Consider the following 144179-nt stretch of genomic DNA (forward strand, 5'->3'; position numbering starts at 1 on the left):
AAACTGTATTTATATATTAGGGGTAAAATTGGAATTTGTTGAATTGACTACCTTAATATTTTGATGATTGACTTACGTAAAAAAAACTCTGACTAATGATGTTTATGAGTCTTGGTTGAACAGAAAGATTCAGGTACACAAATACATGTTCCGGAGTAGGAACAACAGAGTTTGGAAGACTTGATGATGAATGCAAGCTTTCAAGATGTCCTCACAACTCTATATTCTTAGTTACTCAGTGTACGAACTTAAGAAACAAAAGTGTTGGAAAGAATTAAGAAGAAACTCGAAGTTCCTGAAGGAACCTGAAGTTCCTGAAGGAACCTGAAGTTCCTGAAGGAACTTGACGAATGACTCAGAAAGTTTTAAACGAAAGTTTTAAAACGGTTTTCAAAAACCCTTAATTTAAGGAAGTGATAAAAATCTGTTTTGAAAAAGATTTAAAAAGATTTTATAAATAAATAAATAATTCATTAATTTAAAAAGATAAGTTTTAAATTAATTAATTTTTTGTGTTTTAATTAATAAATAAATAATTATCTTTTTTTAATAAATAATAATTATCTTTAACTGATTTTTACTTGGTAAATATTGGCTGCTTAAATTAAGGAGCACGTTGAATTTAGGAGTCAAGCTAGGGAAATCATGTTCCTAAATTTCCTCTGCCTACATCCCAACTTCTCAGTCAAAGAGAACGTGGGAATAAGGGGGAAGTGGGAACTTGATGGAAGCTTGGTTTAACTCCTTATAAAAACAGATCAACGTTAAGTTTTGAAAGTGTGGAAAAACAATCTTAAGTATTCTGAGCATAGAGTTTCAAAGTGTTTAAAAGAGAAGTTCCTTCCATCCTTAGTCTCTTAAGTTCTTTAGGAAATACTTGTAATCATTGTGTAATTGGGTTTGGGTTGTGAGAGTTGTAAAGTGTGAGACTTGAGAGAGTTGTTTACACTGTACAAGTGATTCGGAGTAGAATCACAAAGTGTGAGAAACTGTGATTGAGGGATCACAGTTGGGTAACTTGAGTTCCTCACGGAACTTGAGTCTAGGCAACGTATTAGTGATTGTAAATCATTTTTACATAGTGAATTTATTCATTGCCTATCTCATTGTCTTTTCTCTTAGTATTAGATTTAATTCCGCAAAATTTACCATAGTCTACATACACTACAATTCACCCCCCGTCTTGTAGTATACATTGTTCTATCAATTGGTATCAGAGCAAGGAACTCGGAAAAGCAGGAAGCCCTGTCGAGTCAAGTTCCTGGAGGAACAATGTCGAAGGACGAGAGACTAGCTGAAGGTTATTCTACACAAAGACCTCCACTCTTCAATGGGAAGTACTACGCCTATTGGAAGACGAGGATGGAGATGTTCATACAGTCCGAGAATTATCAAGTCTGGCGAGCTATCGAGGTAGGAGATTACGAGGTAACAAAGACCAATGCAGAAAACGAGGTAATTCCTAAACCTATTTCTGAATACGATAGAAGCGACTTTGAGAAGAAAGAGATTAATGCTACTGCTAAAAAACTCCTAGTTTGGGGTTTAGGGCCAGATGAACACACTCGTGTTATGGGATGTAAAACAGCAAAAGAAATATGGGATTTACTAGAAATAACCCACGAAGGAACTCATGAAGTTAAACGTTCTAAAATTGATATACTGCTTTCTAAATATGAACGTTTTGAAATAGGTTCAAAAGAAACTATTCAAGAAATGTTTACTCGTTTTAAAAATATTACTAATGAATTAGTTCTCTTGGTAGAGTTATTCCTATGGATGAACAGGTACGCAAAATTCTAAGGAGTCTTCCTGAATATGAACGGTGGAGATCCAAAGTGGCATCTTTGCAGGAATCAAAGGACTTTACAACTTTCAACCTTGAACAACTTGCAGGTTCCTTAATAACTCATGAGCTTCACCTATCAAACAAAAGCCAAGAAAGTTCAAAGAGCCGAGGAATTTCTCTAAAGGTTGTCCAACCAAGTGAAGAGGATTCCGAATCTGGAGAGGAAGAAGCTGCCATGCTAGTCAGGAAGCTAAAAAAGTTGTACCGCAACAAAAGGTTTGGTGACCAAAAGAAAAGGAACTTCAAGAAAAACCAATATTCCAAGGAAACTGGAGGATGCCACAAATGTGGGAACACATATCACTTCATCAAGGAATGCCCTCTCTGGGAATCAGAAAAAGGAAAAGGCAAAATGAAGGAACACGGAAAATCTAATACTCCAAACTTTTCAAAATCTGATTACAGGAAAGCCATGATAGCTGCGTGGGGAGACACAAGTTCCGAGGATGAAGAAGAATCCACGGAAGAAGAGACGGCAAACCTGTATTTGATGGCTAAACACAGTGAGTCTGCTAAAAAGTCAGAGGAGGTAAATCTCGAACCTAAATTTCTGAAATCCCTGTCAAAAGACAAATTAATTTCTTTGCTCATAGAAACTTTGGATGAATATAAAGAAATATGGCTTAAACTTGGACAAAATGAAAAAGCTCTAGAAATCTATAAGGATCATATGAAATATTTGAATAGTTCAAGAACAGATGTTCAGGGAAGATTCTTTGATTTGCTAGATAGAAACTCTATGCTAAAGGAAACATTGGAAAGAGTCAAAAATGAAAATATCATGTTAAATGTTGAATTGACTCAGTATAAATTGTTATGCACTAACATTGATTCTAATAATGCTCTTCAATTGCCTTTAGTAACCTTTAATGATGATCTTGAAAATTTGAAAAAAGAATTGCAGGTTACTAAAGACAAAAATGAATCCCTTGAAAAGGATTTAGAAAGATCTAGAAACAACAAAAGTGCAATCCACATGGGAGTTCCAAAGTGGATATCTGAAGCTCAAACCAGAAGGACAGAGGGTTTGGGTTTCAACCACAAAAAGAAGAACAGTGGTAAAAAGAAAAAGTACGTGGAACTCCCTAGTGAGATTGTGTGTTCCTTCTGTGGCAAGTCAGGACACAAAGACACTGAATGTAAAAGGAAGGAACTAAAGTCTGCTAAAAACATGAACTATGTATGGCAAAAGAAAGTTGAGTCTACTGTGTCAACGCAGGAACCTATGAAAGATGGGGTTCCTGAATCTAACCCTTAGTTTCTTTTGCAGGTCGTAGTGAGGGGGAACAACCAATGGTACCTCGATAGTGGTTGTTCCAAGCACATGACAGGAGATAAATCAAGATTTCTCTCACTGACGGCCTATACAGTAGGAACAGTGACCTTTGGTGATAACAAGAAAGGCAGCATTGTTGCCGTAGGAAAAGTTGGAAGGTCAAGTTCCCAAGCTATTGATAATGTTTTTTAGTCGAGGGCCTCAAACACAGCTTATTAAGCATATCACAATTTTGTGATAAAGGAAACTCTGTAAGTTTTGATTCTATAAAATGTAGCATCATTCAGAATGACACTAGGAAAGTTTTGCTGGAAGGAACTCGGAAAGGAAACACTTATACAGTGGATCTCGTTCTGAGGAACAACTTAACTTGCCTCAGTGTCATTGAGGATGATCCTTTACTGTGGCATAAACGTTTTGGTCATGCAAGTTTCTCTTTGATTGATAAGTTAAGAACAAGGAACTTGGTAGAGGGACTTCCTTCAATCAAGTTCCTATGTGACAAAATTTGTGACGCTTGTGTGAAAGGAAAGCAGGTCAGGACATCCTTTAAATCCAAGAAGATGGTGAGTTCCACGAAATCCTTAGAGTTAATTCATATGGATTTATGTGGTCCTATGAGAATTCAAAGTAGAAGTGGAAAGAAGTACGTCTTAGTAATTGTTGATGATTATTCTAGATTTACATGGGTTATTTTTATGTCTAGTAAGGATGAGACTTTTGACGAGTTTGTTACATTTTCCTGGAGAATTCAAAAGTCCACAGGTCATCAACTGATACACCTTAGATCCGATCATGGCACTGAATTTGAGAATTTTAAATTTGATGATTTATGCAGGGAACAAGGCTTAAGTCATAATTTCTCAGCTCCAAGAACTCCACAACAAAATGGAGTTGTGGAAAGGAAGAACAGAACCTTAGAAGACATGGCTCGAACCATGTTAATAGCCAGCGATCTTCCAAGGAACTTCTGGGCAGAAGCCGTGAATACAGCCTGTTATATTATAAATCGTGTCATGCTAAGGCCTATATTAAATAAGACACCCTATGAACTGATGAAAGGTAGAAAACCGAACATATCTCATCTTAGAGCATTCGGTTGTAAATGTGTTGTGCATAATAATGGTAAAAGAAACATAGGGAAATTTGATGAAAGAAGTGATGAAGCCGTATTTCTTGGATATGCTACTAACAGTAAAGCGTATAGAGTTTACAATAAACGTACTATGTGTGTTGAGGAAAGTGCGCATGTTATATTTGATGAAACTAATCCACTTCCATGTACACAGGAACATGAGGACTATGACTTTGAAATTGGTCTAGTACGTTCTCAAGAACAAGAAGAAGATGCAATAATTCCAAACAAGCATCCAACTCGAGTAAATGAAAATCATGAAAATCCGGAGAAGGAACTCGACATACTGACTGAAGTTCCTTCGACAGAACAGCCTCAGATTGAAGAACCTGCCGAGGAACCAATAACACAAGAGGAAATCACTGAAGAAGAAGCAACTGGCTCAGAAAATAAGAATAGTCGAGTTACTATCCAAACCTTCCAGCCCAAACCTTGGAAGCACCAAAAGTCACACCCACTGGACAAAATTATTAGTGACTTATGCAAAGGAACTCAGACTAGATCGCAAATGGGAAACTTCTGTGCCTTCAATGCTTTTCTATCTACTTTGGAACCTCGCAACCATAAAGAAGCCTTAGAAGACCCTGACTGGATTATAGTCATGCAAGAGGAACTTAATGAATTCGAAAGAAATCAGGTATGGCATCTTGAACCTAAGCCACTAGATAAAAAGGTCATAGGTTTAAAATGGGTCTTTCGAAACAAACTTGATGAATATGGTACAATTGTAAGAAATAAGGCTAGGTTGGTTGTAAAGGGATATAACCAACAGGAAGGTATTGATTTTGAGGAAACATTTGCTCCTGTTGCTAGACTTGAGGCTATTAGAATATTAATATCTTTTGCTGCTTTTATGGGTTTTAAACTGTATCAGATGGACGTAAAGTGTGCGTTTTTGAATGGTTTATTAAAAGAAACAGTTTACGTCAATCAACCCCCTGGATTCGAGAATCCAAACTTTCCAAACCATGTTTTTAAACTTGATAAGGCTCTCTACGGGCTAAAACAGGCTCCAAGAGCATGGTACGAAAGACTGTCCAAGTTCCTTTTGGAAAATGATTTTAAACGAGGAAAAATTGATAAAACTTTGTTTTTAAAATCTAAAGGAATTCATCTCTTAGTTGTGCAGATCTATGTTGATGATATTATATTTGGTGCAACTAACGAATCTTTGTGCAAGTACTTTGCTGACTTGATGTGCAGTGAGTTCCAAATGAGCATGATGGGGGAACTCAATTTCTTTTTAGGACTGCAGATCAAACAAACAGAATCAGGAATATTTATACATCAGCAAAAATATGTCAAGGAACTCCTGAAAAAGTATAACCTTGACAGCGCAAAGACTAACCACACTCTTATGGGAACTAACTCTAGGTTAGACGAAGATCCCTCAGGAACTTGTGTGGACCAGACAAAGTACAGAGGTATGATTGGTTCCTTACTATACTTAACTGCAAGTAGACCTGACATTTCTTTTAGTGTTGGTCTGTGTGCTAGGTTCCAATCAAACCCCAAAGAATCGCATCTAACAGCCGTCAAGAGAATACTGAGATATCTCAAAGGAACTGACGACTTGAGTTTATTCTACCCAAGAAGTGACACATATGATCTTACTGGATTTGCCGATGCCGACTATGCTGGGGATTTGGTGAATAGAAAAAGTAAATCAGGTATGGTCCAATTCCTAGGATCTTGTTTAGTTTCTTGGAGTTCCAAGAAACAGAATACAGTTGCTCTATCCACAGCAGAAGCAGAATACGTAGCAGCTGCTGCATGTTGCTCACAACTGTTGTGGATAAAACAACAATTACGTGATTTTGGCATAGTTCTTGAATGTGTTCCAATATACTGTGATAATATAAGTGCTATTTGCAAATCAAAAGATCCAGTACATCATTCACGTGTAAAGCATATTCATGTTAGGCATCATTTTCTAAAAGACAATGTGGAAAAAGGCTCTATTAAACTAGAATTTGTACAAACTGAATATCAAATTGCTGACAATCTAACAAAGCCTTTGAGTAGAGAAAAATTCGAAAAGATGCGATTGGAACTCGGAATGATAAAGCTGAATTGAGCAGTTCTTCTTAGAACCCCAAGGTATGTCTTAGTGAAACGACTGAGCATTGCTATATATAACCTTGGTGTGAAAAACATAATCTTGAATCTTGCAATGAAAGAGTGTGCAATTCTATTTTGTGTGTGATCATATGATTATGTCGATGAAGAAGACAAATTGAGCCATGTTGTTTCCAAGTTCCTTTTGCTAAAGTTACAAACCTCTGTACATGTCAACTAGTAGATCACCTCACGTAATTTACTGGAAATTTTCTTTCGTTATTTTCCATTTTTATTTATCTTTTTATTTTTGTAATTTTCTTATTGTTATCTTTTTCTATTTTATTATTATTATTCTTCCTATTCAAAAATACAAAAATATTTGTTCTTATCTTATTTTTTCTTTATCTTATTTTCATCTTCATTATCTTTATTAATCCTTTAAATTTTTATTTTTTTTATCCTTGTTTAATTTTTTATTTTTGTTAAGTTATTGTTTGATATGATTGCAAAATAAATTATCACCCACAATTTACCCAAACCCACTTATCCATAAACCTAAACCGTCACATCACATCACTACCACTACTCCATCATTCCCTCTCTTCCCATACACTCAACCCACATTCACTCCACCTAAATTCAAGTCACCTAAAACCATCAGTTCACCAAAACCATCCACCTTCACCTCTTCAAATTACCACCAAACCTCCATAAAAACCCCACCGTAACAACCCAATCAAAACCCACCTTCAATTATCTTCTTCTTAGCCAATACAATGCAAATTAATTTCCCTGCATTAATGATCATCCACCTTGAGTCATAAAGTAGAAAATGGTGTAACATTTTTTGTTAAAAACCCGACGGAACAAACTGAGGGGGAATCAAATATTGTTGAAGAAGATGAGGCCAAAAGTGGGGCTGATCTTTGTGAGGGAGAAGATGAGTTAGAAGAGGAAGTTGATGGTGTATCAAAAAAAAAAAAAGCGAAATACAGAGGAAGTAATGAGGGAAAAAGTTTAAGGAGATTGAGGAACAGAAGGAGACAAAGGATATGATGGCGAAGAAGGGATGAAGTTCACATACACTTAATTCATCAATCTGACTCAGAGGACAAAAATCCCAATGAAATTCCTAACCACCATGTTCCTTTTTCAAAAGAAACATCCCCAAGTTCCTTATCCTGACCTACTTAGTTTCTCTCCATTTGGCTTTACTGCATTTCGTGAATATCTACCCTCGCCCAAACCTAAACAACCTCCACAACACCCTCAGCCTAACCTTACATCACTTAGCCTCTTTTGCAATTTATATTGAACAGTGATGTTTTGTTTTAATTTTTATTTTCTGTTTTATCTAGCACAATTTTTTTTCTTTCGGCTTGTACTAATGGAACTGGCTCAGTTTTCTCTTTGGAATTGACATTCTCATTTTGGTTGCATATGAACTGTGTGCGCATGCTTAATCGTTCATGAATTCAGATTTACTACTCCCTCCGTAGTTTAGTACTATATATAGCATGCTCTTTCTATCATTTTGATAATGTCAAAAGGGGGAAGAGAAGAACAAACTCAAAAAGCTGGACTCAAACCGATTCCCTTCGAGTCTTCATCATTTAAGTAAAGGTATAAATTTCACAATTTATTAATTTCATGAATGATGCAGACTTCTTTATCCTTAGTTTATTTTATTGCTTTAAATAATTTAATTGTTTTATTTAAGTATTGGTTACTCTGATTGCTTGGATGTTTGTTTTGTTTAACCGAGTTTGTTTTTGTTTGTCATCATCAAAAAGGGGGAATATTGTTGAATTGACTACCTTAATATTTTGATGATTGACTTACGTAAAACAAACTCTGACTAATGATGTTTATGAGTCTTGGTTGAACAGAAAGATTCAGGTACACAAATACATGTTCCGGAGTAGGAACAACAGAGTTTGGAAGACTTGATGATGAATGCAAGCTTTCAAGATGTCCTCAAAACTCTATATTCTTAGTTACTCAGTGTACGAACTTAAGAAACAAAAGTGTTGGAAAGAATTAAGAAGAAACTCGAAGTTCCTGAAGGAACCTGAAGTTCCTGAAGGAACTTGACGAATGACTCAGAAAGTTTTAAACGAAAGTTTTAAAACGGTTTTCAAAAACCCTTAATTTAAGGAAGTGATAAAAATCTGTTTTGAAAAAGATTTAAAAAGATTTTATAAATAAATAAATAATTCATTAATTTAAAAAGATAAGTTTTAAATTAATTAATTTTTTGTGTTTTAATTAATAAATAAATAATTATCTTTTTTTAATAAATAATAATTATCTTTAACTGATTTTTAACTTGGTAAATATTGGCTGCTTAAATTAAGGAGCACGTTGAATTTAGGAGTCAAGCTAGGGAAATCATGTTCCTAAATTTCCTCTGCCTACATCCCAACTTCTCAGTCAAAGAGAACGTGGGAATAAGGGGGAAGTGGGAACTTGATGGAAGCTTGGTTTAACTCCTTATAAAAACAGATCAACGTTAAGTTTTGAAAGTGTGGAAAAACAATCTTAAGTATTCTAAGCATAGAGTTTCAAAGTGTTTAAAAGAGAAGTTCCTTCCATCCTTAGTCTCTTAAGTTCTTTAGGAAATACTTGTAATCATTGTGTAATTGGGTTTGGGTTGTGAGAGTTGTAAAGTGTGAGACTTGAGCGAGTTGTTTACACTGTACAAGTGATTCGGAGTAGAATCACAAAGTGTGAGAAACTGTGATTGAGGGATCACAGTTGGGTAACTTGAGTTCCTCACGGAACTTGAGTCTAGGCAACGTATTAGTGATTGTAAATCATTTTTACATAGTGAATTTATTCATTGTCTATCTCATTGTCTTTTCTCTTAGTAGTAGATTTAATTCCGTAAAATTTACCATAGTCTACATACACTACAATTCACCCCCCTCTTGTAATATACATTGTTCTATCAGAATTTCAAGAAAAAAAGGGAGCGTTACTCGGTAAAATGGGAGCGACAAATAACAACACCCACAGTTCCTGTTGCACTCCACATTCCCAAAGATGTTACTAGCAGTGGCAGCAAAAGAGAAATCGAAACCCACAAAAAGAGTTGATCACCCAAGCTTACAACCTCAACCCACTCTCGGGTTTGTACCCTTAACTTATAAACTAATATATGAGGTCTTAACCCTCCACAAACTTTGTATCGACAAGTGACAAGTAGATACAAATCACCGGAATGTTCTACCAACCGCTTCCTCCTCCTCTGAAGCAATTGCAGCCCCTCCAGATTGCAGTTAGGAGGGGGTAAGGCGATTTGAGTCAACTCTAACGAATACAAATCCACTAAAAAGGCTCTCCCTTTGCAATCAACAACACACAATCTCCCTTCCAAATTAACAATATCATCAAACCTAATGTCTTCGTCATCCTGTCCATAATTAACTACCCTCCACCCGACTGGGTCCGGGGTTAATTCAGATCCCAACAACCTCAACAATCCCACTTTCCCTCCTCGCAAAAGGGCAACCACAACAACATTTTTTCCATCCTCATCATCACAATCAATAGGAATAGGATAAATAATACTAACATAATTATAATTACTCACAATAATAACTTTATCAACAACACCATTATAACCAGTTAAAAATCGAAATCGATCAAATTTAACAAATCTTTCCTCCACATTTTCTTTTTTATTATGAAGAAGAACAATTCCATAAAACTTAGTAATTGGAGAAATAGTAAAATCAAGCATATTTTTTACCATAAAAAACCCATCAATAGAAGATTTTGAGGAGAAAACATGAGGCAGAAATTTATTAGGAAGAAGCTCCTCAAATTCAGCAAGCTTGCCAGAAGCCCAATTTACAAATCCGAATGCGGATTTATAATACCCATGCCCAGTTTGTTCGGATTCTTTGGGGTGAAGCAAATACATAGTTCTCTCTGTTAGAATAAATGATGAAGGTGGATCCCTTCTCTTTATGGAGTCGTAAATTATTGGAGGTTCAGGGATTTTAAAAGCTTCAATTTTGGGTTTAAAGAAGAGAGAAGATCTCCATGACTTGCAAACTGACCGGAATCTCAGGACGTCTAACCGGAATTTGAGGCGTTTTCCGATTTCTAATAGAAGCTCCGGTGGGAGATCCGACCAATCCACTACTCTGTGCCTTCCCATATCTCCTTTTCGTCAACTCTTGTATGTTATGAAACTTACTAGGGTTTTGAGGATTTATACTCCGCACAAATAAATATTAATTTTATAAAAATATTTACTACTCGTAATACAAAGTTGAAGATATTAATGGGCAAACATATGCATCACATGTGTGAGCCGTGAAAAGAGTTAGTGTATCACTTTTAAAAAGTAGAGGTATATAAAACAAGACTTATTTTTTTTTAATATAATTATAAGTTTAAAATTAATACAAAGTATTTTATTTTGATCCAACTTATGTGAATATAAAAGTTTTATTCAGTTTATCAATGTATAACAGAAACTATTTCAAAAGTGCCGCTTGATATATAATTTATTCAATTTTTTTAATTTGTGTTTGATATGTTGGGATTAAAATATTGTAAATTGAACAAATTATATTCATGATATAGTATGATTCTTGAATACAAGTACAGTATATGTTTTATGTAGGAACTAGGGAAGGTTTACAATTCCCAAATACTCCGTATATTGCTATATTTTCTTATCAGGGCTATAAAAGCAATACTCCGTAACAATATTTAATAAAGCCGTGCAATGTGAGCAACTCTAACAACACATAGGCTTAATAGCTACTCCATAGTGATGAACATATAATTTAAATACATTAACATGACAGATAGACTGTCCATGTAGATTAAACCACTTTTATGTAATGTCAATTTTTTTACAAGGGGAGCAAATCAGTACAATTTTCATGAAACTGGCTAACCCCATCCTCAAGACAAAAGCTTCCTTCTGCTAAGAGACTGAGACTACAAATATATTTTCCTTTCAAAAATCGGAGGGTTGATGGCAACAACAGTTTGCGGTATATGGATGTTTGAAGCAGAGCACTAAAGATGAGCAAGTACGTTGAGCTCTCCTCATTTTCTATATAATTTCTATATATATTGCTCATCATTCTCCGCTTTCATGACATACGATTCATCTACGGGAGGCATATTATCTAACTTGTACAAGTGTTGAACTCTACTCTTGATATCATCTAGCTCTGCTTGAACAGATGATACCTCTGATCTTAGCTCTGACCTTTCTAGCTCCCACAAAGCTCTATCATTTTCTCGCCGAGACTGAACATATGCAATTCTCTTGTGCAGCCGAATACACTCATTCCGAAGGAAACTAATTTCTTTTCTACTTCTTTCTACACTAGCTGATAATTCATCAGACCAATGAAAAAATTCACATTGCTGCAATAATGTCAAAAAGAAAAGCTACAATTATGAGTCGATAAATAAAATTCTTGAAAAGAATTGAACATTAAGTGTGAGATATAGAGTGCATACATGCTGAAACACATTCTTGGGGCAGTTAAAGAATAATCTATAGGGATTTCTCAAAGTTTTTGACATCCTCCAATTTGGCTGGAAGCCCACAGTTACAGTGCAGCTCGCAACTTTCACTAGTCGAACTTGCACCCTCAGAGGTACTGATCTCATGCAAATATTAGATCCTGCGATGTTTTGTCCATCTGTGAGATCATGAAACAACATTTGGAAACCAGAATCAAAATGAAATGAAGTGCTAACAAAACTAATAATACATCCAAAAGATCCCAAAAAATAAGATAACGTCCACAACGGTTTTTTTTTTTAAAAAAAGTGTTTTAATAAATAAGTCATATTTCCCTTTTCTGGAGAATCTGTCTCCCTCCCCCCCCCCCCCCACACACACAATCAAATTAAACCCAGCTCCAAGTTAGCCTACTATAATTTACCAAGGCACAAATGCAAGGAAAGCTTCAACCTTTTAAATGACAACATGCCAAAGCTTGCTGATATGTGATTTAACATACACTCGGTATTGTGAAGACGGTTAAATTAGTTTCAATGTGAATAGCACAAGAAAAAGCTATTTTCCGTTCAAAAAAAAAGTAACACACTTTCTATCGTTAAATAATGTGTTTGTAAATGACGTCTACTTTCCAAAGCTTCATAACAAGGTTATTGGGGAACAGCTGTACTAAGTATTTCATGGGTCTTCTTAGCAAGATTTTGGATTGCTTCTGAGGTTGGAGTTGATCAGTGAGAAATGTAGCAACTTAGGGCCTGTTCTCATTGACTGAACTCAGCTGAGCTGAATTGAACAGAACTCAGCTGAGCTGAGCTGAACTGAATTGAAATGAATATTTTATAAGAGAAGGAAATTAGGAGCTGAGCTGAGCTGAACTGAATTTCAACGTAAGAGAACAGACCCTTAGATAAGTATAGCAGCTGCAAGACAAAACATGCAGTTTAATTTCTTAATGAGTGCTAGAAACATGATGTTTTACGTGGCAATAAAATGTAAGCAGCAAAACTCCAACAGGCGGCTTCATGTTTATTTATTTTTTCTGAACAGGTACATATGGACTCTCTAATTTAGGTGCATCGCACAGGTTATATATACTATTAATATAAATATGAAATCAAATATATATAAACAACTAATTAATTTTATAGATATGATTTTTTTATGCAAATATAATTATATATCAAATAATAAATATTATAGGTAATAAATTACAGTATTAGATCACCTAAGCTTTAGCAATGCCAATCATTGAGATATTTCCATCAGGTATGTGATTTGAGGATTGTGGTAAAAGTTTGACGTGCTAATTTTCTGATATGGTGCTGTTGTGATCAATAAAATGGAGATGCTCCTTCAATTGTGTGTTAATTGCATGTTGCTGGTCTATATGCTTTTATGTTACAATAATTCAATCATTAAAGTCCATCCTAACATATTGCAGACAATTTGGCGCTTGAAAATGGGGTTTGAAGGATTAATTGGCTTGCCAAAGCTTAGGTGATCTAATACTATTATTTCATTACCTATAATGTCAATAAGTTGAAATATAATTATATAAAGTCATTAGCATCAAAAAATACACTCCAATGCGAGCATAAGGCAGCATAATCATTCATGCCAATGCACATATTTGACTTAGGTGCTTCACATATTTAACTTAGGTGCTACACGCATTTGGAATCTTTACTTTGGTAGCGTTAGCTTGGAATAACTTTCTTCTTTATTTGCAGGAGATAAAGGCATCTCAAATCAAACCACATACAAGTTCCTCAAAAACAATTTTAATGTGAGTGAAGCTTATAAATGAATTTAGAGTTCCTCTAAATTTAAAGTTTGATAAGTGAAGCTAAAAGTCAAATTATAACCCTTAAGTCAAAGTAATTTATATTAAGTGAGGGTACTTATCTTCAAAGTCTTACGCAGATCCAAATATATATCAGTGATAAATATTGAAGCAACAAAATACAGGCTGTGATGAAAACCTTATACCTTATCCAGGCATTCCTCCATAGAAAAGTTGCAACTGCAATCCCAACCATCGCAGTGGCAGAGTACTAGGAAAGCCAACCTCCTTGATGATCCTGTACCACTGTCAATAAAAAAATTCAGCTTACAACAAAAACAAGAGATGACAGTAAAACCTACAAGGCTACAAGAAGGAAATTAAGAAAACAGAAAGTTTATATGAGGAATAAAATTAACATGAATGCCAAAATGGACAATCCTTCGGATATCCAAGATTTCACCACTCAATAATACATGGGAAGGATAGTTGCTGCAATAAAAATCTTGAATCTTTTTCTTTATAATAGATAAAAATCTTGTTCTTGTGCAGTGGGAGTGCACTTGGAAATGTTGAAACTCTAAATCAAATCAAAAACACCCAATATAGGAAGAGATTTGAAACTACTGATCTAAATTATCAACCAATGACTTATCCCTCAACAACCATAACTCTATCATGTGCCCCTCCACAATTCATAACCTCGTGTTCATAACTCGTTGGATTATCATCACGAAAACATTCTCAGCAAGCGGACACAGCTTAAGTCAAGGTATATCGCATTGCGACAATCCAATCAAAAGCACACAAACACGACCATAGGAAGCAGTGTACAATAATCTTGCAGTGTCCACTAAGATTAATTAGGTGAGCTAGGATACATTAGACCGCTCACTTCTATTCACAGTTACATTTTTTATACAAAAACTGCTCAATTCAAACACAAACGAAGTACAAGTATTAAATTAAGCTCACTACTGGAGCAATACAGCAAACAATTCACGTGCATCAAGGTTCTTTCACAAATCAACGAGATTGTGGAGCATTTTAGCAACAAATTTCACAAATCATTCCCAAATGCTGCATTAAGGTTCTTCGTTACAGTGAAATTAAATTAAAAAATAAAAGGCAAAAAATCATGGAAATTAAATAATTGAACTAGTTATATATACATGAAAAATTCAATTTTTAATGTCGTATAACATTAATTCAAGCTTTCAAACAAATAATCAAATAAAAAAAATATATAATCGACTTTATTACAATTTTTGTAATTTTGCTTGACAAATTAAGGGGAAACGAAGAATTGGAGAGAGAAAATTATCTGTATCGACTAACCTGGGCGTTAAAAATGGCGAGAGAAGACGAAATTTGGTCCGAAAAGCGGAAATGAAGAGCAACATCGAAGTTGAGCATTCCCAGAAAACATTGAAAATTGATCTTACAACAATGTCGCTTGAATTTGATTGATTTCAGGCCAAAATTGGGGGAAAAAGTGCATATTAGGTTGAATTTGATTCCCGTCTGAAAAAAGGTTGAATTTGATTAATGTTTTCAAGTAATTAGAAACCCTAGCTTCTTTTTTTTTTTTTTTTTTTTTTTTATGATTTAATGATAATCTGTATCTTTGAGCTGAATTTTGTTTAGAAATTTTGAGGAATATAAACTGTATGCTAATACGGTAAAATAATTTGACCAATTTTTAGATTTTTATAATTTGATCATTTTGGAGGGAAATGATTTTAGCACACCCCTAATTGATTTTGGCATACTCCTATGTGAAAGCATAATTTTCTATGTTCTTTCTCACATAGGGGTGTGCCAAAATCAATAAAGGGTGTGCCAAAATCAATTTCTCATTTTGAAGTGTTAAATACCGCCATAAAAAAGAACAAAACCGTTAATGTGTGAATTGACAATCATGTCCTTAATATTTCACCACCATTTTCCCCTGCTTGCCAGATGCCACCAATCACTGATCGACGACAATCACCAGTCCACCACCACCCTAGCCGCTGATGACCACCACCCTGACCCATGTATGGTCTTCCAATCGAAATAATAAACTCTCTTCGGGTGAAATTTATTCTGTGGAGGCGGATGCACCATGCTTGGTGCATCCGGTTTTCTTTAAAAAAAGGCGGAATGAACATTTAGTTGTCAGTAAAGAACATATAGTTATTTTGTAAAGAACATATAGCTATTTTATAAAGAACATCCAATTTTATATGTTTTTTTTATAAATCTAAAGAAAATTTGTAATATTAGTAAAGAACATAATAAAATTAAGGAAAAATTGCAAAAAACCACCTTTTATAACAACTTTTTTGTAAAAAAACACCTTATATAAATTTTCTTGTAAAAACACACCTAAAACCACTTTTTTTTCTTTCGAAGTAACACCTTAACCCGGTTTCCGTCCTTTGACTTGGTTTTCAGGCGTTGACCTGCACGTGAGAAGCACGTGTTCCGGTGACTTGCCCCTATTATTTTTTTTTTTCCCAATTTACCCTCCATTTCTCCAATTTAACTTTCTCTCTCCTCCCTCTTCTCCAACAAAGTCCCAATTATTCACCATTAATGAAGAAATCTCCATTTTTAAGCATGAATTGTTGCAATTAACCTAATTTCGAGTAGGGTAAGTTGTTGTAATTACTGAATTTCTTGTAAATTATGTTGGGTTTTTCGTATTTTCATAAATTAGGGTTTGTAATTGAAAATTAGGGTTCTTCGTTTTTTCCCACAAATGATGAAATTAGGAGTAATTTCGAGAGGCCAATTAATGAACACCAATGTGGTCTTTATTTTATTAATTTTTTTTTTTTTTTGTATGTGCTTTCTCTATTTATTGGGCTTCAATGGAGGAAGGGGATGAAGAGGTGAAGTGGGGTTTTTGGGTGAATGGGGCTGAATGAAAATGGGTGGAATTTTCATGGGAGCAAATTTATTGGGTGAAATGGTGTTGGTGAGAGTAGTAGTGAATTAGTGGTGGTGGTGAGGTGGTGTTGGTGGGGGCGGCAGTGAGGTGGTGGCGGCGGTGAGGGAAAAGAGAAAAAAAATAAAGGAAGAAGATCACGTGACCCACACGTGCAAAGTCAACGCCGGAAGAATCAAACACCGGAAACCGGGTTAAGGTGTTACTTCACAAAAAAAAAAGTGATTTTAGGTGTGTTTTTACAAGAAAATTTTTATAAGGTGTTTTTTCACAAAAAAAAGTGTTATAAAAGGTGGTTTTTTGCAATTTAAGAACATTATTCATATAGTAAATGTACATTTGGTATAAATGATCATATATGTATATGAAAAAGTACACTTTACTGTATTATAATGTACATTGTATATTTGCATCATGTAAGTATATGAAAAAAAAAACATTTTACTGTATTTTAATGTACATTGTATTATTTGGATCTACAATTTTTTCTAAATTTGTCTTTTTGCTTGCTTTCTTCTTCCAAAATGTATTAGTTGGTTGATCTTCTTCAAGAATTATATTTTATTTCTCATTGCAACAACAAAATTACATCAAAATCGCAATTAATTCCCAATGAAATAAGATATTACAATTTTCAATCTAATTTATAAAAAACAAACACTCAAACTCAAAATAAATAAGCATGAATGTCAAATAAACAAGTTTGAATGTCGAATCTGGTCTTACCTTTCGTTTTTATATGTCATCTTGAACAATTTTGGACTCAAAATTTCGAATTTCTTGAAATTTTAATTGCTTGAGGTTTGAGGAATTTTAATGGGTTTGAAGTTTTGTTTGGAGAGAGAATGAACTTTTGGTAAAAAAAAATTGAAATGATTTGTAATTAATGTATGGTAAAAATAATAATTATAGTACTATTTATCCATTTTATTATACAAAATTTCTTTAAAAATAAATATATATATAAAAAATTGTTGCACGAAAATCTCATGTACATTATAAATGAACACTATGTTCTTTTATATGCCCATGTACATTAGTATATACCTGCATGTTCATTCCGCCTTTTTGTATTTTGGAGCGGATGCACCATGCAGATCGTGCATCCGCCTCCACAAACCAAACATTACTCTTTGGGAGGATATAGCTGGAGTGGTTTTGCCACATATGTTGGTGTAATTGTATTTTTTATTTGTTTATTGGGTTCTTCCCTTGTCTCATTTAGGAATAATTTTTTATAATTAAATAATAGTGTTAAATTAATACTCTGTAATAGGTATTAAGTAATAAAATCCGGGAGGAGTCATATATATATATATATATATATATATATATATATATATATATATATATATATATATATATATATTATGAGTTATATGACCAATTGTTTAATAGTTTAGTTCATAAAAATCTAAAGGTAAAATAAAAACTGGCCCAAAGAATATAAAATCACATAAAAATAAGGAGATAAAATAGGTATAACACTACTAGTACTTATAAACCATACATCAAATTAAGCCATAAGTAGTATATACAATTACAATTATTTATCATACATTCATTCGGTTAATTAAGATGATATATAACTATATATAAGTATATAATACATGGATTACTTTTACGTAGCATTATTAATTATATTTACAATCTAATTACTAGAAATTAGTGGCAAATCAACCTCATCACTCCATTCTATGCACCTAGTTTCATAATAAGAACTTTCAACGTCACTTGGCCAATAAGTCAACCAAATTTTGCACCCAATTCCCCACTTCAACACACTACCCTCCATATCTTTGTTCAATCTCCACTTAACCTCTTCTCCATACTCATTTCCAGTGAAAACAAGGCCACCAGATTTCATAAAAGGCCTATTTACTCTTGAATACCTTTTTCCCAAATCATCCTTAGGCTTGTTATTGATACATGCACCTCCATTTAACTTTGTGCTATAAACTTCAATCCCATTTGTGTTATCATAAAAGATTGCATCAAATATTGCCGTGTTTCCCTCTACATCTTGGTCGTATCTCCAATTCTTCATCTTCGTCTTTGTTGAGCTCCTTGACATCGTTTTCACCTTAGGATTCTTCAACTTACCAAAACTGCCTTTCACTAATTTTTGCGTCTCCATTTCTCTTTCTGAATTAGCCGTTGATTTCCCTAAACTCAAACTTGTTACATAGTCAGACCCTACCTCTGGTCCAACCCAAAATTCAATTCTTGAAGGAAAATACAATTCTTCACGAAATTCCACCTCATTACCGTCTTCATTTTTATTAAACCCTAATTTTACCACGTGGAGTCGTATGTTATTGACATGTGTGCTAACTTGGATATGCCCTTCAAAGAATCTAACTGCATATTCAAGCTGAATATGAGCTTCTAGTTGTTGGTGTGCTAGAGCATACCTTAGTGCTGATTCCTTAGCCCCAACAAAAAGAAACCCTTCTTTCCCATCACTTGAGCACGTACGCTTCATCCCCCATATTGGCACGTAGCCTTTCAACAACCAAAGACCACAAGCTTCCGAAGCATAAGTAAGCCCAAGGTTTGAAGGCAAAGGTAGTAACGATGTCAAACCCACGCGCATCTCTCTTGTAATCAACCACTTTGCTAGCATATATCCAAAGGCGCGTGAGATGCACATCTCAACATCGGCACCAACAACACCCATGAACCCCTTCAACACTGGCACGCGATTAACACGTGACAATAACTCGAGGTTTGGGCCTAATAAAGAATGGAAGTAGAAAGATCCGACTTCAGTAGGAGCATCGCATGCACATAGCCAAAATAGGCGTGTCAATAACAATAGATTGAAAAAACACGAAAAAGATTCGGGTGTATACGTCTCAAGGATCCTTGCAATTGGATAAAGTTTTACCTTAACAAATTGGGATCCATGGTGGGTGTGATCATGGAAAGTCATAGGTGCACGATTTATTGTTTCTTGGACAAGTTGGAGTACAAGGGGTAGAAAAGGCTTATTAGAGGAAAGGGAACAAGGGTCAGATAACCATAGTGTCTTTTGAGACGACAACGGTTCATTAGGATCAAATCCTTGGATACATATAGAAAACGTTATCCATACTTCAGTTTTCAACTCGGATGAACGTTCAGCTTTTAGTTGAATTGATCGAGTTGAGTTTTCTCTAGTGGTGTTACTAGAAGAAGCAAGGTTGTAAAAGAGTTGCGAGTTTGAATGACTACTCCATTCAGGGGAACTAGGTAGGTCACATATCCATGACCAAATATCCATACTTGAGATTATATTATTGAGGTTTATGGTTAAGAGCTAATTAAGGAGAAGAGTAGTGTATGGAAGACTGTAAGCGATGAAGTGTAATATACATGCATGGATTTATAGGAAGAATGAGTGATGCATGATATGCCAACTTGGAACTAATTTTAGCCACCTAACAAAATAAGGATCTAAGGTATCGTCATAAGCGGTCCATATTAAGCTAGGTTAATCTTACTACTTCTGTTTGCTTTCATGCATTTAATGTGAGAGTACATCCAATATGAGTAAATATACGAAGTATTATACAGATATAATAACATATACTCCCTGCGTTTCTTAAAGATTATATTGTCCCCATTAGTCCATTATACGCATATTAAGGCAATGATTAATTATTACAAGATTGTTCCGTTTTCATTTTAGTTAGCATGATCATTACAATTACTCTTACTTAATTACTTTATCTATTGTGCGCGCGCTCTTAATTGAGAAACAAATTTAACTATTCCCTCAATATATAACTCTTATTAAACCGAAAATTGGAAGTTTTGAAAAGTATATTCAAAGGAAAATGATACTACTGATTATCCTTTCTCTTTTGCATGGCCCGTGAATTTAACATTTATTGCATTGCTTTTCAATGAGTTGAATCTCATCTTATACTAGTAGTAATAAATTTGTCTATTGAGTATTGAGTGGTGATGGAAAAGAATACAAAGAAGTTGACGTGGATATTTTGGAGCAGCCAATTTTGGACTTTACAAAAAATACTTTCTACGATTGGAAAGTTTAGGAAGTGGCCAAATTTCAGCTTTGTAGTTTGCATATTAGACAAATGCTACGTGCTAAAATTGATACCACTAAAACCTAGTTAACTACATCTTCAAATAATACACCAATCTAGTCACATATATAAATGTTGATAGATTCTTATCTATTAGTATCCTGTGGGGTTAGAGTAGAAATAATGATTCCCCTAATTACAGGGCAAAGTGAGAGTATGTAACAACGTTAATGGTGGAGCAAAGGTTTATTTGGACCTTTAATTATCTTTTATATATGTCCGAAAATAGTAGTATTTCACAATTTAATACTAGTATTTTTTTAACCACTTATATTACCCAATTATATTACTAGTTATTATATATATATATATATATATATATATATATATATATATATATAACCATGCCCTCAATATGATCAATATCAAACTTAATGCTACATATGGTAAAAACTTTAAAGAAAAAGGGGAAAAGTAGGCATATATTTTCCAACCCAACATAAAAAAATTATTAATCTGATAAATATAGATAGTACAAATATAGAATTACCAGACTCTAAATTAACTTGATCAACCCGTTTGACATATTGAATTACCCAACTCTAAAAAAAGGGGAAAAGTAGGTATATATATTCCAACCAAAAAAAAAAAAAAACTAATATATACATGTAGTACAAATATCGAATTATCCGACTCTAAATTAACTTGATTGGCTAGTTTGACATTGAATTACCCGACTCTAAATTAACTTGATTAACCCGTTTGACATATCGAGTAAAAATGATTCATACCCATCCTCATAACTCACAAGTCCTTAACTTTACAACTTACAAGGCCACAAATCCACAATAAGATGAGATCTAAGAGGAGGCCCAAACCAATGGTGCAAATAACTGCAAGCCCAAAAGTTGACTTTTCAAAGATACAACTTTAAGAGTGAGCAACAATTAACAAGACATCTTTATCAAAAAAAAAAAAAAAAAAAAAAAAAAAAAAAAAAACAAAAACAAAAAACAAGACATCGTCTTCCCCAATTGCATTATCAGTTCTACTCCCAAATTCTGAAATTCCCAATTTCCGAAGAAGAGAGAGAAAAAAATTAGGGTTCTTATTTCAGCAGCAGCAGAATAATCGAATGGTAGTAGAGAAAATGCAGAAAGCATTGCGGGCATATGCTGAGGTACTGAGGTTAATTAGGCGTCTTCCCAAAGATACTCGCTCTTATTATGCTAAGTATGCTCGCGAAAATTTCGTCAATTACAGAGAAGTTGATGCTGCTGATTCCGCCGCCATTGATGAACTTCTTAATCGCACTTATACTCATTCTGTTTGGGTTCTTCACAAGGTCATCTCTCTCTTCGACGCTTCGATTTTTGTTATTTTTTGTTTAATTTTGGATTTTTTTTTCCTTATTTTTTGGTGGGTGAAATTGCAGTATTCTGTGAATGAAGGTGCGGCGGAGAAGCTGAAGAATGTTTGTTCTACACAGTGAAAGATCAGTACGCTTTCCCCACTTTTCTTTCGTTTTAGGTGTTGCGTGATTGGGTTACAAATTAAAAAGTTTGATTTTTTGCATGTTTTTGTGATGATTCGGAATTTGTTTTAATTTGATCATTGAATTAAGTTCAATTGTGTTGGATTGGAAATGTTGGATTAGTGATTGATATCAACTTTGTCATTTTGATTATTCAGGCATGTAAGATGTTTTAGCTAACTGCTGTTATTATTAAGCTTTGTGCTTTAAGAGTTGGACTTGCTGTTGCTCTGTATGAATATGCGCGATCTGTCTAGTGATAGATCTCTCTTGCAATAGTGTGTTTTTCTGTGTCTTTTTAAATGTTGGATTGTGAAAGTATATATTATACCGGATGCAATGGAGTAATTATGTACATATTGCTCTGTATGAATATGCGCGATCTGTCTAGTGATAGATCTCTCTTGCAATAGTGTGTTTTTCTGTGTCTTTTTAAATGTTGGATTGTGAAGGTATATATTATACCGGATGCAATGGAGTAATTATGTATATATCTTTGATGCATGAAGCTATGTGCACCCTCCGGCGCATGCATTACACGTGTCGGCGTATGAGGCATACACGGTAGTCACCTGTACCTCACACACTGGCGCATGTGGTGCACGCGCTGGTGGATGCATGCATCTTTGTGCACCATGTAAGCATTGATTTAATGTCATGTATTACTACCTTGACAACTAAGGAAGAGTGAAGGTCATTGTTTTGCTAAAGCCTATATGAAATAGAACTTTTGAGCTTTGACCAAGGAGCCTCAAAGAGTCCTAAGTCACTCTATGTGTCTGGGAAAGGCTTAGTGACATTTAAGATGCATTCTGGAAGCATATATATGATTGTCCTTGTGCCTAAGCCTGAACATCCTCTTTTCTCATAAAGATGATATATTGTTAATCTGTTACTTTGGTAGTATTTAGAGTAACCTTGATGTTATTAAAGGGTATGGGTCCTTCTTGAAGTAAAAGCTTCAAGGGATTGTTTGAATAGCTCATGCCTAGCTCTCTAGATTCTCTAGTCTCTACTCTCTACCCCTTAGTTAAATTGATGGTCACATCATATATATGAAAAGGCCGAAGGTGCACATTGTGCATTGAAGTGAGGCACACTTGGTGTAATTTTTTTTTTAATTAAAATAATCTGCTGGCCTCACTGAAATCACCTCGCCTAGAATAAGCACTCCACATCCTTTCTCTCAAATAGTGTTCCGTCTAAGGTTTTGTTGCCTCGTAGCTTATGAAGTAAAACATAATTTAGTTGTTTCTAACTTGCACAAAAATTATAAGATACAAAAATTAGTGTCTTTGAACTCAAACACTCCCTTTACTTAAGGAATTTTGTTTTCTCTAAAAACTTTTAACAATCCTTTGTTCTAATCTCTAATTGGTTCTCCATTTTGTGCCTTTGGTGTATTTAGCTATATCCACCTCTTACACATGCATCATATGTGTTAGTGAGTGAGATACATTATATGTATTTAATATGTGCACCTCACACACTGGCGCATGTGGTGCACTCGTTGGTTGGTGCATGTATCTATGTGGGCCATGTAAGCATTGATTTAAATCAATTGGAGAAGGAATTAAGCCCATTTTTAGTTGTGGTAGAAGTTATAGTAACCTGTTTGTGGTTTGAAGTTTAGAACCTTTTTGGATCTCTATTAGTCTAAAGCTTAAAGGAATAGTTTAGCCGGCTCATTCATGTGATTCAAATCCCTTGGTAAAAATGTTGTGTAAGCTTTGGCTACATATTATTGTAGCTAATTCATAGTTTGGGCTGCCTTTGACTTGTCTTGTTGTAGCTTAATAACTTCTACGCATTTCTTGTAAATTACATTAAATGGAAGGTGCATGTCTTATCTATTAGATCATCATCAATAATCAACTTTTCATGATTCATCCTCCCTTTACCTCTTTTAGCGGCTTAACATATTTTTGAACTATACATTAATATGGATGTATGAATCTAGTGAGGAAAGTGAGTAAGTGACATTGGGTGAAGGAAGAGTATTCTCTTTGTATCATGTACCATTTGTAAGTAGGGAATAAGATGGGCCACACATAAGTCCACCTCTTTCCTTCCTTTATAAGTGTTGTGAATCATGATGCATATTGGATTTCAATCATGAGACAAGGAATGATATGGTGATAATAATTTTTGAATATTTTTTTGCAATACAATATCCAAATGATCATATTTCTATCATTTTGTTATGATATCTAGAAAAATTCTCAGATGCCACTATTATTAGCCTATCACCTCCTCATGAAGATTTCATTATTAATAGAAAAAAAGAGAAAATTATAATATATACTTCCCTTCTTTATTAGTTGCAACATTTTGACACTAATGTTCTAATTATAAATGCTCAATAACATATAAGAAAAAAACATAATCATGAGGAATTTTAATCTTGTAAGATTATTCTTGATTTATTTTTTCTAAATGTAATCTTTTTATAATGATCAATACTAAGGAAGTAATGGTCAAATAAGTACATTGAAGATTTTAAAGTCATATATGGAATGGAGGAATGATATTGTATTATCAATAGGTTTTAATTAATTTTATGAATAAGATGTATCATTTGTTATAAAGTGTCGTCATCATTGTTTGATTATCAACTCAATGATCACAAATCTCTTAATTCTACGGGGTGGACTTGGCTTTTTTTTAAGTGTGTTGTTGTTAATGAAACTACATAGTATGTGATACAATTGGGCTTCTGAAGCTTAGTGTTTCTAATGGTAGGCTCCATCTTAGGTGTATCAAGCTAATTGCATCCATCGGCGCATGCATCACACACGCCGACGTATGAGGTACATAAGTTACTCATATGTACTTCATATGCCGACGTGTGTGGTGCACGCGCTGGTGGATGCATGCATCTCTATGCACCACTAATCATTGATTTGCGACGATACATTGTTATTTAATTTTTAAAATATGTCCTAGCCTTTTCTGCTATATTTTTGAGGGAGGCATGGTTACTTTTTTTGAAGATGTGATTCTGTGCAGAATGCTCTTGAAGCAAATCACCATGGCTGTCCATGTTCTTCAATTTTAATTTATAAGCCTCTTATTTTTCTAAAAAAACAGTAGAATTTTTAATTACCTTGATGTGTTTAAGATGAGAGAAAGGGGGGGGGGGTGTCCTTATTCAGCTATAAAGCTGTGAATTTCTTATTAAATCTTCAAGGATTAGTTTTGTTAGCTGGTCATGGAACATGATGACTAGATCTTCGAGAAAGACTGAAAATTCTGTTGGAATTGGTGTTGGTTCTTGGTTCACTCTTGATCTTTGGTATGAGAATTTAGTTTCCTATTTCCAACTTTCTTATTATGGCTAGAACCTTTGAGGCACATCGTAAAAATATATAATAAAAACTTAATTTGAAGGGTTTGACTATACTATTATTGGAGCATCATTTACCAAAATTTTTTTAAGAGGCCCTCTTTCTTCTTTTTCATGAACCAAAATTATGGGGTAAGAAGAAGAGAGCATTATCAGAGGAGGGGAGAGGAAGGAGAATGACTCCATAAATGAGCCATCCTCTATTTTTCTATCCTATTCTACAAGTGGGTGCACTTCATGAGCTATTGGTGTGTAGAAGATTCTATTACATGTAAGGAGCAATTGTATTCCAATAACAGTTACTGAGGACTTTATCTTCCTTGACTAAGCAATATAGCAATTGTATTTTTCTGGGATAAAAGCAGCAAAATCACATTTTGTCATTAACCATCACTCCTCACTCTTCAGTTCTCATTAGGTGCTCAAAGGAAGTTTGAGGTTAAGATGAAATGAAATTTAAAAAAGATAGAAGAAAGGAAGCGATAATATGTATACATAGTAAGATTATAGGGTTGAGAATTCATAGAGGTTTAAGTGGATATTATGAGAGAAAAAGGAAGAAACTTGTTCTTGGTTGTAGAAATTGAATATTTCTGGTTCTGACTAATTTGAAGGGAAATTGAGAGAAAAAGTATGAGAGAGAAGAATTAGATGAAGATGAAGTGATGATGAACACTAAACCATTGTAACATTTCTTAAATATTACTGGTATCCTTACTGAAAACGTGTGTTATTTTTATTTTATTGTTGAAAATAACTTCAAAATTTCATGAACTATTATTGTAATTTCAATCTCCACCTTGAAGATGTTTCCGCTTATAATGGAGTACTTGACTGTTGTATTATCTCCGTTCCAATGCCTTGATGATTTTATGTTTCTGTATCTTGTTTGATAGGCTACCAAGGTAACACTGCAGCATCACAATAACGAAGGTGAAGACCTTCTAAATGAACTCATTCATCACCTGTGCTCTGCTATTGTTTGCAACTGGAGCTGCCAAGAAATCTGATAAAGGTCTAAAGTTTGACTTTAGAGATTGGAGTACTATTAAGCACCTACAACTATGTATTTGAGGATGGTAAAACTGTATCCTGGTATTGTTGCCATCAGTTGCACATACTTTTTTGGGCGGGGAGCGGGTTGGGGGGTGATGAGTTTTTAACTATATAAACAATCTTTGAGGGACGTTTTGATGACAAATAAGGCTGATGATATCTTGCAGAAACATAAAAGGGCTAGAGTTTTTGCACCTGTGTGGATTTCGATTGACTTGCTTTGTTTAGATGATTTTGTAGTATTAAATAAATGAGCAAGTATGTTATGTTTCTATAAGCCTTTCAAATTTGAGTTCTTTTGCTTAATCTAGTATACAGGTTTAAGACTTGTTTACTTCACGAGATCTGATCTGGTCTTATATGAATTTTTATTATCTGGTTTGATCTGATTTAATAATTTAACTAAACTTTGACCGCATTTTAATACCAATCTATAAAGAAAGACACTATGAGAGTGAGGGATAGCTCAAGTGGTTAGAGCTTTCCTATCGATTCTCACCCCCGCCTTTGTGGCTCTTTACACCAAAAAATAAAGAAAGACACTGCTTACTACTATAGATATTACTTGTTTAGAGTGCATTGACGAGCATAAAACTTGGAGGAAACATAAGTTAGAACAAAATACATACACCATAGCAAGGTTTTTTTTTTTTTTGATAGACAAAAAGTTAAATAACATTGGGATATTCTAGGAAGTAGAATAAATAAATAGGTGTCAATCAAGATAAATGAGTCGGGTTTAGTGAGGTCGAATTAGGTGTATCTATTTGAAAATTAAGTCATACTTAATATTTTATGTACATGAATCAAAATTTAAATTAGGCTGTTCTCGGATTGATCAAGTCAGTTTTTAATACCTTTAAATTAGAATACGAGGTAAGCCTTAAATTATTGTACCGCAGTAAATGAGTATTTTTTTTCCTTTGAAAATATGGAATCCTTAAAAATGTGAACCAAATTTCATCTACTTGTACATTTCTTAAAATCTTTCCACTTCCACATGAAGTTAAAACAAACATGTACTCAACTCACTTACTCGATTCCACCAAAGCGGTAGAAACACAGTAACAGTACCATTATCTCTTTTTTTTTTTTTTTTTTTTTTTTTTTTCACTGTTTTGCATTTTCAGGTAATCAGGTTTAGAAGCACTAAACCCATGACTTTTCTTGGGCTTAGTTTTTTTGATTGATATATTGTGTTTTTCTTCACTCTTTGACTCCCTTAATTCCCATTACCCAACACTCTCCTTGGAAATTTAATTTACCCCTCCCCCATTTCCTCTTTCTTCTTCCTTTCTTCCTTCCTTAAAAACAGAGCATAAAAACAGAGCATTACATTAAATAGAAGAACCTTCCGTTTTTTACTCCTAGAAATCTTTCCCACATTCATTTCTTTTTTGGGTTTTTTTTTATAAAAAAATAAAAAGGGTAAATATTATAGTATGATAATGGGTGAAAATGGAGGAAAAGAGGGAGAAATTCATCTTCCAGGTGGGAGTTTTTCAAGGCTACTTTTGTCATTAGAAGATGTTGAAGAAAAAGGCTTTTCTGTTGATTCCCCTGTTTCTCCTACTCTGTTTTCTTCTAATACTCCTAATATGCTCTGTTTTGGTGACTTTATTTCTAAAACCACTCCTAAATTTACTCATACTACTGCCAATACTACTAATCTCACTCCCTCCAACTCCAATGTTAGTTTCTTTCTCCCTCTATTACTCTTTATGAAATCTTATATTACTTGGATTCATGTACTCGTGTCTGACATGAGTACGTGTCTAAGTATCAGACTCGTCTACTTTATGAAAAATTTTGTACCGGTAGTTGAGATGAAATGAAGAGTCGGGTAACATAAATGATGCTAATGTTGATGAGTTTTTAATTTTGATTACAGAAAAGGAGAAATGGGCCGGGTAAAGAATCTGAAAATGGGTCTCAAAATGGTCAGAATCAGAAAAATGGGGTGAAGAAGAATAAAACAGAAATGGGGCCCATTGTTACATCTTCTCCTAAACATGTAAAGGTTGGTAAAAGCTTTCAGCTTTACTTTGCATGCATGTTCATAAACCTTGATTATTAGTCTTATTATAGTTCTACTGTTGTTACAATATATTTTGGGCTCTTTATTTTTTAAGATGACTCAAATAATTGATAAATATTGCTGCAAATTTATGTTGTTGATGTTGTGTGATGTACAATAAATAAATAGGGGAAAAGAGAGAAACTTGGTGAGAGGATTGCTGTATTGCAGCAGCTTGTATCTCCTTATGGCAAGGTTTGCTAACTATTCTCTCTTTTTAACTACTTAGCTTTGCACTGCCAATTCTACGTGGACGGTATGTTTGTACTAGGTTTATTCAGTAACATGTACTTTGTACATAATGTGAAAATTGTTCAATTTTGAATCATTGTAAATCCATAAATTGGATATATAACTAGTTATAATAATTGAGTACAATCCTCGGCCTTGTTTGGTTGACGAACAAATTCATGGGAATTTATTTTGATTTCCTAGGAAATAAATTTATGCATGCTTGTTTGGTTTATTGATTTTTATTTTCTTGTGATACAGACGGACACTTCTTCGGTGTTACATGAAGCAATGGGGTACATAAGGTTCCTACATGATCAAGTGAAGGTGCTTTCTACACCTTACTTGAAGCTTTCGCCTTCATCGTCGTCTCCTCGTCACTTTATTTCTGTAAGTACAATCTATAATGAATCTACCCCAAAGTGGAAAAAAATTTTGGGACAAATTTTATCTTGTTTATGAATGTAATGGAGTAATTCAGTGCAATATGATAAGATAAATGGTGATTGAGGTAAGACAGTTGTACACTAGTGCGCGATTGATTATCATTGTACTCTAATTTGGCACCACCCTGAACATCTTTGTTGCTAGAAGTGTTTCACCTAATTTGGTTGTATGATTGGAGTCTTATGAATTGACTTGTTTCTATATTCTTGGTCTACATGATGTCGTATGATAATGTAGATGGTCGGACTAGAACTTTGAGAAATACATGTGAATTATAGGAGGAACAAGTGATGTTTAGATGATTTACCACTCTTTAATGTTTCATCATTTTAGGAAGATTTAATTCGAAATAATCTGTATTTAATTAGAAGGAAGGCAAGTTGATCAATGTATTGACTGATTCAATGTTTATTATGTGGTTTTAAAATTTTTATTTAAGCCTTTTCATATATACAGATATACTCCCATTTGCTTATCTTTCTAGTAGTACTTGTCTATTCTAAGCATCTATGTATCGTGTAGTTGTGTATGTACTTGATCCGAACACGGAACAAAAACATTACTTCGTATGTATGGTCAGCCAGAAATGAAACCGAAAGTAAGTACTGGAGTATGTATTAAGGTGTGACTGTGTGAGTAGGTGATTGATTATAGACATTGGGAGATTACCTTTGCTAGAAAAAGATACTTTAGTTAATTAATTCTAAAATAAGTGGGATTTTTGTGATTAAAAAAAAAAAACTGTAAGAATGACGTAAGGAGAAAAAACAGTGATATGATGTCAATCAAAATTCAAAAAAATTAAAGACTTGTAAGCTCAAAAGAGTTAACTTGTAAGTGTACGCAGCTATAGTCCCATCATAATCAGGCCATCTACTGAAGCATGCATGCACTTGCCTCTTTCCCCTTCTTTTCAATTTTTCTAATAACTATGAAATGATACTTCGAAATACATAGTCACGGGGAATTGATTTTGGCACGTCATTAATTGATATTGACACACCTTCATATAAGAAGAGCATAAAAAATTGTGCTTTCACAAAGAGTGCTAAAATTAACTTATGGTGTTCCAAAATCATTTCCTAGTTGTTTGGCTGACATAGTTTCAATTTGATCAAGTGTATTTAAGTCGCTCACCTAGATTTTTACTCGTGCTCTAGTACTTGTATAGTTGTATATGCTATACATCATATGTTTGACATACGTAGTAATATATTTGGGCTTCGTTCATGAGATGAAACTACAAAGTATTTCTGGAACTACTAGTTATGAAATTAATCGTCAATGTTTGCAGGAAAAGGGTGGACCGAGTGCAATGGAGATGGATTCAATGGAGGGTCTAAGTAGCAGAGGACTATGCTTGGTTCCATTGGAATGCATCCTCCATGTCGCAAACAACAATGGTGCCGATTTCTGGTCATCTGCTACTATAACTTCACCAGGACCAGGCCTTGAAATCTAGTTGTCATCTAAGTATAGTCCAAGTAGTAATTACTTTGTTTTTGTGAATTTAAGTAGCTAAATGAAGAAGTAATGTAAAGTTTTTGCTCAAAGGAACAAGAATTGTGTCTTCTTAGACCTAATGAAGGGGACAAATGTTTTGGGTGCCAAGGGATAAGAAGGTATAGATTGTTGATGAACTTGGGACTAATAGCTAGTTGAAGGGTACGTATATAAGAAAATATTTTTACATCTGAATATCTAGTACAAGTACAATATTTTGAATCTCTTTGTAGTATGGAGTAGTGCAACTCAATCAGTAAAGTCTTCTTTTGACACTAAAATGAGGGTTCCATACATGCACTTTGTACACTATTGTACTCCGTATTGAAATAAATATGAACGGAGTGGAGCTTAGCTGAACTGAATTGAACTGAATAGAGTTGAAATGAATATTTTATGAGAGAAGGAAATTAGGAATGGAACTGAATTGAAATTAAGCTGAAGAGAATAGACCCTAAATACGTATGAGAATTTATCTAAACTTGCAAAAAATGAAATGATTATACTTTCTCCGTTTTTTAGATGCATCACTTTTTATATATATAAAGTTTTATACTTTTAATTAAGATGCACCACTTTCCTATTTAGTTAATATATTTTCTCTATCTTTCTCATATTACATGGATCTTTTTTTCTTTTTTTTTCTTTTCTTGTTATATTTCTCATCTCCAAAGATCATCTAAAAGCCGTGATTCTGAAAATGATGCATCCATTAAAACCACTACCTCCGTTAAATGTTATGTGCAACTTACCCCCAAAGTAACACATTACATTTAACGGAGGTAGTATAATCATAACTTGTTAGTTCTCGGCTTCTCAAGCAAAACATGGTTTTACTAAACTTTTTAAGGATCTAAAAAGATGTTTTAATTCAACTAATTATTATTATTATTATTTTTTTGTAAAGGTTAATTCAATTAATTATTGAGGTATGTGAAAATTTTGTTTTTTTTATGCAATCAAGTAACTTAATCAAATTTAATTAGTCACATAGCTAATGCCACCCTAATACTTAGTATAACATATACAATCAAAACACTAGCAGCTCTCTTACTTTAGCTCATTAATCGAAATAGTCTCGAAAATAGACTATTTTCGACCCATTCTCCTAATTATGTTCTAATTTTCACTATTGATTTCAATAAATCTACACGACTAGTGTAGATGTACCAGTCTCTCTGTGGTAGAATTGTTGGTCGTTGGTGGAGTTATTGATTTTGATTGTTGGTTGACGTCTACAATTTGACGACTCCACCGAAGAGAATTCTTGATTATTTATCGATTTAAGTAATCGGTATTTAATTGAGACGAGATTCTTGAATTTGACCACTTTCTTTCAAAGGTTTATAATTTTCCGTTTCATATCGAAAAAAAAAAATACACAATTCCTCTCTTATCCCTATATAGACTTCTATTGCAAGTTTGTTGTTTTCCTTCGCATTCTTCTTCAAACATTCATCTGATTCCCGCGCTTTTTGTAGCAAAATTTGCGTCGAAAATGAGCTACGATTCAACTCGTTCTGGAAATTCCAATTCGAATTCCAAAAGAAGCTTCAATTCAAATTCTTCCAATAACACTAACAATAAGAAGAAGAAGACTAATCAGAAAACCCTAGGCGTCGCTTGGGGAGCTAATTCTCTCACCTCTTCCCGATCTTCGTTTCGTAGTGCCCCATTTTCCGATTTTGGCAGGTAAATTTATTTATTTTTTCCGTTTAATTTATTGAATTTCACTTCAAATTTCGCTCAAAATCGCTTAATTTGATGTAGGTTATGTGCTCAGACTGTTTAATTTCACTTTGCACGAGATTTTTGTCGTTGATTGCAAATTATTAGTTCAATTGGTCAATTTTGACACAATTTGGGAATGTCTTGAACATAAATTGCAGTTGCTTAAATAGTTGTGGAAAATTTTGATACTTGCTTTTTATTTTAGGGTAGGTGAATTGAAGGCGTTATTTTAAGGTTATAAAATTGAATTTAATTTAATGTGTTGTGCAGTTATATGGCTGTGAAGAATAAGAAACTACATGATCAGTTTGATGCAGAAGCTTCAAATTCTTCTTACAGTGGTTCAGATTCTGTAAAACCGATATTTCAGGGTGTTTCGATTTTTGTTGATGGATTTACTATTCCCTCTAGCCAGGTTTGTTATAAACTAGCCTCCGAATTCTTTTTTATGTTGGTGCTTGGATCGATTAATTGTAATGATCATGAAAAATATTGGTAATAAAACCTAATAGGAGCTTCGAGCATACATGTTGAAGCATGGGGGACGATTTGAGAATTACTTTTCGAGGCATCGTGTCACTCATATAATTTGCAGTAACCTACCTGATAGTAAAATTAAAAACCTCAGGTTTTTTCTTTTTTCTCTTGTCAATTATTCTTTCTTTAAATAGTGATAGTAGAGTACTTAATGGTTTAGGGTTGTATTGGAATATGGTTTGATTCGTTGTATAATTGGTGTAGATCTTTCAGTGGTGGACTGCCTGTTGTAAAACCCACTTGGGTGTTGGATTGTGTGGCAGCTGGGAAACTGTTGAACTGTGAGTCTTTTATTTGCTCATCCTAACTACTCCGTATTTGTTACAGAGTGCATTTTTTTTTTTTACTTTTTGCACGATTGTCACTGTCCAAACAGGAAGAACGTTTAGTGACGGAGGGAGGGTGTATTATTCTTTTCTTGCCTAGTTGCCTTTGGTGTTTATGTCAAACCACTTGGATGTTCACTCAATTCTCCAGATTCCCTTAACGAATTAGTAGAATAGGAATTTGAAATAAATTAATAAAGTAAAAGACAGCAGAATTAACAGCCTTTATTAGCTAAAAGAACAAGTGACTAAGAACATTGGAGAATATAGCTTACTTAAATAGAGCCTTCTGGCAAGACCCACATTTAGTCTTTTAGATATGGCCTATTGATGCAGTTCCAGTTTCTGTATAGACTATAGAGTCTAATATGTACATACTCTATATTAAGAGAATATGACAAATATGTTGAGACTTGAGAGGAGTGGTGCATTAAAGATGTGCTAGCATCAGAGAGATAGATGTACGTTTTTTTTTCTTAAATAAACCAATATTAATATGGGAAAGAGGGGGTTAATTGCAGAGAGAGCGTTTGATATATTAAATTATGTTTTACAGCTGTAAGTTCGTTTGAGATACTGTACACCTTTCTTCAATATATAACCTTTCATTTCTGAATCTAGTAAAGAGAATTTGTAGGAAGATTCTATGGAAAAGGTTAACTGTAGCATATTAGTTAGAAGAGTATTGAACTTTTGTTTTTTCGTTTTCCAAATTTGGCAACTAATTCTTTGCAGGAATTTAAAGAGAGCTGGATACTGGTGCATCCAGTTTTTATGGCTGGAAATAAGAATATTTATATGCGAAGGAGAAAATTTGAAATGGCTAAATAATTTTGACTCTATTCTTCTTAAGAATCTGGTTCTGGGATAATGTAGGGTATGCCAGGTTCACTTTACCCTTTAGCTTCCCAAAATCCAAGTAGAAGTTATTTTCTGCTTTGGTAATGATCTTGTCAAGCAGTAATTGTGCTGTATGCCTGTGAATTCCCCTGACTTTGTTCTTTTTTCTTGTCTTTTTTTTTTTAAAAAAAAATTTAGGGGTTCCATACCAACTCATTCAGCTGGCCAATGAAGGAAGCAATCAACCAAAGCTGTCTGCTTTCTTCGCTTTGAAACGAAATACAGTCAATCAAGGTGTTCTGTCTGATTCAGCTTGTATGCTGCAAGCTGAAGCAGATGCTGAAGCTTCAGAAGTGAAGGATGATGTTGTTCTTGATCATGCCTCTTCTGAATTGGGTGAGTTGTCTGAATGTTCTAGGCAAAGTGAAAAGAAGATGGAAGACGATGGATGTAAGAAAATTGGTACAGCTGACTCAGAGCAATTTTTTGAAGAAGATTTCTCCCAACCAGAGAAGTCAGTCACCTCTAAAGACAAAGTCGATATTAGTCCCACCAGTCATCATGACTCGTATGAAAAGCCTAGCGGGGATTCATCTGGTTCATTGGCTGGGGGACCTTCCTGCTGCCGTCATTCAACCCTTGAGGACCCGAATTTTGTTGAAAACTATTTTAAGGTGTAAAAACTCTAAATGTTTCCCTGTTCTCTTTCATCTCTTTTATCTGCATTTTTCCTCCATTTCTTTTAAAATATGTTTTTTCATTTTTTTTTATTTGTGTTTGTGGCTGGGAAGAGTTCAAGGTTGCATTTCATTGGAACTTGGAGGAACCGGTACCGTAAGCGATTTGCCTGCCTTTCCAATAAAACTAAGCAAAAAAGCTTTGATGTTAATGCTGCTTCTACTTCTCGGAAAACTATGATCATCCATATGGACATGGTACTTGATGACTTGAGTCTTCTCTGTTGAAACTTTTTCTCTAATTCGTAGTCTTGTATCAGTCTTTTCAATGCCACACTCTTTAAGTCTTAAGAAAAAAATGTGTCTCCCTTACTTAAAGGCCCAATTCCCTTATTCCCACCATCTATTGATCCTCTTGATTAATATATCATTGCAGGACTGTTTTTTTGTGGCTGTTGTTATCCGGAACCGTCCAGATTTGATGGACAAGCCTGTAGCAGTGTGCCATTCAGACAGTTCTAGAGGAACTGCTGAAATCTCTTCTGCTAATTATCCTGCTCGAGACTATGGTTGATTTCAAATCCTTATGGCAGTTAGCATTGTGATTTAAATGGACAGTTTTTTAGAAATTTATTCTCAAATGGTTTTATCTTTCTTGTAATAGGGGTGAAAGCTGGAATGTTTGTTAGAGATGCCAAGGCTCGTTGTCCTCATCTAGAAATCATACCTTACAATTTTGAAGCTTATGAAGAGGTATTTTAGACCATCGAGTCTCATATTAGTTGCCATCGTCCCCACCCCCAAAACCTCTCATAGTTTGTATTAGAGAAGTCCTGATTTGCGAGTCTTTAGAACTTAATGAAACTTTTGCTGTTGTGGCAGGTAGCTGACCAATTCTACAACATCTTGCACAAGCACTGTGATAAAGTGCAGGCATGTGCAACAATATTCTATGCAATTTAATCCTTGCTGTCACTCTGTCAGTATTTTTTAGCAGATCTGTTTTTCCTGCAGGCAGTAAGTTGTGATGAAGCATTTCTGGATATCACTGACTCAGACGTGGCAGAGCCGGAGCTTTTAGTTTCTGAAATAAGAAAAGAGATCTTTAAAACAACAGGTTGCACGGCTAGCGCAGGCATTGCTTCAAATATGCTTATGGCTCGTCTTGCCACTAGAACTGCCAAACCAAACGGTCAATGCTACATCTCTCCGGAGAAGGTACTACTTAATGTAAATGATTCTTGGAAAAGAAAATTCAATTAGTTGCATGACTGTAAATATGCCTTGGGAAAAGATCAGTTCCATCTTGCAGTCTTGCCTAAGTCAAGACTGACTCGTTGAGCTCAAACTTGGGATTGCTTGATCATGATGATATATTTGCATTTCTGCATGTCCAAAGACTAAAGATGTAATTTCCTTGCTCTAAATTATTTGAGGAACACTTTACAAGGGGTTAATTTTAAGTCAAAAACCTGTGTTGTAGCTTGGCTGAGCTTTATGCAGCTTTGGCTATTGATCACAGTGTAAGGGTTTTGTAAGCTGGATCCGTATTTGCTTTGCAGTCTTGTGGTCATTTTTATTTATTTTTTTCTTTTTTTTATCAGAACAATTGCAGTCAACTTTCTGTCATCAAATGATTGATTTTTGTTTGATCTGAGCTCAAGAAGTTTGAGTGCTGGCTTAAATTCTCTCTTTGTTGTCCTGTGCATTCTTATAATTTACTCTCTCTTGGAACCATTGCTTTCTTTTTACAGTTGATTTTCCGTCTCTGAAATGGTGACTACTAAATTTGTTTTGCAGGTTGACGAGTATCTGTTGCAACTCCCTTTAAAGACACTTCCAGGTATTGGACATGTCTTGGAGCAAAAGCTAAAAAATAAAGGAGTTCAGACCTGTGGCCAATTGCGAAGGTTTTCTAAGGTCTAATATATAGTGCAAAGCATAGTGATATCTTGTCTATGATGTTATACTCTGATTGGAATATTGGCACTCTGTATCTTTGTTCCTCTCGGATGTTAAGTGTTATAACTGTTAAATGTGAGATTATATGATCTAAGTAAGGGGTTGGCTCTTATGGAACTTCTTAACAAGTTTTGATATACTCAAATTGTAGGAGGCTTTACAGAGGGACTTTGGAACAAAAACTGGTGAAATGTTGTGGAATTACTGCAGAGGTGTTGATAATCGGCTAGTTGGAGTCATTCAGGTTCGGCAGAATATATGATACATGTCTGTTGCATTTTCCTTTTTGGTATACCCAAATTATTTTGGTGATTGCTCTTGTGGTATTGAGGTGCTTACATACTTGCAGTTGCTTGAGATGGATATATTTGGTCCAGTACATCTTGTAGAAGGGCTAGCCATTTGCGAACTTCCAGTTTGGAACATTTGATGGTTGATAGTACATTCGGTTTTTTTTTTATTTTTATTTTTTTTAAGAGCGCAAAAGGCTGTCTAGAAACATGTTAGGGATTATACGTTGAAATTTCTGTGGCGCATTGATAGGGTGTGTTTTATTACCCTTGGCGGGATCTGCATATTGAAGTGTAAGACTAGATTTAACATGTGCAACTTTTGAATTGATATTTTAAGATTGTGAGTCACTTCTAGAAGTCTATGGAAGATTGAATCCAGCTATTAATTATTCTGGTATACATGTTCACTTGTTTGGATGACTGCCTAGTTCCCAGTTTTGAATTAGGTTAATGTAATTTTTAATCTTCTTCTTTTTTGATGGAGAGATGCATTGAGCAAAATCTGTGTTGTGAATCTCCATGTAGTGTTTGATCTTAAACCTATTTGAATATTGACTCCACTTATTTTTGTCATATATGCCTAGTCTAACATATAATGTATTTGACAAACTTATATATGTGTTGTGAATCTCCATGTGGTGTTTGACAAACTTATATATGCCTAGTCTAACATATAATGTATTTTTAAAACCTTGTTTAACTATCTTTATGCTGTCTAAACATATAATGTATTTTTAAGAACCTTGCCTTTTGACGTATAATTTAGATATTGATTCTATTGAGCAATTGTTTTGACTAATAAACACATTGTATAGGAAAGCAAGTCAATTGGTGCTGATGTAAACTGGGGTGTGCGCTTCAAGGATATAAAAGATGTCGGATCTCAACTCTTTATGCGACAAAATATCCAGTTTTCTTTGCCCTTAAATATGTCTGAGATATGTTTTCACATGCTTTACAGAGTGAACACTTCCTTTCGAGTCTGTGCAAGGAGGTTTCTTTGCGCTTGCAGGGATGTGGATTACAAGGGCGTACCTTTACGCTCAAGGTACAACAATTTTCTTTTCTGCTTATGTAACATTGTTTATTTCTATGTATGTATATATTTATATAATATTGTAAATTTTTTGTTGGATTTTTCTTTATTTATTTGTTTTTTTCCTTTTCACATTCATGCTCTGGAGTCTGGAGTTATTGAAAGCTTTGTTGACTGTGAAATACTTGTTTGTTTGTTATTCATGGTGTTAGATAACTCTGCTAACTCAAGTTATAATCTTTGTTTTTGTCTGCATTAATAATTTTTAGATTAAGAAGCGCAGAAAAGATGCTGGGGAGCCAACAAAATACATGGGTCATGGGGCTTGTGAAAATCTTAGTCACTCTACGACAGTATGTTTAGATTAAATTTTGACAATTGTCATTTTGTTTATTATCATTTTTTTCTCATCCTAGAGTTACTCTTCTGATTACAGGTTCCTGTTGCAACAGATGATGTTGACATTCTTCAAAGGATAACAATGCAGCTATTTGGATCATTTCATATAGGTCAGCTTGTATCTGGGATCTTTAACTTTTTAGTTTTTAGTCCACTAAATGATATTGGCTACTAAGGAGTTTGTAATAATAATGAGTTTGCACATTTTATAATTTGTCTACTGTGGCATGGGAGGTACATGATAAATTATGACTTTTTCGAGTTTTAAAGGTTTAAAATTTGTAATATAAGGGCTCTTTCATAAAATTGAGATAGGGCTGCATTATGCTGTAAACAATTGGGTTTGGAAGTCATTTCTATTCCTTTAATGTTTTCTTTTTGGGGTGGCCAGACCTTGGTGCCACTAGCTTTCTGCCATTGTAGTGCTGGTCTATTGTCTTAATACACGTTCTTTTTTTTTTTTTTTTTTAATTATTATTTAAGAGCTTGGGTATTGCTGATGCCTTTTTTCTATGGGAAAGAGATGATTGGGAAAGTCTGGATACAGAGTCTTGAATTTTAGAGCCAAGCAAATGTTTCTATTTCCTCCTAGATTTTCACAGCCTTAGTCATTGATAGATCTATTAGATTTTCTCCAAGTTTTAAACTATCCGTTTTATCTGTCTAGATGTCAAAGATATTCGAGGAATCGGATTACAAGTGACCAAGCTGGAGAGTAATGATACTATGAGACAAGGTTTGTGCTAGTCTGTTTGAGCACCTTGTTGGCTTGTTATTCTATCAACAATTTTCTTTATATTTTTTTTATTTCCATCTGCTTGTTTTCTATGTCTTATAGTAGAAAACTAGCAAAGTATGTCTTTGATTTGCATGCCATTGACATGGTCTTGTATTTTCTTGTTTTGCTTCTTCACTTTGATGTTTCTGACAATATCTAATGTCTCCTTTTCATATCCGATCTTAAGGGCAAGAAAGAAATTTTCTAAGGTCGTGGCTTGGATCTGGCACAACAAACTCTACAGAACACCGCAACATGCGTGATACAGGTATTGTGGATATACCATCTTCAAACAGAGATTGTGGTTACAGGTCTTCCTGTTGAAAGTATCTGCTCTGCGTAACATCTCATTTTGATTTTGTTGCAGGCCAAGCTTATCTTGAGTCTGTTGGACCTTCAGCGACAAGTTCAAATCCTTCATACCATGAATCTCACTCAAATCCAGTTGCAGTGCTGCCGTCATTGGGTGATCTTGATCTGGGTGTTATTGAGAGCTTGCCCCCAGAGTTGTTTAAAGAGTTTAATGATATGTATGGAGGGAGGTTGACTGATCTCATATCCAAAATTAAGGACAAAGACCTATATAAGAGTGTCTCTGCTATGTCTGTGAAGAAAGTTGAAGGTAACATTTTGTCTGTGTATGTTAGATTTTGCCTGGCTTACTATTTAACCCCAATGGTCATTTAGGTGAATTGCGCAACGAACAGGAAATTCATGCTTCTGCTGCTGTGCAAATTAACAACATTAAGGACGACAAGGTAGTGTATAATACAGCTGCCGATTTTCATTTGATGACTGTTTTATTATCATTTTCATAGGAGTTATCTTGTACTTTTGCTTCCTTCTTTCATAGGTACATAGTATTGTGATTAATTGGGTACAACATAATAATATTGCCTCATTTAAGCATGTAAACATGCAGTTGTTGCTTTTGTATTTATGTTTTGTTTAATAATGACTTGTTGTTGTGGTCTGTAGGCTGGGTGCTCCGAGAACCAGGAAAAAGAGGTATTGCCTGCTATTGGCAGTTGGCACAGCAACTGTGTCTGTAATTATTTCTATTTTTGTGTTGAATACTTGAATCAGAAATGTCAACCTAATACCTTAGTCATTCAAGCCAAGTGGACATGTCTGTTTTGTTTTGTAATGACTTATCATTGTGGATTTGTGGTCTGTAGGCCGGGTGTTCCAAGAATCAGGAAAAGGAGGCATTGCCTACTATTGGCACAGTAACTGCAATTATCCCTAATTCTGAAGTGGAATCAGGAGTTGTTGACCTAATGCCTTATTCATTAAGCCAAGTGGACATGTCTATACTACACCAGTTACCTGAGGAACTGAGAGCAGATATAGTTGGGGCACTTCCTGCCCATCGAAGGCCAAATGGTTTACCTGAGTCTTGCAAAGTTTCCGAGGTAGCGCAGAAAATGGGGCATGGCCGGGATAATACTGGATCTGTGGAATGTGCTAAAGATAGTAATCTTTGGGTTGGAAGTCCTCCTTGTTGGGTCCATAAGTTCAAAGTCAGCAATTGCTTGATTTTGAACATTCTTGCAGAGATGTTTCTCAGGTCAGGGTCTACTGGGGTGTTGTCCTCTACGCTGCAATGCTGTCTCTCAGGATTTCAGATATATAGTGATTTCGATGATGTGGGTAATGAATCTTCGCATAACTTATGCGAGCTTCTGAGGCAGTATATTCAGCTGAAGCTTGAGGAAGACATTGAGGAAATCTATGTTTGTTTTCGTCTTTTAAAAAGGTATGCATCTAATGTCCGTTTATTAGGTTTGGCACGACAACTCTGCTTAAAATACAACTGACATGTTCTCACATAGAAGCACTTTTTTTGATATAAATTTATATTTGTCCTTTATATTATCTAGAGCTTATTAGGTGCACTTAGGAGCTTTTTCTCTCAACTCATTTAAGGGCGTAGGCAGGGGTCCAACCCTTATGTTCATCCTTATATTCATGTCACATGACCTGAATGATAGTGGTACACTGATATGCACAATAATTTGTCTGTGTTCTCAGAGGATCTCAACAAAAGGATACATCATACTCTTATAATGTGTCTAAAGGATTTATCTGGACCTGCGGCTGCTATATAGGGCAGTGGCGGAGCCAGAAATTTTAAATCGGGGGGACGGATGGACATTACATATTTTGAAAAAAATTATTCGGAAAAAAAAAAAAAACACCAATACTTAAATACACCGAGTGCTCAATAATTAATGTGTACAATTCAAAAAATTCACAATACAGAGTACTTAATAAAAATTCAACATCATATATCAATTTTTCCTCCAAAATTAATCGCTTATGAGTTCGGAATTTTTAATAAATTCGAACTTTATAAAATATAAGTTATTAAATGCAATAGTTATAATGTATAATTTTGTATGACAAACTTAATTTAGTGGGTTTTGTTCATGCAATATCATAATTAAAATTATTATTTAAATATATATACTTAGTATATATTAATTAAAAAAATTGAAAGGAATACTTCTTAATTAAACATTATAAAGAAAAAAAGTGAATGGAAAATACTCCACTTAAGTTCAATGACAATAGATTTAGGGGCTCCATTCATGCAATATTACAATTACACTTATGTAAATAAATTCGTATTGGTTAATAGATATAATGGAAGGATTCTTCAAAAAAACAAAAAAAAAAAAAAAAGGAAATATTACAACAACAAGGTTCGAACCTTGGTATCTTGCAAAAAATTCAACTCCACTCACCACCACACCATCCACTTTGTATCCTAAATTAATCCACACAATAATATATATATATATATATAGCTGCTTGTTTTTTTGGGAAGTGGGGGGACAACTGTCCCCCCTTGTACCCCTCTGGCTCCGCCAATGATATAGGGAACTTTAAATCTGAATCTGAAATCCATATCTATCAATATTGCAAAATTGCTGGTTCTAGGATTGAAGTGGCCTTTCTTTCAATACCTACATTGGAATTATCTAATTTGACTCAAGTTAAGACTGGGTAGTCTTAGGCTTTCATATTTGCAGCTGTGGAAATAATGTGTAAAGGATGCTTTTTATGTTTCCTATTTGTGCAATTATGCTTCCCTTGACAAGTATCAAAAGTAAAATAAAAATCTGATTAGACTCTCAAATACACGAGCATTGTGCACCTTTTGAAATTGCTTTGGGTTGCATTTGTGTAAGCTTTTTATCTTTCCGGCGTTTCGTATTGTAGTATCAGAACTCAGACAAAGGTTTAATGTTATTGAATTAGCTAGTATCCAGGATCAGACAATTGCATTGATTAATATGGGTTCTACGCTAACATGATCTTTTTGAATGCACTCTTTTGGACCAATTTTAGAGGTTTCAGGACCCGATGTCGGCAAATTTCGGGATTTTCAGGGATGCATCCCAAGGTCATATATTTTTTTTGGAAGCACATGTAACGATTATAACCACTAAACGGTCATAAAAAGCCTATGGTGACCTTGAGTTAATTAAGGGAGATTTCTACGGAAACAACTAAATTGACGGTTTAAAGGCAAAGTGGATGGTTCCAACAACCCAAATGACCTCTCGGGTTGTTGTGGGGTCCATGGAAAGAACCCTGACAAAATTTCTTTCTAGGTCGAAGAAGTCCGAAATTGACCAAAATTGAAGGCTCGTGAAATTTGAGGGGGTTAATGGGTTTTAGACTTTCATGTTGAAAAATCTTAGGATTGAGGGGTTGTATCTCTGTGTCATATAATATTGTTTGGAACCATATATAGGCACAAGTCGATTGTACAAAGTCATGTGATGGTCTTGAGTTATTGGGGGGCGGGGGGGGGGGGGGGGAACTGGCAGATTAAAGGTAAAGTTGATGGTTCCAATCACTCAAATGGACTCCAGGGGTTTTTTTGGTCTATGGGATTATGGGAAGCACCCCGACCTGTTTTCTTTTCGGGTCCCAAAAAGTTGTAAATTGTTCAAAATTAAAGGTTATTATTCACACTTTTGGGCCACTTTTGAGAAAATTTTCCGAAGTTGAAGTAAATGCATGGGGTGTTCCCAGGGTCATATAAGCTGGTATGGAACCATAAGAAGCCTATCAATAGGTCTATATAAAGTCCCAATAATGAGTTTGGTTCAGTAATGTGGCTATTTTGAAATTATGTGGCAGGAGGTGGTTGCAATAATAACCAACTTGGCATTCTGGAGCCCCCTCATCTTCATTGATGTTAATTATTCCAAACCCTTTGAAATTGGTCCAAAGCTGGTCTTTGTATTCTGTATCCTATTTTGAACGTGTTTTTTTTTTTTCCCTCATTCTTTTTAAATAATAATTACATCCTGCCTGTTATTCATTTATCGTAACACTTGGTTAATGGATCAGGTTGACATTGAAATTAAAGGCTTTTAAACATGCATATGACGCTGTCTTGCCTTATCTCCAGGTATGATATTGCTTTTGTGATCATGTCTTTTCTTCTCTCATTATCTGATTCTACAAAATTGCCTAAATGAATTGTTAGAATTATGCACTTTGAAGTTAATGGAAGTTTATATATCCTGACTACTACTGAAGCTCTTTCTAACCATCAACCCACAGAGAAATTTACTATATCTGCAGTTAACCTTTTGCTAAATTTTTGGGTTTAGGTGTCTTTCTATTAGATTTTTTTCCCCATAAAAGAATATTTGGCAAAATAGAAACGAACTATCATGATATGCAAGAAAATGATGATATGCGTGGTCAATTGCTGACTCACTTTTTTGGGATGGTTTAAGAGGGAGGTTATCTTTGATAATAGTTATTTTGTACAAATTTGTATGAACAGAATGCAGGTGTAGTGGCTTTCTTATAATTTAATGCCTTGGTGGGATTATCATTGGTTTAAAGCCATTTTGGCAGCTTCTGTCCTCTCTCTATTACCAACAGTTCTAGCCTTCTAGGAATTCTTGATGATGAAAACATATCAATTTTAGTTTTGCATGTTCAGTTTCTCCGAATAGCTGACATTATCAGTTGTTCACTTGTTTGCTTGTTTAGCTGGTTAAGTCTGTTGGGCCTGGTGGTGCCAAAGACCTGTACTCCAAATTCTAACTGCTTGTTTCAGTATTTCCCTATGTGCCTTGGTGGCTCCCATGAATTGCTGATGTAGCCTTTTATTCTCTATTTTGTTTGTAATCATATGTTAATTGTTGCTTGTAAATATATGTTAGGCTTGTATCAGTGAAAGCTACGGAGGACACTTGGATTTGCCTGCGATGGAGTAGATGTCTTTGGCTATTCTTTCCATGAATCATGGATTAACCTTGTTTCATTCCAATAATTGGTATGGAATTTCGATGAATATGTTTCTTGTAATTGTTTAATCACTGTCTTTGGAAGGAGTAATTTTCTGTTATTATCACTTAAAAGATGTTCGTTTACATTCCATTGTATTTGTGTATGCCTCCTCCCAACAACTGGGAAGAGCCTTTATTTTTTGCACATTATGCTTTGATCTAAGGAAGTGTATTTATGTTTTAAGGAACCACTCGCTATGAGTCAACATACATTGTTCCTTCTCTTCATCCTGCGGAAGGATGTTGATTAAGGATATGCTCATGCTGTAATGCAATGGCAGTGGCTGTGCATCTATGTATTTCCGAGTTTGAAGTTATGCAACTTCCGTTGAAAATAGTGGATCTCTTAAAAAGGTGACCTTAGACCACAATGGAACAAATTGGCCCGGATACTAGAACTCATGCCCGACGCAGAGCATGAGGATATTTATCATCAATGTGATGATGACGCTTGAAAGTAGAAACCCAAGCTGTAGCTGCATGTGTAAGTTTCTGACCCCTAGTCTTAATTGCAAGATTATGGTAATGCATCCCAAGCATATTGGGTAGTAGTTTTATTTGCAAACACTTATTGTTAGTTTCGCAAACACAATTTGGTGGATTGAAATAATATTTTGCAAAGGATATCAAATGAACAATAAAAGCTAGGTTTTGTTCATGTATTAACTTTTCCAGTTGCTTTGTACTTTTAATAATTGTTTTCATCTGGATCTAAGTATTCTTTTGCTTTGCAGTTAAATAAACGATGCAACCTTGTCTATTACAAAGTTGATGACGATATGGCATAAACTTGATTCTCCGTGTAGAGATTGAAATCTATGCAGTTCTTTCCCTATGATGACTTTGACAGGTTAGTTTGCTTATATTGCATCATGCCTGGATCAGTCATTTCATGCTCTCATTTCTTGTATTGGTTTTCGTCGCAGGTGATAGAAATGTCTGCTCTGCTTTGAATGCAACATAATTTCCCCTCTTATGGGAGAGGATGTGCTTTGGTGTGAGCCAAACGATGGTATCAACTATAACAGTCCATAAGCATACAATTTTGGAATTCCCTAGCACCGTTTGTGGTTATATCATACATTTACAGCTTGGAAACTGAGTGGATGTTGAATTTTCCTAAACTCTTCTCTCACTCGTACTAGTATCTTGAATTCCACAGGAATCATGTCACAGGCGGTCAGTCAAAGCTTATTGCTGGAAAGTATGTCTGCATATCAGCATGTGTAGATGATGAAATTATGAAACAGCTGAGCACCTTCCTTTTTATCTCCTTTCTAATAATGTATTACATTGACCATCTATCTTGTAGGTTTTCAAATGTTGTATGTTCTTGATGTTTTGAAAATGGTTGAGAATTGTAAGGTGCACTAACACAACTAAATCAATGGTGACTTGTTCAAATTCAAAACATTGACTGCAAACAAAATCTTAATTGAATTCAAATTTTTTGAGCTTGCGCATTTCTTGACTGAAAATTGTATTAGCTGCTTGTTTGTGTGTGAGTGAAGAATATAAGATGTTTTAGTCATTGCTTAGGTCACACTTACATTGTATTGTATGTGCTCTGCTTTAGGACGGTTGGTTTTTTATCAACATATTTGTGCAACATTTCCATAAATTTTGAGCTAATTTTCAGTCTTATTTTGCTATTTGCCATTCAAAAGTGGTTGTTCACACGTCATTATATGTTGGCTGTTCACACTACTAGTCTTCTCTTTTGCTCGGCTTGCTGTCATGTACACATGTTACTTTTTGGGGGTGGAGGTTAGCAAAATGCTGAAATTGTAATGGATATTAAAAAGTAAAAATAAAATTGAAATGAAATGTTAATGGTTATCCCCTCACTACTAAGTTAAAGAAAGGTTTCTTTTGACTTTAAAGGTTGAAGTTCATTATTTATTATTATAATTGATTTGTTATAGATTATTTTTAATTATTTACTTGCTATTAAAGTATAAATCATTCTATATAAGGATTTCATTGGGTGTTGCTAGATTTGGAAAAACGATAGATTTGTAAAGACCTGATCCAAAGTTAAAAGTTTAAAAGTTAATGATTCGAAATTTGATTTAATTTGAACTAAACTTTAGTAGGATTGAAATTCACTTAGTTTTCCTAAAAATACTTTAAAGGTAAGATTCTTATCTTTAACAATCCTCAAAGTATTTAGATTTTTATAATAGACGTATTATCTCGAACTTTAAAATAGGAAACTTAAAATGAGACTCGTACTTGACCGAATAGCTTCTCAAGTACTTGTTCATAACTTTGATATCTCTTTCACAACCTTTATGTAAAAATAAAAAATGACAACAATGAAAAAGTCCAATAAATAAACTTTCAACACATAAAACAGCATTAAATAACTAAAGTATACGTACTAAGATTGTACCAGTAAGAATGTGAGATTATACTTTATTAATAACTAAAATCAGTCCAAAGTTTGAAAACGCCAATCGTTATACTAGTTGCAGCTTAACCAGCGTACCAACTCTCCTACCTTTATTCCGACACTTTGACTTAACTCGTTTCATATGCTAAACATTTTTCGACTTCTAACTTTTAATCTGTATAACCTTTCCTTCACACACGTTTCCAACCCTTTAAAATTCAAACCTTTGAAAATTTTAACTACCGTTTACTTCTTCGCCAAACTTCATAAACTTTTCCCACAATATTTTTCTTTATTTATTATCAACCCACCAAATTTTGTTATATACTAAGTCAATTTGTAGTAGATGAACATATATTTCATTCTCTTTCCCTCTATAAATATTCAAAACCTCATTTCATATTTCTTCATTATTCTCAAAACATAAATTTTCACGTACAAAAAGCTACAATACATACCATTTAATTTACATTTTATTTCTTGAGATATTTTAGCTTCCAAAAAAGAAAAAGAAAAATGAGGTGCCAAATTTATGTATCATTCTTCAACATGATTCTTGTTACAATCTTCTTTTTGCTTATTTCTGAGTGTATGCGAGTAGAAGGCGTGAGACCTCTAAGAGATCAAGAACAACCCGTTGATTCATCGATTTTTCGATATGTTATCGCAAGAGCTTACTCCGGTCCAAGTAGGGGTGGTGCTGGTCATTGATCATTTTAATGGAGATACATTATTGATGAGTTCGTTGTTGAAGACTTGAAGATATTAGTGGTTTGTTTATTATTTTATTCCATTGCTAAACAAAATTATATGGAGAGAACACTTGCTCTTTCTATTTTTTCTTTTTCGCCTTGTCTCGGGGCGTTGGTAGGATTCGAACCCAGGTCTCTTGCCTCGAAACAGGCTTCATATACTACATAGATATTGACATATGCCACAACAAGAGTATTTCTTGTACTTGTGTAGATATTTTAATTTATTATTTTACAAATTAGGTAGGAAACTTTGAGAGTGTACAAATGGAAATGGATAAATCCATAATCCATCCACATACAAAATACAATATACTACGTACTTTCTATTCAATATAGATTATTTGTTTTTAATTTCTTATTTTTGATGCAATATTGACTTTGTTTTATTCAACGATCAAATAAATGTTCGATATCCTTTGGAGTACTTAAATTGTATTCTAATTGTGCGTTACAACAACTAAACGTGAAATACAACACAGTCCAAATTCAAATTGGAATGATTAAATGGATAAAATTAGTACTCCGTGATAATATAGATTGATAAATATAGATAGATGCTATATTCCTTGCTAAATCAATCTTTGACTAATGTGGTAATAAGTCTTGTAACAAGATAATATTAATGATTATGATATAGCGTGGACTCAATTTGTCAAAGATCACAATATTTGACGATTCTTACTGATTATGCCGTGCCAACTATGCAAGCTCACGAGCAGCTAGATTGTGCTTTGAAATCGATCCAACCATCCATATATTATAATATCAAATTGTCTCAAACAATATGTGTATACATATAATCTTGGGCCTCAACCATCCGCTTAACTTTTTGATTTAGATGATTCTCTAATATGGCATCGGAGCTAATGTGACATACATGTCATGGATTTGAATCTCATCCGATCCACCCCCACCTTTAGAAATATTACGCGCTGGGCAATTAGTATTATGTGCACCATGGTGCACCTAGAAATAGGTGCACCACGACTATACTTTTGAACATTTAGTAAAAAAAAATTGAACATTTTACAAAAAATGAACATTTAGTAAAAAGAATATGAACACGTCACAAAAATTGAACATAAACATACAATTTTAATGTTCATATTTTATCAAGAAATGTTCATTTTGTATACATTAAATGTTCAGTTTATATTACAAAACTATTGAATTATTACGAGTCAGTTCAAAATTTGTCTGACTCGTAATAATTCAAAAGTTGCGATTGTTCAGATTTTTTTACTAAATGTTCAAAATTATGATGTTCATGTTTTTTAACTAAATGTTCAAAATTCTTGATTGTTCAGATTTCTTTTACTAAATGTTCAAAAGTATAGGCATGATGCATTGCAATTGTTCAGATTTTTTAACTAAATGTTCAAAATTTGCGATGTTCAGATGTTTTTACTACATGTTCAAAATTTGCAATTGTTCAGATTTTTTTACTGATTGTTCAAAAGTATAGGCGTGGTGCACCTAGAAATAGGTGCACCATGGTGCATCTTAAAATTTGCGCGCGCTGGGTATAAGGAGGGTTCACACTTCAAGGCTTCAAGCCCGAACGAGCTCTCGTGTGAGGAGACATGTATATAACATAATCTTGAGCTTCAACCATACCGATATGCAACTAACGCTTTAAAGTGCCACCAACATTGTCTTAAAATCTAATATCCGTGTTTATAATTTCATATTAGTCCAAGTCTAATACATAAAATTCATATCAAACAGTTTGACAATTTTCATTCGATCTAATAAAATATTATTATAGTAAAAAAACATTCTTTGTATAAGCTACACAAATTTTAAAAGTTCAACATAATTTCAAGTTACATACTTGTATCAGTTGTATATGGTCGAAACTATTTGGTCAAACAGTATGAAAGTGTACCATACCAATAAAAGATTATAAAGTTCATTTCCTGACTTAGAAGTTAGGGAGCTATATTATATACTTTCTATTCCTAATAACATGCTCAATTACCGGCCTTTGATTAAGATTTCCTTTCAAATTGTCACCCCCTCCATATTTTCAGACTCTTTTCACTCACAAAGTCACAAAAGTTGTGGCTTTTAGTAAATCACCGGATAGAATAATATAAGAAGTCTCGTGATTCGCAAAATATGTACAAGTATGAAAAAAAAAAATTCAAATAACTTAAATCAGAATAAGATCTACTACAATGAAAATAAATTGAGACATGTTCACAAACAAGTTTGTTGTATTAAAAATAATCTCTCTGATATCACAATAAAATTAGGTTGAAACAAGTTTCAATATATTTAGACAAAATAAGTCGAATTTAACATAGTTTTATTATACTTGTATTAATAAGGATGACATTATTCAATAAGAAGGGAAGGGATAATATAGAGTATAGTTATCTTCACTTTAATTAGCAAAGAAATGTGACAAAATATGGTGGTAGAACTAATAAGTGTTCACTCTCTTAAGAAGACAGATGGAAAAGGGCAGATTTAGTTTCACTGACCGTTGATTTGATGACTAACCTTGTATAAAATTTTATTATATTTGATTGATCTCAGTTTTTAAGTTAGTAGGTGAGTTGCTTGTAGTAGTAATGGCGCACACAAAAATTCACATAAATTTAATGATTTTAATCACGATCAAAATTGCGACTATCAACCAAATTTATGCTAATTGAATATTAATAACGATGTGGGATAATATTGATAGATATTTTTCTTCAATTTTAATTTAATTAAAATGATAGATATTTTTCTTCAATTTTGATTTTATTACAAAAATATTGTGTGGCTGCTGGGATTCGAGCCCAGGTCTCCACGGCCACAACGTGGAATTCTTACCACTAAACTACAGCCACATGATTGTTAATTTACTAGTATTAATTTTATATTACTTCTACTAGATGTTAATTTCCTGTCAAGAAGTGATCCAATTAGCAAACAGGCCCAATAAACAGATCCACTAACCAAACAAGCCCATTCTCTATAAGACTATTAGAAATAAAGGCCAGATGTCTTAAATTTATAAAGACTTAAAGAGATAGGTCAATATTGGAGCAAATATATTTTGTAGCTATAAGGTGCTCCAATGGTTTTTTTTAACACAAATAGAAGATATATATATATATATATATATATATATATATATATATATATATATATATATATATATATATATATATATATATATATATATATATATATATATATATATATATATATATATTAAAAGGCTATAGCCTTAATATTTACATTATACATCCCATAATATATACAAGGAAAATTGATGTAGCAACAAAATAACCTACTAAGGTGCTCCAATGGTTAATTGTAGCATATTGTACCTTGGAAGCAATATAAATAATTAAAATAGTTTTTATTATACACATGTCATATGTTTAATGGGTGATATAATCATTGAAAAATCAAGCAACGTACCTTGTTTGAGCAACGTTGCTTACTCTAGCTACATCAATTTTCCACTCCAATGGTAAACCACATGATTGTAATTTTAATTAATTTGCTAGCAAGTCCCTATTTGTATACAATTGGAGATGTTCTAACCTGATATGAATTAAACCCGACCCGAATTTAACCCAACCTGTTACAAACCCGACCCGAAATCAACCCGACTTGTTATTGACCTGACCCAAATTCAACCCGACTTGTTATTGATCCGACCAGAATTTTACCAGACCTATTACTAAACCGACCCAAAAATTCAACCCGATCTGTTACTAACCTGACTCGAAATCAACATGACTTGTTATTGACCCGACCTAAATTCAACTCAAATTGTTCCTGACTCGATTTCAAATAACCTTAAATGCAATTTAGACAACCTTATTATTGTTGATCAAAGCATATTGTCTAGGGAGACCAAGTCGGTCTAGGCCAGCAAAAGAAAGGAGCATCATCCTCAAATTTAAGAGTTAAATATAGTATATATTTGTTGTATGGTCAAAGGAGATAATTATCTTCCTAAATTGTAAACTATAATTCCCTAGTATATTGCCATATATATTATAGTCAAAGAAAATAATTAGCTTAATAAAAATGATAATAATCTATTTATCGTTAGTTGAACCCGAATATAACCTGACTTGGAAATGACCCGACCTGATTGTAACTTGCAAATTATTGACTTGAACATAACCTGACTCGACTCCGAGAATGACCTGATTGGAAATAACCTAACCTGATTATAACCCGCAAATTAGTACTTGAACCGAACCCGACTCAAACCTGAGAATGACCCGACCTGATTCTACCCGCAAATTATTGATTTGAACAGAACCCGACTCGAACCCAAGAATTACCCTAACCCGTTTTAACCCATGAATACCCGAATTAAACCCGACTTATTGTTCACCCGATACGAATGTAACCCGACCCAACTCGTAAGAAGTATGACCAGACGTGACCCGACTCAAGCAAGACCCAGCTCAAACCCGATCTGCATAGGTTATGGAATTAATATGAATTGACCCGACCCAAGTTGAACCTACCCTAACCCGACTCATTTACCCGAATCAACAGCTCTACCCAAAACCTCCAAAATTTCTCTAAAAGCGTGGATATTAGCCTTTAATTTTGGAATTTTTTTACTTTTATTCACCCGGAAATACAAATTGCCGAAATGATATGCTCCGGGAGTCCAATTGGCTGAGTGGAACCATCCAATTTGACTTTAAAAGGCCAATTTACTGGTTTACAACACGAACATTTATGACACATATAATGATCATATATGGATCCAAACGACATTATATGACCCAGAGATGTATCCCCTAAAATCTCAATGCTTTTCGACACCAGGACCTGAAACATTCAAAATTTCTCAAAAAGCGTGTATATAAATTTTGGAATATTTTGACTTTTTTTTCGCTCGGATATAAAAATTTCCAAAATGTTTACCATGGTCCCAAATACCTTCCGGGAGTCCAATTAGGTGGGTGGAACTATACAATTTGCCTTTAAATGACCAATGTACCGTTTTACAACTTACACCGATTTCATTCATTCAAGCCTATTACCACGAATATTTATGACAAAAAATATTGATCATATATGATTCCAAACGACATTATATGACCCCGAGATGTATTCCCTAGAATTTTAAGACTTTTCGACACCGGCCCCCGAAGACCCCAAAAATTCTCAAAAAATGAGGATATAGGCTTCAATTTTGGAATTTTTGACTTATTTGGCCCGGAAATAAAAATTGTCGAAATGTTTATTATAGTCTCTAATACCCTCCGGGAGTCCAATTAGGTGGGTGGAACCACCCAATTTGCCTTTAAACGGCCAATTTATCGTTTACTACTTGCGCTGATTTCATTAACTTAACCTGACCACGAACATTTATGACAACATATAAAGATCATATATGGTTCCAAACGGCTTTATATGACCCCGATATGTATCCCTTAAAATCTATAGGATTTTCGATACCGAGCCTCGAAACCTCCAAAATTTCTCAAAAAGCGTGGATATCAGCCTTAAATTTTGGAATTTTTTTGACTTTTTTCGCCTGTAAATAAAAATTGCCGAAATGTTTACCATGGTCCCTAATACAATGCGGGAGTCCAATTAGGTGGGTGGAACCATCCAATTTGCCTTTAAATGGCAAATTTACCGCTTTAAAACTTACATCGATTTCATTAACTCAAGCCTACCACAAACATTTATGACAACATATAATGATCATTTATGGTTTAAAACAGTATTATATGACCCCGAGATGTGTCCCCTAAAATATCAAAACTTTTCGACATCAGGCCCCGAAACCTTAAAAAATTCTCAAAATTAACGCGTAGATAGATATTAGGCTTCAATTTTGGAATTTTTTAACTTTTTTTCGCCTGAAAATAAAAATTTTCGAAATGTTTACCATGGTCTTTAATACCTTCCAGTACCAATTGGGTGGGTGGAACCATTCAATTTGCCTATAAACGACCAATTTACCGGTTTACAACTTGCCCCAATTTCATTAACTCAAGCCTACCACGAACATTTATAACAACAAATAATGGTCATATATGGTTCCAAACGGCATTATATGACCCTGAAATATATCCCCTAGAATTTAAAGACTTTTCGTCACTGGGCCCCGAAACCTTCAAAATTTCTCAAAAAAGTGTGGATATTAGTGTTCAATTTTGAAATTTTTTGACTTTTTTTTGCCCAGAAATAAAAATTGTCGAAATGTTTAACATGGTCCTTAATACCCTCTAGGATTCCAATTGGTTGGGTGGAACCATCCAATTCGCCTTTAAAAGACCAATTTACCGATTTACAACTTGCACCGATTTCATTAATTCAAGCCTACCACGAACATTTATGACAACATATAATGATCACATATGGTTTCAAACGGCATTATATGACTCCAAGATGTATTCCTTAAAATCCCAATCCTTTTCGACACCGGGCCTCAAAACTTTCGAAATTTCTCAATAAGCGTGAATATTAGCTTTCAATTTAGGAATATTTTGACTTTTTTCCGTCCGAAAAAAAAAATTGTCGAAATGTTTACTATGATCCCTAATATCATCTGGGAGTCCAATTGGGTGGGTAAAACCATCTCATTTGCCTTTAAACGACCAATTTACTGGTTTACAACTTGCACCGATTTCATTAATTCAAGCCTACTACGAACATTTATGACAACAAATAATGATCATATAAGGTTCCAAACGGCATTATATGAACCTGAGATGTATTCCATAGAATTTCAAGACTTTTCGACACCGAGCCCTGTAGGGAATAGTTTCAAGCCTTTAAAATCCCACTAGCTTGAACCCCACTGTGATCATACACTAAAGTACGGTGGCGTCCAAAAGAGAAGAAGATAGAGCAAAAGAGTCCCCAACAAGTTTTTAAGGAACTTGTAAACCGTTCACGAGGTGAAGGTTACACCCCTTAACGATCCAAGAGATCGTCAACTCCATAAGGTCATGAACCAAATAAGGGTTCAGGGATGAAGGTACAAATCCAACCTAAAAGAGATTGAACCTGCCCTAATAATAGGCCTCTACTTTATTCTGCTCGTATTCATGTGCGCTTTCTGATTAACATGCAATCAATAGGATTAACCCTAAACCTGTTTAATCTATGTTGGTTGAATATTAATGCATATACAAATCTATTATTGGCGATCACTTGAATTATAATCACAATTAACCCTAAACAAGATTATTAATAGTTTTATTAAGCGTGAACCAAATTCCCTTTAAACATGCAATAAAGGTGATCAAGCAATAAATAATAAATAGCATATCAAGCAACATAATAAATAATCAATATCATGAATAATAATTATTATAATAATAATAATAATATCATCATAAATTAAATAATTATAAATTATAACAATTATAATCATGTTAAAGCATAGCAAGATCCTAGGCATGATACTAACAAGATTAATAACAAACCCTAGCATGTCACTAAACAATAAAAATCAAATCTTTAGCCCTAACATGTTACTAACAATCATAAATATTAGGAAGAATATAGGAAGCATCATACTTTTAATCATACTTGATATTAAAATTACCCTAGACATGATATTAGGAATATCATAATAACAATCTAAGCATGATTTCTACATCATAATATCAATTAAACCATTAAAGTACTTACTTGGATGCCTCGTACCTCTTTCTAATAACAAAATACACACGTTAGTAACTTCAAGGAAAATAATAAACAAAGCAATTAAATTAAATAATTGAAAGAGAAATTTGGGACCAAACCCTCAGAAATTAAAACCTTTCACGTCTAGGGCGAATGCAACTTCGAATATGGCTAGGTGTATCAAGATCTAATGAATGCGGAATTATTTATTTGAGAAAAGGCTAGTTTAGAAAAAGGGAGAGAGAGAGAATAATCAAGAAAATCTTGATGAGAGTTGGTGATTGATTAAGAGGAGATATGACCTCTATTTATAGGAAAAAAGATAATCGAAGAATTAAGAAAAGAATCCAAATTCGAATCGAAATAAAACTCGTAGACAACAGTTTTTGCGGATTTTGTTTTTATCATATCTTTTGATCCAGAAATCGGAATAAGATGAATAAGATGTCGTTGGAAAGATCTTGAATTCTACTTTCTAACCCAATTAAAATCAGATTAAAATATATTTTAGAATAAAAGATATGAACGAAATAGTGAGACGGTGTCAGTTTTGGATAGAGTTTGATATCTTATTCATATCTTTTTCGTTATAGCTCGGAATTATTATTATAATATATCATTGGAAAGATAATTTCAAGATCTATCCAACCATATAAAATTTGGATATAAAATATTAGGCACGAAAATAATATCTGACTGTCTTTGAACATGTTTAAATCCGAATAGAATTAGGACTTTAAAAAAGGAATGTTTTATAAAAAAAAGGAAAGTTTATATTTAAATCAAATTCCTTAATATTATCTTTTCAGAAAAGGATAATTAAGATATTTTAGAAACTTATAGAAGATTTTAATCAATCCTAATTAGTTTAGGAATAGGATTAAACCTTTGAACCCTCCTCATGATCATTGGGTCGTAGGTAAAATCCGGTTTGGGCCCAGTTTAGTATTTTGGCCATAACTTCCTCATTATTCATCGGAATTGGGCTTATAATATATCGTTGGAAAGGTCTTTGCAAACCCCATCCAACTACATCATTATTGGACCCTTATCATAGTCCAAACTAAACTAGAATGGACGTTTTCATAAAATAGAGTGGGCTTTCGAAAACAGAAAGAAGAGAAAAGAAAATAAAAGCTTTCCGCAACACTAGACTTTTCCACACTTTCGTTTCATTCGATTATGATTCGACGTGAAAGGTACTCATCACCGAGTTTGGTTTTGGGGAGACACATATGGGTGTCTACAGGCCCCAAAACCTCCAAAATTTCTCAAAAATCGTGGATATTAGCCTTCAATTTTAGAATTTTTGACTTTTTTTCACCCGTAAATAAAAATTGCCGAAATGTTTATCAGGGTCCCTAATACCCTCCGGGAGTCCAATTGGGTGTGTGGAACCATTCAATTTGCTTTTAAACGACCAATTTACCGGTTATTGCACCGATTTGCCGGTTTACAATGGCCAATTTAATTAACTTGCACTGAACCCGACTTGAACCGAAATTGACTCAAACCTGTTTTAACCCGTCAAAACTCGTTTTAACCCGACTTGCTACTAACCTGACCCGAATTCAACCCGACCCGTTCCTAACCCGACCTGAATTTAACCCAACCCGAAATTAACCCGACTTGTTATTGACCTGACCAAAATTCAACCCGACTTGTTATTGACCCGACCCGAATTTTACCATACCTATTACTTACGTACCCAATCCAAAAATTCAACCCGATCAGTTACTAACCCGACTCGAAATTAACACGACTTGTTATTGACCTGACCTAAATTCAACCTAAATTGTTCCTGACCCAATTTCAAATAACCTTAAATGCAATTTAGACCACCTTATAATTGGTGATCAAAGCATTTTGTCTTGGGAGACCAAGTCGGTCCAGGCCAACAAAAGAAAGGAGCATCATTCTCAAATTTAAGACTTGGAAATGACTAAACCTGGTTGTAACCCGAATATGACCTGACTTGGAAATGACTAGACCTGATTGTAACCTGCAAATTATTGACTTGACATAACCCGACTTGAATTCGAGAATGACCCGACTTGGAAATGACCCAACCAGATTATAACCCGCAAATTATTTACTTAAACCGAACCCGACTTGAACCCGAGAATGACCCTACTTTAAAATGACCTACCTGATTATAATCCGCAAATTATTGACTTGAACCGAACCCAACTCAAACTCGATAATGAGCCGACCTGATTCTAACCCGCAAATTATTGACTGGAACCGAACTCGACTCGAACTCGAAAAATACCCTTACCCATTTTATCCCATGAAAACACGAATTATACCTGACTTATTGTTCACCAGACCCGAATGTAACTCGACCTGTTATTAACCCGAGCTAAACCCGACCCAAACCCGATAAGAAGTATGACCCGACGTGACCCGACTCAAGCATGACCCAACCCAAACTCGATCCGCATAGGTTATGGAATTGATTAATCTGAATTGACTCGACCCGAGTTGACTCAACCCACTCTTCCCAACCCAAACCCGACCCGTTTACCCGAATTGACAGCTATATATATATATATATATATATATATATATATATATATATATATATATATATATATATATATATATATATATATATATATATATATATATATATATATAAACGAGCATCCTTCACAGCAATATCTAAATTTGATTAATTACTTCCTCGTTCCATAAATACCTTCTTTGCGTTTATTAAGCTTTAAACGTAATTGTTGTTTAGATATTAGGAAATATGCTATTCCCTTTGTTTCTGATTAATAGCAATAATAAAAGAGTTGACACATACTTTATAGTTTAATTTAAGAAAAAGTACAGGGTGAGAAACTAAAATGAGGATTTTATAATACTACCTCCCTTAACTGTTATTTGCAACAAAGGGGTATTATTTGTGACTTGTGAGATATAAATATTCTTTTGTTGCAAATAATAGTTAACGGAGGTAGTATTACATATAGTTAATTAGTGTGGAGTTATAGTTTAATGTATTCTCTCGTACATTTCTCTAGTTAGGAATGGATGATATATTACATGTATTCTGTAACTTCATTGAACAACAATTAAGCTTTAAAAAAAATGTACATAAAATTATTATGAGTCTTCCACGTTAAATTTTTGCCCCAACTCTAAGATCTATATGACAAAAAATCATCTTATAGATGGCCAAGTCTTGGACTCAACCTTTGGCCTCAACCTTTGCTTTAATTTCCACCGATAATGGAAAGAAGACTAAGAAAAGTCAAGTCAACCAATCCCATTCTCATCAATGTTTATTTAGACCAATACTCTTACCATCTTGAAAAGGCTAATTCTATCATCATATAGTTTTAAAATTTAATTTTTTTAAAAAGTATTTTATGATGGATATACACTAATATTTAATATGTAACTAATATAAAGTAGGATTAGTATTTATTGGATATAAAGAGTTTATAGGAAATTATACATGATTTTTTTTAAAACTAAAAAAATAAAAATAAATTAAAACGCGAACAAAAAATTCATTGTCACCTATTCAGAAGCAAAGGCGAACAAAAAAGTTCATTGTCACCTATTCAAATTAATTGATACGTTGTAATTAAAATTAGAAAGTCCTAATTTGGTCACAACTCACAATGCATAAGTGGCATTAAGTGGTCAATTTTGTCAAAAGTTCGGAGTAACATACAAGTTTTTTTTTTTTTTTTTTTTTTTTTTTTTTTTTTTTTTTTTGAGGGAAAGTAACATACAAGTTAGGGACATACCACACCCTCTATATAAAGCCTTACAAAAACACAACTTCAAGCACCAAAAACCAATAACAAATTACCAACTCCAAAAAAAACTGAACCAAAATGGCGCTTAAAACGAACCACATTAGCCTTCTTGCTCTACTTCTCACCCTCATCACCCTAGCCGTGTCGCAAGGGATCCTAGCCGTTGATTACACGGTCACAAACAATGCAGCCTCAACATCCGGTGGCATGGTCTTCGCCAACCAAATTGGCGAAGACCATGCGCACCAAACACTCGAAAGTGCCACCAACTTCATATGGCAAACTTTCCAAGAAAACACTGATGCTGACCGCAAGTCAGTTGATCAAGTTAGCCTAATCATAGTGCCTAGTTTGCCACCAAATATCGTGGCCGAAACCGGTAACAACCAAATAAGTTATTCTGCCGAGTACATTACAAATAGTGGCTCGTCTGATGACATTAAAAATGGATTTGATGGAGTAATTTACCATGAAATGGCTCATGTTTGGCAATGGAATGGTAATGGTCAGGCTAACTCCGGATTGATTGAAGGTATAGCTGATTTTGTGAGGTTAAAAGCCGGGTTCATCCCGAGTGGATGGGCTCAACCAGGAGATGGTGACAAATGGGACGCTGGCTATAGCGTGACGGCTAGGTTCTTGGACTACTGTGAGAGTTTGATGAATGGATTTGTGGCTCAGCTTAACATGAAGATGAAAGATAGTTATAATGATGGTTTTTTTCAGGATTTGTTGGGTAAAAGTGTTGATCAACTTTGGTCTGATTATAAGGCTCAGTATGGACATTAGATTGGTTAAAGTATAATATAATATAAGTGTAACACTTGAATTGCACCAATTTGATTATTATGTATTGGTATATGTACTTCCGTTGTTTATGTTAGGTTGTCACTAATTATTAACGTGACAATTAATTCTGGACTTATATGAAAAAAATTATATTATTGCCATTGTTATATCTCTCCTTTGTTGGGAGTACAATAAAGTAAGTTTTGTTAAGTTGATTATTTAACTACTAGTGCATGATGCAATTGTATCAAGTGTATCCAATACAAAGCAGATTTAAGGTTCCATATTTATATAACATCTACATTTATTCTACTTTATGATAAGTAACGAAATTAATCGACCAATTTTTTAGGTTTTAGGGTTTAGACTTTTGAAAGGCTTTGAGTTGTTGGATAAAGCTCGATATTCTTAATTAACACCATATTTTATGCTTTATTTAGCATAGAAATGTAATTAATCTCTTCAATAATAAACATTACTCCGTACTAATTAAAGAATGAACTAAAAGAAGTATTTCATGGAGATGCTGCGGGGCAGGGACATGATAAAATGTGGCTATCAACACTATTGTCCTTCATTATCTTCCTCAATCAACTATACAACTTCAATTTGTTAAGAACAACCAATCAAGTTAATTATTACATCAGAGTAAACCCGACCACGTTTCAGAATAAAATTACGTGTTGTTATAATGACGAAATTTGAATTAATTTAACCCATCAAATATGAATTGATACAAGTTGTCCCATATTGAATAAATATTAAATAGTATAGAGTTAAAATGACTAGCAAATAATAACATACATATACTACGTATAAGAATATAAGATTGTTGGGTTATTTCGTTATTTATCGCCAATTGACTTTAGTATTGAACTTTAGAGTGATTTCCATTTTATGTTCATAATAGTCAAACCATATGAACTTTGATTATGAATCAAGGCTATCAAGCCCATGAAACTTTGTAAGAAGACTTTAGCTTTCGAAGAATAATAGTAATGACCTATATATCCATCCATCTAGAAACCCTGAGTCACTATTTTTCTTAGAAAGAAATGTGATGCACCCTTCATTGACTAGATTTTCAAAAGTACAGTTGTGATTCTACTACGGAGTACTCCGTTTACTTTGAATTTAAGCTGCAAATTTAACAACTACTCCGTAACATACAGCCAAATTAAAGATTTTTCCAAATTAAATTATACACTTAAACTTTATATTCACTAATAATCCTGTCATTTTGCATACATCTTGCCAGTAAAAAAATTATGCCTACCTAATTATTGAATGCACAAAAAATAATTAAATCTTATAGCAAGTACCATATATAATGAATCTAGAACGTACACCCTACAATAGATCATATGGTCAATGAAAAATGTGTAAATAGTGTAAAAGTCAGCGGTGTAATAAAATTACGTATATTTATGATCTAATAATAGTCTAGAGTTTGAATTGTATTTTTTAGACTTGTATCATTATTTGACCATTTCAACACAACAAAATTGCTGCCAAATTAATTAGGATTCTAGGTAGGGTAAGGCGAGAAAAAAATTATGTGCATGGTCATATCCTCCTATATAAGCGTCAAAACCTTCAATAAATTCAATCATAAAAAAAAAAAAAATACTAATCATCTTTCCATATAATAAAATTAAAGTATCATTTAACAAAAAAAAAAAATGGTGTCTAAAGGGATCAAAACTAGTTCCCTCTTCATGTTGTTAGCTATGATCACCCTCGCAAAATCGCGAGGGATCATAGCAGTTGATTACACGGTTACAAACAATGCAGCCTCCACCAACGGTGGCACAGTCTTCGCCAACCAAGTTGGCGAGGACTATGCGAGACAAACACTCGCGAGTGCCACTGACTTCATTTGGCAAACCTTCCAACAAAACACAGATGCTGACCGTAAGCAAGGCATAGACCAAGTTAGTCTAACTATAGTGCCAAGCTTAAACGTGGTAGCCCAAACTAGCAACAATGAAATCCAATTTTCTGCTCAATATTTAGGGAGTTATTCAGGTGACGTAAAAACCGAATTTACCGGGGTAATTTACCATGAGATGACCCATGTTTGGCAATGGAATGGTAAGGGTCAGGCTAACGGGGGGTTAATTGAAGGCATTGCTGATTACGTGAGGTTGAAGGCTGGTTACATCGCGAATGGGTGGGTGCAACCAGGGGGTGGAAACCGATGGGACGAGGGTTATAGCACCACGGCTAGGTTCTTGGACTACTGTGATAGTTTGATGGGTGGATTTGTGGCTCAACTTAACTTGAAGATGAAAGATGGTTATAGTGATAGTTTTTTTGAGGATTTGTTAGGTAAAAGTGTTGATCAACTTTGGTCTGACTATAAGGCCAAGTATGGAAATTAGTTTTACTATGGGATGAACCCATTAAGAAACATACGTACGTATACTTCATTTGTTAGAAATTAATTGTCATGTTGATAGTTCAATATGTACGAATAGCATGACAGTGAAATCTAGACAGTTGTAGTGTATATTAGTATTATGTTGTCATTGTTGGACTTAATGGGTGATTATTTTCCATTATAGTCCCACTAATAAATTCTACAAAAATTTTATTTTGGCAAATAAGTATAAGGTTTTGTGGTGATTAATTATTTTCCATTATAGTCCCACTAATAAATTCTATTTTCCATGATATATAATGATTATTACTGCTAGTGCTAGAATTAAATTAAAGAGAGTAGAAAAAATTCAGCGGAAATCAAGTGGAAGCTTAGTAGTAGAGTTTTATCTCATGGTCAAGGGTTTAATTTTCTATTTGTCGACCTTAATGGTTTCTTTTTTAGTAAAACTTTCATTTTGTATATGTTTATTTTTACTCCTTGACTATTAAATTTCTCAGAAGCTAACAATACTACAACCTATCTTTAAAGGTCAAGCAACGATAGACATACGATCTTTGGTTTAGATTTGTGCTTATCCTTGACTTTTTAGAACCTCGAAAAGAAAATCATCACTTGAATTGATATGATTGCGTATGAGGTATGACTCAACAATGCACCACAAGTCAAAGTCAACAAGATAAAATTTAGAATACCAAAAAAAAAAAAAAAAAAAAATTGAATTAATTTTTTAAAAAATAAATATTGAGCTATGGTGCTTATTGCATAGCGGCCTTCATGAACTCCAACCAATTTACTCATTTCGTCGTATTCCATAATACTTATCTCCGTTTTTTTTATTAGTTGACACGTAAGGTTTTGTGTGAGTCTGTTTCACGTGAGTCCAGTTTATAACACACTCCCCTTATCACAAACCGCAACCCCTGTGGCCACACACAGCCCGGAATCAGCCACTCCTTCCTCCACGTTGGTGATGATGCCGCCATCTCTGACCTACCCACTGCCATCACCCTCCCTCTTCCCCTAAATTATGAATGTTTTTGCTACTATTCATAGAATGGCAAACGAAATGGAGTTCCCATCACAAACGAAACATTAATAGAGATGAAAGAATATCAAGATAAGAAGACATTGAACCAAAATGACCGAGCTAAAGCAGCAATGTTAATGAAGAACACTGATGGTTGATCGTTGTGGTAGTAGCGTAGTAGCGTTGCTACTAAGTGTATGATTTATAATGCAACTGGAGGTCCTATTACATTGGAAAACTCCGCCATTGATGCAACGACACCTTCATCACCAGGAAAATTTGTCGAATATCTAATTAATATTGTCTAATATTTGATCAATATTGTCTAATATCTTATCAATATTGCCTAATTTCTGATCAATATTGTCTAATTTCTGACAATTAAAGCCCGAAAAAAAAATACTATTAGAAATAAGCTTTTGTTAGTCAGCAATAAGTTAATTTTCGTCAGGAATTAGATATTTTTTATCAGGAATAAAATCATTCTATTCAGGAATAAGTTAATTTTCGTCAGAAATTAAATATTTTCTGTTTGTATGATTGGACTCACGTGAGTCCGTTCTACACAATACTTTACGTTTCTTTTTAGAAAGTTTTTTTTAGATAACACGTTTCTTTTTGGGTAAGTTTTATACATTGCTTTTTAAGTGTACCCCACTTGATTTATCATTCTCTCTCACTCTCTCTCATCTCCTTAATATGTGTGCCTAAATTAAACGTGTCAACTAAATAGAAAAAAAGGAAGTATATATTTCCTGTTTTTTTTTTTATATATTTAACGAGAATTAAGACAACAGAGAAGTAACAAAAGGTGTGTAAAATGATATACAAATAATTATTATTTTTTTATTATTATTATTTTTACAACGATATACAAATAAGTAAAAGTACATTAAAGACAAAATTCTTATACATGGCTGGCCACACTGTATGACAAGTTATTATATAGGTCATTTCGTTAGTGTTATAGGAGTTATGCGGTTAGTGTTATAGTAGTTACTTCGTCAGTATGTCACTCAGTGTTATAGGGGTTACTTGGTCAATGTTTAAGGAGTTACTCTATTGTTTACAAGCGGTCAGATAATGTGGCCAGCCGCATACCAAGACACACTGATTCTAAGAAAGTACTCCCCTTATTTTTAAATGGCTTATTGAGAGTTTTGGCTTTATTCATGTAACTTTGACTACTTTTTGTGAATTATATATACAATATATAAAAATATATAATCTTGCAAATACTTTTTGGAATCGTGTCAATAAATAATTTATTTATATTCAATTGTTACTATAATTTACAGTTATTGACAACTAAAAAAATAAATAGACAAAGTTTTGCATTGACATGTATTGCATGTCATTATAGACACTTGAAAAGAAACCGAGAGAATAAATAGCAATGATGAATAAACCGGAAAAATCCAAAGAATTTTAAAAAAAATCATAGCACACTTAAATAGTACTTCTGTGCTATTCTCTATATATAGATGTTTCTAATCTTTCTACGCTACAAAACATAACAACCTTACTAAAAGTAGTCTCACAAAATATGTCTCCCTTAGTTTTCCTATCTTCCTTCCTTCTACTCCTCACCACCCAAGTCACCGCGGTGACTTACTCAGTCACCAACTCCGCCACCAATACTCCAGGTGGTACTCGATTCGACAATGAAGTCGGGACTGCCTACGCCCGCCGAACACTCTCCGCTGCCACGGACTTCATTTGGAAAACCTTCCACCAAACCAACCAGGCTTGCCGTAAGAGTAACATCCAACAGGTTACTTTCTAACACGTACCGTGTCTTACTAATACTATGTTGTGAGAGTACGGTACTATTTTTAATAAACTGACGCATTATATTATCAAAACATTAATCACAACATGGAGTGTACAGTTACGTAGTACGTATTAAGCTAAGATATGTGTTCAAAGTACGATTACCTCTTTGTCAAAAAAAAAAAAAAAAAAAAAAGTACGATTACCTATAATTTTGTGTTAATAGGCTCAATAGTTTAAGAATACTTCAATTTAAGCTAGAATAATCCTCGATTTTGAAGTATGATTACCTATAATATTGTCAAAATAAGCAATTATAGTAACCAATATAACCTTATACTCCATCTGTTTTTAAATATTTGCTTCATTTTTCTATGCGCAAAGTTTTTGGATAAATTGAAAAAATGATAAAATATAAAGGTAATGGGTAGGTGGAAAATAAAATTTGTAAAAGTCAAAAATAGTTGAAAGAATTGAAGGAGAGGAATGAATTAAGGAAAAAAACTAAATATTGTAAAAACTTTCCAAATAAGGAATGGAGAAACTATTTAAAAATGGCCAGAAATTAAAAGTGAAGCAAGTATTTAAAAACGGAGGGAGTAATAAGATAACCAGTCTATTGTTCTACCAACTGCTTCATGAAATTATTAACCTAATTTAATTTATAAGTTATAATACGTCACAGGTGAGCCTTATAGTGGAAAGTATGCAAGATTACGCAGCTTACACAGTCAACGACCAAATCCACCTGAATGCAGACTACGTCCAAAGCTACTCAGGCAACGTCAAAACCGAAGTCACGGGTGTTTTAATCCATGAAATGGCCCATGTGTGGCAATGGACCGGCAATGGCCAAACACCGGGAGGGTTGATTGAGGGTATCGCGGATTATGTTAGGCTTAAGGCCGGTTATGCACCGTCTCATTGGGTTAAACCCGGTCAAGGTGATAAATGGGATTAGGGTTATGATGTTACAGCCAGGTTCTTAGACTATTGTAACAGTTTAAGAAATGGGTTTGTGGCTGAGCTTAACAAGAAAATGAGGGATGGATATAGTGATGCTTATTTCAGTGATTTGTTGGGCAAATCTGTTAATCAATTGTGGAATGATTACAAGGCCAGTTTTAACAACTAAAGTCATGAATTTGATGTATTACATACCATGACACCTTTAATTTTTAGTTGCAACAAAGGAATTTATTTTGCCTAGCAAACAATATATACCTCTTTGTTGCACTTAAAAATTAACGGAGGTAGATATCTTTATGAATGAAAGAAGCAAAAGAATAAGCAAAGTTTTTAATAAAGTGTTGTTGTCAAATAATACTTCATCCATTCTATAGTTATAGGAGTAACATTTTCATTTTCATGCTATCTCATGTGTGAGTATACTTAATAAAGTAATTTTGTATAGTAGTGAGTGATCCATGATAGATTACTAGTTTACTAATTAAATAAATGTATTAAACAAAACACACACAAGATTTGTTTCGTGGAAACATACACTTGTGTTAACATATATAGTCTCGATTACTAGTTTACTAATTAAATAAATGTATTGTGAATTTGTGATAACTAGTTTATTACTGACATATAACAATTTATTAATAGAAGTAATTGAAATAAAATTTTATGTCATATAACACTTTACTTGACCCTACCTATCACAAAGTTTTTGTATTGACACACAAGACATTGTGTAAAATACTTCCTTCATTTTTCTTAGTGTTACTTTTTTGTATAAATAATTTTGTTTCACGATAGCTAGTGCACCAAAATCACTTCTGGAAAGAAGAGTAGCCAAATCTTTGTCTCACTTGATTGATTTAATTGTGCAGAGTCAACAATTCACCACAAGACAAAGTCAACAAGATATTAGAATTTAAAAATATCATAAAAAAAAAAAAAATTGAACTAATCAATTTTAATAAAAAAAATAAAAAATATTGAGCTATGGGCGCTTATTGCATTGCATTCATCAGCTTCAACCAATTTAGCTAACAACATTTACTTCCGTTTCAACTTTGCCAACTTGCTTAGATTGCTCATTAAATAACAACACCTTCAACTATACTCTACTATTCTATAGAGTACTACATTGTCTATAAATAGATGTTTCTTTCCATCAAAATATAACCACCCTACCCATAATTAAGTCACACAATATGTCTCCCTTGGTTTTCTTATCCTCCTTCCTTCTACTACTCCTCACCACCCAAGTCACCGCGCGGTGACTTACGCAGTCACCAACTCCGCCGCCAATACTCCAGGTGGTACCCGATTCAACAATGAAGTCGGGATTGACTACGCCCGCCAAACTCTCTCCTCTGCCACGGAATTCATTTGGAAAACCTTTCAGCAAACCAACCTGGCTGACCGTAAGAGTAACATCCAACAGGTTACAACATTAATTTATCACATTTTAAGCCTTTTTTTTTCAAAAAAATATTTAGCTAGGTTATCAAGTTTGTACTTAGGGAACATAGTGAACACAACTTTCTTGTTTTTTCAATGTCAGTACTCAAATTCAATAGTTTTATAACAAAATAAGAAAACTTGTCAAAAATAACAATAAAAACCAAGCAATTAGTGTAACCAATAACCTTATAATAAGTCTATTATTCTATTTTTTTTAATTATTATTTTTGGTTAAAAGTCTATTGTTATATTGCTTCACGAAATTATTTTTCTAATTTACAAATTATAATACATCATAGGTGAGTCTTACAGTGGAAAGTATGCAAGGAGTAGCTTACACAGTCAACAACCAAATCCACCTGAGTGCAAACTACGTACAAAGCTACTCAGGCAACGTGAAAACTTAAGTAACGGGTGTTTTGTACCACGAAATGACCCATGTGTGGCAATGGACCGGCAATGGGCAGGCACCGGGGGGTTGATTGAGGCTGGTTATGCACCGTCTCATTGGGTTAAACCCGGTCAAGGTGATAGATGGGATCAGGGTTATGATGTTACAGCCAGGTTCTTAGACTATTGTAACAGTTTAAGAAATGGGTTTGTAGCTCAGCTTAACAAGAAAATGAGGGGTGGATATAGTGATGCTTATTTCAGTGATTTGTTGGGCAAATCTGTTAATCAATTGTGGAGTGATTATAAGGCCAAGTTCAACAATTAAGTTGTGATGTAAAACATTACATATATTATATATGTATGTATGAAAGAAGCATAATATAATAAGCAAAAATTGTTAAAAGTGAAAAAAAATTCCGACCTGCCGGAATCAAACCAGTGACCTAAGGATGGCTGAGGTTAACCCACTACAGTCCTCCCGCTCTACCAACTGAGCTAAGGTCGGATATGTGGCTGCTGGGATTTGAGCCCAGGTCTCCACGGCCACAACGTGGAATTCTTACCACTAAACTACAGCCACATTGTTGTTAATTTTCTGCTAGATTAATTAATCATAATTAAATCAACAAATATATTTGATGTAAAATTTCATTAGAGCCTAATAATTGACAAAAAAATTAAGGAACCCTACTAATGTAATTTATTTTATGCTATTATAGACACCATTATTCGAATTTATCAAGTTATTGATCTTATATATTAGTGGCAAAGTGATAAGTTCTTCGCTAAATTCTGCATTGAGTAGTCCTTTAGACAGATATGTAACTTCAAATAACTCAGTTTCCAAAACAATTTACACAATTCATAAAAATGTACTACCTCCGTTAATTTTTATGTGCAACTTTGGAGTATTATTTATGAGATATAAAATATTCCAAAGTTGCACATAACTTTTAACAGATGTAGTATATACTATGACTACAAAAATTACAATAAAAATAGGCTTGTACTCCAAAATCTCAATGTTGTATTGATAAAAGGATTATTCATTTCATACAATAAATACTTACTCTACTAGGTACAATATAATCAACTTATTTGTATGCATATCATTATCCAAGGCTATTAATATTTGGTCCACCAAACCACTTTAACCAACTTGCTGAATTATGAAACATCAGCATCAGAAAGCCTTATGAAGCAACATGTTCAATGATAGAGATTACTTCTTCAATGGACACAAACTTTCTCCTCTCTTTCATGAGCATTTTTGCAAAGTTGAGTGCCTTCCTCTCACAATCAGCTCGTTTGGAAATGTCTGCTATTGACTCCGTGTCCTCCACATGTACCACCCCAACAATTCTCCTGTTTAATGCAAAATAAAAGATGATCACTTCATGTTCATCACGAAATTACACATCAGATGATGTAGATCTTGAATGTGATCCATATAAAGGAAAACTCTGTAATTAAGGTTCTGTTACATAGGAGCACAACCAGACTATGGGAAGAGCAGAATCAAAGATGCTGATAAGTTGAACTCACCTAATCATCTTGGCGGATCCAAATCCAAGAGAATCATGGAACAGCTCTTGCATAAAGTTTGTCTGTACGAGTCTCCAAACATCAGGATTATTATAAATAAGTGGAAGATATGCCTCACTCGGACCATCCTTATTTTCATTCCATAATGCGATAAATTTATTGTGGAATAGATTCCAAGTCTCCCCAAGAGTTTTGAGGATCCATTTCTTGTAAGACTGAAGCACGTGAGAGAGGAGTATCAGGATCTAAACATTTCAAACTTATGACTTGTTAACCAAAAGAAACGATAAACTTTTCTTCCCTCTTGAGTAAATCAACAATAAAAGGTTGGAGATTCACAATGTAATGTACTAAAAGAAGACAGCAAGCTATGTAAAGTAATGAAGATAACACTGAGGTGAAACAAATCTGCAAAAGAAACATGCTGCACACAATAGTTGAAGTCTTCCACTATTCCTACATAATTGAACTAACCTTTCGGTCATTTTCTTGATTTGAATGTCCATCTTGTGCAAAGAAGGTCAAAATAAGATTTCCCAGAAAGGCTCCTATATCAAACCCCATTGGCCCGTAGAAAGAAAATTCCGGATCAATCACCTGAGTCGAATCCTGTGTAACCATGACAGAACTAGTGTGTAAATCTCCATGAATAAGGGCTTGTGCCCTTTCATAGAACCTGTAACACAAGGAAATGTTATCAACTCACATTCTAAAAGAGATTTACATTTACCAATAAAGAACTTTCTTTTGCAAAGAAAACAGAGTTATTGATTTAGACAGCATGATTACTTGGATTTCAACTGAGCTACTTCAAGCTTCAGAACGTTATCCTCACGGACTGCCTCAGCATCATGATCAAGGTGAGGAGATGTCCAATGGTTATACTCTGATACTTTATAGGGATCAGAGAATACAACCTGTCCAGTATGCCGGCATAACTCCACATTTCCACAGAATTCAGCAACTGATCCACAAAGCAATTCATAGATTAAAATCACCAAAATAATACACAATGGTGGATGAGGTAGGCAATATTCAGCCAACACAATGACATGTAAAAGTAAGCAACTTCTAAACTTAAGACCACAACAAAAGAAATTTTCAATTTTAATTATATACAGCATAATAGTATGTAGTAAGATAGTTGAAAAACGGAGAAATAGCAACAAGGAATCGACTTATAACATTAGATTGATACATATCAGTTGTGGTTTAACAGTTTAAGTATTTATAAACCATTTCTTTCATTTAGAAAATGACTCTTTACACTAGAGTTGGACTTGCAACTTCATGTTGTTGAACAGTAAGTACATGAATATACTACCTTCACGTTTATGCTCCATTGTGGTAGTATAAAGAAGAGAGGTATAAAACAATGTCTTTGACATGTATTCCGCCATGTGTTCTGCAAGCAATGGATATTCAACTCCAGCAATCAAACCCTTCCTCAGAATAATGTGTGGAGGTTCCAAATAGCGCATGCCAATCAAAGACATGTTACGATCAAAATGATAAACCTCCGGGACATGAGCAGGGCACAATCGACCATGTTCCTTTAACGCCTTAGCCTCATAATATGCTCGGTCTTTAGTCATTGGCCATGATTCCCCAATGCAACGTATGTACGGCAGAGCCTACAAGAGAATTGATATGTGAAATTGTAAACCACATAGTCAATTGTGATAAGCACATTCCAATTAGGCAAATGATTTACAAAATTAATTTGAATTAAAATTGTACACACAATCCTACGCTATGATATACCCTTTCACCCTTTGGCACATCTTGAATATAAATTTATACTCCGTGCTTCATAATTACTAATTTTTCAGGAATTTATGCTTCAGTCAAGTACGAAGTATAATTTACAAGAAAGTGAGAATCTGATATTCACAGCCGGTTAACCATAAAAACGAAGTATAAATAAACAATAGTAATACTGATTAACGCGTGATTTTGATATAAATTCTTACATGGTTCCTATATATGCAAATTAAACGATAATAGGCATGATCAAATACTTAATACACTGTAATAGTGGCTCAAAGTCTCAAATTATTGCAAACACATACAATTTCACTTGACAATTCCCACATACTATCCAAGTAACATTTCATACAGAATTAAACATCATTCCAACAGTTTAACTCGAATTAACATAAAATTCCATTTTTTTTAACCCAAATATCAACAAATATAAACAGCAAGAAGAAGATGAAGGGTAACCTGCTTGATGACAAGAGAAGCAGAAGAGGAGACAACAATATAGACAAAATTAAGGTTGCCATCGCCAACTTCTTTGATCTGATAATTATCGGAGACACCCAGCAAAGAAGAAAGATTAGGGGTTGCTTTAATGTACTCTACCAGTGATTTCTCGTCGAGTGGCCTGAATTCATCAAATGCCGGCATTTTTCCGGGCGGAGAGTTGATCGGAAGCTTATTAGTTGGCGACAGAGTCTAGGTTGTTGAGTTTACAAAGGAAGAAAAAATGGCATGATTGAGGTTGGAAAATAAGGAAATTGGATGATTACTTCCCCAGTAAATGCAATCCAAGAAGAATATTTTGAATCAAAAAGTCTAAATATGAGGTGTTTGGTCCAAATTAATTCATACATGGGAAAATTAAGTATTTATTCCTCACCATTTTTAAATACTTTCTTCATTTCTCCATTGTCCATAATAAAAAATTGGGAGAAAATAATAAAGCACAGAGGTAGTCAATTAGGTGGAAGAATAAAAAATTGTAAAAAGCAAAAGTAGTTGAAAGAATAGAGAAAATAGAATATGAAATTAATAAAATACGAAGTGTCGAAGTATGATTTATGTTTGGTCTATTAGTTGAGAAAAATTAATATAATATTGTGAAAGTTTTCCAAATAAGGAAATAAAACAAGTATTTTAAAACGGTCGAAAATGAAAAGTAAAGCTAGTGTTTAAAAACGGAGGGAGATAAAACTTTCTATTTTCAATCATTTCATAATAATTGTATTTCAGCCTTGTTCTTTTGAGCTTTTAAGGAAAGCATAGAAAATTTAAGCAGACTATTATTACTATGCTAAGCAAATTTCAGCAAAGTAGAGCAGAACATGGTAACTCAAAAGAACAAGACTGAATAGTATTGAAATGGGGTAAACCCGATCCAAGTCAATAACCTATACTCAAATAAGATAATCTTTGATTCATCCCAAAAGTGTCTCAAACTAAAATAATCAAGAAGAAAGTAACGATAATTTGATAGCCCAAAAAAAAAACAAACAAAAAACAAAAAGATAGGTTTGTTCTCATACGTTGAAATTCATTTCAGTTTAGTTCAGCTCAGTTCAGCTCCTAATTTCCTTCTCTTATAAAATATTCAATTTAGTTCAGCTCATTTCAGTTTAGTTCAGCCAATGAGAACAGACCCTAACCATATCAATAATATCATTGCCCTTGCTTCAACATGGAAATAGAGATTGAAGTCCAACAAAACTCTCTAAACAATCATTAACTTAATTAACTCCTTTTGTCCCTATTTATTTATTTATTTATTTTATTATTATTTTTTCTTTTTTTGCCTCATTGTAAATAATGGAGTCACTTTAAAACTTTGGCCATAATATCCTATTGATGACGTTGTAAAAAAAAATATATATCCTATTGATGGAGGTAGGGCATATTCACATTTACTGAACTGAATTGATTGGAGTTGAGCAAAACTGAACTGAATAGAGCTGAAATGAATATTTTATGAGAGGAGGAAATTAGAAACTGAACTTAACTGAAATTAAATTGAAGTGATCAGGCCCGTAATGTTAAGCTGAACTGAATTTGAGGCCCATAATTAAGTTGAACTGAAATTAGAAGCTGAACTGAACTGAACTGAAATTAGAAGCTTAATTACGGGCCTCAATCGTTACAATGTTATACGAAGTATATATTATTATTATCAAGTTTTTATAATTTTAACGCATATAAATATGTAGTTATATACTCATTTTAAGAAGCGCCTTTAAAATCATGAAAAGTATAACTTGAAACCTATTTCATCAAAACCCAAAATTATACAACCAAAATTTAATATATCAGAAATAATACGGAGTAGTATACAATTACATGTAAAACCTCACTAAAGAGTAAAGTAAAATATAACTCCAAGTAATAAAAGGATAGACGACATAGCATTAGCCACTATGTTGCAAAGAAATAAGTCTCGATTAATACTACAAGAAAATAACATTTTCGTAGCGATTATTTTAACCTTTAGTATCGATTGTAATTGCAACAAAAAGCTTTCCCAACGAATGATTATTCGATACAATATCCCCCGTTGCCTTAGCCTTAATTTAGTAGTGGTTTTCAATATCGCTGGGGTTGGCCTCAATAATCGATACGAAAAACTACATCGAATCGTGGTGATTATTGTAGCGATTACAATCGCTATAAATGTTTAACTCATTTTCTTCAAAAAAAAAAAAAAAAAAAAAACATGCGTATGATCTTTACAAGATTCGAACATACAACCTCAAACTCTTATATTAAATGTTTCACCAATAAGCTATGCCATATTTTATGTATTCTTTGTCAAACAATATTTATATATCTAGTGTTGAAAAGGCTTTTCGTATCGATTTTTAGGATTTAGTGGCGATAGTAAATGTTACGATTTCTCAAAATTATATAAATGTGTAAAAATAATGTTGATATGTATTATTATGTTTTCCGTATCGATTTTATATGGGAAAACCATAACGTTTGTAAAAATGATACAACATCCTTAATTATTTCACAAACATACTTGCATATTGTAGCGAATGTACAATCGCTACGAAATAATCGCTACGAAAAGAGATTTTTCTTGTAGTGTAAAGTCGAAAGTAAACTACTTTCTCAATCGTTGCAAATAATTTAAAATAGATGTAGTATACGTAGTTTCTTAGGTTGATGTCATAGCCTCAGGTTTACAAATTCACAGAGTATATAGCATTGGAAACTTAGAACCTTAGGTCAACCTATCAAAGAAGCTTCATCCAAAAGTGTCTCTAATAGAGAAAAAAGTATGAGCATGGATAATTAGATAGAGAGAAAATAAAAGTGTCTCTAATCCATATCCATATAACCATTATAAAAATGCAAAAGTAGCTATTGTAGCTTATGAATAGTAATTTCTGGTGCTATTACATAGATGCCCTTACAATTAATGAATTGCCCAAATTGCCCTTTCTTAATCAATTGCCTTCTGTGATAGCTGTAATTGATAGTGGGCCCCCTGATTCTACACCGACTTCCCTCTCTGTTTTCATCTCAGAAGGAAAGGGTCAGAGCATTTGATTAAGAAAGGAGAGAGAAACCTAGAGAGAGAAAAATGCAGTACCTCGCTCAAGATCATCGATCATCCCTTTCGACGATGGGGCTTTGATTCTTCTCAGCGTCTGAGGTTGTGGAAGATGACTTTCGACGATGGGTGTATTTGTGCGAAATCGCTTCGTTTTTATTGAGGTTTATTTGATCGATTTGTTTTCGATTTTTGGGCTTTATTTGGTCGATTGGTTTTCGATTATTTAGGGGTTTATTTGATCGATTTGTTTTTGATTTTTTGTCTTTATTTGTTCGATTGGTTTTTGATTATTTTGGGGTTTATTTGATCGATTTGTTTCTGCTTTTTGGCTTTCGTTTTTTGGGTTGAATTGGAGTGATTTATCGTTCTTTTGGGATGAATTGTCTGATTCGTGGTTGAATTGTTGATCTCTAGGTACAATTCTCTCTCTCCTTTCTCTTATGAGCTTTCTCCAACCCTCCACTGAAGCAACTCCTGGACTTTCCTCTCCATTGAAGAAGCTTGAGAGGTTATTTGATGATTCTTTGATCTCCAGGTTTGATTCTCTCTTCTTTCACTCTCGTGTTCTAATTGTTAGAATGTTCAGCTCTTTAATTAGTTTTTTCCTTTTATTTGAATGTTGACTGATTTAACTTCCTTTCCTGCGAAAAATTTGGAGTATGTTGTGTTTTTTTTAATAAAATGTGGGAAAGTTTTGAATTTTATTTGTTTTTAGTATAAATATGTCAAGTAATAGCTTAAATTAAATATATTTTTGTGGTTAATATTCAAATTGTGGTGATAAATTTGTGTTCTGTGTAACAAATTGTTTGGATTATGGCTTACACATGTAATTTTAATGATGCATTGGTTTGGGATGTGTAATCTGCAATTGATATGAAATGGAGGAGCTGATTTGGTTTTAGTGTTTTCAGATGCTTAATTATAGGCTATATGATTTGAGTAATTGGCTTTGGTTTCAATGGATGATTGATTAGTACTTTTGTTAAGCAGAAATGGGTGAGGAGGCTACCAAAGTTGTTGTACCGGAGTCAGTTTTGAAAAAGCAGAAGAGGGAGGAAGAATGGACTTTGGCCAAGAAGGAGGATCAGGATGTTCAGAAGAAGAAGAGAGTTGAAATCAGGAAGCTGATCACTAACTACAGTAGTAAATTTGATCACATTAATTAATTACACAGAATTCAGCAAGAAAGTGCATCAGGAATAATAATTTAATTAAGATTATTTATTTGCCGAAAGTATGTTAAAATTGTTGATCCCACTAGCAACAAGCATATATTCTTTCATGATTCTAACCTTCTATTCATAACTTCTTTGTATTAAAAGGAGAAATTAAATCATAAAAATGTCTTAATAGAATAATATTTTGTCTTAAAAAATTATTGTATTAATAAACTTGATAAAAGTCAGCTCTCTGATTTGATTCTTCTTGCTATGTCAATTGTTCTAGAAATTACATGTCTTTTAAATGTTTAACAATACTTATCTTTTTAATAAATTAATCATATACTACCTCCGTTAACTATTATGTGCAACAAAGGGGTATTATTTGTGGTGTTTGTTCTTGGTGTATGGTTATTTAGTATGATTAAGTTTCTGATTAGCCTTGTTTATTGTTAATTAGGAGAGGGAATTGATCTGTCTCAGAAGGGAGACTAAATTGAAGGGTGGATTCTACGTCGACCTAGAGGCTAAGCTCCTATTTATCATCCGTTTCAGGTTATCACTTCACTGTATTTGATTTTTTTGTAGCTCAAATATATATCATGGTTTACTATTAAGTTTCGAGTCTATTTGTTCACTGTTTTCGTATAGCTTACAATGCGAATTCTCTGTGATTATGATATACTCCCACGTCTCTTTATTAGAGTAATAAATGTTAGAAAGGGGACTCTAATAATGAGATAGAGGGAGTAAGGATCTGATTGATCGATACTACTATTATTGTTACAATTGTTTTTGGTGCCGCATACCTTAATTGTTTATGAAATCTGTTTCTATATTCTTCTGTTTGTTAACGTTAATTCATAGAATCTCTAATAGGGATTGTTAAATTTCGTAGCTTACTTATATGTCTAATGTATTAGTGACTTAATGACTATGTCCATGCATATGCTATACTGGCCATATTGATACTGATTTAGTTGTCATATAACCGAGAGCAAATGAATGTTGTCTGCATACTCATACCCAGAATACCAAATAACATTAAGCCTTCCTGTTCCATATCCCTCATATAGGCCTTTGCCTTGGATGTGTCACCAAATTTCATTCGATTGATGAATTTCAGAACTACCTTGAAATATTATGGCTATATGTGTATGTTCCATGATTTTTTGTGATTTTTCTTCTTTTCCAATGTCATTGGCTGTTGGGTTTTTTGAATGGTCGAGACGTCCTTTTGGAGTATTGGAAATAAATGACATGTATTTTAGGCGTCGACTTTCATTTTCTTTTTTTCATGTTGGTTTGGAGTATATGTTCCTTGATTGGATTGTATTTTTATTGAGGCTATTGAGATGTGATGGAAGGTCACAAATTTAGCATAATTGGACAATGCCCTATAATTTTTTCTTTTTTGTTTTGTTGGCATACTGATACTCTCATCTAGGTTCTGTTACTAAAAATATGGAGAAATATCTTTATGAATTTGTGTTGTGATGTACTGCTGTCTTTGTGAGAGCTATCTTGAATCGTATATTGTGTTAATAATTGCATGATAGGCATTTGACTTTGGATAGTAGAGGTTGGTAAAGAATTGAGAGCCATATGGACCTCATAAAGTTTCTTGTAGTGACCAAACAAATAAGTACATCCAGTACAAAAATATTTTAATTGCTTAGGTTTCTATGCTAACATATTCAATTTTAGTTCTTTTTTGTATCAGGATGATTTTGTGTTGGGAAAGAAATTGGGAGAAGAGGCTCTTATAGTTGTTTATAGGGTTTCTTAGTTAATAACAAGATGCCCTCTGTGAAGGTATCTTTTTTGATGGATTGTCCATGATGAATGTATATTTTTATCTATTCTGATTTTCATTTGGCATAAAGATATTGTACTGATTGATTGATGGTGTTTGATGCATGCAACTACAAGTGTTTGTTGTTTAGAATACGTTTTTTGAGTTCATCACTTCAAAATAAGTGGTAGGTCAAATACAAGTGACTGATTTACTGTATAAGATGGCAAATATTGAAATGATGATTTTTTTTAAAAATTTTAACATGATTGTGCTTTGGTGGAATTAATCTAACTGAAATCTCTTTACAGGATTAATGATAATTTTTTTGGCTTGGAAGCAGCCAAAACCACTTATTTAAGTCTGCGTGGATTCTTTGAAGATGTCGTACTTTATTTTTTTATTTTTTTTTTAAGGTGTTTGTACTTGGAAATTTGAATAGTGCAGTATGGTTTCTTAAAAACTGTTAGTGAGAGAACATATTTTAGGGTTTGTTTTGTTTATCTTATTTTCACTTATTTCAGATGTAATAAGTTTTGATAAGGGTTATTCAAGTACAAATTACAACTAAAATAAGGTCTAATAAGTTTATGTAAGTTCAGATAAAGTTAAGATCATTGAAAATCAGGTGAATAGAACAAACCCTAAAGGCCTTGTCTAAAGTAAAATTTAGGATATAAAGAAAACTTATATTTATAATGGCCTTTTCAATTAGCTCCTAATAAATTATCAAGTGTATCTTTAAAGCTTTTTGATGATTTAGGGGACCGCACGTGATCGTTGATTTTAATGGTTATGACACCATATAAAGTGCAACCACGTGTTGAGATAGGGTGACAGTAATGGCTCTAATGCATGTGAGAACTTTAGATTACTTGCTCATACTTTTTTTCTATGCTCCTTCATTTGCATCAACGTTACATACTTGCATATAAAAAATGTAAACACTTTCAAAAAAGTTAAGTGCAAACACAAGATTCTATTTAACCGAATGAATTAAAGATATACTTCCTCTGTTTTTTTTACTTGATCTGTTTCTTTTATTACGCTTGCCAATGTTAAACTTAAGCGATCAATAACTTTAATTCTTTATAAGTAAAATTATAAAAGTTGTATATTACAATAGTACTTATTGAGACGAATTAAAAAAGATATCATATGAATATATTTTTCCTTACATATCATTCACAAAAGACTGTCAAATAGTGTAAAATTAAAGTCAAAGCGGGTCAAGTAAAAAAGAACGGAGGAAGTACAATACTTTTGAAAAGATTTAGAAATTGAAAAAAAAAACAATATTTTTAAAAAGGCTTTAAAATTTGGAAAACATAAGTGATGCAATGTAACAAAAGATGGAAAGAGACAGGAGAATGATTGAGAAAGGGGGAAATGCAAATAAAGCATAACTTTATAAATTTTGAATTCATAAGATAGGAAAGGAAAGAAAAGGAGGGAGGGAGGGGGAAAAAAAGATGGTCAATTAATTGTCAATTTCATGTGATAAAAAATCAATAATGTAATTTGTATAGAAAATTAATTTGATTGATAACATATTTAAGAAATGATTTCAACCTTAAGGTAGAACGTGTTGGATTCTTACGTAATATTTCCTTAAGTTTGCATATATTATGTTTCTTTTCTAAGACATTGAATCCCTTTATTTTGTTCATCTTTTTATCTTCCAAAATGACCTCAATAATGTATGAAAACACACAAAGGAGAAATAAGTCATAAAATATCAAAAACCTTAATAAAGACATTAAATTTTAAAGGAATTAACATAAAAATCTAGGAACATAACTAGAAAATAAATGTCAAAATGACACTCATCACATACGAGAGGGAGAGAGATAGAAAGAAAGAGAGGGGGGAGTTGAGAAAAAGAAGGGCAAGGAGATATTTTATTTAACAAAATAAAAAATAAAAAAACAAGGAGATAAGGCCAAGGGAAGAATACAGTAACTTTTGCCTAAATTAGATCATATATTCACTTAGGGAAAACAAATTTCGAAGATAAAAATAGTACTAAAATTCAACATTCAACTCGAAGAAAAAATATAAAAATACAAAACAAGCTTTGAAGAAGTTTAGATCACACCAATTATGTAGACTGATAACAAAGAAATATACAATTCTTTCATATGCTTTGCATTTAATCCGTTTTACAGAACTTTAACCTTTAAAATTGTATTTCCTTATTACTGCTCCTTATTATCATAATCATTTTAAGACGAGTTATTTGTTAATAATTAAGCTACTCCATAAGAAACCATATTGCGTTCAGAAACAATATCTAAAATAATTGTATAATTTTTTAAAAAATCTTTAAGTTCTAACAAATTCTAGAAAACTGTACTTTTAAAATTGTTTTTCTATAAATATTTCTCCGTAAAAACTTTATCACTACTTCTTATTATGACTTGTAAATTCATGTGTCCTTACTAATGCAAAACCCGTCACAACCACGAATATCACAAAACCCGAACGCAACCACGAATATCACAAAATCCGAACACAACCACGAATATCACAAAAACTGAACACAACCACGAATATTACTTATCTTGTCATCGGAGGAGCACTCATTTGCGCGTGCTCCAACGACTAGTAGAGAAAAAAGTACGAGCATGGATAATTAGATAGAGAGAAAATAAATAGTATGAATTGACAACTCATATATGACATAATGTCTATCCTTTATCGTATATTGCATTTTTTATGAATAGTTGTGTACGAAACCCCAACAATCAAACATAGAATATGTACTCTCGAGTGGACAATAGACTAACCGATCCATAGTTTCACACCGAAGGAGCCTATAAATGATCAAGTAAAACACTAAAACTTGTCCTAATGGTACAATTTGCACATTATGGATCAAAACCAACTAGCGGCATTTTTATGACAGAGATTCCTTACCCTTTTTCCTAATCCTAAACGGTCTTGCCCTTTGCTTAAACTAAGGCCTTGTTTGATTGGCTAAAAATTTTGTGGGAAGTCAAAATTTCCATGAATTTTATTTTCACCCTCTTGTTTGGTTGACACAAAAAAGTGAAAATGGGGGTAATAAAAAATTCATGGGAATTTTGAATTCCCACAAAACATGGGAATTCACTTACCTTACCCCCCTGGTAAGTTGAAATTCCCATGGAAATTTACTTGCTCCATTTTTAACCAAACAAATTTGTTGAATTCCCATGATTTTGATGATGGAATTTATTTCCCGCAAATTGAAATTTCATGGGAATTTACACTTCCCTAATGAACCAAACGCCCCTAAGTTAACTTGCGCTACTATAAGAGATTTCGACTTGATAAGACTTTCTCCTTACTTTTTATAAAAAAAAAGGCGCGTAAGTAAACCACACATCGCAATACGTTTTCCCATTATAAAATTCATTACGGAGTAATTATCATATGGACTTTAAATTCAGTATTTGATTGTTTTTGTTTCCAACTCCAAGCTTCCAAGTCACGCCTTATTTAATCCCACGTGAACAATACAAGCACAAACCCGACCATTTACATCACGGCACGCCACCTCTTTCCCCTGATTTTCTCTCTCTCGTCGGCGAAAATGCCACCAACACCACTCACCTTCGCTCTGCCATTACTCTCACTCACACTCCTCTCTTTCTCTCTCCTCTTCTCCGCCTCCGCCGCCACCAAATCCGCCGCACACCTCCTCCATCGCCGGCCATCTCACGGCGGAAGTCTCTGCGAAGAGCTCATCATTCCCTCCGGCTACCCTTGCTCCGAACACTCCGTACTCCTCTTTCTTTCTCTCTCCTTCAATTCTTCCGCCAATTTTTGTAATTTTTTTAGGTAATTTTTTGTGATGTTGGAAATTTGACCAGGTTCAAGCCAAGGATGGATTTGTACTTGCACTTCAGCGTGTATCGTCTTCTTCTTCGGATCAATTGAGGTTGCGACGAGGTCCTCCTGTGCTTCTTCAACATGGACTTTTTATGGTTATTTTATTTCCTCCTTTTTAATTTCTGGTATAATGAATTATTGTCTCATATCGCTGAATTAGGTTTTTTATTTTTTCATGTTTAATGATTATTAGAGATTAATGAAATTGAATGCCATTGATATTGTCTGGAAACATAAATTGAGCTGATTGTAGTAGTTTGATTTACCAATTAAGGAAGTTTCAACTTGTAATATTGCATTTAAGAAAGACATATTGCATGATTAGGTTTTACACTATGCTATCTACTTTGCAATTTCGTATAAGATGTAAATAATACCTTATCTGTCCCACTCGATAAGGCCACGTGTAAGGAATTCAATCGAAATTCATAAACTCTGATGGGGTTAAGCATCAAAACATTGTTGTGATACTGCTGATCAAAGCCAAATATATATCAGAGTAATATCGAAAATTCATAACAACTGCTCTAGGTATGAAGTGTGCCATATTATTCCTAATGTACAAATATGGCTTAATAAAGTAGGATGGAAGGATATGCTAATTTTGGGGGTTTTTGTTTAAGATTTTATTATTGCTATCTCTTTTTAAATACTGTAATCCCACTGATTTCTAATTCTGTTGAAGTTGATGTTTTTTCTTTCTATGACAAAGAATATTGCCTTGAGAATCGTTTTAAAATGCATATATAAGTGAAAAGTTGGTAACTTGGTAGTTGGTATCATCCTTTCACTTTGTGATGTTTGCTATCTTATATCTGTGTACGCAGGGAGGAGATTCATGGTTTTTGAACTCAAAAGAAGAATCTTTGGGTTTCATTCTTGCTGATCGTGGATTTGATGTGTGGGTTGGTAATGTACGAGGAACACGGTGGAGTCATGGACATATTTCTCTTTCAGAGAGAAGCAAGGTACATAGGATGTTCACTATTGATTTGGTTATGCACTTATGCAATTATATAGGGTTGTAGAACTGTATAAGTAGTTTTTTTTTTTTTTTTTTTTTTTTTTTTTTTTTTTTTTTTTTTTGCTTGTTATATAGGGTTGTAGAAGTAGAACTGTATGAGTATGCGTGGTCAGTGCTTTGACTTGGATCTTGTTATGCCGAAATTGTACTCATTAGAGTTTTCATCTACCCTTACAGGCATATTGGGACTGGAGCTGGGAGGAATTGGCACTGTTTGATCTTGCAGAAATGATTGAGTATGTGTATCAGGAGACGAGCTCAAAGATTTTCCTTGTTGGACATTCACAGGTGATAAATCTTTTCCATTTGCTTAACTGCCATTCAACTTTCTTTGAGTTTTCTATGATCCAAAACTGTGGCTCCATGCACATATGCATTTGCTACCTGTTTGCTAACCAATCATTACTTATTGAAGCACAGGGGACTATAATGTCTTTGGCTGCTTTCACTCAGCCAGACATAGTGAAAAAGGTGGAAGCTGCTGCTCTTCTTTCTCCAATATCATACTTGGATCATGTTAGTGCACCGTTTGTTCTTCAGATGGTTAATATGTACCTTGACAAGGTATTTATATTGTTTGTAATTTTGCCAAGTATTTGTATGCAGACTTTGCTTGATTAATGTCGGATTGGAGGATATAAAAATTAATTTTATTTTTTTCTTGTATGGGTGGCTGCCTGGACGTACAGATGGTAATTGCAATGGGCTTTCATCAACTTAACTTTCGGAGGTAAAACAATTTCCTTTCCTAAGCCGAGTCTGAGGTTATGTGTAAAATATTCACCCTTAGAAGTTGTATGTAAATGAATGCAGTGATGCAGGAGTTCAGCTTTTGGATTCTGTATGTGATGGCCATCTAGACTGTGAAGACTTGTTGGCTTCTATAACTGGTAAGTCTTTTGGTTTCCTTCTTCTAGGACTATGGAAAGCTGGAAAAAAGCATGTTAGAGCTGCAAACATAGCTTCTTGCATTACGCGGAAGTCATATTAGTCAAAGTTGATAGTGAAATCTGGAAGAGCTTGGATGTTCTTTTACTCCTCCCATAGGCACTGTCTACTATATTGACGTACTATAATAATCCTTAATCATACTGAAGAGTTCTTTTCATTGTTCAAGGAGAATTCTCTGGTTATTAAAGCAATTAATAAAATTATCTTTTGAGTTGATTTAACTGCTTTTTCCTTAGTGTTTGAATATCTCTTTGACAATAATGGACATATTCACCACTGTTCATGGTGCCATCTCTTCCCTTCTCATGCAAATTATACTAATCAAGCACCGAAAGCATTTTCTTATTGTTATGTTTTGTTATATGACTTATATCACCTTGACTTTCAATTCCTAGTGATTTAGACTTTTCTTCGAATTTCAGCTCCTTGGTGGATTATCATTTTCCCCCGAATGCTCCAAGTGATTCTTGTGTGTATGGCTTCTTGTTATCATGATTGAGTTTATAAATCATTAACTTGGGTAGCTGGGGGATTACTGCATTGAATGTCTACTTTTTCTTGTAATTAGTTACCATTCTGTTTTATCTTTAATTGCTCATGTGCTCTGTCTTTCCTTACCTTTGATTTTTCTTTGGTGCAATTTCTTTTCTCTATTCGTTAGGTAAAAGAATTTCTACATTTTGCAGGAAAGAATTGCTGCTTTAACACCTCAAGGGTGGATTTATACCTTGAATACGAGCCCCATCCCTCATCAGCCAAAAACATAAACCATCTTTTTCAAAGTAAGTGTTCTGAAGGCTTTTTCTACTATCTATCATACAGAAAATTTATTTTTAATTGTACTATGTATATTTTTGGCTTCTAGTAGCACTTGCATCTACAGTTTCATATACTTCCTCCCTTAGCTCGGATTTATGTTCTACATCCTGTGCAATTCCAGTGTCCAGATACTAAGGTGGATGGGCTGGAGGCCGCTGGGGGGTGGGTGTTGTTGTCTTCTTCTGTGAGAATAGCCTTTGTTCGAGTAACACCGAGTTGTTATATTTGGGGTGGCCATCCTTTTTTTTAATGTGACTTTAATTGTTATGGGCCCTTAGCTTTCATTTATACATCTATATGCTTCCTCTCTTATCTGTGAAAATTGCAGCTTTGTGGTTCCTTGTTTCTACATTTTCATGCCCTGTTTCAGTTCCGTGGCAACATAGGATTGAGCCTGTTGTCTTCATCCAATCTATCCTGTTGTTGAGTAGAGTCAACTGAAAGTATTATAAAGATGTCAAATTTGACTCTTTACAGAAATTGACATTATGCTATTTTTAATTTTCTGATTGCAGTGATCCGTCAGGGTACATTTGCCCGGTATGACTATGGGATGTTAAAAAATCTGAGACTTTATGGGTCTGTAAAACCCCCCAGATTTGATCTTAGCCTTGTTCCAGAGTCATTGCCGTTGTGGATGGCTTATGGAGGCAATGATGCCTTAGCTGATGTGACAGATGTACAACACACTCTCAAGGAGTTGCCATGCAAAAAAGAGGTTCTTTATCTTGAAAGTTATGGCCATGTTGATTTTCTCTTGAGTGTGAATGCAAAGGAAGATATATATGAACGCATGATAGAGTTTTTCAGCTCTTGGGGGAAATCAAGCAGCTTCTAAGGGGCTGCTTTAAAGTGTATATATTCATTATATTGTAAAGCTATTGCAACACTATATATCTCTTCTGGGAGCCGAAATTGATATGCGAAGTAGAATGTAAGTTCCTCATTTCCCTTTCTCCTAGTCATTAGAATGATTATAGATTAAAAGAAATTAGAATGCAAATATGCTTGATTTTCTACTTGTATCCTTTGTGCTTATAGATTAAGCATTCGGTTTTATTTATTCTGATAATGTTGATTTACATGCATTCGGTTTTATTTATTCTGATAATGCTGATTTACATGCAGGACAGCAGGATCATACATAGACAAATATCTTCTGGCAATCTATGATGCAAGTATATAATAGGGATTATAGGATTGATCAGGTTAGTTCTGCGTGCTTTGGATGCTTGCTATTACCTTCCATTGTGTGGGCCTATCCCCAGTAAATTTTTACTGCATATATAGCAGCATCAGGACAACTAGGAAGCGGGATGCTGTAAGCTTAGTTTTATCCGAATCTATTGATAATTGTTCCTGCGTGACAAAAAGATGCTCTTGTTCTGGTGTTATATTGTGTAATGTTCAGTAAAACTAATGTTAAATATTGTATGTTTATTATGTATTGTATATAAGATAAGAGTATATATCAACTCATAGGGAGTAAATTCTCACATGTTTTTTTGACGAGAACATGGACTTATTGGGTGTTGATTAATAGAATAGATGTGAAAACCACTTTGCCCCTTCAATTAGCCCCCCGTCATTCATAATAATATGCCAACATTCTGAAGTAACACTTCCAAAACCAACCTCTTATCATTTTATTGTACTAGTACTGAGTTTCCCATTTTCTGTATTGTTTACTGCCTGCACGAAATAAGTTATGATTTTAAATAAAAATAAGGAAAATTTGCAAATTATAGCCATTTAAAATTCGTATTTTGCAAATTACAGCCATTTAAAAGAAAAATTGCAAATTGCAACCCAAAAGTTCGTATAAATTGTAAATTGCAGCATGATTTAACTTTTTTTATCGGTTTACATGTTGAAAAATCTTTGATTAAGGTTTTACGGGCTATTTTAGTTCTTACGGATCCGAATTGAACTCAAAATTAGCAAAAGAATAACGCAAATGTCTCGTTTTGCGTAACAAAAATGTATCGATTTGTGGGAAACTGTAAAAATGATACACTTGCGTTATTGTTTCGGTTCCTTAAGGCCTAAAATGACCCCTAAAACCTTAATTGAAGATTTTTCGACATGTAAAGTGATAAAAAACATTAAATCGGGCTATAATTTATACGAAATTTTGGACTGCAATTTGCAAATTTATTCATTTATTTAAATATCTGCAATTTGCAAATTTTCCTAAAAATAAAACTTGAAACAATGATTAACTTTCACAACTGAGAACCTATTTTAAAGCCCAAAACTTCAACCAAAATTTAATAGATTAGAAATAACATACAATCACATGTAAAACCTCACTTAAGAGAAATCTCACTTAAGAGTAAAGTAAAACCAAAAATCAAACTAATAAAAGGATAGACAACATAGCAATATAGCATCAGCCACTTTGTTGCAAGGAAATGAGACTCGATTACTGTTGAAAGTAAAGCAGTTTCTTTAGGTTGATGTTACATAGCACATGAACTCCTCATTAGTTTCAAGGGCTGCCATAACCTCAGGTTTAAGACACATTTCCAAATCTACACTTCCTCCTCCTTCACATCCCGGGTTTGCATCTACCTTTCCATCTTCATTCTTTCCAAACCCGACACGAGCAGCCAAAGCTCGTCCTAGCCCAAATTGAGGTCCATACATATCAAACCTCGACGACCCTCCAAACAAAACCTTGTTCGCTCCTAAAGGATCCACTCCTTTAGAGGGAGCCATGACTTTTGGGGCATCGATAAACCTTTTAAAAAAAGCAAGTACCTGTTCTTCTTTATGGGCCGTAATTGATTTATTTAAACTCATTGCAGCCCAGCCCAAATCATGGCCCAATAACTGATCCACCTTGCAAGCTCCATGAACTCCACTAATAAAGTTCCCAACGTAGTCATCCGAAAGGGGTGGGTTAAGCCGAGGGCGAGCATTCACAGCTATGATGCATATGGCTGGCTGATCCAATGGCAAGTTTCGAGCCTTCGTTATGGACCTCCATACAAGCGTGCTTAAGGCTTGAAAAGACGATATAACATTATGAGTTGTCCCACATTGTTGATTGGCCTCGGCTTTAAGTTTTGCCATTGATGTTGATGAGAAGTGGAAGATTCTCTCACTTAATCGTTCAGATTCATAATTATTATCACCGTCTAAATATTGATCAAAATTAAGATACGGAAATTTAATGACCGTAACATCTTTGTTATCGTGCTTATTAACATTCCATGGCTTATAATTAAAGATGGGTGGACGTGAGATTTGTACAACCTCCTTTACACTAGCAAGATCACCATCAAAATTAAATATTTCAGACAACATATTGATAAAATGGATAAAAGTGGTGCCATCTCCTACACAATGGTTCATGCTAAACCCAATGAACACACCATCTAGGAGTTCTGTTACCTGAATTGATAGTAGAGCTCTTGTATGACCATCATAATTATTCCATTTTTCACCTAGATCAAAAAAAGATGGAACCTCGTCTTTAGAGACCTCAGTAGACGAGAGAAATATCAGACACGGTGAGGCCAAGGGCGGCAGCACGAATGAGCCTCGCTCCAAGGCCACCCTCGGTGCAATCGATGGAGATCGTACAAGCATTCTCCTCGGGATATTTTTGCGTTGTTAAACGACCCGCTAACGGGTAGAAATGGACTAGGGCATGGGAGAGTGAGTGTTTGAGCTTCTCAAACAAATGAGAGACAACATTTGTTGTAGTATCATTAGTGGTATTTAGGGTAGTAAAAAGAAGGCCCTTTTGAATGGGATTTTTGAAAAGCATGACTAGATCAAGAGGGGTTAAAAAGTAGGGCTGTTTTGTTAATTCGTAAATGGTTTCATCAAATTTAGGTTTAACCAAACATTCTGAAACGAATTTAGTTGATAGTATATGATTCTGCATTCTGTAAAATTGATAAAACTATACTGATTTTTTGTGTAGATTTGATTCTAAGTGCAGTGGGAAAATAAATTGAGTTATCCTTCATTCTTTTATGGTAGTAGAGGTAGCTGTTTGCCTCGTGCACCATGAGGAACATTGTAGTCCCTCCGTCTCAAAAACTTCGATCCTTTTGACTTAATTTTAGTCCCAAAATGATCGACCCATTTACATTAAAATATCCATCAATTTACAATAATATTTGTACAAAAATAGCTTTTTCATTTAAAATTTTGTTTTTTCATGTATTTTTAATACTTTATTTCTCTACTTTTTTACAAATCTTATGTAATTTTATCTTTTTAATATGTTAATATTTTTTTTTTATTTAAGTTTCTTAATAACCGTGAATTCACCCAAAAGAGTCGAAGTTTTGGGGACGGACCGACGGAAGGAGTAATAGTCCTTATTGTCACTTTTTCGGGATCTGAGCTTCTTTATTTTAACAAGAGTACTGTTTTTTTCTTTCTTTGATTCACTCTTTTTTTTTTTTTTAAATATTTTATTCTTTTCTTTTCTCGTTTCTTGCTCAAATCAATAATGGACTTAGTGAAACGCTAAACATCGCCCGCAATTTACCATATAAAGCCCACAAATATGTTATGATTTGACCATTATGCCCTTTTGCTAAAATTGAGATAATCTCGGTGTAAAAAATGTGGAGCCGTACTGGCTCGTCGGGGGAGACCGGATGGCAGGCCGGAGATGCGGGGGACGCCGGAAGTACGTCGTCGTCGACGGAAAACGAGGTAAGTGACCGCTAAAATTCACGGTTTACCGTCGTAGTGGCTACGGCGCCTAGGGTGGACGCCCAAACCGTAGCCTGGACGTCCAAGCCGGACGCCAGAACCACCAGAGTGGCGTCCAGGCTAGACGCCCAGACCACCAGAGTGGCGGCCAGCCCAGACGCCCAGACCACCAGACCGGCGTCCTGGCCAGGCGCCACTCCACTGGGTGAGGCGGCCCTGCCAGGCGCCAGTCCAGTGGGTGTGGCAGCCCTGGCAGACGCCACCTTTAATAATTAATTTTTATTTTTTCCTTTTTGATTTTGTTGTTGTTTTTTATTTAATTTTTTTGTGAAAATAAAAAATCGAAAATGATTTTTTAAAAAAATTCAAAATGGGTTTTTTGTAAATTAAATTTGAAAATTCGAAATAGGTTTTTTTAAAATTAAATTTGAAAATTCGAATTGGTATATTTTTAAATTTAGTTTGAAAATTCGAATTGGGTTTTTAAAAAAATTAAGTTTGATTATATATAATTATGTTTTTTTTGTGTTAATTATGTGGAAATATAGAAATTAAATGTATTATCCGTTAAATGTATTTATTGTAATATATAATTGATGCAGGAATATGGTGGAGACGGAAATGATTACAGTGAGATATTTGGACATGATGGTCCATTCGAAGAAGCTCAACAGGCGATTGATTGGGCAAAACAGGTTGCAATTGCAGCTGGATTTTGCTTGGTAGTAGCAACTCATAAATCTCAACGGGATGGTAGAATGGATCGCATTTTGAGATGTGACCGTTATCGCAAAAGAGAAGAAAGAGATTTTCGTACAGCCACTCGGTTTGACACAAAGCGGAAAGGTTGTGGGTGTGAGTTCAGAGTAAAGGTTCGACAACTACGGAGTCGTGACGGTTGGGAAGTGATAGGTTACTCTAAATGGGGGTATCATAACCATGAGATGATAGTATATGAAGAGGGTCATCGACAACTGAGCGGCTTAAGTCCTGCTGCGAAACTAGTTGTGAAAGAAATGAGTGATGCTCAAGTGAAGCCTGCTAAAATACATTTAACCGTGAACAGGAAGAGTTGGAGCAGTTCCGTTCGATGTACGACCGAGTGTCCTCCAGCCATCCTTCTATTATTCGTGACGCTACTCATGTGCTTCATGACATGTTCCACCCGTCTAACTTAGATTATGAGGAACCCGAAGGAGTTGACCGTCCTCGAGGTCGACAACGGTGGAACAGGAGTGCGTTTGAGTATATCCGTGGTCTTGGTCGTGGTCGTTCTCGTGGTCGGACATCGTCATCTAGTCGTAGTCAATCTTCATCGTCTGTGAATATGCCCCTGAGAACTGGTACGTTTTGGTTGTTTTTATTGCACATAGTTTTAAAGTGTTACTCCTGTCTTCTTAATTGTCTATAATTAATTATTTGGTGAATAGGAAGAAACGATGTTGATCAGTTTCCGTACAAGGAAAGGATACCTGCGATCATCATGTCGTATGTGGAAGGGTGGAATGATGTAATCGGAGATGGTAACTGCAGATTCCGGGTCGTGGCTGATGTTTTTCAAATGGGCGAAGACAACTACGGTTTGGTGCGTGAGTTGATGTACAGCGAAATTGCCTCTAACCGAAATGTTTATCGTCATGTGTACCAGGATGACTTGGATGGCGCTCTCCGGCGTATCCGGTGGGGAGGTGGACCTTGCGGCGAAAATCATTATTTTGACGCGCCCCTAGATCTGTTTGCCGTTGCAAACATTTACAAATGCGCAGTCATGCATTTCGGCCTGGGAGTGCATAGTCAAGCTTATTATTCTTGTACCACGGTTCTCCCTTGGCGGTCGCGTGAGACTGTCACCACACCGGTCAGAGAGCTAGCTATTGCGTTTCTTGGGTCGTCATACAGACATTTCATCCGACTAGACATGTCAACCGATTTTCCGGTGCCACCGATTATACCTCGGTGGTACAACATTCGCACAACGAGCGTAGAGGGTTGGGATGCGCTATATAATGACCGGATCCACGAATGGAACACCCTAGCTGCATTTTAGTTTTTCTTGTTTACATTCTTTATTTGTAATCTTATTTGTACGTTGCTCTTTTAATGAGAACATTAATATTTTATATTGTATTGCTTACTGCATTCTATATGTTGCATGGGTAAGTTGCGCGGATCCACGAACGGTTATATCAAAATTAAAAAACAGCACTGATAATATGTTTAAGTTGGAAGCTAAAAGAACAATCTAAAATGTTACAATTTTACAACATAATGTCCAACATAATGCTCTATAAATAAAAATACAATAACCATCAGTAATCCCTCCTCGACGACGACTCCCACTGCGCAAGGGTCTGTTCCAGACTATCAACAACAGCTCTCCCTGTTGCACTCATGTTGTCCTTCTCAAGAGAGAGTTTCTGAACGTCTTGCATTATCTTTCCCATCCACTGCATACAACAAAAAACAGAAGATGAAATACAATAACAACAAATAAAACTTAATTAAAAGACAACGATAAATATAATAAAAGACATACCGCTTCCGTGGCAGTAGGCGGTGGCACATAATCATCATCGCTGTGGTCGAGATCAGCGATCAACCTCGGGTGCGAATACCGGTTGAACCATTCCATGTAGTAATGGTCACACATGGGAGTAACCCCAGAGGGAGGCCGCTGCAACTCCGCTGTCCATAATCGAGCCACCATCGGAAACTGGTCCCACGTCCCGGTCATGATATCCGGCCATTCCACGACGTACTCCCTCGACGATGCAGGTCGGACCGCCTTCATCGGGCACGCCGGGGGAGGAGGGACAACTTGGACAAATCCAAGCTGGCGAAGACAACGCTGGGGCATGTACGCTTCGACGATGTCACGATACTGAATGAGTCCCGTGTACAGGGTCCTGGGTACCCTAACACTAGGGTTCGGGCCGAAAGGCATCCAGTTCACCTGTACAATTACAACATATAAAATATAATAACATGAATATAATATGTGCAAATAATAAAATGTAGACTCTATAAATAAACGTTACCTCTAAGGGGGACAGCCTGTCCAACAATAACCGTATCGATCGGAGGCGGTCAACGGACTTCTTCTCCGAGCGCGGACTCCACGCACAAGCACGCGACATCCCCTCATCAATAGGAACTGGGTCACGATGTGGTCGCAATGCAGGAAAATACTCGTATATCCAAGTCTGCAATAGAGTCAGACACCCAGTGATACCTGCCGCGTCAGCCCGACTCGCAAATCCTAGTTGGCGATACAAATACGCCAACGTAGCCGATCCCCAGGAAAACTGGCCTACACTGTCGGGGTCACACGCCTCTACGATGTCGCGTGGCCTGAGCTTGTTTCCGCCGCTCTTATCCGGAAACAAGGTACATCCGAGGAGTAGAAAAACATAAGCACTCAGCTGTGCGTCGGGCGTCCTACGTGCACTCGGGTACAAACACCGCTGCAACACAGATGCGATCTTCACACCTCCGTGTTCCCAAACACCTAGCGCCTCGGTGTACAGTGCAGCCCTGTCCACCGCCAACAACTCCGCCAGCGAATCTGCCTGATCCGCATCAGCCACAGCACAAAGTCGTTTACCCTCAACACGAATCCCCAGAATGGCCTCGACGTCATGTAACATGATCGTCATCTCACCGAACGGAAGGTGAAAAGAGTTTGTATCCGGCTGCCATCGCTCAATGAAAGCCGTGATCAGCGTACTGTCAATCTTATCGTGCATGGTGGCAGGAACGTGCTTCACCCCAGTGCCCTCCAGTCGCTCGAACATCTCGCTCTCCGCCGGCCAGGCCTCAGCCCATGTACGCAAAAAACTACAAGTCTTTTCCCGGGTATGACATTTCAACAACCCCGTAACTGAAGGCCTCTCCTGGTCCTCCCAAATACGGGCAGCTATGTATCCTAGAAAGCTAGGAATCACACTCCCGTCAACAGGCCCACCGGGCACCTCACTCCTAACAACCCAAGAATCATTACCCGCCCTCGACCGTTTCCTGCTTGCCCCAGAGACAGTGGACGCAGATGATGTGCCAGATCTACTAACAAACCTACCACCCCTACCCTTACGCACCTCCACCATATGCGTCTCGTACATGTCATCAACCCTCTGACTGAATGGACCGTAATCATCATACGGTCCACTGCCATCGTCCACATCCTCATCCTCATCTGCGCCCTCCTCCTGCTCCTCCTCCTGGTCACCCTCCTCAGCATCATCATCGTCATCGTCATCCTCATCCCGACGGTGGATCCGTTCTCTACGAACTGAGGCCGAAATACCACGGGATCTGACATGTCTATGCCCCGACCTCTCCACTGAATAACTTCTACTAAGAAGCTCTATATTCTTCCCCCCACCATGACGACCCTACACAAAATTTTAAAATATATAAACATACAAAAATTTATACGATAAATAATCATCATCGCAAATCAAATACACTAAAAACAAACAAATAATAGTAAACAAAATATAAACGTAGAAAAAATACAACAAAATTGAAAAAATTTATAATAATAAACAACAAAATATTAAAACAATTCAAAATTATATTAAAAAAAAAAAAAAAAAAAAATTTAAAAACAATTTTTTAAAAAAATTAAAAAAAAAAAATAAAAAAATAAAAATGGGGGGGGCGCCCTGGCTGGACGCCCAGCCGGCGGTGGTGGCGCCAGATGCAGACGCCGCCACCAGTTGGCTGGCGTTTGGGCTGGACGCCACAGCTACGGCTGCGGCGCTTAGACTAAACGCCACAACCGTGGCGGTGGCGTCCAGCCCAGGCGCCAGCCAACTGGTGGCGGCGTCTGCATCTGGCGCCACCACCGCCGGCTGGGCGTCCAGCCAGGGCGCCCCACCGCGTTCACGGCGGTTTTCCCCTATTTTTTTTTTTTTTAAACAAAATATACCTTTCCACCTTGGGACATCCTTCCCTCCGCCGCCGCCGCCACTTCCTTGCCTTGCCGCCTCGACATTGCCGTTATTTTGAATATTTTTTTTTTAGAGAGGTTGAAAGAAGATGAGCAATGAGAGTGTGAGTGATGAGAGTGTGAGTGATGAGAGTGTGAGTGTTTTTTTTTTTTAGGTCAAGGGCAATTTTGGGAAACCAAGTGAATTTTGTGGGCTTTATGTAGTAATTTGTGGGCGATGTTTAACAAATCCCTGGACTTAATGGTATGCACCGAATATGAAGATATTATACATGCATTATTGCATTTAAATACGAGTATAAATAAAGTTATGGAGTAGTTGATGATCAATATCATTAAGTCATTGACGAAAGAATAAAATAATGGAAGTAGGGATATTTAGAACAGTTTAAATAAATGGCATTAGTAATTTGGTACTCCCTCCTTTTTTCTTTTTTCTTTTTTTTTTTGTAACATACACTTGCTATTTTTGTCGCTTATTTTAAAGTGAAATGGTTTCATGTAATCCTGAGGTTTTAAAAAATACACCATGTTTTCCTGAAAACTTTCAAATACGTCGTGTATTCTTGAAATTTGTAAAAAAAAAAAAAAAATTCAATAGAAATGGCAGATTTTTTGAATGACTTAAGCTCAATTTTTTTGTACACTAGTATCACGATGAGATTAACAATTCACAAATATTTAATAAAGGCCGGGGCACAATAAATTATTGTATGGCGGGCTTTGTTTGAAAATAAAAGTATCCAAAACTTCACTCCACATGCGCCAGCCAAACTTTCCTCTTTTTTTTTTTTTTAATTACTCCACCGTTTCTCTTTCCTCTTTATTTCTCACCCAACTTTCTCTCTCTTCCGCTCTCAATTTCTCTCTTCTTGGCTCAATTTTTCACCATTACAAATTCGATTTCTCAATTTTCTAGGCTTTATTATACATTTTTTCTACATTTTTCTTCTGATTATTGAAGTTTGATGAAATTTGTATCAATGAAGAAGATTAGTACAAAACTACAAATCCACCACATGCAAATATGTTATCTGAATTGTTTTTACGGTATTTCAGTATAATTTATGTGATTTTGCTATTGTTGAACTTTAATTTCAATTTTTAATTGTGTTTGTTTCGTCATTTTTCAATACATTTTTACTTGTAATTGTGGAAGGAAGAACACTAGTAATCTAGTTTCAAATAAATGATGGAGATCTATTATCTATTACGTTTTTAAAATTTTGTGTTTTATAATTTAGCTTTAAACAAATGGAGATCTAAGTTTAATTTTGAGAAATGTTGATTTATAGTAAAATATGGGTCACTTTTATACTAATATGAGTCACTTTTGTGAAAATATGGGTTACCTTTGGAAAAAAAAAAAAAAACTAATGAGATTATGGAAATTTTATGTGAAAATATGGATTACTTTTGTGAAAAAAAGGGGTCACTTTTGTAAAAAAAAAAAAAAGGGTTACTATTGTGAAAATATGGGCCACTTTTATAAAAAAATGGTCATTTTTGTGAAAATAAGAGTCACTTTTGTGGAAAAAAGGGTCACTTTTGTAAAATAAAAGGGTCACTTTTGTGAAAATATTACAGTTCACACGCGCTAAATATTCGATGTACAATAAAATTATTGTAAATCGGGGGCATGCAAAAGTTTTTGTTAACAATTATATTGTGGTGAGAATGGAAAGTTTACCGAACTTAGTTTAGATAACTATTGCTTTCATTATCTTGTCATTGATTTTTCAAATTTTGATGTGGATATTCAAGGGCTCTGTGGTGTAAGTAAATACTTGTACTCTTTCGTCGAGAAACTAGAAATGTAGGAAAGTTATTCATTTACTAATGCATAACATTGATTAAAATATTATAAAAACACATGATAGAGAGAGAAAAGAGGAGAGAGATAGGAAGAGAGAGGCATGTAGGTGGACCACACCTATTTTTTGGTCGGATTGTATCACGTGATGGGAGGCCACTTGCTGATTGTTCCACTGAAAGTTTATATAGTACCATTGAATCCTCAGTGGTACTATTTACGCATAAATTTAGTACAACTGAATACATATATAATACCATTATGTGCACATATAGTATCACTGTATATTCAATGGTAGCATTTGATTATCCAATGATATCAGAATATTTATTAGTTTGTACATATGCATGATTACATGAATACCCTTTGTTATGCATTTCTAAATGCCTAACATTCCTCCCTTTAAAATTCCTCCTCTTTCGTCATAGTACAATTCTCGAATGGCCAATGAAAATTGTTAACACGTCACTTCTTTAACATAGTGGCGAAGATTGAAGAGATGGTGAAAATGAAACACTTTGAACAAATTCCAGAAAATAAATGTATACTTAGGGCCTGTTCTCATTGACTGAACTCAGCTGAACTGAACTGAACTCTACTGAACTGAGCTGAGCTGAGCTGAACTGAACTGAACTGAATATTTTATAAGAGAAGGAAATTAGGAGCTGAACTGAACTGGATTTCAACGTAACAGAACAGGCCCTTAGTCTCTAAAAGTTTTTTCTCTTTGGATTTTTTTCTTAAACAATCACTAATTCACTAACTAAATAGGTATAAAAATCTAAATGAACAAAATTTTCATATTAGAGTTTATGTTACAAGCAATACTTTAGAACCGTAAACCCGTTTACTTAGTTACATCCCCTTCTATATCTGCATATACAATCAATTTAATCCAGCATACCATATCATTCTGTTAAGCCATGTCCTAGTGAAATCTCCTTTTGTTTCTACTAATTACAGCTTATTTCTTGTCCTTTAATAGTGAGCTAAAAATATTCTAATTATTAGCAAGTGCTTCGCATATTCAGTGTGTGATTTGTTGATCTTTGTCAATATTTATTTCTAGACAAAAATTTAAAATTAAAGTGGAATAAGAATCGAACATTTAATCTTTCAAGTACGTAGCAAACGATTAAGCTATTCATTACAAAAGAATTATTGAGCCTTGGAGGCTGACTGTAGAGTACATATCAGATACGAGTAAACGAATAAAAAGACATCTATATTCTGCATCTATTTGTTTAAACTTTAAAGATATGTACAGGATAGACGGCATAGCATCAGCCACTATGTTGCAAGGAAATAAGACTCGATTACAGTCGAAAGAGAAGTATGTTTCCTAGGTTGAAGTTACATAGCACATGAACTCCTCATTAGCTTCAAGGGCTGCCATAACTTCAGGTTTAAGACAGATTTCTAAATCTATACTTCCTTCTCCTTCACATCCCGGGTTTGTATTAACCCTTCCATCTTCACCCTTTCCAAACCCGACGCGGGCAGCCAAAGCTCGTCCCAGCCCAAATTGAGGTCCATACATATCAAACCTCGACGACCCTCCAATCGAAACCTTATTCCCTCTTAAAGGATCCACTCCTTTAGAGGGAGCCGTGACTTTTGGGTCATCAATAACTCTTTTGAAAAAACCAAGTATTTGTTCTTCATTTTGGGCCGTAATTGATTTGTTTAAACTCATTGCAGCCCAGCCCAAATCATGGCCCAATAACTGATCCACCTTACAAGCTCCATGAGCTCCACTAATGAAGTTCCCAACGTAGTCATCCGAAATGGGTGGGTTAAGTCGAGGTCGAGCATTTACAGGTATGATACATATAGTTGGTTGATCCAATGGTAACTTTCGAGCCTTCGTTATGGACCTCCAAACAAGCGCGATTAAGGCTTGAAAAGACGATATAATATTGTTGTGTGTTGTCCCACATTGTTGATTGGCCTCGGCCTTAAGTCTTTCCAACGAAGTTGATGAGAAGTGGAAGATTTTCTCAATTAATCGTTCAGATTCATAATTATTATCACCGTCTAAATATTGATCAAAATTTAGATACGGAAATTTAATGACCATAACATCTTCGTTATCGGGCTTATTAACATTCCACGGCTTATAGTTAAAAATGGGTGGACGTGAGATTTGTATAACCTCCTTTACACTAGCAAGATCACTATCAAAATTAAATATTTCAGACAACATATTTATAAAATGGATAAAAGTGGTACCATCTCCTACACAATGGTTCATGCTAAACCCAATGAACACAGCATCTAGGAGTTCTGTTACCTGGATTGATAATAGAGCTCTTGTATGACCATAATAATTATTCCAATTTTCACCTAGATCAAAAAAAGACGAAACCACGTCCGCAGTAACATCAGTAGGGGAGAGAATATCTGATACTGTGAGGCCAAGGGCGGCTGCACGAATGAGCCTCGCTCCAAGGCCGCCCTCGGTACAGTCGATAGAGATCGTACAAGCGTTCTCCTCGGGATATTTTTCCGTCTTTAAACGACCCGATAACGGGTAAAAATGGACAAGGGCATGGGAAAGTGAGTGTTTGAGCTTCTCAAACAAATGAGAGACAACATCTGTTGTAGCATCATTGTTAGAAGTATTAAGGGTACTAAAAAGAAGGCCCTTTTGTATGGGATACTTGAAAAGCATGAGTAGATCAAGAGGGGTTAAAAAGTAGGGTTGTTTTGTTAATTCGTAAATAATTTCATCAAACTTCGGCTTAACCAAACATTCTGAAACGAATTTGGTTGGTAGTATTTGATTCTGCGTTTTGTAAAATGAATAGATGTATACTGATTTTGGACGTAGATTTGATTCTAAGTAGGAAAATAAATCGGAGTTCTTTGGAATTCATTCTTTTATGGTAGTAGAGTTAGCTCTCGGCCTCGCGCACCATGAGGAACATTGTAGTACTCCGGTTCATTGTCACTTTTTTGGCATAATATGCATAAATTTGGCATATGCAAAATACGTTCATCTACAAAAACCACGATGACTGGCTCATTCGTTAAAGGGGGCTGCCCAGTTAATCTATTGGATTGTTTTAATTTGTCAATCTTCGGCGCCAATTCAGCAATTTACAATAAAGTGTGATGAGTCAGGTGCTGACGGTTGCGGTGACAAAGCATATTTGTGTTCACGCCGTCTATGACCGTCTGTAAACAGCGTATGTTACTGTTCAATAACTTCTTTGAAAAGCTTTGTGTTGTACTCTTGTATTATTAGGTAGGTAGTAGTTGGCTGTTTGGAGATAGTTATAGGTTAAGGATCTGTTACATATTTCTTGCGTAACAAGTTTGAACTAGATCCCCAAATAATCAAATTGAACAAGAATCGTTGAAGGTTATGTTTGCATCAAGGATGAGCCGTCTGCAAAGTATGGCTTAGAGATTTAAGCCTGTACACGATCGCTTCATTGTGCCGTCTGAATTGAATTATTTGGTAAGTGCAATCTAACCATAATCTTAGATACACATGTTGATAGTCGTTTTATGTAATTAGTGTGAACCCTATAGTTTTAAGTTGGTAATATTCGTTGATTGTTTGTTGTTTTAAAACTATTATGATTAGTATTTTTATTATAAACCGATTTCAATTTATATTTGCAATATTAGGATAGAAGATAATAATTTGAATGATATATATGTACTAATGTAATTTGAAGGTTTATACTGTAAAATAAGTATTGCATATATAAAATTCCAGACCTTTTATTAATACGCATAATATAGTTATGGCAAAAATTTTAGATCTTGGAAAAATTATACATTATAGATGTAAGAAAGTATAAAATTCTGCATAAATAGGGTATTATTTTATGTTATATACCAATAAAGTATGGGGTTATATATCTTATAAAAATAAATATAGAATTTTTTATTTTTATTGAAATTTGTAACCTAGGATAGATGGTTATAGAATCTTGTAATAACAGTACAATTCACTTGATTTTAAAAGGTAAATATGGTTCAAATATTTCAATTATTAAGTAACCAGAAACGGTTTTATTTGTGTATTAAAAAATCGAATGCGTGAAGGAAATATAATGAAGATACTAAAGTAATGGAGAAAAATATCCATTATTGTGTGATGTAATAAAAATGTGTATATAAATTACATGTCGATGTACATTAGTGAGTAATAGATTTATTTGTTGCTGTTGAATTACACTGTAGAAAAAGTATTTTGGTTTATTTATATATAAATTTAAGCCATTTTAATGAATGAAATATATACAACTTTCATGTACCAGGTACGAAAAGTGAAACCGTTGTGATTAACTAGGATTGAAACTATGGAGGATAAGGGACTTGATGATGAGCTGGATATTCATGATACTGTGATGGAAGTTGGTTGTGGAGAAGGTCCTGACATTGGTGAATCTGTAACTCGTTTCTCCCCGTTAAGTGGGGGACAAACCACACCCATGAATATGGTGATTGAAGATCAAATCGGGATGCAATTTCAGTCTCCACCACTCACTAATGGTGGGTAGCAATAATGTGCGCATAACAGCCTCTATAGTTCCTCCTATGGTGGGAATGGTTTTTTAAAACGTGGCAAGATGTGGAGTCCTACTACAAAGAATATGCATAGAAAGTAGGATTTGGGGTAACAAGGGCTCAAGGTGTGTATTCTAAAGGTGAGGTTAGAGACCGTATAACAACAACATGGAGGTGTGAGTAGTGCTGGGGAAGACCCGATATGAGGGCGCGGAGGGAAGCGAAGAAAAGGGCTAAGGCTATGGATGTGTCTGGTTCAGGGGGCGTAGTTGGTGGTGTCGTTTGTGTGGATGAATTAAGCCAACGGAAGAGGAAGTCAAAAAATGTGAGTGTAATGCAAAGATATATGCAGGGCTTAATGACCAGGGGGAATGGGTGTTGAAGAAAGTGGTATTAAAGCATGATAATCACACCCCTACTCCAGGAATGTCTAAGCTAGTCAAAGAGTATCGTATGAAGAGCTTTAGTAATAGAGATAGGAAGAGGGCGTTGAACTTCTACGAGGAAGGAGTGCCCATGTCACAAATTCATGGATGCTTGGCCACGGAATTAGACGGGCAAGAAAACGTGGAATACACTGTTAAAGATTTGGCACATGAGGTCTATAAGGAAAGAAGGATGAAGATGGTTGGAGGAGATACTTCCGCAATGATGGCCACTTTTCTGAAATTTAAAGATATGAATGAAATTTTGGTATTTTATACGATGCCCGGGTTTTGTTTATTGAATTATAAAATAAATTTTTAATCTTTATACGATTAGAGTATATTATTTTAACCGATTAGTATACATTATAAATGTATGTTTTACGCTTTGAATTATTTCCTTTGCCCAAAAAATATTTTGATACAAAAAATAATTTATTAATTTTTAAGAATTATAATCTAATAATTTTTTTAATAAAATTATAATTGAATTTGTACATTTGAAATATTGGTATTTTATCGAAAATAAAACTAATTTTATCCTAAAATTCTATCCAAATAGAATTTTAAATTAACAATTTTTATCTTATGAGGTCTATTTAAATCTATCCAACGTGGCGCGACACTTGGCGAAAACTTAGAACGCCAAGTGTCGCAACGTCGTGACCTGGCTAAAAGTTTAGCTTTATATATTAGTTATATGATATTAGATTGGACTCTAACCTATTATTAGCTACAACTATTTATTTCAGTTTTATATTTAATCATTATACTTATATTAAATAAGTTCATTCTTTCCTTTTTTTCACTAACATATGTCACAAGTTAAATATGTTTTTTTTCTAGTATCATTAGTGATCAAGAAATTTTTAAGATAGCTAAATCAAAATAATATTAACATCTGTAAATGATAAAAAAAAATAATTAGTGTTAAATATATGTAAAACAAATATCTTAGGCTCGTGAGCCCGTGGGCAAGCCCGACCCGTTAATAGAGCGGGCTTCGACAATTTATCAAGCACGTATAAATTGGTTCGGGTTAGCTACAATTAGCTCGTTGGACAAATACATGAAGTATAGGCCCGGTCCATTTCCAGTCGAATCCCGCAAACGATCACCTCTATGTGATATGTTTTCAATTGAATAAATTATTAATAAGTATTTCATAACAATTTAAGGTGTAACAGTATCTACATAGAGAGGGTGGCAAATTTTGTCAGTAGAAATTGACAATATCACAAATATTATTACTATTAACAAACCTTGCACTACTACATTTACCTTTACACCTGCATGTAAATTAGTCAATATTGACTTAGTAGGATTGATGGGAAATACTTATTAAAAAGCAATTTCACATTGGTGGTCTACGTTTCAACCGGTCGTTGACTTTGTTAAACACTGCGACGTCTTGGAAATTACGACCCGTTTTTTTAATTGTACAGATACTATTTTACAGCTTTTACCTTAAAACTTCAGAACTAATAAACGTTGACTATGTACATACAATTTCAGATCAGAGTCAACTGACTTAGGATAACAAAAGTCAACAGTATAATAAATTTATCCATAATGTGAAAAAAAGTCAAAGCGGTAATATCGCTACTTCAGTAATTATGCGGCATAAAACGTAGGGTGGCTTGTTATTCACGTTAAGGTCTTCAACAGTTTATTTGAATAAACACATTTTTTAGGTGAACATAATAATAAATTTGACCTTTAACCGATTCCACACCAATTATGTTAGCTGTATTTTCGACCTGTAAAATTAAGTATAAACGACCCCGAGCCATACTCGAAATTGTCACGACCAACCTGGATTTTTAAATTCATGTTGTTTACATGTGTTCTTTATTAATAAATAATTAAGTTTTTATTTGTCGAAGAGTTTATAAAAAAGATAATTGGCCTTATTTGGCAAATGGCTGTTGGCGGTTGGCTGTTGGCTGGTTCACTTGGCTTGTTTGACCAGCTGAAATGTTTGGCTGTTTATAATGGCTTTTGAAATTGGTTGTTTAAGCTGGCTGTTTATAAAAGTGTTTGGTAAATTAATTTGTGGTTGTTGGCTGTTTATTATATAATTTGTGGGCCAACAAGCCAAAAGCCAACAAAAAAGCTACTCAAAGCAGCTTTTTCATTTTGGCTTAAAAGCCAGCTTTTTCGCTGACTAAAAAGCCAATTACCAAACACATTTTTTGGCTGTTTGACCACCTAAAAAAGCCAAAAGCCAAAAGCTAACCAAAAAGCCATTAAAAAGCTAATTACCAAACATGGCCAATGACATTACTAATCTGATGTGTCATGTGTATGGCTATATATTTTGCTAAACGTTAGTCAATGTATATACATTTTATAATGTATTGTAAATTTTGGGAAAATAATTTTCATTTTATCCATTGCCACGTCGAGACTTATTTTGCTTAACAACATTTCATATTTTATGATATCAAGCCTCAAGCAGGGAGTGGGGGATAGCCAAGTGGTTAGATCTTCCCTCACGGTTCCAGGATCGATTTTGACCACCGCTCTAGTGGCTCCCTATACAAAAAAAAAATAAAGGATATATCAAGCCAAAAGCTACCCCGAGATGAGCCTTAATTTTAGCCAGGTTCCTCCACGGTTTTACACAAATGAGCTCGAATACTTCACTAGCAACAAAGTCTTATTTACTCCCTAAGACCACTCTCAATGGTGAGCAAAAAAAATGCTCACCCACTCTCTCTCTACCCACTTTCTCTCTCAAGAAATAAGTTTTGCTCATGGGCAAATTTTTTCACATATTCTCTCCCAATGGTGAGCAAAAAAATTGCCCACCCACCACTCTCTCTCTCTTACTTTTTCAATACCCCACCATTACTTTCTCTCTCCTACACAACACTTCTTTATTTATTTATTTCATTTATATTTTAACAATGTTACTCCAAATAAATAAAAACTAGTTAAAATTTGTGTAACTTATTTTTTTTATTTTTGTCCTTTTTATCGTTAAAATTTGTCGTAAAATTAAGTACGTTATATAAAAAAAAATTTAAAAAAGCTCAAAATTTCTTAAATGTTTTTATTTATTTTAAAAGCGGTACAATACTAGAAACCAATTACATTTGCAACGTCATGCGTAATTAAACTTAGAAATAAAATAAACACAACAAGTAAAAGTAGCTACGCCATAGTACTTGGCTTTATTTAAGTCGTGCTAATTTCTCCCTAATTACGTGGCCCGTAGTGTTGCCAAATATGTTCGACTAAATCACGTTTCAGAGATAGATGAATTTCTCTGTCACGGAGGGAAGCTTTTCGCTGTAGAAATGCGTTGAAATCAAAGTTGGTAGGTCGGCCTACGTTGAATTCAAACGGTGGCGTTGTAGATGTTGATTCTTGTTGATCTTCTTCGTAGAAGGCTCTTAGAACTTCGGCTCGAGTGTAGTTGTGGCGCTCATCTTCAACAATCATGTTGTGCATAATGACCCCGGCACAAAAACGTTGTAGGGCAACTCGAGCGGTTGACTGACTGATTCGAACGTATTCATCAACAGCGTCTGCAGCCATGCCATAGGCTAACATTCGTATCGCGGCTGTACATTTTTGCAGAGGTGATATGCCTAACTTTCCAGTTGCATCCCTACGCTGCTGGAAGTAAACATCACCTTCAACGACCTTGTTCATTATACGTAAAAACAAAGGTCGTTGCATACGAAATCTTCTTCTAAATTGGGTGGTATTGTACACAGGATTATCGGAAAAATAATCATTGAACAGCCTGGCATGTCCCATTTCCCAATCTCTTCTGTTCGTACCCCCTCTACGTGATTTTGAAGTACGTTGGGATTGTGTTTGGGGCATGAGGAAAGATGTGGGTTGGTATGTGAAGAGTTCATCAACGAGTTGATCATATTCTTCATTATTGGAAGAAGATGAACTTGAACTTGAACTTGATGATGGTCTGGAATACATCATGTATTAATATTATAATTTTCTTAATTGGTGTGGTTGTGGATATGTGCCATGCCTACTATATATAGCAAATAAATCAAATGAATATGTGGTTACAAATCTGAATGACCACACCAACTAAAGCATTCAAATTTTCAGCCACGGAATAGGTATACTATGCTATTACATAATGCAATTACATAATATTTTTTTTTTCAAAAAATCACATATATATTAATTTTATTACATAACTTTATTTAAATAATAATAAAAAAAAAAAAATTACCTCAATATGGGTGTGTTGCAACAAAAATGCTCTTCAACAAATTTAAAATGCTTAAGAAAATAAAAAAGTGGAGGATTTTAAGTGATTTCGAAAATATATCAAAATATATCAAAATGCATGTCTATTTATAGAGAATTTAATTTTATGACCGTTGGTAATTTTTTTTTTTTTTTTTACTGAAAATATTTTTCAGAAAATGCAATGGGAAGATTATAACCGTTGTAAAACGGCTAATTTTGTCATTGGCCAACACCCTGAACATGCCATGTGTCGCGCTCCTACTCGCTGGCAGCCTGGCATGAACAGTACCCGTATTTTTTTTTTCCAGCTTTCCTCCAGCTTGTGGGCCCCACCGAGATCACTGTTCATCAGAAGAAATGCCCATGCTATGGACATTTTCATTTTTGCCCATGGGCTTTTTCTTGCATTTTTGGTTTAGCTCACCATTGTGGGTGATGAGCAAAATATTTGCTCACAAGAAATGCCCATGAGCATATATTTTGCTCATGGTTGTGAGTGCTCTAATACTGATTGTGTAAGTAAGTACAAATCGTGTTACAGAAGCAACCACAATAAAATATTATTATTTTGTAACCTACCTACGTGTACCTTGCTATGCATGTGAGTATTTAAACATCTGCATTTTCATTTGCCAACAACAACCAATTAATATCATCTTCTATTTCAAGTATATTAGCAATGGATTCGCAGTGTAGCGCAACATCCGCAAATGCGACGAAAATAACTTGCAAGCACGGTGAGGATAAGACGTGGGATTGTAGTTTTTTTGTCTGGGAAGAGGATTTATCACGGGAGACTAGAAACACGGAAACAGAAGACAAATTCGACATTTTACAAAGGACTAATGAGGCGTTATCAAAGGAAAATTCTGAACTTATCTCCGAAATACAAAAACTCATTAAATTAAACGAGGCTTTGTGTAACCATAATATTACATTATCTTCTAGGAACAATTTGTTAGCAATTATGTTAGTGATTTCCCTTGCAATTTACTGGGCCTTGCGAGGCTAAAATGGTTGATTTCTGAGTTACTCATTTTGCTATTGTTGTACCCAACTTCACTTTGACTCTTCCTAATTTAGATTTATTATGCAATACAATATGTTTTCTAGAATTGTCTCCCATCAAACTCTATCATTAATTTTATTTATAATATATTAATTATTAAATACTGTAATAACCTTGGCTACGGATATTGTGCATCGAGATATGATCTGCGAAGTTGGAGTGATTGCGCAGCTAACTAAATTCCAGAATATAACAATTGGCTTATAGCTAAAACTTAGTCTTTCCAATATCAAATACCATTAAATTTAGCAACATATGAGAAGATAATTTCAAAGTTGATATAAATTAAAAATTTACAAGTCATGTTTTATAAAAAAACATAAAACTTAACTTCTCTACAATACTTTTGTAGATTGTAATTCTACTAATAACGATAATATAGAATCCGTAATTGGTGAGGAAATACTCAACTCAAAAGGATCGACAATAATAATACAAACACAACCCTAATTTCATTGACAAAAACAACTAAATTTTTATAACTAAAATAACAATGATAGTAAGGGACACCATTAAGCATTAACACAACAGGGTTTTCTCCTCTTCTACTCCCTTGACTTGATTATTTAACTTTTCAAATTAAAAAAAAGTACGCCTTGTAGCTGGCTGACCCTGCGTATAAAATGTGGTAGTTTAGATTCATACATTTAATCATAAAACAAATTATTGAGATAAAATAATACTTTCGAGAAGTAGGATACTAGATACCCATTTACCTTGAAATAAACATCTGCTATCACATATTCTGTTAGGCTGACCCTATGATCAATTGCAATGATATCATTTCTCCACAACGCAACCAACCCACCAGTAAGTCCATCAGGGGGAGAAAAAAAAACGCTGTAATTTCCAGGAAGTGCGTTGACAATGGCTTGAACATTGTATATACTCTGACACGCCTCCAGTAAAACAACAATTGCTGGATTATGGGTATTGTAAAGATGGTGAAAGTGTCGAACTAGTGAGGGTCTAGCAAGACCCTTTACATTCCAACAACAAATTAGAGTGTCATGAGGCATGGCAAAAAAGGGTGGATTCACTAGTGTTGCAGCACTTGATCCCTGGTAAGGGTTGATTCCCAGGTTGTTGTAACTAGGCACAAAATGAGTTTCTTTCACGAAAGATATCATCAAATGTAATACGCGTGGGTTAGGAGGAAGTTTCATAACTTGGAAAGCATCTGTGTATGTCCCCATACACAACCGGATTCCAAAGTTGTCAAGTTCTATAACGGGGGCATTGAAATTGATCATTGGAATAGGATCTACTACTTGAAGACCAGGACTAATATTATTTGGGTTGAAAGAGTTGTCAAGACACCATCTTAAGAATAAGTGAAATTGAGGTGGTAAGGGGAAAATTTCATGGTAGTTTGGAAGGTGGGCTGGGCGGATCACCCCGTCACCATCACCCCTTCGCATTAAGAGGTTATTGAGTTCTTTGTGGTTAGGGGTAGATGGGTTGAGCACTAAATTAGATACAGTTTCAGAACACAACACAATGAAGGTGTTTGGATTGGCGGTGTCTTTGAGTAAGTACTGAAATGAGGAGAAATCCATCTCTGGAACAAGTCCATTAGGGGGAACGAAATACAAAAGTGCGAAACAACCGCAAGGAGTTCGTGCACGTCTAGCCATGATGACAATAGAACTACGAATGAAAAATTTAATAAAGGTTATATCACGAATAGTCTGAAAGGCAGTATGGGTGAACTCAGTAGTGCAAGCCTTTATATAGAATGTCGTGTTTGCTAGGTAGATGGAAAGTACATAAATTGGGCATTAAGTATGCAAATGCATAAAACAAACGTACACAATTAAATTTATTTAGATTAACAACCAATATATAGACGAAATTATGTAATAAGCATGAGTAGATTGTCATATGTTACTAAAAATAAATATTGTAATTATTTGTTTCTTTAATCAAATGGTTATACATTAATTACATTAATTATAATTTAATGTTAATATTATCATTGTTAGTATCATTATTTTTAATTTTGTAATTATTTGGGTAATTTATCTAAGTAAATGCATTGTTGTTGTGAACAACGGAGTTGTATGTTGTTTTTTATGTTATTTTGTTCTGTGACAGTGGATGAGAATATTAGAGTAAAGTATGATCAAAGCTATGAGAAAAATAATTATGTATGGTCACAACTTTGAAAAAATAAGAATTTTTTTTTGTGATCAACGGGGTTTATAATTGTTAGAGATAATATCGGAATATATATGTGTGATATATTTTCCATATTGATCTTATTATATATTTTCCGTATTGATCTTATTAGGAGAATAATATATTTAGGTTTATTATAATTTAAAGATATTATTAAAGTATATCTTTTACGAAGATTGTTTCCTATCTTATGTTCTTAGGTTTTGTATAAATACTCTACCTATGGATGAATAATGATAAAGCAATACAAAAGCTATTCATTCTCTCTTCTCCCTAATTTGTCATGGTATCAAGATCAGGTTAAATCTTGGGACCGGTCATAAAAAATATACCCCCTACCGGTGGGTTTAATTTTAAACCCACCGGTGTGATGATCCTATAAAAAAAATTGCCAAATTTTTTTTACTTTATTCCGCTGTGCAAGTTAGTGTTGGTGTAGAGTTTGAGTTGATGACTTGATGTATACATTACATCATGCGTGGCTTTACTAAGCCTTGAGATCAAAATAAATGTGTTGGTGTGTCTTTCACTCTCAAAGATGAAAAAAAAAAACAAAAAATAAAAAAAAAGTAACAAAAAAAAATTTCGGCTGTCTTGTGTCGTGAGACAAGAAATTGGTTCTCCTTGTGCCATGAGACAAGGTTTGTGAATTGATTCGAGCATAATTTTTTCTCCTTTGGATTTGAGTGTGGTTTACTCTGAAAGCCCAATAGAAAATTTGAGTGTGGTTTACTCTAAAAGACCAATACAAAATTTGAGTGTGGTTTACTCTAAAAGACCTATTCGAGTGTGGTTTACTCTAAAAGACCAATAAGAAATTTGAGTGTGGTTTACTCAAAAAGACCAATAAGAAATTTGAGTGTGGTTTACTCTGACAAACCAATATTTGATTGGAGCTCGGTTTTTCTCTTGAAAAACCAAAATTGTTATATTTGCAGGTTCGAAAAGAATGACGTTCCTGTTTGATTGATGACAGATGAGTTCGAAAAGATGAACGTTCTCATCATTGAAGAATGAAAAAAAATTTAATTTAAGGCGACATCACAACAGTGTGCATCTCGGCTTCAACAATTTGAAGAATTTCCAATCGCAACGTTCGTGTTACTGCCGTTACGATTGCGGGAGGGTGTTACAGATAATATCGGAAAATATATGTGTGATATATTTTCCGTATTGATCTTATTAGGAGAATAATATATTAAGGTTTATTATACTTTAAAAATATTATTATAGTATATCTTTTACGAAGATTGTTTCCTATCTTATGTTCTTAGGTTTTGTATAAATACTCTACCTATGGATGAATAATGATCAAGCAATACGAAAGCTATTCATTCTCTCTTCTCCCTAATTTGTCAATAATTGTAAAAAAAATAATTTTATATACATATGTCACTCACTCCATAACATGTAAACATCATAACTAGTGAATTTCATTAACTTCCTTAACAAGTAACAACTTTTTTAGCTATACATTTTAGGTGTAGAAAAATTTGGTCAATTATGTATACACCGACCTTTGTCTGTGAGTAATGACATAAACGATTTAGAGTAGTTAATAAACTCAGTGACTCATAAGTCAACACTAGTGTTAAATTGCTTATCCACTTTCTCTATTGTCTATTTAAGTACATGTTGTTTAGTAAATATAAAAAGGTAGTATTAGTCGACTATACTTTAACATTATTACGAAATATACAAAATATTCAAAGCTATTTAAATTTTGGATGTGAGCGGGAGAATTTTTTATTGGATGGTAGTTATTAGATGGGTTAGTAAATGCAATTTAATTTTCTAAAAGACCATGATTAACGATGGTAAAAAAATTTAGGAAAATTTCTCAAAACCAACCTTTTAAAATGTCCACTTTATTTAAAAAAAACTTTTTAAATATTTTTTTGCTATTTCGGACCACATTATAAAATTTTATTTACAAACACAACCAAATGTTACGAGTGTGCGAGTCTCGTGACCTCCTATACTGCTTAATACGTACACCCCCTTTCCCTCCTATTAAGGCCCTGTTTGATTCACCTTAATTTTGCTGAACTGAAATTATTTTTACAGAACTGAACTTATTTTTACTGAACTGAAATTAATTTTACTGAACTGAAATTATTTTTACTGAAATTCAATTATTTTTACTGAACTGAAATTATTTTTACTGATTTTCTATTATAATTCTTCTTTAAGAAAACTGAATTTTACTGAACTGAACTTATTTTTACTGAACTGAAATTATTTTTACTGAACTGAAATTAATTTTACTGAACTGAAATAATTTTTACTGAACTGAAATTATTTTTACTTAATCTTATTTTTTTAAGGTGAAGAGAACAGGGACTAACTCCTATTAAAACCTCTGCTTCTCTTTCTTTCCTCTTTAAAAACTGTGAACAATGGTATTTATTTCATAATTTTTTAATTTAAATTTTTTTCAGAAAATGCAATTTAAAAACAATATTTAAAAGATGTATTACAACCAAATCACATGGCGCATGACCTGGTTGGTTCATTTTCACGTGGAACGAAGCATAAGTTTACCATGCAATGGTATATACCATTTGATGGTATACTTTTATGCCACCATGGTAGTAAAAATTTCCAACTTTTGGATGATTACACTGTGATATAAAATTATACCACTAGTGTTGATGCTTTAGGTGGGATAGATCACACTTGGGGGTCCTAATTTAGTTGGGCTGCTCGCGAGTCACCCGTACTCGACTGGTTTAACGCCCGGTCATAAATCAGCTCGAGTTAGCGCCACTTAAATTCGACTCCACTCGAGATGTTAACGAGAACGCATTGATCAAGCTCTAAATTGACATCATAATCTCATGAGAAACTCGACATCGACATTTAAATTTCAATTACATATTTGTTACATCCAAGTTATAAACAAATTTAACATTGGAACTTAATAACAATGTTACATATTTCAAAGTGCTTATTCAACATTCGTTTTAAACATTCTTTATTTACATACATATTCACCCTTGGAATAGGGTTATACGTTCTTTTCCATAATGATAAAAATACATTTTATTCATAACATAACATAATCAAAAGGTGATATTGTAAAACGTTATAAAAATAACCGAGATACTAGTAGGGTGCATTGCATTATGTTTTATGGTTTTTTTTTTAAATAAAATAATAATGTTTTATGGTTTATTATGGACAATACTGGTAAATTAAAAGACTTTGCTAAAAACGAATCCCCTTTTTTTTCAAAGGTTGAATAAACTAATACATTAATAAACATACCATGCATAAACTCAATTACAATTTAACAATGATTATTGCACTTCTAAATAACCTTTATTAACTTTTATAAATACTAGTACGTCTACAAAAATACCAATACGGGCCATTTCCCAACACAATAGTCGTCCGTACTTACTCGTCAGTGTGCAACTAATTATAAACTCCATTAAATTTTATTTTGGTTCAAATCTCTTATTATAGTTATTAATGTATTTAATTCATTACTCATGTTATATTCAAAAGCTAATTTTCTCGCGCTTCTATTCTTTGAATTTTTTCCAATAATAATTACTTTCCTCTAAAAGTTGTGACAAACTAAACATGATGGAACTATTTTAAATTCCAGGAGATACCAATCCGGGTAAGTACCTATAAACATTTGGTTAAAAAATTTATAATTTCCAATTTTTGAGCAATTTGTAAATAAAAATCCAAACAATTAACTCTTATGGCCCGGCTATTGTAATTCGACCATGTTGCACAATTAACTTATTAGTGAATGACCGTACCCCTATGCTTAATATTTTAGCTGAAGGAAATTTATTGGCCCTACAACAGTTGACGTCTAAAATTGGGCCCATAAACCAGCCCAACCAGATTCCATAATCTATCAGATCATAACTCTAACTGAGTAATTGTAGACCCATAATGCCATATGACGAAACATATAGGCCCGACACATTTGAATCCAATGAAATACTTTCTAGGAAACATGTTTTTGGATCTAAACTGGGAATGATTTCAACATTATTCTACAATTGTAATCCAACTTCAACTAACCATTAAAAGACTTAATTCCATTTTGTTCTGGTAATTCCTTCATAACACTATGACGATTAGCCACCTTGTTATAATAAAAATCCCATAACCGATCCTACAAAATTAAAGTTGATTGGTCTCCTGGTGTATAAACGATGAAGTCATGTGCAATTTTATATAATGATCCTATAGTACACTAACAATCTAATCACACCATATGAGGTCTGCTACGTTTGAAATAATTTTTCGTAATAACAAATTTTTATTTGAAAACCCAAACACCATATATAACGTTTTGCAATTGATATTAAGATACACTAGTAATGCTACAGCAATCGTTCATATTAGACTAACTACACATATGCCTCTCATTCTCCTTCCTCGGTGGGTGCCTTTTTCGCGTTTACGGTATTCGAAATCCCACGATAAGAACACAAGTCAGCCAGCCTTCTTCTATCTCAACAATGTACTACCAGTTTTGAGACGTCCTGCAACAAACAAACCAAACAAGACATTAAGGACCTTTACTATAATACAACAGAACCAACTATATTTAATGAACTACCATATACGGTATTCCTTTTTCATGAAAACTCACTTTGTACATTGGCAGTTCGGGCAGTCCTTCCGTGTCCCTAGCTTGTTTAGGGTGTCTTTCACCATAAGCAACATCTAACAACTACGATTCGTGTTATTTGTGGCACTTAATACAAAAAATAAGAGGATACAATACAAGGACCGCTGTACTACTGACTTACCCCTAGTTTGCCATAATCATCGGAGGTGTAACGGTCTAACTTTGCTACGTCCCCTATCTGCTTCATGCCCCAGGCCTTAATTCTGGGGAATGTATCCCATTTCAAGGGTTCCAGATTGAGTCGGTCTAGGTAGAATATCTAAGCACAAGTTAAAACCGATGTTCTTAGACTTATTTTTAACAACAACTAAATTAACTCAAAATGATCGAATCAACAAAAAGTACTTACAACCCCAAATATTGAGCATCCACCGCACCCTCCTGCAAATCCATTTGCATAAAATCTTCTTGCAAAGCTGGATACATTGTCCATGAATTTTGTAAGTACCAAGTCACACCAATCATAGTCAATGCTATCCATCGCACAACTAACAGCAGGTAATAGATCATAGGCAAGTCTGGATGATTGCGTTGGACATAAAACCATTTGAAGTGCAATAATCAAGAACAAAGTCTTGAATTCTTCTTCTTGGTGCTCTTCAAAACGCTCCTTCAACTTGTCCAACATTTCAACAGTCACAGGAATCCCTACTAATGTCCAAATGAGATGCGATTCAAGATGCATGATATGTACTATAAATTATGCACTGAGTACAATGTAAACAAAATTAATGGTACATGTTTAATCACATTTCTTGACATAGCAGATTATAATGATTATTGAGCAATTATTTTTTATCTAAAAAAAAAATTAAAAATTAAAATTAGATCTCTTAGCAAATACAGAGGATCTGACAAATTTTAAGCTAACCAATTGAAAACTTACACTATCGTCCACCGACTCTGTATTCACATAATTTTGATCGCCCGATATGGCTTCAGCTTCATGACCGCCGTTCTGGTTTCGGTATCGCTTAACCATCGTGATGCTGTCAATGACTGAGCATGATTAGATAATCCTTTGACCATAACAATCACATACCCTTTCCATACATTTTGCGAAGCATCAATTAAAGGCTTAGGATCGGATCCATACCTCGGTGATATAAACAAAAATTCCTTCAAAACAGTGAAAAATAGAATAATTGCTTCAAACCTGTGATATAAACAACAATTACTACAACACTAGATATGTAATTTGGATTCGATTCAGGTACAACAAAGAGCAGACGAACTTATGACTAACCCTAACGGCGAATGATGTCGGTAATGATGTTAACGACTGTTTGGAGGAAAACCGTTTATGTGGAAACATACGGAGTCAATTACCTGGCATATACTACGTGGAAATATTTACAAATCAGCAGACGGAAAAGACTAGAACATCCTTACAAAAGTAATGTGAAAAGACTGGCGTGCCCTTAGATGTGCGAATTACAACAATCTAAAGGATTAACCTGAATTTGCCGTTCGTTAAATTACCTCATCCTTACAAAGTTAAATTGCACATACTTGAGAGATTATTGGGGGTTCAAGACCAAGGCATCTGAACACATGACAACTGGGGTGGTGACTGCCGAGGTTCATCATTTTCATAAACAATTGAATTTTATTAAGGGGGTAAAAGAAGAGCTGTCAATTCGGGTAAACGGGTCAGATTGGGGTCAGGTAAAAGTGGGTCGGGTCAATTCAGATTAATTCCATAACCTATGCGGGTTGGGTTTGGGTTTGGGTTGGGTCATGCTAGAGTCAGGTCACGTCGGGTCATACTTCTTATCGGGTTCGGGTCAAGTTTAGGTCGGGTTAATAACAGGTCGGGTTACATTCGGGTCGGGTGAACGTACAATAGGTCAGGTTTAATTCGGGTTTTCACGGGTTAGGGTCATTCTCGGGTTCAAGTAAATAATTTGCGGGTTAGAATCAGGTCGGGTCATTCTCAGGTTTGAGTCGAGTTCGGTTCAAGTCAATAATTTGCGGATTATAATTAGGTCGGGTCATTTTCAAGTTGGGTCATTCTCGGGTTCAATGCAAGTCGGGTTTGGCTCAAGTCAATATTTTGCGGGTTATAATCAGGTTGGGTCATTTCTAAGTCGGTTCATTCTCGGATTCAAGTCGGGTTATGTTCAAGTCAATAATTTGCAGGTTACAATCAGGTTGGGTCATTTCCAAGCCAGGTCATATTCGGGTTCAACTAACTATAAATAGATAATTATCATTTTTATCAATCTAATTGTTTCCTTTGACTATAATATATATGGCAATATATTAGGGAACTATAATCCATAATTTAGGAAGATAATTATCTCCTTTGACCATAAAACAAATATGTACTATATTTAACTCTTAAATTTGAGGATCATGTTCCTTTCTTTTGCTGGCTTGGACCGAATAGGTCTCCCAAGACAAAATGCTTTGATAAAAAATAATAAGGTGGTCTAAATTGCATTTAAGGTGATTTGAAATCGAGTCAGGAACATTTGGGTTGAATTTAGGTCGTGTCAATAACAAGTTGTGTTAATTTCGAGTTAGGTGAATAACAAGTCGGGTTAAATTTTTGGGTTGGGTAAGTAATAGGTATAGTAAAATTCGGATCAGGTCAATAAAAAGTCGGGTTGAATTTGGGTAAGGTCAATAACAAGTCGGGTTAATTTCAGGTCGGGTTTTAATAGTTTGGATTAAATTTCGGGTCGGGTTAGGAACGAGTCGGGTTGAATTTAGGTCAGGTTAGTAACAAATCGGGTTAAATTCGGGTTTTGACGGGTTAAAACGGGGATCAATTTCGATTCAAGTCGGGTTCGGTGCAAGTTAATTAAATTGGCTGCTGTAAACTTGTAAATCGGTGCAAGTTGTATACCAATAAATTGGATGTTTAAAAGCAAATTGAATGGTTCCACACACCCAATTGGACTCCTGGAGGGTATTAGGGACCATGGTAAACATTTCGGCAATTTTTATTCCCGGGCGAAAAAAAGTCAAAAAATTCCAAAATTGAAGACTAATATCCACGATTTTTGAGAAATTTTGGAGGTTTCGGGGCTCGATGTTGAAAAGTTTTGAAATTTTAGAGGATACATCTCGGGGTCATATAATGCTATTTGGAACCATATATGATCATTATTTGTTGTCATAAATGTTCGTGGTAGGGTTGAATTAATGAAATCGGGGCAAGTTGCAAACCGATAAATTTGTCGTTTATAGGCAAATTGGATGGTTCCACCCACCCAACTGGAATCCCGGAGGGTCTTAGGGACCATGTTAAACATTTCGGCAATTTTTATTTTCGGCTAAAAAAATAATCAAAAATTTTCAAAATTGAAGGCTAATATCCACGCTTTTTGAGAAATTTTGAAGGTTTCGGGGCCCGGTGTAGAAAAGTATCAGTTTTTTAGGGAATAAATCTCGGGGGCATATAATGCCGTTTGGAACTATATAAGATCATTATATGTTGTCATAATGTTTGTAATAGGCTTGAGTTAATGAAATCCATGAAAGTTGTAAACCGGTAATTAAATTGACCATTTAAGGCAAATAGGATGGTTCCACCAACCCCATTGGACTCCCGGAGGACATTAGGGACCATGGTAAACATTTTGTAAATTTTTATTTCCAAGCAAAAAAAAGTGAAAAAATTCCAATATTAAAGACTAATATCCACGATTTTTGAGAAATTTTGGAGGTTTCAGGGCTCGATTTTGAAAAGTCTTGAAATTTTAGGGGATACATCTCGGGGTCATATAATGCTGTTTGGAACCATATATGATCATTATTTGTTGTCATAAATGTTCGTGGTAGGCTTGAATTAATGAAATCGACGCAAGTTGCAAACCGATAAATTTGTCGTTTAAAGGCAAATTGGATGGTTCCACTGACCCAAATGGACTCCCGGAGAGTATAAGTGACCATGGTAAACATTTCGGCAATTTTTATTTTCGGCTAAAAAATAATCAAAAAATTTCAAAATTGAAGGCTAATATCCACGCTTTTTGAGAAATTTTGGAGGTTTCGGGGCCCGGTGTAGTATCAATATTTTAGGGAATACATCTCGAGGGCATATAATGTCGTTTGGAACTATATATGATCATTATATGTTGTCATAATGTTTGTAATAGGCTTGAGTTAATGAAATTTGTGAAAGTTGTAAACCAGTTATTAAATTGACCATTTATGGCAAATTGGATGGTTCCACCAACCTCATTGGACTCCCGGAGAATATTAGGGACTATGGTAAATATTTCGGAAATTTTTATTTACAAGCGAAAAATAGTCAAAAAATTCCAAAATTGAAGACTAATATCCACGATTTTTGAGAAATTTTGGAGGTTTCGGGGCTCAATGTTGAAAAGTTTTGAAATTTTAGAGGATATATCTTGGGGTCATATAATGCTGTTTGGAACCATATATGATCATTATTTGTTGTCATAAATGTTCGTGGTAGGGTTGAATTAATGAAATCGGGGCAAGTTGCAAACCGATAAATTTGTCGTTTATAGGCAAATTGGATGGTTCCACCCACCCAACTGGAATCCCGGAGGGTCTTAGGGACCATGTTAAACATTTCGGCAATTTTTATTTTCGGCTAAAAAAATAATCAAAAATTTTCAAAATTGAAGGCTAATATCCACGCTTTTTGAGAAATTTTGGAGGTTTCGGGGCCCGGTGTAGAAAAGTATCATTATTTTAGGGAATACATCTCGAGGGCATATAATGCCGTTTGGAACCATACATGATCATTATATGTTGTCATAATGTTTGTAATACGCTTGAGTTAATGAAATCCGTGAAAGTTGTAAACCGGTAATAAAATTGACCATTTAAGGCAATTTGGATGGTTCCACCAACCCCATTGGACTCCCGGAGGTTATTAGGGACCATGGTAAACATTTCGGAAATTTTTTTTTTTCAGACAAAAAAAGTCAAAAAATTCCAAAATTGAAGACTAATATCCACGATTTTTGAGAAATTTTGGAGGTTTCGAGGCTCGATGTTGAAAAGTCTTGAAATTTTAGGGGATACATCTCGGGGTCATATAATGCTGTTTGGAACAATATATGATCATTTTTTTTTGTCATAAATGTCCGTGGTAGGCTTGAATTAATGAAATCGGCGCAAGTTGCAAACCGATAAATTTGTCGTTTAATGCAAATTGGTGGTTCCACCGACCCAACTAGACTCCCGGAGGATATTAAGGACCATAATAAACATTTCGGCAAATTTTATTTTCGGCTAAAAAATAATCAAAAATTTTCAAAATCGAAGGCTAATATCCATGCTTTTTGAGAAATTTTGGAGGTTTCGGGGCCCGGTGTAGAAAAGTATCAATATTTTAGGGAATACATCTTGGGGGCATATAATGCCGTTTGGAACCATATATGATCATTATATGTTGTCATAATGTTTGGAATAGGCTTGAGTTAATGAAATCCGTGAAAGTTGTAAACTGGTAATTAAATTGACCATTTAAGGGAATTTAGATGGTTCCACCAACCCCATTGGACTCCCGGAGGATATTAGGGACCATGGTAAATGTTTCGGAAATTTTTATTTCCAGGCGAAAAAAAGTCAAAAAATTCCAAAATTGAAGACTAATATCCACGATTTTTGAGAAATTTTGGAGGTTTCGGGCTCGATATTGAAGCCTTGAAATTTTATGGGATACATCTCGGGGTCATATAATGCTGTTTGGAACCATATATGATAAATATTTGTTGTTATAAATGTTTGTGGTAAGCTAGAGTTAATGAAATCGGTGCAAGTTGTAAACAGGTAAATTGGTCGTTTAAAGGCAAATTGGATGGTTCCACCCACCCAATGGGACTCCCGGACGCTATTAGGGACCATGTTAAACATTTGGGCAATTTTTATTTTCGGGCAAAGAATAAGTCAAATAATTTAAAATTGAAGGCTAATATCCACGCTTTTTGAGAAATTTTGGAGGATTCGGGGCCCGGTGTCGAAAAAGTCTTGAAATTCTAGGGGATACATCTCGGGGTCGATTAATGTCGTTTGGAGCCATTTATGATCATTATTTGTTGTCATAAATGTTCGTGGTAAGCTTGAGTTAATGAAATCGGTGCAAGTTATAAACCGGTAAATTGGACGTTTAAAGGCAAATTGGATGGTTATACCCACCCAATTGGACTATAGGAGGGTATTAGGAAATATGGTAATCATTTCGGTTTTAAGTGAAATTTTTTTTAAAAAAATTCCAAAATTGAAGGCTAATATCTACTCGTTTTGAGAAATAATTTTAGGTTTCAGGGCTCGGTGCCAAAAATCATTGAGATTTAAAGGGATACATCTCGGGGTCATATAATGTCATTTGGAACCATATATGATCATTATTTGTTGTCATAAATGTTCGTGGTAGGCTTGAGTTAATGAAATCGGTGCAAGTTGTAAACCGGTAAATTGTTCGTTTAATGGCAAATTGGATGGTTCCACCCACCCAACTAGACTCCCGGAAAGTATTAGGGACAGTAGGGAATATTTTAAGAATTATCCCTAGCTTGAACCCCACTGGGATCATACACTAAAGTACGGTGGCGTCCAAAGGGAAAGAAGATAGAGCAAAAGAGTCGCCAACAAGTTTTTTTTAGGAACTTGTAAACCGTTCACGAGGTGAAGGTTACACTTGACAGGGTAAATTCGTATCCCCTAATCAAAAGCAAATACCTAAATCCTCTAACTAAATTAGATAGGGAAGTAGGGTCGATCTCCACAGGGAAACAAGTCTTTTTACTCCTAATTAATTATTATAATCTAAATTATCTAAGTAACCAAAATTTATATTTGAGTATGAAACCAAACTACAAAGAATAGGAATAGGGAGAAAACAATATATAAAAGGATCTAGGGCATAGGTTCACCAATAAATAATACTCCAGGGTAAAACATAGTAATCAATCATTGACATTGCATAAATAACACGATTAACAGGCTCTCGCAATTTATTAATCAACATAGATCTAACAGGCTCTCGCAATTTACTAGATCTAAGTTCTTATTGAAAATAGCCTTTAATATCAAATTAACATATGCTAGATTCATCAATTTAATATTGCTATACTTTTACAAGCCGCAATTGTAAAACGTTAAAACAATTCAATAAGAAATTATCATGCAATACCAATAATCAATAATAGTCAATCATCAATGCATCAATTAACCATATTGTAAAGGGCTTTCTCTACGTATTACAATCACAGAATTAATCTACCGGTATTAAATCTCATCTCTCGAATCTCGACTTAACCATTTATAAATTAACCTGCCTATTGAAACTAGACCTAAACATCAATTCTCATCTGTCGAATCTCGAATCAATATTGTTAAACTCATGTATAAAAGATCTGCGCAAATCTAGTCACAAAGCATTAAATCAATCAATAGGAAATTAATCTAGCATTGATAATTAACAACAATAAATTACCCATTCATATTATTTATGGATCCCCATAAACCCTAGAAATAAAACTACTCACACATATTAAAAACTGAACAAATCAAAGCAATAAAACAAGTCATGATGAAAGGAAACAAGATTAAGAGAAGAGAAATCGTTACCAAACTAATCTGTATTAATGGAAATAATCAAGAACAAAAGTTGAGAGAAGAGTTAAGAGAGAGAGAAGAGTTAAGAGAGAGAAAAGATCTTAAGTAGAGAGAGAAAGTCTAAGAAAGAAGGTCCCCTAATAATTCCGTACAAAATCGTATTTAAACGTTTCCTAAAACAGGAATTAAAACTAAACTAAATCAGGTTTTCCAGAAACGCGCGCCCGATCGGGCGAAGGGCCGCCCAATCGGGCGCGCCTTTTTCTTCGCGTTCTTCCCAAGCAGCATCGCCCGATCGTGCTAGATGCTCGCACGATCGGGCGCGCCTTAGCATGCAGCTCTATGGTTTGCCGCGCCCGATCGAGCTAGAGGTTGCCCGATCGGGTCTTTGCTCCTCTTGAGGCTTGGACTTCGATTGGGCTAGATTTCTCGGCCCAATCTGGGTTTCCTCTCGGGTCTCGAATACTTGGTCCAAACGCCTCGGGATCCCAATTACCGAGCCCTTAATCACTGGCTCTCACCGATCCTGGGCTCCAAAACTGGTCGCGTCCTTCTAGCTTCCGTAGTTGCTCTAAAATATCCCGGGAAAATACTCCAAAAGCATAAATCCCTGCAAAAGTCAACCAAATCTACGAAAACACTAGAAAACACCAATTAGTAATAAAAGTGGCTCTAAAGAGCCAAAAACACTACTAATTATGACCAAGGGACCGGGGTGTAATACTATATAAAATAGACACATCAACACCCCTTAACGATCCAAGAATTCGTTAACTCCAATAGGTCTGTAACCATGACTGGTAGTTCGGGGATGAAGGTACAAATCCAACCTAAAAGAGATTGAACCTGCCCTAATAATAGGCCTCTACTTTATTCTGATCGTATTCATATGCGCTTTCCGACTAACATACAATCAATAGGATTAACCCTAAACCTGTTTATCTATGTTGGTTGAATATTAATGCACAAATAAACTATTATTGGCGACCACTTGAATTATAATCATATTAACCCTAAACAAGATTATTAATTATCTTATTAAGCGTGATTACAAGTACAAATTCCCTTTAAACATGCATAAAGGCGTGATCAAGCAATAGCAATAAATATCATCAAGCAACATAATATTCATCATAATAACAATTATAATAATCATGTTAAAGCATAATAATAGCAAGATCCTAGGCATGATACTAACAAGATTAATAACAAACCCTAGCATGTCACTAAACAATAAAAATCAAAGCTTTAACCCTAACATGATACTAACATGAATATTAGGAAAGAAAATAGGAAGCATCATACTTTTAATCATACTTGATTTAAGAAACTTATTCTTTACCCTAAACATGATACTAGGAAGATCAAAACGCCCTAACATGACATTAGGAATCATAATAACAACCTAGACATGATTTCTAAATCATAATATCAATAAATCAATTAAAGCACTTACTTGGATGCCTCGTATCTCTTTCCTCAGAAATTAAAACCTTTCACGTCTAGGGTGAAGGCAACTTCGAATTTGGCTAGGTGTGTCTAATGCTAATGTATGAGGAATTGTGTTTGTAAAAAGCTAGACTTAGAAAGAGAGAGAGAATCAAGAATTTCTTGATGAGAGTTGATGAATGAAAACGGAGTTTTTAGAAGGCTATTTATATAGAAAATCAACCAAAAAGATAAAAAAAATCAAAACAGAGCTCAGACACGTAAAACGGGGATTAACGCCAAATGCTGACATTAGCGTCAGGCGCTAACGCTAGCGCCAGGCGCCAAGCTTAGCGTCAGGCGCTAATGCTGGCGTTTGGCGCTGACTAAGAATTTGACGCGTTTTCTTAAAATCAGATAGAAATTTCCGTACAGGAGGATAAAACTGTATTTTCCTCAAAAACGTTCTTTTATTCTGATTAAAACTCTAAAAGTCAACAAAAGTAAATTTATCAATGCTAATTGAATTAGGAATGAAAAGACCCTTCTAGAAAAATCTAGAAGACTAAAACCATTCCTAATTGCATTAGGAATGATAAATCCATATTAGGCCCTCCTCTAGATCATTGGGCCGCATATAAGGCTCAAACCGGGCCCAGTTCAGTAAATTGGCCATAACTTCCTCAATATTCATAGGAATTGGGCTTATAATATATCGTCGAAAAGGTCTTTTCAAGCCCTATCCAACTACACTACTATTGGACCCATATCATGGACCAACCAAACTGGATTAGCTGTTTTCTTAAAAATAGGTTTTCAAAAATAGAGAGAAGAGAAAAGAAATTAAAACTATCCGCAACACTAAACTTTCCACACTTTCACTTCATTTGATTATGATTTGACGTAAAAGGTACTTGATAGGCGTGTCGCGTACCTAACAAAAATAAACCTAACTAGACCACTACTATGTAGACGTGCAAGCAAGGGTCGGATCCCAAGAGACTATGGTTCAACTAATTAAATAGACTCAAGAAATTACTAAGCAAGTAACCAATTCAAATAAGTGAGAATCAATAACTAAAGAACTAATTAAAATGATTAAATCAAAACAATATGACAAATCAATGCTAAAAACATCCAAGATCAAGCTTCACCACGAATACAATTAATGCAATAGTCGTTCTACCCCTAACACATAATTCAATTGATTTAAGAGGAAAAGTAATCCATGAATAATACCAAAGGTCTCTCTCGAGTTATCAATGGCTTCTCTAATCACAATCAAGCCTACTTCCGTGGAATCATGTAAATTAGAGACCTTAAGCACATTACTCTGACTTCCTAATCATCCATTCAACTACTCCCGTGATGAACTTCAAACCCTTAATTGATTTATTCAAATCCGTCAAAACCCAACTCCCGTTGTGATTAAAACAAAGGATTAATAACAATACCAATTATCTCTAATCTAGTATTGGCATAAGCATAATCAATTAAGCATATCAATTACAATTATTATCAGAGAATTTAAAGAATTAAATCATGCATTAATCATATTCGGGTTCCGCTAGATCTTGGAATAAAGAAACTACTCACATATATTAATGAAAGCAAAAACAATAATCAATGAAGAAAACATAATTAATAAGCAATTAAAAGTGAGAGAAGAAATAAAGATGAATACCAATTGCTTGAATGAAGAAAAGTACCAATTGTTGATGAACAAAGATCAAAACTTGAAAGTGCAAATTAATCTAGATCTAGAGAGAATATTAGGGTTCTAATGAATGTTTAAAAGCTGGAAAATAATAACTAAGTATGTTAAGTCGGGGTTTACAAAGGGTATTTATATCCCTTAATTAAGAAAACCCGAAAAAAATAGGAAAACGCGGTCTTCGACACTCCGCCCGGTCTGACCGGGCAAAGCCGCCCGGTCGGGCGCGAGAAGCAAATTCGCCCAATGCTTCTTTATCTAGCTTCCTCGCACAATACTTTGTCCGCCCGGTCTGCCAGGGCAATGTCGCCCGGTCCGGGCGGATGGAAGTTGAACTCTTCCATTCTTTCTCATAAATTCTCTTATTTTCCTTCTTCGCCCTGGCTGCCAGGGCAATGTTGCCCTCAAGGGCGGACACGGGTAAAATTCTCCTCCATCTTAATAAGCTTTCGTGGCTATCTAAAACAAGTCCAAATCATCCGGAAATCTTCATATGCCTACAAAATCAATCAAATAGACCAAGCCACACTAGAGAGGAGGATATTAGCGAGAAATAGCTCCGTAGAGCTTAGAAATCATACGAACATAGCTATAAAATGAGGGTAAAATATGGTATAGAATGTGTACATCAGTACTCATCACCGGGTTTGATTTTGGGGAGACACAAATGGGTGTCTACAGGGACCAAGGTAAACATTTCAACAATTTTTATTTCCGTGCGGAAAAAGTCAAAAAATTCCAAAATTGAAGGCGAATGTCCACGCTTTTTGAGAATTTGGAGTCTTTGGGGTCCGATACCTAAAATTCTTGAAATTTTAGGGAATACATCTCAGGTTCACATAATGTCGTTTGGAACCATATATGATCATTATTTGTTGTCATAAATTTCATGGTAGGCTTGAGTTGATGAAATAGGTAAAAGTTGTAAACCGGTAAATTGGTCGTTTAAAGGCAAATTGGATGGTTCCACCCACCCAATTGGACTCCCTAGGGGTATTAGGGACCATGGTAAACATTTCCGCAATTTTCATTTCCGGGGGAAAAAAGGTAAAAAAAATTCCAAAATTGAAAACTAATTATCCACGCTTTTTGAGAAATTTCGAATGTTTCGGGGGCCTGAAGTCGAAAAACATTGAGATTTTAAGGGATACATCTATCTCGGGGTCATATAATGCATGTTGGATCTATATATGATCATTATATGTTGTCATAAATGTTCATGGTAAGCTAGAGATTATGAAATCGGTGCAAGATGTAAACCAGCAAATTAGTCGTTTAAAGGCAAATTGGATGGTTCACCCAGCCAATTCGACTCCCGGAGGATATTAGGGACCATGGTAAACATTTCGGCAATTCTTATTTTCAGGTGAAAAAAAAGTCAAAAAATTCCAAAATTGAAGGCTAATATCCACGTTTTTTGAGAAATTTTGGAGGTTCCGGGTAGAGTTGTCATTTCAGGTAAACGGGTCAGGTTTTTGTTGGTAAGAATTGGTCGGGTCAACTCGGTTCGGGTCAATTCGAATTAATTCCATAACCTATGCGGGTCAGGTTTTGGTTGGGTCATGCTTGAGTCGGGTCATACTTATTATCGGGTTTAGTTCAGGTTACATTCGGGTTGAGTGAACAATTGGTTAGGTTTAATACAGGTTTTCACAGGTTAAAATGAGTTAGGGTAATTCTCGGGTTCGAGTCGAGTTCGGTTCAAGTCAATAATTTCGGGTTAGAATCAAATCGAGTCTTTCTCGGGCTTGAGTCGGGTTCGGTTCAAGTTAATAATTTGCGGGTTATAATCTGTTTGGGTTATTTTCAAGTCGGGTCATTTTCGGGTTCAAGTCAGGTTCGGTTCAAGTCAATAATTTGCGGGTTATAATCGGGTTGGGTCATTTCCAAGTCGGGTCATTCTTGGAGTCAAGTCGGGTTATGTTCAAGTCAATAATTTGCAGGTTATAATATGGTCGGGTCATTTCCAAGTCAGGTTATATTCGGGTTTAACTAACTATAAATTAAATAATTATCATTTTTATCAAGCTAATTATTTCCTTTGACTATAATATATATGACAATATACTAGGGAAATATAGTTTATAATTTAGGAAGATAATTATCTCCTTTGACCATAAAACAAATATATACTATATTTAACTCTTAGATTTGAGGATGACGCTCCTTTCTTTTGCTGGCCTGGACCGACTTGGTCTCCCAAGACAAAATTCTTTGATCAACAATAATAAGGTGGTCTAAATTGCATTTAAGGTGATTTGAAAACGGGTCAGGAAACAATTTGGGTTGAATTTTGCTCGGGTGAATAACAAGCCGTGTTGATTTCGAGTCGGGTTAGTAATAGAACGGGTTGAATTTTTGGGTCGGGTTAGTATTAGGTCTGGTAAAATTCGGGTCGGGTCTATAATAAGTCGGGTTGAATTTGGGTTAGGTCAATAATAAGTCGGGTTGATTTCGGGTCAGGTTTGTAACAGGTTAGGTTAAATTCGGGTCGGGTTGAATTAAGGTCAGATTAGTAACAAGTCGGGTTAAATTCGGATTTTGACGGGTTACAACGGGTTTAGGTCAATTTCGGTTCAAATCGGGTTTAGTTTAGGTCAATAATTTATGGGTTATATTTGGGTCGAGTCATCTCCAGGTCAGTTCATGTTCGGGTTTGGGTCTTGCATACTCGGGTCAACTCGGGTCTAGGGCTGGTTTCAGGTCGAATCAAGTCGGGTTTGAGTCACCATTTTTTCGTGTTCAGATGAGTCGGTTAATAATCGGGTTTGATTCGATATTTCGGATCGGGTTTACTTTTGACTGCTCTAGATAAAAGCGTCATTTTCAATTGATAATAGAGGGTGTTTATGTAATTTGAACACATGATAACTATATAGGGTGAGTTAATGCATGAAGGAAATGGTTTTGGGCACCAAGTTGGGTTACAGGACCCCTTGGAGTACAGGGGCTTTGTGTAGAACTACCCTAAATATATGGGTCATTATTTGTGAGCAACTACCCTTTTTTTTAATTGCTTAGAACTACCCACAAGTTACAAAACGTTTGGGTAGCACTATCCATTAACGTTTTCCGTCCAATTAAGACGTTATTGGGCCCACTTTTTCACTTTTTCCACTTAATTAACTCTCCTAATTACCTTCTATATCCTCCCTAATTAACTTCCTCTCCATTGTCACTCAAAAATCCAAAAGGTTATACTCAATCAATGGAACACAAATTCTCAATTATTCAAGTAATGTTTCACACTTTCCTTTTAATTCATTGTTTATTGTATTTGTATACACGTTTTAATTGAATGCAATTAATATATATAGGGTGTAAATTAGAGATTCGGATTAGGGTATATGGGTTCAAATAAATTTGGGGGTTTTGATTTCTAGGGTTTAGGGGTTCAATTGAGTTCTAGTATAGATTTCAGTTATTTTGACTTTGAGATTTAATTCAATTGCATTGTAATTACTAATTGGCCATTGTAGTTAATAGGATGTCTAATTGGCCATTGTAATTTATAGGATGTCTAAATTTGGGGGTTTTAATTTATAGGGTTTAGGGGAAGTTAAATTAGGGAAGAAAAAGAAGGTAATTAGGAGAGTTAATTAAGTGGGAAAAGTGAAAAAGTGGACCCCATTAACGTTTTTTGGACGGAAAACGTTAATGGGTACGTAGTGTTACTCAAACTTTTCTTAATTTATGGTAGTTCTTAACAAATAAAAAAAACGGGTAGTTGTTCACAAATAACCCTATCTTTAGGGTAGTTCTGCACAAAATTTCCCTAAATTTAAAGGTTATAATACATGAAATTTTACTATGTTTATAGTCAAGAGTTGTAAAAGATGGCTTTCTATCACCAACTTGATATCATTGTATACTATTCAAGTAATGCTCAAAGTAAACATAGGTAAATGCCTTAAATACAAACATATTATATATAAAACATTGTTTTCCTTATGTAATGAGTTAAAATAGTTTTTCGCGAACAAATCATTAGATTTTTATGGATCAAACAGAGGGGGCTCGAAAAAAAAAAAAAAAAAAAAAGGTTGTCTTATCCGATTATACAGTTGAAAGAACGCCTGTCATTCAGCCTGAATCACTATACCGCTGGCCACCGCGATATTGCAAAACACCTATGAGATTCTTCCTTAACAAATACTTAAAATGAGATTGTTGTCAGAATTTTTTTATGAACAAAAACCTAAAATAAAAAATTTGCAAATAAATGAAATACAAAAACACAATTAATTTACGGATTTTATTACCGATTTCAGTCTAAATTTAAGATTTTATCAACAATTAAAAATGATTTTGGAAATGGTTGGCTAATCTATGCCATGAATGAAGAACATGATGAATAATTTTAATTTTGAGCTTTTTAAATATAAATAATTTTAAAAATATAATTAATATTATAAAAATAATTTTTTTATTTATAATTGTGTATTTCTTTAAAAAATACATGTATTAAAAAGAATACATAAAAAATACAATTTTAATACATTATGGACATTAAAAATAATTCAAAATGAAAATAAAAATGCTAAATACGAGCCAATCAGATACATTAATATATTATGGTGCTTTTTTAAAGAATGACATTGTAGAATTTCATAAAATTCGATATGATTAGTTAAACTTAAAGCATTGCTTTAACTTACTCTGTTGATGCTTATTTGCTCGCATTGCTGACTATATGTTAGGTCTACAGTATATTTCAATTCAACAAACAATTATCGAAGTACATAACCATTGGAATAGAGATCTGATTTCTTCTTATATTTATTTGATATTATTTGATACAATAAACTACTTTGTACAACAAGTCGACTACATAAATACTCCGTATCATCTAAACTACACTCCTATAAATGTATTAAACTTTTTCCCCTCGTGAGGATGGCTTCTTACTATTTATTTCTTCTTACCTTCTCAAAACAAATAAAAATAAAAAAAATTTCACTCTTGGCCTTGTTTTGATCGACAGTGTTGTTCGGCTCATATTTCCCGGCCCATATTATGCATAATTTTTAAGAAAATTTGAATTTTAGTACCTCGAATATGGGGGTAATTGAATTTTAGTACCCATCTAAAATTTTATTTTAAATTAGTACCTCCAAAATGACAAAACTATAGGTTTCAGTACCTCCGTCTAGTTCCGTTAAGTTTTCCGTTAGTGGTGCCCATTATCTAATTATTTAATAATTTAATTTATTAAAAAAAGAGAAAAAACATTTTATAAAAAAAAAAACTTTAAAAAATAAAAAAAATAAAATAAAAACAGCCACTAACACCAGCGCCGGCGCCGGCTTCCGGCTGTTGGTGGCCGAATTCCCCTGGCACCGGCGCCGGCCACCCCTTCCCTTTCCCTCCCTGTTTTCCCCTTCCCTGGAGCAAAGCCCAACCACAGCAGCTGCCGCCGCGGCCAGGCAGGAAGCCCAGCCACAGCAGCTGCCGCCGCGGCCAGGCAGGAAGCCCAGGGGTGCCATAAACCCACCACCCACGAACACCCGAAACCAGAAACCCACCACACCCCACCACCCACGAACCCCCGAAACCCACAACCCCACCACCGACGAACCCAGAAACCCACCACCCCACAACCGACGAACCCAGAAACCCCTAAAACCCACCACCGCACAACCGACGAACCCAGAAACCCCTAAAACCCACAACCGACGAACCCTAAAACCCCAAATTCGAAACCCACCTTATCTGAAATCCACCACATCGCCGCGGCCAGGAACGAGGAAGGGGAAGGGGAAAACAGGGAGGGAAAGGGAAAAAGAGTGGGTGGGGTGCCGCGGCCAGGAACGAGAAAGGGAGGGAAGATGGTGGTGGTTACGCTAGGGTTTCGGGGAAGGGGTGGCCAGCGCCGGTGTGGCTGATTTTTTTTTTTTAAATTATTTTTTTAGTTTTTTTTTTTTTATAAAATGTTTTTACTTTTTTTTTAATAAATTAAATTATTAAATAATTAGATAAAGGGCCCCACTAACGAAAAACTTAACGGAACATGGACGGAGGTACTGATATCTATAGTTTAGTCATTTTTGAGGTACTAATTTAAAATAAAATTTTAGATGGGTACTAAAATTCAATTACCCCCATATTCGAGGTACTAAAATTCAAATTTTCCTAATTTTTAATTTGGCATGTGGTCCAAATATATGTCATCCACACAAACCACGATGAGGGCCAAGGTAGGCCAATTCAAGGCAACCAATAAGACCAAGACAAGAAAACGCAAGGCTTATGAACACCTGATAATAGGGGTGGGACTTCGGTCTGGCGGTTCGGTATGACCTCGGTTTGAGTCGGTTTCGGTTTGAAGCGGTTCGGATTGAAACGGTTTAGTTTAGCTGGCGGGTCGGTTTGGTTCGGTTTGGGTTAGTCACGGCTCGGTTTGGTTTCGGTTTATTTCTTTGCGGTTTAAATTCGGTTTGGGTCATAAGCGGGTCGGTTTATAAACGATTCGGATTATGTCGGTTCGGTTTGATACGGGTCGGTTAAGGGGGCGGGTTTACCCGGGTCAATGTCAGTTCGGTTTACAAACGGTTTGGATCAAGCCGGTTTGGTTTGAAATGGGTCGGTTTAGGGGCGGGTTTACCCGGGTCAATATCGGTTCGGTTTATAAACGGTGCGAATCATGTCGGTTCAGTTTGAAATGGGCCGGTTTAGTGGAGGGTTTACACAGTTCAATTGGTTCGGTTTATGAACGGTTTGGATCATGTCGATTCGGTTTATAAGCGGTTTGGGTCATGAATTCATGATTGTTTTAAAGATCGCGTCATGACCATGATTTAATGAGTTGATACTTATAATACGATAAATCGATAATTAAGAATGTACAAGTATTCAATTAGATTGATCAACAAGTGTTTTAAACTTTTAAGTTTTAATGATCAGATATGTAAATATGTTTATCGATTATAGTACATACCAATAATTCAATGAGGCAATGATACTTATGATAGTATGATAATGATATCAACCGTACATTCGTACGATATGATATACATAATAATTAATCTATAATTACATATACATTAACAATATCGTATTGAATCAATTTCCATTTCCAAACATTGCATTTCTTATAAATTATAACTTACACGAGATTAAATGGATTCGTTATTTAGTTTGTTACTTTATTTAGATTACTAACTCAAACAACTTAATAAGTTAAATGGACGAAATCACGAAATCACTAATTAAAGTGGTGATGAAATCATTATGCAATACTAATGTACGAATAGTCAAATATACAACGGTTAGATTGAATGCCCATGAAAAACAATGGTTAGATTTTCATTACTTTATTAGTTATTAGTATTACTTATTAAGTTATTATTAGTTTATTATATATATATACTGATATACAGACATACAGTCACAGACTCACAGATATATATAATATACATATAGAGATGTCAGATATTGATGTGCATTAACTCATTAAGTCATTAACTATGTCGTATTGAATCAGTTTCAATTTTGAAACATTTGCGTTTCTTACAATTTATAACTTATAAGTAATAAACTAATAATAATAATAACAGTAATAATAATAATAATAATAATAAATAATAATAATAATAATAATAATAGTAATAATAATAATAGTAATAATAATAATAATTATAATAATATTATAATAATAGTAGTAGTAAACTAGTAATAATAATAATATTAACAAATAATTATACTAACAATAATAATAATAATAATCCCTCAAAATAATAATAATAATAAATAATTAAAAAAAACGGTCAAAAAGACCTAGAAAAGCACAAAGAAAAATCTAGACCGTTAGATCTAGATGAATATTCTGGAATCTACAAAAAAAAAATGAATGGTTAGATATTGAGATTGAATATGGACGGTTAGATCAACTGAACAAGTAAAACCTAAACCTAGAAAAAAAAACCCACTCTATCAGCTATTCAGCCGTTTTACTCCCTCATAGTTTCTCTCTCTAACTTCTTAGTTTCTCACTCTTTCGTTCTGAAATTCTCAAGAATCTCAAGCTCAACTTCTCAACTTTTAAAAATCCTAATTAGGGTTTTTGTTTTCGTTTCATTTGTGTTTTGGATCTACATTTATGATTTCTCGCTTTACATTCTCGTTTTTTTGTTTTTTCAAATCTTCCACTCCTTCAATTTGAAGGCTTCAAGCCATCAAAAGTTCAAAACTCAAGGTAATTTTTTGTTAATTTTTGTTGTTTTCGTTTTGATTTTTTTTCGTTTTTGTTTCGGTTTGTTTATTTAGGGTTTTTGTTTTCGTTTCATTTTTGTTTTGGATCTAAGTTCTGATTTCTGACTTTTCCATTCTCGTTTTTTTTTTTTCCAAATCTTCCTCTCCTTCAAGCCGTCAAACCTCAAGGTAATTATTTGTTAATTTTTGTTGTTTTCGTTTCGATTTTTTTCGTTTTCGTTTCGATTTTTTACTTTTTTTATTTAGGGTTTTTGTTTTCGTTTCATTTTTGTTTTGGATCCAAAGTTCTGATTTCTAACTTTTCCATTCTCGTTTTTTTTTTTTTTTTTTTCAAATCTTCCTCTCCTTCAAGCCGTCAAACCTCAAGGTAATTTTTTTGTTAATTTTTTCGATTTTTTTCGTTTTCGTTTCGGTTTTTTTTTATTTCAAGTTCTAATAATCTACGTTCTTGATTTTTTCTTTTGATCTCCAGTTCAGGCAGTTCTCCATCTTCAAATCTCCTTCAAGTCGTCAAAGGTAATTACTTTTTCCTTTTCGTTTTTTTTAATACAGTTTTTCTGTTTTTGTATTTGATTATTGTTGTTGTTCTTGCTTGAATATAGTCGAAATATGCCTAAAATCTGTTGTTGATTGTATTTTTGTTTTTTACGGGAAAATGGTAGATTTGTGCTGTTTTGTTGTTTATTATGCTCGATTTAAAAGTAATGATGATGGGTTGTTCAGATTATGTGGTTATTGGCTTTTTTACCTAAGAAAAGACCAAATTGTGTCACTTTCTGCAGTTATGTGCATAAAATAAATGCTAGTTTAGGGCTAGTAAAATAAACATATCATGTTTATTTATAGGTTCATAATTTCATTGGAAACTTTTGAAAAAGTTTAAGCTTTTCTTATGTATGCTTTTTTCTTTTTGAGGATATAGGGGTAAACTTTTGCCAAAGAATGTTGAGGCATTGGTTACCACCCAAAATTGGTGCCGCGGATGTTGAGGAAGACGTCCTCCTTATTGGTAAAGAAATTGAAGCCGAAAGTGCTTCATCTGCATAACTGGTATTTGTGTCTCATTGTGGTTTATTTTATCTTGAAAAATCGTTGCCCTTGTCATTTATTTTCAGACTTGCTGGTAGCATTTTTCAAGACTTTTAAAATCGTTGCCCTTGTCATTTATTTTCAGACTTGCTGGCAGCATTTTTCAAGACTTTTAAAATCGTTGCCCTTGTCATTTATGTTGAGACTTAAATAGTTAAATGTATTTTGGTACTTGCTACTTGCTGGCAGCATTTCTTAAGTTTTTGTTAAAACAACCATTGCTCAGTGATGTAAATCTGAGAGCAATTTTAAAAAAACAAAAGCTATAATTTTGAAGTTGCTTGAACTTGTTATGAGCTGTTGCCTGCTGGTAGTGCTTTTGCCTTTTGGTTGTTGTCTCTGCTGAGTTGTTATTGCCTATATTGTTGCCTGCATGAGCTGGTTCCTGCCTCTTGCCAGCTTGAGGTGCTGTGTTGCTGCCTTTTGTGTTATGAATTTATGATAAGTTTTGTTGCTGCTGTTTCTTATGCTTGCTGTTTTAATTTTTCTTGAATCATCGTTGCCCTTGTCATTTATGTTGAGACTTCAATGTATATGTACTTGCTGGCAGCATTTTTCAAGTTTTAAGTTAAAACAGCCATTGCTCAGTGATGATACGATAAACGTAAATCTGAGAGCAATTTTGAAAAACAAAAATAAGTTCCTGCTCAGTCCCTTCTGCTTATATTATTCCTTGCTTCTGATAAGTTGCTGATCTGTTATTCCGTGTGCTGGTTCCTGCTTGTTGCTGCTATTTCCTCTGCTCTTGGGTGCTGTGCTGCTGCTTCAAGATTCTGCTTCAAGATTCTGCTCCCAAATCACTCACATTCTCACTCCTCCCTTCATCTTATAATGTATCATTTTTTGCAACCCTAAACTTGATGATGTTTCAGTTGATAAATCTGAAAGCTAATCTGGGTAGTAGTGATAGTAGTTTCATTATGTATTGGTATATGTATTGTGAATTTTAATCAATGAAAATGGTGACTTTTTTTAATTGCTTGTTGATATTACTCTAATTTCAATGCTATTTATCTGCTGGATTTGTGGTAATGTTATGAAATAATTGTGGCTACAGATTTGGGATGCCTCCGTATTTATTAAAATTCTTTTACTTAATATCTGGTTTAATATAAGAAAAGCTAAAAAAATGTGTTTTATAAACATTTTAGTCCTCCCCTTTACAAAATACTTGTATAAGAAAGTTTTATAAAGTGATAATGTGAATGATTGTACGCCTTATTGACTAGTACAGTAATATTCTAATGCTTATGCCACTTGTGTAACGCAATCTCATACATCTCCAATCTTATGTTACCTTTGAGGCTTTGAGTGTTATTGGATGATTATGAATATCAAGGAACAATGAAGATAATTTGGGTGGACTAGCATTATTACTGGAATGAAAATGATACAAATGATATATCTTGTAATTAAAATAAATAAGTAATCTAAAACGATATTAATAATGTCGTTGGCCTAGATCTAGGTGATATAAACCTTTGTATAAACCTAAGCCGTTTGATTAGATCTACATTTATTAACATTAATTGTATTTACTATTTAGCCATTTAGGTTGTAAATAATTCAATTTGAGTTAAGCAGTTTGTAATCGGATCAGTTTAAACAGGTTGCGATTCGAAAACAGTTCGATTTTAACGGTTTAACGGGTTATGGCAGTTCAGTTTAGACGGTTAGCGGGTTATAACGGTTCGGTTTATACGTGCGGTTTTAACGGTTTCGGTTCATAAACGGGTCGGTTTAAACGGTTAGCGGGTTACAAATGGTTCGGTTTAAACGGGTTTTTTTCGGTTTAAACGGTTTCGGTTTATAAACGGTTCGGGTCATTAACGGGTTTATAAACCATTCGGTTCGGTTTTGTTTCGGTTCGGATTTGCGCAGTTTGGTTTGTTATCGGTTTACGGTCCGTAACGGGTTGACATTGAGCGGTTCAATTCGGTTTCGGTTTGATATTGAACGGTTCAGTTCGGTTTTCGGTTTATATTTATCGGTTTATAAACGGATCGGTCCGTGATGATTCGGTTCGGTAACGGGCGGTTTCACGATTCGGTTTGAAAAGTCCCACCCCTACCTGATAACTAGGGTGAGTCAATGCATGAAGGAAATAGCTTCCGGCACCAAGCTAGCTTACAGGGCCCCTTTGAGTAAAAGGGCAAAATTTAAAGGTTATAATACACGAAATTTTACTTTGTTTATAGTGAACAGTTGTAAAAGGTGGTTTCAATCACCAACTTGATATCATCTTATATTAAGATGTTATTATGTTGATATAATTTCTTAGTTTCCATGCTTATTAGAATAGAACTATTGGAGAAAATATTCAAGCTTGATAATTATCTTAATTTTTCTAATTCGTTCAATGTTAGCTCTCTATTAACAACACTTTCTCTCATCGTGATCATATTCAATCCCCGTTCAATATTTTAATTGTGATTTTACATAATTCATATTAGACATCGTTAAATTGTGGAATAACTTTTTCGTTTAAATTTGTGATCAATTTATTTTTTATCAATTCGTCAATAACTTGTACTTTTATATTTTAAATTTTATATGAAAAAACGATAATTTCTCAACTTGTGCAATAATTGAGATTATTTGTCAATCAATATCAAGGGAGATAATGAGCAATAAAATTTGAAAAGTACAAAAACATCTTTCCAAAACATCAACACTATTCAGACTATTGTAACTCCTTTACCCTCATAGACAAACATGAATTGTTCATTTGTTCTTTAAATTATAATATTCCAAAAGATTCTTCATTAATTACGTCACCCATTATACAAAGAACTTGACTTCATTTAATCAATTTGTCACTTTAATTTGCCACTAAAAAGAAATGACCTAAACTCAGTTTTTGTACACTAGTATAACAATGATGGAGATTAACAAATAAATTGTAGTGAGAATGGAAAGTTTACCGAACTCAGTTTAGATAACTATTGCTTTCATTATCTTGCCATTGATTTTTCAAATTTTGATGTGGATATTTCACGGGTTCTTCCGTGTCTTTAAGTATAAAGATTTCTCTTACTTGTACTCTTTCGTCATAGTACAATTCTCGAATCGCCAATTAAATTTGTTAGCACATCCCTACTTTAAAATAGTGGCAAAGAGGAGAGTGAAGGATAGCTTAAGTGGTTAAAGTTTTCCTCCCGATTTCAGGAAATCTTGAGATCGATTCTCACCCCCGCCTTTTGTGGCTCTCTAAACACTAAAAAAAAATATAGTGGCAAAGAAATGATGAAAATGAAACATTTTAAACAAATTACAGAAAATGATCGTTCTTATACTAAAGTACAACCTCTATTACATATTATGAGCAAATTTTGAATTTTTAACTCTCATAAACAATAATACTCAAAAGTTGCACATAATATGTAACAGGGATTATATGAATGTACTTTCTAGATAGGCATAAGCCGCATAACTTTTAGAACATAGAGGAAAAGTTTAGTTATACTATGTAAAAGGCTTGAATAGTTTGAAATACCTTCCATTATGTCAAATTAATTGGATCAACCCAAGTAGGTAAGATTAGTGACAAAATTAGAAAACTCAATACTTAAAAACCACAAACCCTTTTAGATAGTTACAGCCCCTTCTATTTTGTGCATTATAAAATCTAATTTAATCCATACTATATCATTTTGTTAAGCCATGTTCTAGTTAGATCACCTTTTGTTTCCAATTCAAGCTTATTATAGTGAGCTAACTACTATAAAATTCTACTTATTTCCCCGTGCTTTGCATATTCAGTGTGTGACTTTATTTGTTCATCTTTGTCAAATAGATGATTAAAGTTCCTATTTACATTAATTATAAATTAAAATTGGAATAAGAATCCAACTTTTTAATCTTTCAATTAGCGAACAATTAAGCTAATCTTTATTATTGAACCTTGGAGCATCTCTTAATCTTTATGAATATACTATGGAGTACATATCATGTACTATAGATAAACGAAATAACAAATAAAGAGACATCAATATTCTGCATCTGGTAATTATTTAAAGATATGTACAAAAATCAAAGCAAATCTTTGGAAAACGAGGATAATTCTTTAGGGCATAACATAAAAATACAGACAAATCTAGTCCTTGTCGAATATTTACACAACAATTCTGTATTTATATTGCATTTTTGTCAATACTCAATATATTAGATGAGTATGAATTATACGAAGTATATGGTGCTTCGTAGTTTACATTCTTATAGAATTACCTGTGATTTAAGGGTTTGTCAAGTTCTATGAGTAGAGAGGACACGTTTTTGAAGGACAAAATTGTAGATAATTATCTTCCTTTGCTACCATCCTAGAACATAAATAGACGAGACATAATAATACCCTAGCTGCCTTTGGGTGCAAGAAAACAAATTTTGCTTCTCCATATCAATCCATTGAATAGGTCGTGTCATGTCAATTTCATTATAATCACGTTTAGAATTTTCTTACGATAGGACTTTGTAAGTAAATACTTTGTATATATGTTAAATGCTTGACACCAACTCAATATGTTGAATTCAAAAGTTAAGTCACATTGACTTGGTCAAGTATTGTCTTTTATCTGGTTTATTATAAGGCATAATTAAAATTACCAAGAAAGGTTCAACAATGGAAATAAATTTGCTAAGCAATTATATTAATTATAATTCCCATGTCATAGTGATAGAACCTTTTTATTAATTCAGCTAGGTGATTGAAACGAGTTGAAAAAAGTCATATGTGTTTGAAAACTCGAAACAAAACAGAATCAACTTATTTTTTAATTAAACTAAATATAACTTATTTCGTATTCAGTTTGTGTCATGTTACTCCGTATTATATTTGGCCAATTTATGTTACCTCTACCATAAGTGATCGAAACATTCACTATGTATATAACCATTCAGTCACTCACCAAATCACCAATAATACAGATTTGTATCTTTTGGTTATTTGATTAGTAACCAAGTGAAGTGCATGTCAATGTCAAAATTAAAAATATAGATAAAATTAGTGTCTTTTGATTATTAGATTAGTAACCAATTCATGTGAAGTGCATGTCAATGTCATAATTAAATTAGTCGATGGTGCAATTCACAACCATCTTATCCCAAATCCTTGGATAGGTTTAGGTATCGTTTTATGATGTTTTGATTTTGACATGTGGAATAATGGAATTAATGGGTAATAAGTAGGCCATCATCGCCAATCATAAACCAAAAATGTTTGAAAAGTGTAATCCCTCATTCCCATCTAACTTGTTCCATGTTACTACTATACACAAAAAAAATTATCAAGTGATAAATCATTAAACGAGTATAAGACTTAAAAATAAAAAATTTAAAAAAAAATTAAAAAAAAAAACGTTGAAAAAAGAAATTTTTTACCTAAAATAATAAAAGTGAAGCAAATATAACGCGTGAAACATTCTAATAAGAAAACGGGTAAATAAAAAGAAACAGATGAATTACGTACAAATTAGGGCTATGATCCTTCTTAAAGTAGCTAACTAGCATGACTTGGTGCCAATTCAAGCTCAATCAAAATCAATTGAAATATCGTTATCATGTCGATTCAAATTCTCAATAATTATATAAATACCTACAAGTATAAGGCAATTAAGAAAATATAAATAACAGGAGCAAGTTGGAGAGTATGCTTCCTTGACTTTAAAAGAGCAATAATTTAAAAATGATTAAGTAGCACTAACATTCTGCTAATTGCCAGCCACAACTTTCAAGTTTAATTTATATTCCTGGTAAACGGTCCAAATCAATTGGGAATTGGTCTTTAATTATATAATTACTATTGGTATTTATAATTTAATTACGGAGTATGAATTAAATTCATAGAATACACGTATGAAATAATTATATGGACTTCTTTGTGAGTTGTTAACGTGCCCAAATCAAAAGGACAGCTTATTTACCAATTTGAACACTTCTACTCAAAGACCCAAGATCATGTTTTTGCTCTTTCCTAGGATGAGTAAGCTCTACTTATGTTGTTATTATATTGAACTCCCATAGTTTAGCATTTAATTACGCTACAAGAATGTATATTAGAATCACTAGGTTGTGCTTGTGCATTGCTTATGCTAATGCACAAGATTTAAAAAGTACTCCGTTGTATAAAGTTAAAAAGATTATAGAATTTTTTGTGAAAAAACTATCTTTTATATACAACTTTTTGTGAAAAACTACCTTTTAAAAAAAATGTTGTAAATGACTACCTCTTTTTTAAAAAATGTTGTAAATAACTACCACTTGTCGGAATCTTGCCGTTGACTTACTTTTCCGGCGTTGACTAGACCACTTGGCGGCTTTTTCCCGTTTTCGACCACCCCCACCCCTCCTCCTCCTCCCTTTTCCAGTTTTCGACCACCCCCACCCCCTCGCCGTCAACTCCCCCTCCCTTTGTCCAGTTTCAGACTGCCCCTACCCATACCCCTGCCGGAAAATTGCGCTTGTTGCCCCTCCGCCTTCCTTCCCGATTTTCGACCATCCCCACCCCCTACAAGCCCTCTTTTTCCCTAGCCATCCTTACCCCTTCTTGCAAACCTCCTTTAATTTAGTCATCCGTACCCCTTCTTCCCCGCAACCACCATTAAAACCAACCTTCAATGTCTTTGAAACCTGAAATTCAAAAAAAAAAAAACCCGAATCCAGAAATTGAAAAGGGTAAGGTTTTCGAGGGGGCCGAAGGGTGGGCGGGATTTTGAGGGTGAGATATGGTGGGTGAGATGAAATTTGGCTAGAAATTGATAACTTGTTTGAGGGGTTTCGAAGTATTTGGGGCCGGAAATCAGAAAATTGATAATTTGTTTGAGGGGTGGCCGGAAATGGCTGTCGAAAACGGAAGTGGGGGTGGTCCGATTGTGAGGGCTGCAAGAAGGGATAAGGGATGGCTAAAAGGATGGGTGCATGGGTGGCGGTGGTCGGAAATTGGAAAAGGGAAGCGGAGGGGGTGGGTGGTGGTCGAAATTTAGTAAAGGGAGGCGGAGGGGGTGGGGATGGTCTAGTCAACGTCGGAATTAAAAGTCAGCGGCAAGATTCCGGCAAGTGGTAGTTATTTACAACATTTTTTAAAAAAGTGGTAGTCATTTACAACATTTTTTTTAAAAGGTAGTTTTTCACAAAAAGTTGTATATAAAAGGTAGTTTTTCACAAAAAATCCAAGATTATATCAAACATTGTTTCCCTACGAGTGCTAAACTAGACTACTACAGTACGTAATAAGCAATATTAATATTAATCGATTCTTTTTTTTTTTTACTTAATCATTTTTACTCCATCTTCAAATTTAAATCATGTATGACATCTAACAAATAAGGGATCTTCACCTCCCAAGCACCCTCACCTCATAAGGTTCAAACTTTTACCTCTATATAATCTGTGGATAAAATCTTATTAAGTGAGTTAAGTTTTACATAGGGTCAACTAAATAGAATATGAGAGAGTAATATACAACATTGTACTTGCAATATTAATTTAGAGAGATTCCGTAAATATTCTACCGCATCTTCCGGAGAATAAAGAAGTGAATGCGACAGCACTGCTTGCTGGGGCTTATGTACGCCTTCCATATCCTCACATGCAATTCCAAGATTTCCAACCCATCCAAATCACTTGTGTTTCCGTATCTCTTACAAAGTTCATTACCAAAACGATAATAAATTACGTTTTAAGTTTTTAACGGATGTAACACTATTTTAAGTCCGATTTTTTGGATTCAATTGTCACATTACTAGCTTGTAATGTCTTTATTAATATCATAGAAATATCAAAATATTTAAATTAATTAATTAAACCATGAATTACGATTTTTTTTTTTTTAGAAAACCACAACTTACTTCTTAGAATTCAATAACACTTGTACTTTCATAGAGGAACTTCGAAGGTGTCCCTAATAAGAAAGTTATTGCCCGAATCAACTAGCAAAGGGTATTCATAATTCATGACCGGTCAACTATTCATACTTTGATTTAAGGTACATGACCTTATCAAAGACAAATCTAAAAAAATCCTTGCCCATGATCAATATTTTCGATCTTTTATACGTAGATAAGAAAAATTGTTGTATTGATTAAGTCAAGACTTCTTATGAGTTAATCCAACTCGAATTAGCAAACGAGGTATTTTAAGAGCGAAGGGAACGGAGAATAAGAGATCTCATCCCCAAAATATCACTCTAGTGTAGATCAATTTTAATTTATTACCTCTCAATAAGGTTGGAAATATAAGCTAGGTGAGATTTTCAGAAATAACTCTCCTATAATGATCTTAATTTGATGAGAATTGATTTCATGCTTTACGACCGAAAGTCATAAAGGTTTTCAACAACTTTAGCCTCCTTTTTGGAGATTAATACGGGTAAAAAGTCATAATACAATATATGCTATGTGAAAATGTGACATATTTGCTCTAATTACATGAAGACATGTAATGTAAAACTTCTAAAGATAAATCAAATGCCACTCTACTAACGTGCAAATTAAAGAAACAACTCGAACAAGTGAGCACGTATATATCATCTAATTCTATAACATTAACATATTATATAATCAAATAATAATTAATTAAAACTTAATTGTAGCGCACAACTCCATCCTAAATGCAATTAAACAGTGTTGATTAATAATACTCCATAATAAAGTATGACTTTTCAAGCAATGTGATGTACGAGTGCAAGTAATCAACGACTTGTGTATTTGAAAATATGGAGTTGTTACTGATTAAAGGCGTGATTGCTAATTAATTATTTTGTTCGTACATGGTTTACAGTTCAATTGCATACAAGGGTGTCATCATCCGGTGGTTGTGATGCTTGACTATATCTAGGCTGCTAGAATTTGATCTTCAATATTTAGTCTCTACTTTTATTGTATCAACCGTTATCGATTATTGTTATCAAACGATGATAACGATTGATAGTACAGAGTAGTTTTCTTTCTAGAATCACCGCTTATATCATTTTATTTCACCAGACTTTTCGCACTTTTCTAGATAAATAAAAGTTTTAAGATTAATTACTAATTTTTGTTTATTTATTAATTATATGAATCCACTGAAAAGGTCCGAGAAAAAAGACAGAAATAAATGCTCCGGTTGCATGTGTTAATATACTGTCCAAGAACACTTTATTCCAAAAGCATATGTTAGTAGAAGGAATATCTCATTAGCTTTGTAGAGTGGTCGATTATCTATCATACAGAGTACATTTTATCAATAATGTAGAACATTCGCCTATGTTGTTTCCAAAGATGAGTATGACTTAACGAGTAATCGAATATGCATTTTTATATATGCTTCAATTTATAATGCAGCATATTCAAGACATGTGAGTAGTACAAAAGTCAATTTGGAATAATTAAATGTAGGGATATAGTGTATAGCTCAACTTGAGAAAATACATCATACAAGTATATAGAAATTACTTAACCTTTTACTATAGATGATCAAAACAAACAACTTGAAGAAATTAACAACAATGTGAATAAATAAAATAATGATATTAGATAACTTTACACAATAGTAAATATCAAAGATACAACAGGGAAAAAAAAAAGGGAGAAAAAAAAAACAGAAATTCCTCCAGTTATTGCTCACGCCTCACATAGTTGATGAAATGATTTAACTTTAAAGTGAAGGAACCTTCCTATATCCAAGCGTTGCCGTAGGCACGCACTCTAAGAGCCGGGCTAAAGTATAAAGTAACTCCAATATTGGTCCAAAAAAAATTGTGCAAAGGTATAGAAAATATAATTAGAAGAAAAATAAAATAATAAAATGTGTAAATAAGTTGGCCCTACCCATAAAATCAGCCAAATTGGGCTCATTGTAGTAATTGTAGTTTCTTCTATATCCAAGCACATAATCTTCAATGCATTTGGAGATTAATTAATGTCCATTTTCTTTAGTAGGCAAACCATTAGCAACCTTCTTAGCATTTGCAACAACAATTTCACCCCTCTTTCGTACTTGATCGATAAAAAAATCAAAATTCTTATCCGATGATCCACCATCGGCTATTGCTTCATCTGCCAAGTCCTTCCACTTGAGAGCGATTTTCTTCATTTCAACTGCCTTAGGTCCTGAGGTGGCGTCTCTCAAACACTTTTCGACTTCTTCCTTAGTGATGAGCCTTTTCTCGTGCTCACCCCTAGTAAGTTGTATTCCTGTCTTGAAAACGTCGCAAATGAATTTTGCATCGGTCACTTGGTCACCCCATGAAGGGAACGCTACCATGGGTACTCCGTAGGAGAGTGACTCCATAGTCGAGTTCCATCCACAATGTGTCACAAAACATGACACTGCCGGATGTGCTAGGACTTGCTCTTGTGGAGCAAATTGGACCACCTGCAATTTTGTGTAGGAGACTTTATTAGATTCACTAAATTGTGTATCAGGAAATTACTACACCACATGACCACAATTATTAACATCACCCATAATGTCATCTTAATATATACTGGTCCTAAACAATTTTAGGTTTCAGGGCTCGGTGCCAAAAATCATTGAGATTTAAAGGGATACATCTCGGGGTCATATAATGTCATTTGGAACCATATATGATCATTATTTGTTGTCATAAATGTTCGTGGTAGGCTTGAGTTAATGAAATCGGTGCAAGTTGTAAACCGGTAAATTGTTCGTTTAATGGCAAATTGGATGGTTCCACCCACCCAACTAGACTCCCGGAAAGTATTAGGGACAGTAGGGAATATTTTAAGAATTATCCCTAGCTTGAACCCCACTGGGATCATACACTAAAGTACGGTGGCGTCCAAAGGGAAAGAAGATAGAGCAAAAGAGTCGCCAACAAGTTTTTTTTAGGAACTTGTAAACCGTTCACGAGGTGAAGGTTACACTTGACAGGGTAAATTCGTATCCCCTAATCAAAAGCAAATACCTAAATCCTCTAACTAAATTAGATAGGGAAGTAGGGTCGATCTCCACAGGGAAACAAGTCTTTTTACTCCTAATTAATTATTATAATCTAAATTATCTAAGTAACCAAAATTTATATTTGAGTATGAAACCAAACTACAAAGAATAGGAATAGGGAGAAAACAATATATAAAAGGATCTAGGGCATAGGTTCACCAATAAATAATACTCCAGGGTAAAACATAGTAATCAA

At 34.4% G+C, this 144179-nt stretch overlaps 12 protein-coding genes, 1 long non-coding RNA gene, 2 other non-coding genes and 3 pseudogenes across 31 annotated transcripts; 9 read left to right on the forward strand and 9 right to left on the reverse strand.

The window, feature by feature from the left end:
• Window positions 1-9298: 9298 nt before the first annotated feature.
• Window positions 9299-10489, reverse strand: LOC110716517 (F-box protein SKIP23-like). Its single transcript, XM_021895153.1, has one exon. The coding sequence runs from the start codon at window positions 10487-10489 to the stop codon at window positions 9299-9301; it is 1191 nt and encodes a 396-aa protein (XP_021750845.1).
• Window positions 10490-10927: 438 nt separating this feature from the next.
• On the reverse strand, window positions 10928-15628 carry LOC110716494. Of its 5 annotated transcripts, none has more exons than XR_002510511.1 (4): window positions 14946-15628; window positions 13814-13905; window positions 11818-11984; window positions 10928-11721 (listed from the first exon to the last, which is right to left on the reverse strand). XR_002510511.1 is itself a non-coding variant. In XM_021895128.1 (2 exons), exons 1-2 carry the CDS (start codon window positions 12022-12024, stop codon window positions 11413-11415), a joined length of 516 nt encoding a protein of 171 aa, XP_021750820.1. In that variant the 5' UTR covers window positions 12025-12175; the 3' UTR covers window positions 10928-11412. The 5 variants fall into 5 exon arrangements, 1 of the variants encoding a protein (XP_021750820.1); XR_002510510.1 differs by having other exon boundaries at window positions 11818-12002; XR_002510509.1 differs by having other exon boundaries at window positions 13814-13913; window positions 14946-15400.
• Window positions 15629-18193: 2565 nt separating this feature from the next.
• Window positions 18194-19807, reverse strand: LOC110716518. Its single transcript, XM_021895154.1, has one exon. It carries the CDS (start codon window positions 19805-19807, stop codon window positions 18194-18196), a length of 1614 nt encoding a protein of 537 aa, XP_021750846.1.
• A 1172-nt stretch (window positions 19808-20979) lies between these two features.
• LOC110716452 (LYR motif-containing protein At3g19508-like) lies at window positions 20980-26786 on the forward strand. Of its 2 annotated transcripts, XM_021895073.1 has the most exons (3): window positions 21531-21921; window positions 22012-22075; window positions 26353-26786. In XM_021895073.1, exons 1-2 carry the CDS (start codon window positions 21712-21714, stop codon window positions 22066-22068), a joined length of 267 nt encoding a protein of 88 aa, XP_021750765.1. In that variant the 5' UTR covers window positions 21531-21711; the 3' UTR covers window positions 22069-22075; window positions 26353-26786. The 2 variants fall into 2 exon arrangements, with proteins under 2 accessions (XP_021750766.1, XP_021750765.1); XM_021895074.1 differs by lacking the exon at window positions 26353-26786 and having other exon boundaries at window positions 20980-21921; window positions 22012-22445.
• Window positions 26787-26950: 164 nt separating this feature from the next.
• LOC110716451 (transcription factor bHLH113-like) lies at window positions 26951-31118 on the forward strand. Its single transcript, XM_021895072.1, has 5 exons — window positions 26951-28203; window positions 28404-28532; window positions 28719-28784; window positions 29082-29210; window positions 30562-31118. The coding sequence occupies exons 1-5, from the start codon at window positions 27955-27957 to the stop codon at window positions 30727-30729; spliced, it is 741 nt and encodes a 246-aa protein (XP_021750764.1). The 5' UTR covers window positions 26951-27954; the 3' UTR covers window positions 30730-31118.
• Window positions 31119-32037: 919 nt separating this feature from the next.
• Window positions 32038-46130, forward strand: LOC110716460 (DNA repair protein REV1-like). 2 transcript variants are annotated; one of them, XM_021895089.1, is made up of 28 exons: window positions 32038-32462; window positions 32772-32916; window positions 33014-33129; window positions 33243-33319; window positions 34403-34878; window positions 34996-35139; window positions 35318-35450; window positions 35546-35634; window positions 35764-35814; window positions 35896-36099; window positions 36682-36801; window positions 36995-37087; window positions 37952-38011; window positions 38098-38184; window positions 38442-38525; window positions 38609-38681; window positions 39239-39307; window positions 39537-39617; window positions 39717-39971; window positions 40037-40107; window positions 40328-40357; window positions 40528-41108; window positions 43721-43781; window positions 44551-44663; window positions 44862-45160; window positions 45411-45526; window positions 45603-45688; window positions 45839-46130. In XM_021895089.1, exons 1-24 carry the CDS (start codon window positions 32269-32271, stop codon window positions 44602-44604), a joined length of 3348 nt encoding a protein of 1115 aa, XP_021750781.1. In that variant the 5' UTR covers window positions 32038-32268; the 3' UTR covers window positions 44605-44663; window positions 44862-45160; window positions 45411-45526; window positions 45603-45688; window positions 45839-46130. The 2 variants fall into 2 exon arrangements, with proteins under 2 accessions (XP_021750781.1, XP_021750780.1); XM_021895088.1 differs by having other exon boundaries at window positions 45603-46130.
• A 4467-nt stretch (window positions 46131-50597) lies between these two features.
• Window positions 50598-50669, reverse strand: TRNAH-GUG. Its single transcript has one exon. It is a non-coding gene; the product is annotated as a tRNA-His (tRNA).
• An 8368-nt stretch (window positions 50670-59037) lies between these two features.
• Window positions 59038-60299, forward strand: LOC110716499. The gene has a single exon (XM_021895132.1). It carries the CDS (start codon window positions 59307-59309, stop codon window positions 60015-60017), a length of 711 nt encoding a protein of 236 aa, XP_021750824.1. The 5' UTR covers window positions 59038-59306; the 3' UTR covers window positions 60018-60299.
• A 1089-nt stretch (window positions 60300-61388) lies between these two features.
• LOC110716497 lies at window positions 61389-62661 on the forward strand. The gene has a single exon (XM_021895130.1). The coding sequence runs from the start codon at window positions 61700-61702 to the stop codon at window positions 62399-62401; it is 702 nt and encodes a 233-aa protein (XP_021750822.1). The 5' UTR covers window positions 61389-61699; the 3' UTR covers window positions 62402-62661.
• Window positions 62662-64921: 2260 nt separating this feature from the next.
• On the forward strand, window positions 64922-66616 carry LOC110716505 (annotated as a pseudogene).
• A 742-nt stretch (window positions 66617-67358) lies between these two features.
• LOC110716506 lies at window positions 67359-68771 on the forward strand (annotated as a pseudogene).
• TRNAH-GUG lies at window positions 68523-68594 on the reverse strand. Its single transcript has one exon. It is a non-coding gene; the product is annotated as a tRNA-His (tRNA).
• Window positions 68772-69013: 242 nt separating the features above from the next.
• On the reverse strand, window positions 69014-72141 carry LOC110716504 (methylthioribose kinase-like). Of its 2 annotated transcripts, none has more exons than XM_021895139.1 (6): window positions 71786-72141; window positions 70884-71193; window positions 70349-70523; window positions 70034-70235; window positions 69560-69621; window positions 69014-69379 (listed from the first exon to the last, which is right to left on the reverse strand). In XM_021895139.1, exons 1-6 carry the CDS (start codon window positions 71969-71971, stop codon window positions 69208-69210), a joined length of 1107 nt encoding a protein of 368 aa, XP_021750831.1. In that variant the 5' UTR covers window positions 71972-72141; the 3' UTR covers window positions 69014-69207. The 2 variants fall into 2 exon arrangements, with proteins under 2 accessions (XP_021750831.1, XP_021750830.1); XM_021895138.1 differs by having other exon boundaries at window positions 69560-69774; window positions 71786-72139.
• A 2690-nt stretch (window positions 72142-74831) lies between these two features.
• On the forward strand, window positions 74832-78364 carry LOC110716445. Of its 5 annotated transcripts, none has more exons than XR_002510494.1 (5): window positions 74836-75037; window positions 75291-75411; window positions 75870-76113; window positions 76500-76594; window positions 78146-78364. It is a non-coding gene; the product is annotated as an uncharacterized LOC110716445 (long non-coding RNA). The 5 variants fall into 5 exon arrangements; XR_002510495.1 differs by having other exon boundaries at window positions 74837-75037; window positions 75870-76022; XR_002510491.1 differs by having other exon boundaries at window positions 74832-75037; window positions 75870-76594.
• Window positions 78365-81261: 2897 nt separating this feature from the next.
• Window positions 81262-86064, forward strand: LOC110716456 (triacylglycerol lipase 1-like). 3 transcript variants are annotated; one of them, XM_021895078.1, is made up of 10 exons: window positions 81262-81600; window positions 81692-81805; window positions 82538-82678; window positions 82912-83022; window positions 83155-83298; window positions 83424-83464; window positions 83548-83624; window positions 84372-84467; window positions 85020-85438; window positions 85633-86064. In XM_021895078.1, the coding sequence occupies exons 1-9, from the start codon at window positions 81412-81414 to the stop codon at window positions 85340-85342; spliced, it is 1236 nt and encodes a 411-aa protein (XP_021750770.1). In that variant the 5' UTR covers window positions 81262-81411; the 3' UTR covers window positions 85343-85438; window positions 85633-86064. The 3 variants fall into 3 exon arrangements, with proteins under 3 accessions (XP_021750770.1, XP_021750772.1, XP_021750771.1); XM_021895080.1 differs by having other exon boundaries at window positions 85638-86064; XM_021895079.1 differs by having other exon boundaries at window positions 85641-86064.
• Window positions 86065-86746: 682 nt separating this feature from the next.
• Window positions 86747-88474, reverse strand: LOC110716498 (annotated as a pseudogene).
• Window positions 88475-97293: 8819 nt separating this feature from the next.
• LOC110716519 (protein ENHANCED PSEUDOMONAS SUSCEPTIBILTY 1-like) lies at window positions 97294-98899 on the reverse strand. The gene is made up of 2 exons (XM_021895155.1): window positions 98870-98899; window positions 97294-98739 (listed from the first exon to the last, which is right to left on the reverse strand). Exons 1-2 carry the CDS (start codon window positions 98897-98899, stop codon window positions 97294-97296), a joined length of 1476 nt encoding a protein of 491 aa, XP_021750847.1.
• Window positions 98900-112684: 13785 nt separating this feature from the next.
• LOC110716491 lies at window positions 112685-114543 on the reverse strand. 4 transcript variants are annotated; one of them, XM_021895123.1, is made up of 7 exons: window positions 114302-114518; window positions 114152-114211; window positions 113942-114044; window positions 113405-113706; window positions 113177-113314; window positions 113017-113097; window positions 112685-112906 (listed from the first exon to the last, which is right to left on the reverse strand). In XM_021895123.1, the coding sequence occupies exons 4-7, from the start codon at window positions 113681-113683 to the stop codon at window positions 112877-112879; spliced, it is 528 nt and encodes a 175-aa protein (XP_021750815.1). In that variant the 5' UTR covers window positions 113684-113706; window positions 113942-114044; window positions 114152-114211; window positions 114302-114518; the 3' UTR covers window positions 112685-112876. The 4 variants fall into 4 exon arrangements, with proteins under 4 accessions (XP_021750815.1, XP_021750817.1, XP_021750818.1 ...); XM_021895125.1 differs by having other exon boundaries at window positions 113942-114054; XM_021895126.1 differs by having other exon boundaries at window positions 113017-113090; window positions 113942-114543.
• Window positions 114544-144179: the final 29636 nt, after the last annotated feature.

The sequence above is a fragment of the Chenopodium quinoa genome, unplaced genomic scaffold (genome assembly GCF_001683475.1).
Source record: "Chenopodium quinoa cultivar QQ74 unplaced genomic scaffold, ASM168347v1, whole genome shotgun sequence".
In the NCBI taxonomy this organism is placed as follows: domain Eukaryota; kingdom Viridiplantae; phylum Streptophyta; class Magnoliopsida; order Caryophyllales; family Amaranthaceae; genus Chenopodium; species Chenopodium quinoa.

Bases quoted from the DNA above. Each gene is read 5' to 3' on its own strand.
- LOC110716517 (XM_021895153.1), bottom strand. From the start codon at position 10,489: ATGGGAAGGCACAGAGTAGTGGATTGGTCGGATCTCCCACCGGAGCTT.
- LOC110716494 (XM_021895128.1), bottom strand. From the start codon at position 12,024: ATGTTGTTTCATGATCTCACAGATGGACAAAACATCGCAGGATCTAAT. The intron at 11,722-11,817 runs GTATGCACTCTA...ACATTATTGCAG, and splicing joins CCAAGAATGTGTTTCAGCAT to CAATGTGAATTTTTTCATTG.
- LOC110716518 (XM_021895154.1), bottom strand. From the start codon at position 19,807: ATGGATATTTGGTCATGGATATGTGACCTACCTAGTTCCCCTGAATGG.
- LOC110716452 (XM_021895074.1), top strand. From the start codon at position 21,712: ATGGTAGTAGAGAAAATGCAGAAAGCATTGCGGGCATATGCTGAGGTA. The intron at 21,922-22,011 runs GTCATCTCTCTC...GTGAAATTGCAG, and splicing joins CTGTTTGGGTTCTTCACAAG to TATTCTGTGAATGAAGGTGC.
- LOC110716451 (XM_021895072.1), top strand. From the start codon at position 27,955: ATGATAATGGGTGAAAATGGAGGAAAAGAGGGAGAAATTCATCTTCCA. The intron at 28,204-28,403 runs GTTAGTTTCTTT...TTTTGATTACAG, and splicing joins TCACTCCCTCCAACTCCAAT to AAAAGGAGAAATGGGCCGGG. The intron at 28,533-28,718 runs GTTGGTAAAAGC...ATAAATAAATAG, and splicing joins CTTCTCCTAAACATGTAAAG to GGGAAAAGAGAGAAACTTGG.
- LOC110716460 (XM_021895088.1), top strand. From the start codon at position 32,269: ATGAGCTACGATTCAACTCGTTCTGGAAATTCCAATTCGAATTCCAAA. The intron at 33,320-34,402 runs GTGAGTCTTTTA...AAAAAAATTTAG, and splicing joins AGCTGGGAAACTGTTGAACT to GGGTTCCATACCAACTCATT. The intron at 35,451-35,545 runs GTTGATTTCAAA...TTCTTGTAATAG, and splicing joins TTATCCTGCTCGAGACTATG to GGGTGAAAGCTGGAATGTTT.
- LOC110716499 (XM_021895132.1), top strand. From the start codon at position 59,307: ATGGCGCTTAAAACGAACCACATTAGCCTTCTTGCTCTACTTCTCACC.
- LOC110716497 (XM_021895130.1), top strand. From the start codon at position 61,700: ATGGTGTCTAAAGGGATCAAAACTAGTTCCCTCTTCATGTTGTTAGCT.
- LOC110716504 (XM_021895138.1), bottom strand. From the start codon at position 71,971: ATGCCGGCATTTGATGAATTCAGGCCACTCGACGAGAAATCACTGGTA. The intron at 69,775-70,033 runs GTTAGTTCAATT...CACGTGCTTCAG, and splicing joins ATCAAGAAAATGACCGAAAG to TCTTACAAGAAATGGATCCT. The intron at 69,380-69,559 runs GTGAGTTCAACT...TGCATTAAACAG, and splicing joins GGATCCGCCAAGATGATTAG to GAGAATTGTTGGGGTGGTAC.
- LOC110716456 (XM_021895078.1), top strand. From the start codon at position 81,412: ATGCCACCAACACCACTCACCTTCGCTCTGCCATTACTCTCACTCACA. The intron at 83,023-83,154 runs GTGATAAATCTT...ATTGAAGCACAG, and splicing joins TCCTTGTTGGACATTCACAG to GGGACTATAATGTCTTTGGC. The intron at 83,465-83,547 runs GTAAAACAATTT...AAATGAATGCAG, and splicing joins CATCAACTTAACTTTCGGAG to TGATGCAGGAGTTCAGCTTT.
- LOC110716519 (XM_021895155.1), bottom strand. From the start codon at position 98,899: ATGAACCGGAGTACTACAATGTTCCTCATG. The intron at 98,740-98,869 runs GTGCGCGAGGCC...TACAAAACGCAG, and splicing joins GTACTACAATGTTCCTCATG to AATCAAATACTACCAACCAA.
- LOC110716491 (XM_021895124.1), bottom strand. From the start codon at position 113,683: ATGTTGGACAAGTTGAAGGAGCGTTTTGAAGAGCACCAAGAAGAAGAA. The intron at 113,315-113,404 runs GTAAGTACTTTT...ACTTGTGCTTAG, and splicing joins GATGCTCAATATTTGGGGTT to ATATTCTACCTAGACCGACT. The intron at 112,907-113,016 runs GTGAGTTTTCAT...TGTTTGTTGCAG, and splicing joins CCGAACTGCCAATGTACAAA to GACGTCTCAAAACTGGTAGT.